The sequence below is a fragment of the Semicossyphus pulcher genome, unplaced genomic scaffold (assembly GCF_022749685.1).
Source record: "Semicossyphus pulcher isolate SPU_LCO1_2020_fin unplaced genomic scaffold, fSemPul1.0.p SCAF_26, whole genome shotgun sequence".
Lineage (NCBI taxonomy): Eukaryota > Metazoa > Chordata > Actinopteri > Labriformes > Labridae > Semicossyphus > Semicossyphus pulcher.
Genome location: NW_027211700.1, coordinates 9,533,502 through 9,677,680, shown reverse-complemented (window position 1 = coordinate 9,677,680; position 144,179 = coordinate 9,533,502).

The window sequence follows — 144,179 nt, the reverse complement described above, 5'->3', positions numbered from 1 at the left end:
AAAAGTCCAGGTGTGACTAATTGAGTTAACGAGGGCTCAGCTCTGTTGAGTGTCAGTGAGCACTAAAGCAGGATCCAGGACCTGACTGAAAGAATGCAGCTGTTAGTGATGTTATTAATTACACCTGTTGTTCTCCTCTGATGGTCAAATATGTCTGTTTCATCACTTTACTCCTCTTCTGCCATGATGATAGCTGGAAGTCAGTATTTAACCATGCAAACGTTGGCTATGTGACACAACAGGAACACTATTACACATCCCTGTAAATGTGTGTGAGAATCAGCCCTGAAATTCAGACCATGCCTTTATATATTTAAAAAAAAACTAGTTGAAGAATGATTCAGGAATGAGTCCTGGGTGTAAACTTGTAGTTACCGCCAATATTACACAGAAAGGAACTGTTCTTTCGGTGTGTTTGTGTGGGTGTTGTACCTCTGTGATGCACTGTGTGTAAAGTGAAACAGCAAGCATCATGGCTGACTATTGCATGTGAGCTGCAGGCATCTCATATCTCTGTATGATGAGTATTTGTAGCTCTGAATGTGAAAAGTTGTAGGTCTCAGCTGTGTCTGCAGCCAGCAGGGCAGATCTGCTGGTCTGCTGAACTGGGTCCTGTTAGCTGCATAATGACATCCTGTACTGTTGGGAGCTCTGTGAGGTTACAAGGTGCTTCCACAGCTCTGTATGACCCAGCATGTAGGAGGACTAAGCTGCTTCTGACACAAACACAAGCATTTCAAGCATGGCTTTATTGGCTTAGTCCTTCATCCTGTCAGATCAGCTCACTGCAGTCTGCATGCTAATGCTCAGCCATGACAAGCCAATTCAACCTGACTTGGCTTCCTTTGTACAGTGGCGGGAGTAACACCTCAAGCATTTCTGTCCTGCGTATGGGATTCTAATCATTCATGATGGTCGAGTTATTGACAAGCAGAAGGTCTTACAGGATGTGAGTGGACAGACAGGACGGATCAGGGAAGATGACTCCACAGTGCTCTGCTCCTCTGTGTGCTGCTCAGTTCTGTTTAACTACTGACACTGTGAATGAATGCTGATGGAGGGATTGTTGTTTGGACTTTTACAGGAAACTTACTGACGTCCTGAGTCATTATTATCAGTACAGTCAGATGAGGACACCTGCTGTGCCAGAGGCAGCCCGTCATTTGTTCTCTCCGCCAGTTGTGCAAACTGTGTCAGTATTTTTGGCACAATTTTATCCATCAGTGTTCCTGCAAACCAAAAAACTGAGATTGTAATTTCATGTTTACCAACAGGCAAAAGCAAAGTGTGATTTATCAACCTGACTGGCAGCCTGTGAAGAAGAACACAGGAGAAATGTTTTTGCTCCTCAGCTCTCTTAGTTACTAAGAGTCACTGACATTAATGAAAATGTGTAAAAGAGTTCAGTTAAGTGCAAGAACAATTAGCATGTAATTAGCATGGAGCAAATATTGCCAGTTGTTGCTGTGACAACACACAGCACTTTCTTTTCCTCCTCCTCTGCCTCCACTATGTGACAAGAACAGCTGTTATTTTGCTGCACTTAACACTGTAATACCTTTACAATGTTGCTTTGCTGTGCTGAACACATTACCATTATCCACCTTGACTACTGAATGTAAACTTTAGCACGTCTGTTGTTTGCTTTTAAATCAATTCTGTGCTTCTGTTTCAACCTTTTTGCAGTTTCTCGACCACTGATGCTTGTGACATTTATCAATGAGTCCTGCAGACTGATGTTAATATGATGGACAGAAAATGTCTGCTTCTGATTGGCTGGCAGGTGTGCATTTGATTAGTAAATCAGTTCGCCTCAAGCATACAGTAAATAAATCTGAACGAAAGGTAAATAAAACTGTAGGTAACCATAAAAAATTATAGCATCCTTGCAGCACGGTTTGAGTTAAGATGATGGCAATGTTTGACAAAATCGAATGAAGTGTAAAACCTACACAGAAAAACACAGTTAGAGACGGTCTGTGATCTTCTTCTACAGAGAGTATTTGTTCTGACAGGATCTGAGGAAGTGAGCGAGCTAACAAGTCTGCAGAGACTCAACCAGAGAATCCTCAGGAGATCAGCTGAGCCTCTTGTTCTCTGTTGACCCCTTTTAGGGAATATGACTGATCCATACATCCACCGACATCACAACCACAGGTTTAATCCAAGGATTGCAGGCATGCTGTATGCAAACTCACTACAGGAACACTGTTAAAAGTTGATTGAATATGTTACCTTTAGACCTATAAAGATATTGTTATTGCAATGTCAGGGACTCTGACTAAATCCACTGTGAAGACATCTGTTTTTCTACTGTATAAAAACAAAGAGCCTCTTAACAACTTGACTGGGATGAGCACTCTGTTTACTGGATCTTAACCAAGAAATTGACGCTCTGCCCCACAGACTTTTGGCTCTCTGTCAGAGGCAAACTGTTGTCAAAGAAAGTCTTAAGGGAAGCTTCCACACATTTGTAAAACAGCTCAGAGCAGCAGTGTTGCAGCAGAGAACTCACATTTAATAAGAACAAAACAGTCATAAATCAAAGCTCTCCACAGAGTCACAGGTAATCAGCTGGGGGTCTGTGTGATGAAACCACTGGGATGGAGTCACTAGAAATAGACAGAGGAGCTCTTTATTCAGGACAGACACAACAGCAGGGGAAACTAGAGCTCCAAGAGTCATTAGCACCAGAGAACAAGAAGCAAAGAGTATCTGCAACTTTACTGTAAATGATCCACTTCTGCAGGTCACAGCTCAGAGTGGAGAGAGTGATGTGTATTATGGTGTCATGTGTAGCAGTGAGATCAATACTGAACTTTCTGAGCTGTATCCTGATACTGGATGGATAGAAAGTGAAGTAGAAAACTTTCTTTTTCAGACTTATTCAATGTCACAGTAACTGGAAGGAGTCTGGATTGCTGTGAAGGAACCAACCCTTTGGTCAAAAAGGTCCAAGTTCATTAGAATGGCAATGTATTATAACACTGATAACTGCTAATGGGAACTTTACAACAGTAACGTCATCAAGTAAAACTGAATAAGAAGCAACAGTTTGTAAATTTACCACAGTGTACTTTGCTATTGATAGTTGTTCAGTGATGTAGTGAGAGTAGCAGTCTGCTCTGTAGAGCTCTGTCTCCACAGTGAACTCAACTCTGTGCTCTGCTGCTGCTCTGTCTCTGTCCATGGTGCTGACAGTGGTGTTTAAAGAGTAATTCATGTCATGACCATAAATGTTGATATTTCCTCCCCAAAGTGATCATATCTCCTTTCCTTGCAGTGTATGCAGCCTCATAATCACCAACATTAGCTTGAGTCTTTCACACTGAGTATTAACTATGAATCAGGGACTTAGAGGTTGGGAGCTTTGAACTCAGTGTTCACTCAGTTTCGACATGAGTGGACTGCACTCTGTCAAATTAAGTTTTCCCTGTAATGAGGGATGTATTGAGGAGGATGTGTTTTCACATTTTTGATTAATTTGATTGCAGAGCTGTAAAAGCTTGAGACAATTGTATCTGACATTATAGACATGGAAGAAAGGACTGCATCATTTGATGTCAGTGTCTTCTTCCAACATTGGCAATGTTTTTGCATATTTCACTTTGCTTACTAGCTAATGTGAAACCATTTATTGTCACCTGCCCACACAGAATTACTCATTAGAAAATGATTTTGATTTGCATATTAAAGCAGTTTGTTGTTTCTGCCAATTTTTCAGTCTGTATCTAAATTAATTGTGAGGCCTTCACACTGTGTATGTTATTCACATAGTTGGCTGTGAGATGGTCTGTGATTATAGTGTGTTAACTGATTTTGGATCTGATTTAAGATTGACAGAATTACACTGCTTCTACACTGTAAATAACCCTATAAATGTATCTATAAAGCCTGTCTTTACAAGGCTCTCAGACACATAGAGAAAATGTGGTCATAAATAATGTATGGTAGCATATAGCATGTATTCAGAAATCATTTACATTTCATACATCTGACTGGTGACTTATGCAGTTTGACTCCACCATGAGAAAATACCTATTTTGCATCTGAAAACAAACAGCCTCACTTTACGCCAGCAAACTATCAGATTGTTTTGATGGTGTTACATCCAACCTTTGGCATGTTATAATGAAAACATTTGCATCTTCTCTGCACCTAAAATGCAAATGAGAAGTGTGAAGGAAACAGGTGGAGAATGTAAATAAACCTCCAAACACAGTCAGCCTGTGACATCAGGTCTGATGGGTGGAAGCTTCACAGATGGAATCTAAAGGAAACAAAACTGAGAACAAAAGTGAACAAAAACTAGATATTATATAAAAAGTAGCTGTGAGCAGTAATGCTATTACATACATCACAGAAAGCAACTCATAGACATGCTTTACTATTGATACACTTAAATCAACAGTTAAAGTCTGTAAGTGACAAAATCGCCACCATTTACTTACCAGAACAATCAAACAATTAAACTCCTCCTGGAGAGTGTCATCACCTCTTCTGCTAACTGTAGTTTATTGATCAGTGCTATCGCTGTGTTGGAAAGTGAAAATACATCAATATGTTATATTGGTCTATTAAAAAATCCTCCTCTTCTGAATTTCGTGTTTAATGCATGGCATGATTACTTAAAGTCGCACTTTATTCTTGAGAATAGTTTCGCTCTAATCTCAAAGGGCTACTCTTGGCTGCACGGCACCTGGAGTCCAATTATAAAAACTAAAGAAAGCACTTGTGATGGTGAGAACTGTAATAAATCTGCTGTCAGGATTTCTGTGGGGTAAAACATCACACGTGTGTGCACAAAGAAAACTAACTCCCTCCACTAAGACCAACTAGACTTTTTTTTCTCTGGACACAGATATTTTCCAGTATGTGGGGCTAAGCAGCTTCTGTAAATATATGAGTATGTTGGCTACTTTATACTTGAAACACTTTTTTGGGGGGGATGCATTTTATTACTTTTTTTTTTTTCTAATTAAACAATATCCCATATGGGCGTTCATCCTTACCCTTTGCCTTTAGTTTCTGTCACTTGACTGACTCTTTTCATTTGCCTTCATGTGTAAAGATCCTGGTCATGGAGCTGAATAAAATGTGTTGGATTTCTTCTGATGTCAGAGTTGGACCGTGAGAGACTTCTGTAGTAGAAACATATTGACCACACACGTGCGTGCTCTCCCTCTGTGGACGAGACTTCCTGTAGGGATCGCTTCTGTTCGTATGAAGCAGCAGGTGGAGCAGTGACGGAGCTTCCAGCTCTTGTGTTCATCAGCACCGGTCAGACTGGGATTTCTTCCTCCGCTCGGCTTCACTTTCAGCGCTTTCTCTTGTGGAAATTACCCGCTGCAGACGGAGCTTCATCGGGAAGAGCGCGGAGCTTTTGCACAGTGTGATTAAAGGACACCATGCTTTCCTTCTGGATACACACCGTGTGGATCCCCGGCGTCGCTTTCCTCTTTGGATTTCAAGGCAAGGGATCGTTTCATTCTTTTCATTTCATGTCCTGACGTTTTCCACTAGGAAACACTGGAGATGAGAGAGAAATGACAGCTACCGTGGATGTTTCTTGTGCTTCTGTCCGTCTGCTGCTGCCTCTCGTTCTGAAGGTATGTGAAGTGACTTCCCTTCCCTGAAAACACTGACATGACAGAGAGATCTCCTCATGGAAAAGCCTGTGACTTTCTGCTGCTGGCTGTTACAGTAGAGCTCTGTTTGCTCTCAATAAAGTTAGTGATGAGCTGAGCTGACAGCAGTTATGTTCAGGAGCAGTGTGTGACACAGAGAGGAGAGCAGCCGCAGAGGCTGATGGATCTGCTGACGGCTTCAGTAGAGAGTCTCCTCTCAGCACACAAGTAGAGAAGTGACCAAACACGTGGAGGCTGTTCAGCTGTCAACTCTACTGGATAAACTTTAGCGTGCAGGAAAGATGACGGGGAGGAGGATCAGAAAGATTTAGTGTTCATGTATTCTCTCCTGTCTGCTTCTGTAATTAAATGTCAGCAGTAAGTAATGATGCTCTGCAGACTGTAAGTGCAGCAGCTTTAAAGGAATTGTAAATGGATGGTGATGTAGTGGTGACAGAAGCAGCTCCGTGACCAATCAGCTGCTCAGTTTGACTTTATGAGAGTGCTGGAAACACAAGAGACCTGACCACACACACACACACACACAGCTTCCCTTTAATGTCCCTTCTGTTCATTAAAGTGCTTCAGGTGGAAATCTTTGCTGTTTGATTGTTCAGAGACAAAAGGACAAGAGCAAACCTGAACTCCAGCTGCTGACTGAACTCTTTTGCCTTTAATTCAAAATGATGAAAAATCTGCTCATCTGCTGTTAAGAGAGGGAATATTGTGGAGTTAAAAAAGAGATCCATAGTTAAGATTCCCATCACTACCTCTCACTTTAAATCCTTCCTCTGTGAGATGTTAAAGTCTTTTCACTCCCCTCTAACTTTCCTCTCATCAGGTCACACACACAGTAAACCTCCCTCTCCATCTTCAGCTTCTCACTACACTCACATCACTTTCTTTACTTTCCTCATCCTCCTTCAGATCTTATTTTATGGCTGTCAGGATTTAAAGCCTTCTTCTTTTCTTTGTTTCTCTCGCATTTAGTCTGGAGTTTTAAAATTGACTGTCATCATTCCAGTAAAGTTCATCGCCTCTGACTCAGGCTGTACAAAACTCTCTGGAAGATTCTCTGTTGTTGTTGCTACAGTATGTTGTTTTACAGTGTGTCCTGAAGCACTGATGGGATCTGAGAGAACATTTAGCCTCTGATGGATGTGATTATGTGTCTGCTCTGAACGCCTCCAGCTCTGTGTGCAGCATCTTTGATGCTTTTTCAGTGAAACTGGATGTTTTCGTTGATTGCATGAAAGTACTGCACCTATTTGCCAAAGATAATCTGTGCATGTGAATTAGAAATGTTCCTTTCTCCAACAGTTTGATTCAGATACCCACACACAGTTGGACAGCAGGGAAATAATAAATACAAGAGCAGTGTGAGCTCGTTAAAATGCTATTTTCAGGTAATCCAACAGTGTATTTAAATGTACAGAACTCACACACATCTCCATAATGCTAGGATACAACAATAACAGCTGACAGACAGACTTTACAGGTGTCTTCTGTAGCCAACAGCAGAGTGCCAAAAGTGTCAGCGTTCTGTATTGAGCAAATAAATGACAGGATATTTCTGTATAGAAGAGTCAATATAAATCAGACATGAGAGAGTTTTACAGGATTACAGGCTTAAAGCTTTTTGCTTGGTTGAAGTGTTCAGCCATTAGATACATCCACACATCCTCTTTCTATGAATCCTTCATTCAGACAGGTAATCCTGCTGAAGACAACTCCTCGGAAACTGACTCATTCGCTTTATCCCCATTTCAGTGAAATTCTATGAAATAACTTTTTCTTCTGTCTGACAGCATTTTTAAAGACTGTTGTGCTTTAATATGTGGCACTATAATAACTGGAGGTCTGTTCACTTGATGATGTATTAAAAGTCTCATTGCTGTGAATTCGACAGACAGCCTCCATTTAAAGCTGTAATCAATAATATAATGAATAGTTTGCCTCATGGGCTGACAGAGATTTCTCACAGCTTAGTCCTGATCTCCATAACCAGAGTCAATTCAGAGATGGACCTCTTACAAAAACATTAGACCGTTCTCTGTAAGGAACAGAGTCAGACATCAACCAATATGTCAACAGAGGCAGCTCATACTGTACCTGGAGGATGGAGAGAGAAATGGCTGAGTCAGGCTGTCTTTATTTTACTTATCAACCTCTAAGTGGGACTACAAAGCGATGTATGCTAAGCCTCTTTAACCTGACATTTATATCAGTGACAGGACATACATTGTGCTTCAGTTATATGATGTAGAAATGATCTGATATTGATGTTCTGGGACACACATCCGAATCAGACTCAGAATCAGGGTTTGCTTACACATCCAAGGAATTTGTGGATTGTGGTAAATGCAAAAACAGAAAAACTAAAGAGAAGTTGAAACTTTGTTTATAGATTGTATTCTCTAAATCTTGCACACATGTCAGCAGTATAAAAATAATACATACAGACTGAGGAGAGGGATGGTTGTGTGTTTACTCTGTCTGTGTACAGTCGGATCTCAGTGAGCTCACTGACTGAAGGCAGAGGAGAAACAGAGCTGTGTTACAGTTTCTGTGTGGGAGTGAAAGTGTGTTTGTGGAAGGATTTACTTGATGTTGTTACTATCGTTTTACACTCCTTTGCTTGTCTCCTGAAATAATGCGATTTAGGAGGAATTGACAGAGGTACACTCAAAGTCTTGTATCTCGTTTCCTGTAAAAACCAGCAGGGAATGACCTCTTCTTCATCCACCTGTGGAGCTGTTAGTGTCACAGTTTTACAGTGACAGACATCTGTGGAAGTTAAAGCTGCTTAGTATTAGTATTTATGAATGAATCAGTGTTATTGATAATTACCACAGTTGTAGATGATCACATTTGTCCCTTTTTTCTTCCCGTCCCACCTCATGTCCATGACACTTCCATTCAAGTGGTAAATGAAGCTTCATGGCTGCCTCTCTAATTTTCTCTCTACCTGTAGGTTAGTATTTTAAGAGGAAGTTTGATGACCATATTTCCTGCTAGGTGGACGTCACAGCCACCATAGAAGGCTAACAACTTTGTGGAGTCACTGGTGGGGATGTTTGCGGAAACAAACTACAGCATTTGGCCTACATTTCTAAAGACAGTCGTTTTGTGTATGGATTTTTCCTCACTTCCTGGATTTAGTGAGTTAGTATGTTTATAACTTGAAAGCAACAACTTATGAGTTAAATCCCCATGATGTAAGGTGGATAATCAAAAACATTAAATGAAGTACTTTTGAAGCATATAAGACCTCAAAGTGGAATCTTCATTTAGATCCTCTCCTCTTGTCTCAAGGTAAGAGTGGCCAGTTCGACTCTGAGCTGTGTCCATGTGTTTTTTTTATATATAATACTTGCTCTGCTGAGAGGTAAAAGTTGGCACTGTCTCCGTTTAAGTTCCTGAATGTGCTGATGTGTGCAAAAAAAGAAAAACTCATCATTCCTGTTCTCCACTCTTCAGCCACTTTACATTTATATTTCTGACTCAGTGGTTTCCTTTCTCGAGGTGATCAAACATCATGAAACCCTGAGGTTTAGATCATCTCTGTCACTCAGTTTCCTTTTATATCACCTCTTGGTTTGTCTCTTCTGGAGGCAGAGCTGCTGTCTCTTTCGTCTGAGATGAGATTGTTGCTGTATCATGTCTCCTGATGTGCTGTATCGTGTATGTCTGCTCTTTGTGTCTCTGCCTTTTGCTTCTCCAAAGCACTGACACTTCAGACACGTAACACTGATATTGGCCGAGTCTGGCCTGTTTAAGTGCCTCTTTGGTTTGATTGTGTGGATCAGTGGTCACATGCCCAATTAACTATCTGTTATTCATTATGGCAGAGTCTGCAGAAATGTGGACTTATTGAAAGTGTGCATAAAGGACTCAAAGTGTCTGTGAGAGAGCCCTTGTGCACTTTGACAGTGGGTCAACCTACAGTTACCCACACAGACTTAGGGTGAGCAGGCTTTAATGTTTCTGGGTCCTTAAGTTTAGACAGTGGTATTTAGTCAACTAACAGTATGAAGCCAGTCTGTGCCTCACTTCTGTCTGATTCATCTGAAGCAGTAGTAACATCTCCATCTCATTTATATTTAATGAAATGTCAGAGTGTTTAATACAGTCACATATTCACACAGAGAGGTTGTGTTTCAGCCTCTGGACATTTACAGTTATAACTTAATAACAGGATGTTATTGCTTTATTGATTCTTCTGCTACTTTTAGAGATAAAATATCAAAGCTTCTCTTGTTCAACACTTTAACCTGAAAGTTTCATTTTAACTAAAGATCTCTACAGAAGAGAAGCTTGTTGAAGATGAAAATAGATGCTTCTTTGATCCCTTTTATTTTTGCAGCATCAAACAGAGACTGAGACTTAAATTTGATCAAAGCTCTCAAACATTTAATAAAACTATTTAACATTCATTATTAAGGCACAACAACCTGCATTGTTTTACAGTCACAACAGACACATTTCATCAACACAATCACAACATCAAGATTACAATATTAGTTGTCTCAGATGTTCATCAGCATCGCCTTCTGTGCGTGTTTGTGTGTGTGTGTGTGTGTGTGACATCTGCTCTACAGTTAAAAGTAGCAGCACCTGCAGGAGGATGTTAATAGCATCCTGCCAGCATGCCTCGTGTGTCTGCTGTGTGTGTGTGTGTGTGTGTGTGTGTGTGTAGTTTCAGGATAGATGAGCATACAGCTCCTATCAGCAGAAACATGCAGTCAATATGTCACTACTGTTGTTTTTGAATGAATCCTGCGGCTGTATATAGGCTCCCGTAGTTTTTTTCTCATCTTGAAACTGATTTATTGATAATTCTAGTTGGCATTTGCTGCTGTGCATCATGTTTATGTCATAACTCAGTGATGTGCTTTGTTCTGTTTTGTGTATCTGTAGATGGCAGCGTCTACAGATACGGCAGCATCTCTCATATGCTGCTTGGATTCATTTAGAGAGACACACAGAGAGCAGATCATCAGTCAAACACAACTGTGTAACCTGTAGTTGCTATAAATGGTCCAGTCTCCTCTCACACTTTACTTTTTTTTGTCATACAAGGAAAAATTAATCATCACAGATAATCAGAATCTTCTTAACAAATCGCTCTGTGTGGATGTCGGGCAGATACATTTATTAATTTAAGTTTAAGTTTATAACAAATTTTCCCTCACACTAACAAAGTCACACCGGATGTTGTGGGTTTTGTTGTCAGCAGTGACTCATTGATCACAGTGTATCTAATGTGTTCTGAAATCATCAGTGTGATATTAGAGCAAAGTCAATGGCGGTCAGAGCAGCTATTTGCTAACATGATGTAACTCCAGTGATGATGTTGTTTCACAGTGATGGATTTACTGTCACATAATGAACAGAGCGACTGTTCAATATCAGCTGAATGACTCCATGTTTCCTCTGTTCACTGTGACTGTGGAGCTTCAGCTGCAGTGGTTTATGGGTAACAGCCAATTAAACCCAACTCAGTTGATTGATGTTGTCTCTTCTTCGTCAGTTCTATTGGCAGTATACGAGCTGTTGGTCCTCAACCTGACTTTCATCTGTCCAAATCTGCAGCCTCTGTGCTGTCAATCATCTCACACACCTTCATCCATCAGGAGATTCAGCTGTCTATCAATGAGTGACAGTTGGGAAATATACTGTGATGAACAAGAACAGTTAGTCCACAGCCTCTCACCTGTTCACTTCTATACTTTAAAAAAACGATGCAATCTGAAAAGCATTACATTCGTTAGACTCCGAGTCCACTGAGCACATACACATACAGCTCATACACACTCGCATATCCCATCACACCCTCTCACTTGGGCTTCAGATGAGGGAATACAGCATCTATATTAGCATGATGTATTGATAACACACACTTCATCCACCACATCCTCATAAATTCAACGCTAAAACCAACTCTCATTTAAATGTATCATGCTGTCAGTACTATTAGCAATAATTGCTACTCTGGCAAACAGATTGAGAGTTGAAACTTGCAATTAGTGTGCTGCTGGTGTTCAGTTGTAGCAGATGGTTAAAACACAATAGATGGGAAAGGAAACCGTCTGTAGGCTCAGTTCAGCTCTTTCACTGACATAACACCAATTAAACTTTCGACCAGCAGCTGGTGAAAGTTTTTCCAAAGCAAAGACCTTCCACTGATGTATCCACCACAGTTGGCTGATTTCAAGTCTTTCTTTTTTACTCCTGCTGGTATTGAATTACGATTCACTGTACGAACTGCTTCTGCTGCGTGGATGGATACATGTTAGTTATGCAGATTAATGCTAGATTCACAGTGAAAGGAGGCGTTTGTTGGTCTGTAAGTTTTCTCAGAAATCAATATCAGAGCACATTTCAGGTCCCACTTGTTTATTTCAAGGCCAAAGCATCAAACATTGTTTGCCCTGTGTAGGTTGAGAGCTCTGCTAGCACAGGCTTTGTTACCCTTTGATTGTATGGAGAACAGCAGAGAGGCCATTATGTGTCAAGCTTTCTCTTCTTCCTGTACTTCATTGAAGAATCACGGACAGGAGACAATGAGTCGTTACACACTGATGGATGTCAACAAACTTTCTTGTATCAATGTTGTCGTTTGTCTCTGTGGATCACCCACTCTCAGTCCAGTTCTGTTGGGGAGCTTTCACTGAGGGTGTGTCTGTGTGTATAACACTGGTGACAAGAAAGATAAAGTATATATATGAATATTATCTTGAATAATACACAAAAACCTTGATAGAGTTAGTTATTTATTTCCATTCACAACACTATTTTTATTTCAGAACCCCTGTTACTGTTTATTTTCTAAATTAAAATGTTCAGTTTTGAGCAGTAACACACAGCATGGTGATGCTGAAAGAATGGTGACAGTTGGTTGCTGAGAAGCTCATTATCCAAACTCAGCTGATCAGTTTGTCTGAACACGACAACAAGAGAGGAATCTACAACATTGGTAATGTGAGATTCAGTGAAGGTGCCTTAATTGGATTTTACATCATTACATGCACCTCACTCTGAAGTCTGTCAGGTCCTGTCAGGTAAATAATTGGTCCTCTAGCATTATATTTAGCCTCCTGTGAGGATCCACCTTCTGACATTTACTGTGAATGTAAGTCTTGCCCTTTGATTGCGATTGCATCTGTTTTTAAAATTGTCCCTGGTAAGCGGCTGTATCTTCATGTAATATGCTAATAAAATATGAATGCATTACATGTCTCCCTTATCTTGTGTCTCCTCCCTGCAGCCCCCAAAATCCTCCATTATTAATATGGATGTTGAAGAATCTCCCACTTGGTGAGATCTTGTCTCTTCCATATGCCAGCTCTCTCTGCTCTCAGCCATGCAGGACTAAGCTGTTTCTCTGAGCTGAACCTCATTCAGCCTCTGACATTTCAGTGATGTTCAATAGAAAGATAAATCCCAGTGTTATCAGCATTTTAGAAAGATTTCACACTCATCTTTTTAACATTTCAAGGCTGCTGGTCCAATACTTAGTTAAACCTGTGTCACTCTCTGGAGTTCAACCAGAAATGTTAAATCTAAGTGTTTCATATCAATTCACAGTGAAATCATATCTGAGAGCTCTGGTGAGGCAGATAAGAAGAGACCTGGAGAGGAAGGACAAAACTGTTTAAGATCAATGATAGGTTTCTTTAAATTCATCAGACAGACGACACAGGAACACAGTTAGTTGACATTAAAACATGAAACTGTTCATTAGCTAGCCAGCTCTCTCATTCAGATGTATTTCTGTGCTCTGTCTATATATTGATGTCATTTACGCACTGCTTCAAATTTATATTTCATTCATTGATGGATTGTATTCATATGACACAAATTCACCTGTTTATCAGTGTCTAAGTAATACACTCAATCAGCCAGCTCCCTAATGGAGAGAGAGAGTAGGGGAGGTGAGGGGGATTGTGGGAGGCAGGAGTTCACATGAACAATGGAGGGATGAGAGGTGGGAGGATGAAACAGCTTAATGTGAAATACAAACACACACAGTGAGAAACAACATGCTATTGTTTCATTGGCAGCTTCCAGCAGACTGAGGGATTCACATATTGCTTTGCCAACGTGGAGTAAAAATATGTAACCCTTTAGGGCTTCACGTTTTATATGTGGTCTCTCTCTCTAAGAAGGATGCTGAAAACCCATAATCTATATTTGCTGTTATACACACGCTGCAGAGGCCTTTTGTTTCTGCTTTTCCTAAAATGTCACAAAACATTTCTTTCTTGGTGGATTAAGATCATTCGGGTCACATTTTCTGCTATATTTCTCACCATTATGTCTCCAAATGTTGCTCCTTAGTGTGATGAAAGAAAAGGTTCTTTATCAGCATCTGAACGTGTTGTGTTGTTAAATTGCGTCTCTTTGTAGCTTTTCACTGTCACTGTCGTAACACAGTCACAGGTCTAAGGACAGACAATTTATTCCACCAACCGGTGGGTATGTAACGTTAATATCATGTCTTATTTAATGTCTGACATTGAATTGTTTCATTCTAGCGTAGCTGGCATCCGTCCCCTAGTGATGACCGGTCCCGGTGGCTCCGATGGAAATGCTTCAGATGGGATTAGCCAAACTCAAAATGCAGTTAAAACACGTGGTTCTTATAAATAAGACTTTAGTTATTCAGTCACTGTTAGCTCACTGCCTCTGCCTCTCCTGTTGCAAACTACACGTGCTCGTAAGAGAAACACATACAGGCATGATGAAGTAGCAATGTCTCTTGTTAAATATGGACCTTGTTACGGTGCTGTTTTAAAAGATTTTAAGTGCAGCTGTGTAGTGTCTGTGTCATTCACAGCCACGTCTTAACGTCTTTAATGATGCACGGCTCACATGCTGCTGTCGCAGGTGATAATCTCTGTCAACAGAGCAGACATATATGGGGAGAGAAACAGAAAGAGGTGGGGCGGGTCAAGCTTGTCACTCTCTGTCTGCTGGATGTGTCAGGCTGTTGTTTTCCCAATAATTTAACATGTGATTGTACAGTGTGGTTTACTGTGAGTGTGTTTTATGTCATTTTGACTCTTCATTACCATTACCTGAAGTTGTTTCATGAGCAGCACAACTGTGTTTCCTACAGGGTGTTTGAATAAAGGATACATGAAGGACAGAGGTCTGGTCCTCCCTGGTCGAATTCAGTATAAATGCTTGTCTTAATACCTGTAATCCAGGTGTAGCAGCATTAGAGAGAGAGATAAAACAGAATATCAATAAAAAGCCACACAAGGTTTGAGGAGAGTGAAACAGATCCAGTGTTGCTGCTTTTCTCTTCACATATCTGCATGAATCATGTTGATAAAAGTCGCCCTTGTCTCTCCTTGAGAATAAATAATTCACAGAAACTTATAAAACTATTTCCTTCTTCACCTAATTTACATTTTAAGTTCTCAGTGTTTTAAACAAAGATGAGAATGATGTATGAATGGTGCCTTTGTTTGCCCTTCAGCCTCTTTTCATGTTTACCTTTTATCAGTCAAAAAGCTTTGTTTACTTATGAGGCTGCTTAGTTTTTTCCTCAGCAGTAAAATCAACTACTATTGAGGCACAGATTAGTAACAGCTTTACTGAATGTTGGATCTCCTCTGAAAGTGTTGCTAGGGTTCATAAGTGTGGTTTATTTAGTTCCTTAAACAGCATATTTAGTCTGCTCTGAATGTCTTTATTGAAGTTCCAAGAAGTGTACTCTGCCTCTAACTGCAAGTACCAGAGACAGGCTGCACCTGTAGCTCACCTGAAAAAAGCATGTTCAATGGAAGTGTGGGTCATTACAAGAGCGGCTCAGGTTGAAGTCATGTCCTTTGCTGCTTGTCACTTCCTTGAGTCAGAGCTGCATTTCACTGTACACTCTGCTTGCTGTTCTTCAAAATGTTTTTAAACTGATTTTTTACTTGTTACTTCTCACAAGTTATGGAGATGGCTCCTGCAGTGAACAATAAATATAGGCCAAGGGTTATCAGCATCGTAGTGATGTCGGTTCTCCTTCGTATACATACATCATTATTTTAAATGTACAGCTGATATTATCTAGCCTAATAATATAGGCAGACTAACTGGATGTTGAGTTTGGGCTTTGGAGAGAGATGCATGTTCTTTATAATATTGCTGGCAATATAATACACACAAGACATTCTCCCTTGGCGTGAATGTGCAGGTGTGTGTGTCAAAGTAGCTGTGTGGGATACAGTGTGAAGCGTCATGGCTGACGAACACAGATCAGCCGCTGGTCTTCTCTCTACCTCAGAGGATCCTGTTCTTCTGTTTCAAACACTCTGTTTTTATCTTCTCTCTCCTCTCCAGCGTCTGAGCTTTCTCCCTAGATGGGTGCGCTCATCTCTTTCTTCTTCTCATTAAGTGAAACAAGAAACCGCAGTTCTCACATTACCCTTAAATAAATGAATATAACAGATGATTTGCTATTGTTAATATCATGTTTTACATGATAAATTTGATAAATAAATCATTGTATGGAATAATGTCACATTCAACAAAATCTTCATTTTCATCTGGCACCACTTTCCTGTGAAGTGTTGCAGCCATATTTTGATAAGAGGTGCACACGTATGTGCAGTCTGTGCAGAACCCTTCATCTGCAGTGAGTGCTGGTGAATATCTGTCACCTTTTCCTGAATATGTTCCCAGTATGCTGCATAATGGCATCCTGCTGGGAGCTCTGGGGAGTCTGAAACCCTTTCAATATTCCAATTAAAACAGCAGAGGAACTTATTTGGAGATGAACATGAAGGTAAAGACAATTCAAAGTCAGGTGTGAACCTTCCAGGAGTCATAGAAAAAAAAAAATGCAGTGTGCAGTGTCAGGCATTCACTTCTCTGTTTCACTGTTCTGCCTTTACAATTTGGAGTTATCTCTTGCTCATTTTATATTTTAATCTCTGGAGCTCCAGATCAATACTGTCCAATCAGTGTTCTCCATGTGCTGTGTTCCATGTTGCCTTGTAATTAAACATTAAAGTGAATGGAGGCTGGGTGCTGTTAAAGCTCCCTCAGAGGATTCTTATCCTTCACAGCTGATAGAGCTCTGACTCTGGTCTGCTCTCCTCTCCTCTCCAATCACTTCACTTTTCTTTTGCTCGTACTTTATTTAATTGCATTTTTTGTTCGTTGATTTTGTGGGGAAGAAAATAAGGAATCTAAATGAGAAGGAACTATTACAAAATAAATTACAGGAGCAGAAAAATAACTGAGCAAAACAGAGATAGACAATGAAGATCAGACAGAATTCTTGTTCAGGTAGCAGAGTTCAGTGAACTCAGATCAGTGCTGCTGGATGACTTTAATGTTGGATGAAGAGCTTTGAAATAACAGACAGAGTGACAGTACTGGTTTTACTCTGACAATCAGTCATACACTGTTTATCCTCTCATCTCACTCTTTCATTGGTTCAGTCCTCTGCTGAGTGAAAACCTGTTCTGTTTGACTGATACTGACAGGAGATCAGATCAGAACTCTGAACAGAGGAAATTATACAAACATCATCTGCAGCCCTGCTCTGTCTCTGCTCACACTGATGTGTACAGCAAACAGAGTTAAAGAGGTTATTCAGGATGGAGTTCAGGGTTTTGAGGCCAAATGCCAGCAGTATAATATACTGTACTGTGTTTTGGCATGTATGCACTGATGTTTCCATGGGAAGCAGCAGTTAATGAATAACATTTTAATCAATTAAATTCAGCCAATTAGACAAAATGAATACAGTAACTGAAACATCGAAGGCATGAGGTATAAAGATCTTGAGAGTCAGTGGTGTTGGATGTGAGTGACTGGACACACCCTGGGCCCTCAGGTGTGGCCAGTTAACCTAACGAGCACTAACGAGCAGCTGCAGAGACGGAGCAGACTGTTCAATCACAGAGCACATAAAGATGACACCACAGGGAGCATCACATCCACATTCACTTAAAAGGTAATAACATTAGTTAACATTTTGCAATACAGCAAACACTATTTTATAGACTGCAGTATTTTTGAAACATTGGTAACTGTCACAATGAATGATCCATCACTGATGGTGTCAACTCTGATTTCATGAACTTCATTGATAGTGTCTGCTAAAAATACATCAAACTTTAAATATAAAGTGTGATTGTCAGTTATATAAAAGTCTCTCATCATGTGGTTACTGCTTTAGTTTCCAGCCTGTCTCATAAATATTAATATGCATGTTATCTTCAAATACACCTTTAGTTTGATCATTTCATCAGATACATGTAAAACAGGATGTATTTCCCCCCACAGGCAGAGAAGCAAAAGGCTTGGACATCTTAGAATAGCAGATTCTTTGGATTGAAGCCGGACTAAGATCCATGTATTGAAAATTCTCCAACCAGGTCACACTGCTGACATTTTATGTGACATAACTTGTCAAACCAATATTTGCTTTAAAAAGCATTCCAAGACATTTTTTTTTCAGGTCTTTAATTGATAACATTTTGTAGACATGAAGCCAGATTAGATTAAATGAATGAAGGATTAGTTACATGTCTAAGAGTGTCTGAAAGGCCAGTTAGATTTAGACAGAGAAAAAAGGAGAACATGCATTGTAGTAGTTGACGTTATGTCTACCATGATGCTTTATAACTACTGACCATGATTATGATCTTTAATGAGGGTGTTTCTATGGCTCAGTGGCCCATGGGAATCTATCTTGCTGTGCGCTTATAGAAAAGATGAAACATTTCTTGGCTGTTGAACATATTTGGCCATGAGAACTGAAATGGGAGTTATATTAGACATCAAAGCCAACAAGCAGAACAACTGTAGAGACAGAAAAAGCCTTCTAGCCTTTTAGAGCTTTCACACAATGAACTGAACAAAACAGAGAATTTCCCTGAACCACTTGCTGGCTGCTCTGATCGTCACACATCATAAATATCAGAGAGAGTTAGCTGTATCTTTTTTGTTTGCAGGCAGCTCTGCATCATCACAATGTGTGAATTATATGCAGTGAACTGTGTTTAACTTCTTTCTGTGTTGCTGCACTTTTGCTGACTCTTTTGCTGCTGTTTGCCGTACAGCTTGTACTTCCATATTTATATTTCTTCCCTCCACAATGGGAAGTTGCATTAAGAGAGGGATTGCTTTCATGTAGTGTGTAACATGAGTGCTTACACATAAAGGAGTATTCTGCAATAACAATAACTTAAAAGTTGGGTTTTCTTCAAAGGCCTGCAACATTCTTGCCCTGGAGGTTCACATACCTCAAACATTAATAATGTTCTTGTGGATGCTCTCAATAGAAATGTTTTACTTGGAGGGCTGCATCGATTGAAATGGTATTGTCAGGAGGAGAAGATAAATCTTTTAGTGCTTGATGGAAAATTATTTCTAGAACAAGTGAGGATGCAGTATGAGCTGCAGTTTGAGAGCGCCCTACATCTGCATTTTTAGCAAACAGGAATACCACAGTATTTGTTCTCTTAATTCAGCTTGATTGTACACATGATGTGGATTTACTGAACTGAGCAGCCTAAAAGGTCAGATAATCACGCTGAGGTCCAGAGGGTTTGTTTGAATTCCTCCATTAGATGAGATTATTATAAAGTTCTGTACTGATAGAAAAAAGTTTTTTCAACACGTCTGACATTTCAAGGCAATAAAAACTTTCTGCAGTCGTAAATACTCACACAGCTTTACTGCTGAATGAAAAACTTGCTTTGACATTTCCTGAGAGCTTCATTCATCGCTACTGAGTTCTGTCTGTTCATGTTTCTGGTCTGATCTTACACAAGCTTCACTTTTCTCCCTAAAATGATGAAACACATCACACAACACACTGATGTGATGTCAGAGATGTGGTCTGGTGAATGACCCAAAATGATGTGTTTTATTGTCTGTGTTGATGCATCTGTCTGACGACATCATTTCCATTCTGTCTGCCAAAGTCAATGTGTTTCCCTTCTCCACAATTAATCCTGTAGTCTGATATGAGTTCATCAGACAAGATTGCTGACTCATCATTAGTTATTGTCCTCTTTTGAGTCTAAAATTACTGAAGGGTTCTAGTTGTTCTTTCTGGTGTCAATCACTCGGCAGAGAAACAAGAGCACAGAGAGAGAAAAAAAAAGAGGAGAGGAAGAACGACTGTCAGTCAGGGTTTTGTCTTCTCTTGACTGTGATCTGAATTCAGTCAAGTGGTTGTCTGTCAAAACAGAATTAGTAATACTTTGTTCTATCTGTCCACTGATGTCTGTCTTATAGTTCTAAGATTAATTGTATCTTTGTGTGCTGGTTTGGTTTCTAACTAATGATCTTCTTTTTCTCTATTTTTTTCTGGATGCTGTTTCCTGATCGTCTCCATCCCGAACCTTCTTCTGTGGATCTTCAAATGCAGGTAAGACAGCACTAGTTCTTCTGTCTGTGTCATTAGAGACTGCTTGTGTGACTGAGGGTTTACCAACATGTGGTCTACTTGTAAGTGTGTGTATGTGTGTGAGCTGTGTGTAACTGACCAGGGCTGCTGTTGGCAGAGTTTGCCGCAGCTCTTCACGACTGTCTTTTCTTGGTTGATTTGTAGGTTGGATGATGTTTAAAAAAGAGTTTCCTGTTTCTGAATCAGAAAGAGTCCAGCTTCCTCCTCCATCAGACTGTGTTGAGTTTGACCAGTTGCTGTTTGTTTGTTTCATGACACTTGATTACGTGACGTTTGTGTGATGAATAGCATGAGTCAGGTTCTGCTGCTTTGGTGGCTGAACTGCTCACAGCTTAAACCCAAAGATCATAATAGAGGCTGCACACCAGTTAAAAACGTCTCTGTGTGTAGTTTTCTGTGTTTCTGCTGTAGGTGGTTTAAAGCCTAAAGAGATGCAGGCAGCAGCTCTGCAGCAGGTCGTCATTATTCATGAGAGGAGGTCACATTTGGCCTCACTTTTTAAATGTTGGTTAAGCAGCCAATTTAATTCTTCACAACAGTGCAGCTCATGCAGAACAGGCTGGTGTGTGAATGCAGAGCAGTCTGTAGTGGGAGAGTTATCTCATAGTGAAAGACTGATGTGTGTTTCTGACATGCTCATGTTGATTGTTTACCCAGCCTCAGTCTCCCTCACTCTGAAACACTGTGGTTTGATACATTTAAAACCTGTCAAAGTTTCTCCTCATTTTCTTTGCCTGGAAGCTTTTATCTGCATTATGTGTTGTGTTGACTTTTAGCTCTCAAGTTTGAAACTAACATTATAGATGAGATTCCCTTGAAATGATCAAACGGGATTCTTGCATTTCCTACAGCAACCTGAGAGTGAACAGACAGGTAGTGAGGAGTGTTAACTTTATCACATAGTTTCTATATGTGGCACAGTGCATGCAGAGCTCAGATATCTGTTTATGGGTAAAGGTTTATGCTGTTATCTATCAATGACATAGTTTCACTTAAGCTACATGTGTAGGCGTTGTAGATGTACTGTATGTTTCTGTAGTTGCAGTTTGGGTGAATGTTTTACTTTCACTGTAACAGTCAGTACTTCTCTCTCTGGTGGGACAGCACAGCACGGCATCTCTCCCTGCTGTTTGCCTCTAATCTGTTTTTATCTCTCAGCCTTGTTTCTTTGTCTTTCCCCACTTTAAGTCCCTGTTTCTATGTCATGTCCTCCATCCATCCTTATACTCCATTCTTTTTTTACTACACACTCTATAGTATATTTATTATGCAGGAGATGTCCAGTATTTTCCAATATAACATCAGGGTTTGTTGTTTTATCTTTCTGGAATGTCGTACATCTCAAACTCAGCCACATACATCCCTGTTCGAATGCTGCGCCGGCTCATTCTTAAGTGATTTACAGCACAGCCACTAAAGTCTGGGCTGAATCCAATTCACACTCAGTCAAAAGCAGACAAAGCCTCAAAGACAGAGCCTCTCCTCTTCTTCTCCCCTCACTTTTCCCTCTTTGTTCGCTTTTTCTGCATCCAGCTGTAGCTAGGTGGAAATGCTTTTGTTGATCATATAGAAAAATAGGTTTTATATGAGATTTGAAACATTTCAAATTTCAAATCACATTGAGAGAAATTCAATTGGAGTCTGTATTGCATGCAGGATCTGCTTTCCTCGCTTTAGCTTTCTATAACACTATCCTGAGAAAAGTAGTTTTACTTAAAGCTTGAGAATATTCCTAACATTATTCATGCAAAAGATTGGAGTGAGGAATAAAGAAGCAGGTGGTCGAAGAAATGAAGAAGGATTGAGAAAAGCAGTCGCCCTTGAGATAAATTTCCAGGCGAAGTTAAAAAATAAGAAGAAATGTCTTCATTAAAGCAACTAGATGAAACATAATAAACCATCTGTGCACACAGTTTAGAGAAGAAGTACTAATGATGCATTGTTCTGATGAGGATGTGGAAAAAAAACAATCTGGAAGCATTAAACACAGTGAATGCTCTAAATGCTGTGATGGATCATAAAACTCTCTTAAATAACATCAGTGAGTAAGAAATGTAATCACCTACAGCAGCAGCTGTACATCATCTGTAAGTTTGTGTTCCTATCCCGCATGTAAAATATGTTACTGTTCCTTTAAGAAGATGCTGTTGGCAGATTCACTCTAGAAATGTTTCCCAGGTTAAAATAGGAAAAAAAAAAAAAGGAAAATTACAGTTCCTGCAGGGATTTAGAGTTGAGAGGATGGCAGTGTTTGACAGTGCCAGATGAAGCACAGACATTACACACCAGAAACACAGTTAGACGTGTCTGAAATGGACAACATGGTCGGTGTTCTTTATCTGGAGGGAAGATCAGGTCTGGTCTGACAGGAGATGTGAAAGTGAACGAGCTAACAGGTCTGCAGAGACTCAGCAGGAGAATCCTCAGGAGAACAGCTGAGTTCACTTTGGTCTGTCTGGTCTGTGAGAGAGAAACACATGAGAAGACTCGTCATGTTTGTAGGTGGAGGGTAACAGCATGAAAGGTTGAACTATTACTCCATTTGAAAAGATGTTAAAGAAACAGCTGAGCAACAGAATGAGGGACTTTCAGTCTCTGTGTTTGCACACTAACTGCAGGTTCACAAATCTGCAGGTCGGCCTTTTCTCTTCAGGTTTTATTGCCTCCAACCTGACAGATCCACATTCACATTCATATGTTTCATAAATAACAAAACAAACATGTCAATTGTCAGATCATCTCAGAAGTTGGCACTTTGAATGTAATCCAGTGTCAGGTTGTTTTGAGCCTCAGGTAGCTGTGTGTGTTTTCTGCCTCAGAGAACCAGGATCCTTTCATGTTGGGCAGCTCAGTGGCATAAAAAACAAGAAAGCCATATCAAAGGTTTGCATCCATGCTGCAGGCAAACACACACATCTACGAGTATATACACCCCATCTCACAGGACTCTGGGTTGGATGGGAAACTCCCTCTCTCACCTTTTCTTCTGCTTGCGGTAATTCACTGAGTCTTCACTGACATTCAAACATGTAGTCTAAATGGTAAAGTATTTTTAAAGTTGTCTTAAATGATGTGATAATACAAACAGGATCCTTCTCAGGACACATAAGAAGAGAGAGGGAGAGACGTAGTCCTCTAACCACCATGTTAAACCCTGAATGTCTGTGAGCTGCATGAAGAATGGTGGTGTGACAGTTTAATGTAGTTAAAAGGTTTCTGCTGCAGAGCCTCTACACTACAGGCTGTCATGGTCACACATCTATCAGAGCTACACAAGGCAGAAATGAGGAGGAGGAGATACTACTCCACAAGTGATGAATATATGCTAATCTTTCAGAGATGTGGGTTGTGTTCTGATCATTCACTGTTGCATTTTCCACTTGATATTTCTGTAAATCAAAGTGATTATTTCAGAAATCATATTCACACAGTTTTTGCCCTGGCAAGTTATTAATTAGGTTAACAAGGTACAGCTGCTCGTTAAGGCACATTTCTAGTCAGCCAATCAGGTGACAGCGACTCAGTCCTAATTGTCACAGTGGGCACCAAAACTGAACCACAGAAAATGTCGCCTGGTCTGATTGATCTGTGAAAGAGGACAGAATAGATGGCAATAGTGATAATTTAAAAATAATTAAAGAAGCAGTTATTTGAGGGATGAACACAGAAAAAGTGAAAGAGAGAGCAAAGAGTCTAAGAGCTCTGCAAGTCTGGGCTGGATTGTAACATCTGCATACTAACATACTCACAATGGCAATACTAACAGACTGATGTTAAAGCATTTAACATGTTTGCCATCATATAAGGTTCAGTATTCTCTGTAATGTATGAATGTATATCAACAGCTCGCCCACAGTGCAGACATTTCAGGAGACTCAAACTTAGTTAAAGTTGTAAGAATGTCAAGTGTAAGAGTGGAACAGTCTCATGCAGCCATCATTTACTGTAAACTGTAAGAAGAGAGTTACATCTCAGAGTGAGTTGGAGGAAGAGAAGTGAGCTGATAGGCATTGAAACAGCAACAAACACAGAATCACAGCCAGCACTCTGACTGCACTTGGCTGTTTTCCTCAGTTTTCCAGCCAAACTTGAAATCTGGCTGAGAATCAAATCTGGTTCTGGCAAGGCAGCAAAACATGAACCACTGAACCATCAGTGCTGTGTCGTAATAAACGACCAGGTGGCTTCATTTTCCAGTGATATAATGTAAATTGAAGAATATGCACAATTAAGAAATAAACCTATAGGGTTCATATATTGCAGAATTTAGAAGCTGAATCAAACAGTCAGCCTGTGTTAATAAGTCCACAGGAGGCTGATGGCCTATAGTGCGCCTGCAGCTGCAGTCTTCTCTGCAGGAGTCTTTGTCATCAGGACCCCGGGGCTCTGAAACAAACAGCCTGAGGAAACCAGGAAACTAAGTCAGTGCTGTGTCTTAAATCATATCTCATAGCATACTGTTATTGAAAATAGAGCAGAATAGACTGATGACAGCTTCAGGGGGTGGTGGTGAAATCGAATGCCTGGAGCAGAGTACAGAGTTGTCTAGAACTTTTCTATCAAGCCAGTAATCAAAGTTAATGAGAGAACAGAGGGTCATGGAGGAGCCGATGTAGACTAGTACAGATGTTTTACACAGTTTTGGTGACGGGTTGTGAGTCATTGGCAGAACAGCAGGCCAACAGCTCATATAGTCCACTTACACTCTGCTCTCACTCCGTGTGTGGTCAGTTTAATTTATTTTAATGGAAGTATAGTGATGCAGCCACTCCATGAATTGTCTGCACTGATTTATAGTTACCATCAGAGCAAAGTTTGCTATTACATAGGGGTTTGTACAGACAGTCTCTTTATAAAGAAAATAATACAAATGAATAAATGCATCATTTCTATGGTTTTCCCCGAAACTGCCACCGCCAATTTCATACTTCAATAATTTGGTTGAGGAAGTTGGTTGGAAAGTTTGAATGCAGCAATTTATTTAAAGCTCTGCACTCCTGATGAGCTTTTTTGGCAGCATTTTAAACATTTTGCTTCATATGAATGATTCAAGGTTTTATATTTTCTGCAACCAGGAATCTGCCTCTAAAGTTTTCTTGGAATAACCCAGTTGGATTGAGACCTTTGACCCTGTGACTTTTCTGGCAGATGCATATTTCATAGTTCATAGATAACATAACAGGCATAACGTCCAGAGGGGATCAAACAGGAGTGGGGATTGCCCACATATACACACACACATTGCGGGATAGTGAGGCAGCATCAGTGTGTCAGCTTTCTGCAGTTTAGCCCCTCTCTAAGGAGATAAGTGATATTTGTACTCAAAGTTCAGAGTTTAGAGCAAACAAATGGAAGGAAAGCCTCCATGTTTTACTTCCTCTGGCTGCATGTTATGACTGTTTTATTAGCTGCCAGGGATTCAACCTTGCACTCTGCTCTAATTAAATACATTAATACAATGCACATGCAAGCACTTTAAGTATTCCAATCTAAAAATGACCAAATCATCATGCATGAGTCAACATTAAAATGAATGGTTCTGTATTATGTACGCACAGTTGTTCTTGTTGGCACAAAAGGCTGCCAATTAGAGAGTATGGAGGGTATCGATTACTCCGAGGCCCTATCTAACTTCTATTGCCCCTTTAAGTGGCAGCACATTAAAACATATTTGATGTATAAATAAACTCATGTAGGCTGTATAGGTCACAGAGTTCTGACCTGCATTTGGAGCCTCTCCAGTCTGGCAGATTGCCTGTGATATCAGTTTGATAATGACAGCCGCTGAGAGAGATAGTGTGGAGAATTATCTGGAGTGTGAAATTGGAGCACAGTACTTACAGAGATACTGTAACTAAGGGTCAGTTGGGTTCTTTGACTAGAACATTATGTGATATTAAAAGTTTTAACAGCTCCTGTTAACACATGAGTCCTGTGTTGCAGTGTATATTAAAACTAATATTAAAACTAGATTACTTTCAGCTGCAGGCTTTCACTCTTTCCATCATTAATTCGTTAAAACCTGCTGACAGCTGAAAGCTGTCTTTAAATGTCAGCTGGCTGCGTGTTGGCGGTGGTGGGTGAACATCAAAACATCAGGAGTGTTGCAGGTTACTCCATATTTAGCATATTTTTTGGGATATCAAAAATACATTTACTGCATTTAAAAGGAAAATAACATTTGCTGTAATAATAAATGAGTCCAGCATCAATAGATGATGTATTTAGTTGTGAATGTAAATGTGATTGGCTAACACAATAAAGTGGACATAGTCTTTACTCACTCTTTAAGATGACAGTATATTATTAAATTATGATTGAGCCACCAGCTCTTTCATCTCTAACATTAACTGAATGTCATCTTGGCCATTTTGACATCCCAGATGTTTCACTGCGGGATAATAATGTGATGATAATGACTTCAGATTAGTCCTGAGTCTGTCCTCTCTAATGTTTAATTTAATGATTTGACTTGTAAGCTGTCGCTCGTGTAGAGTGGGCGATTTCCATGATCGTCAGGTTACAACAGTGTATACACAGTAAAGGTTTAGTCAAATCAATTTGAGGTAATTATCTGTTATATGTAACCATCAGCTGCTGCGTTTTCATGGGATTACCATCTGTGTGTACCATCTGAATGTAACTGTGTGTCTGCTTCAAATACCTTCAGGTCTGTGTGGAGACAGGAGCCAAAGTCAGATGCTGCCTTTGCTCGGTGTGTTTGACTTTCTTTAGATACAGATTCCTGGGATAGTTCTCATTGTACATTATCATATCTATCAGTACATAGTTTTGTGGATACATGCAGCTGGATCTGCTTTGTACTTAGCTTAATCTACAATTCAAATCTTACACTGATACTGATGCCTGCAAGACACAGTCTGTTATTCAAATGTAAAGCAGGCATTTATTTTCCATTATTATCACTATGACTAAGCTTGATGTCTGTTACGGCTTCACCCGTAACTCTTAAGAGCCATTTTTCAGATCCAAGACTCCGACTGTCTGCTTCAGCTCAGAGAGAGAGAAAGTGATTGATTTGCTAATTTTAGAAGGCAGAAAAACTTTGCTTGTTACTTTGAATCAGACGATCACACACTTTAATCGACTCAGTCTGCTGTCTGCTATTTTTCTTCTGTCACACTAAAATCATTTCAACGTTTCCACAGGCTGTTTTTATGTGAGCTCATGTCTGGATGCTGAATAATTTATTCTGATGTTTGGAGATAAATGATGATGATTTTGTGGCTCTGACATCAGGACTGTCAGACTTCTGCATCTAAAATGAGAATCAGAGGAACTGTGAATTATTGTGACTCTTTCATTCTCTTTGATCAACAGCTTGTTCTCCCTGCGTGCTCTCACTGGCAGCAAAGCTTTGTGTTTCAGTTATTTGATGCTTTTAGTTGAATTATTTCCATCATTTTAAAGATTTTTCTGGTCGTAACTATGAGGTAACAGAAAGTTTGACTCTAATCTTTGCCACATCCAATTTTATTGTCAATCTATTTTTTAATCTCCAGTTTAGGTCTTTCATTATTCCTCTTCTATGTATTTAAGGCAGATTTAGAGTTTGCCTGTTTGTGAGAAAACAGAGCAGTTCTTAAGTATAAGGCTTAAAATTCAAATAGGATTGTTTATTGGTTTGAGTGTTATAATGAAATGCTTAGCCTCTCACACATAGCGACACGTGCATACCACAGTCAGATTCTCTTGGCACGTTACACCTCTGGGACACACATGTTCCACAGAGCTCTCAGAAGTGTGTCAGTCGTTGCTCGTCTCTGGAGGCTGTGGGCCCTGTAGAGCTCATATTCCATCAAAGCAGAGCTCAGATCTGAAGTCCCTTTCATTTAGAGCAGCCACAGTCACACAAACAGAGAGAGATACAAATGTCACTGTGGTAAGATAGCCTGTTCTGATGTAAAGTTGTACTTAATTATTTTTGGTCAAAAAAATAAAACTTTCTTCACTAAAGAAGTAAGAGACATCTTTGTAATCTGTTCTTTATTTACACAAAAACAAAATTATGTAAACAAGAAAAAGTCAGTCATACCTGTTTGCAACTTGCAGTGCAACACAAAGCAAAGCATGGCAGCGATGAACACTGCACAGTAAATTAAGCTGTACAAGACTTTGAATGTGTTTTCAAAATGAGTAAAATAAGAAATGATATAGTTAATGATTATAATAACTTTGACAGGTCTCAGCAAGTATCAAACAGATAAAGAGAGCGAAATAACAAAGACAGATAGATTACAGGTAAAGAGAGTAAATATGAAGTAGATTGAAATCAGCAGATGAAAGTAGGGAGCAAAGAGAGCGATGGAGGCTGATGTGTCCTCAGTGACCTTGACATAAGACTTATGACTCTGTGTCATCAGACTGCAGGTTGTATATCAGTCACTGTGGTTTCAGCAATGTGTAACTGTGTATGCAGGACACCACTTATCATATGTGTGTGCTTGATTTAAAGTGACCGCAAACATATGAAAATAATCTTCAGAACTAAAACACAACATTTATATTCATATATTCTTCATACTGTGCTTATCTTCAAAGTAGTTCTTATCTCTTATTGTTGTCAGTTTGGGATGGATGTCATCTTTGAAAATCTGTTGTTTGGCTGCAACATTCAGCTATCAAAGAAGTAGTTTGTTGTTGTGTTGAAAAAAAAAATCTCCACCGCAGTGACCATGATGCAATGCAGCAACAAGATCTGTTGAAGTGGAGCAGAGACCCCCTCCTCTTTCTCCCACTCTCTCCCTCTACTTGTTTTATGCTCTGATGCACAGCTCTCTGTTCTCCATACTTAATTTAGACTCAGGTAATGGGTTCATGACCTTAATGTCAGGGTAACAGATGCATTTATGGAGGTTATGCATGCTATTGAGCTTTTGGTTTTGTATTGATTACATGTTACACATTGATTCATGATGGTGACTTGGTTAGAAATTCATTTTTCTTTTTTAGTGGCTAAACACTCAACTCTTCATTAAGTGTGAGAATAAATAACATTATTAACAAAATAGTTTGAGTTTCAGTTGCACTCTGATGCTGATGACTTGAGGACCAAGAGCTGACAGACCACTGTGTCAAGGGTGTCAGGGAGCAGATGTCGTTGTATTTTCATTTTTAGTTTTTTACATGTCTCCATGCTGTCATGGTGTCCGATCATCCCAGATGGATGCTGACAGCAGCTTAATGATGCCTGTTTTCCCTCATGGTCTCTGGCTGTAGCAGCAGTTTACATGCAGAGCAACACACAGACAAGCTGTGGACACACAACCCGCTCACACCCTTATTTTTGTTTGAGTGCTGTGTAACTTTTTCAGACATGGCAGTCTTATATTGGTTGTTTATGCATTGACAAAAAATGGATTCAATATAGTGTTGACATATAAAGTACTTTTCCTTTCCCCATCACTTCATTCTACTGAACATATAATGTAGGTGAGACCTTTTAAAATGCCATTTCAGAGGTCCAGTGGACTATATTAGTCTTATAAATTAGGTCCATTAAGAACAGTGTGAGGATATACAATCTTCCTACAGCAAAACATGTGACACCTTGAATGACATTTGATGAGACAGACATTCTGAGCCTGTCCTCTTAACCTCTCCTCACCTTCTTTTCTCTTCTCCTTTATTCATGTATATTTCACTTTAAATGCAAAAACCCATTTGGAGATATATTGCCCTGCCAGACACTGTTTGAAATTGTCTGCACGGCATTGGACAGTTTAACCCTGAAGTCATTTTCGAAATCTAACTTTCTCTGAGTCTTGTGTGTGCCTGATGAGCAGTTCTACTCTGATCTTCATCACAGCCTGTGAATGAATCATTTCCATTCTTTGGTTCATTAGTTTGTATGGAAATGTGAAGCTACAGCAGGATAGAAAAAAGGAAACTGCCATAATTCTAGTTTGCAGTGAAGTAATGGTCTGGGGAAAGTGCTGAAGGTGTTGAAGGTGCTTGCAAGCTATGCCCCAGACAGACCAACATTTAGAGGTCTCTTAATTCTTACTGGTTCATTTAAAAGCGCAGTTGGTGGCACAAAGGCTCTGTTGCTGGTCTTCAACAAAATGGGTCATAAATAGTTCACTCTGCTTTTCTGGAGGTGGAATCTCTTAACAAAGTAACTAGTTAAACTTTACAAAATCAAACATGGCAGCAATTGTTCTAAATATCTTAAGGTGATGAAGAAAAAGATTTGTTGATTGATCTTTTTAACGCTCCGAGCCATTCATTATCCCTGACCACAAGTATGTTTCCATATAATTATGTCATGATTTACAGAAAAAAAATGTAGGGTTTTGAGGATAAGTTCTGTATTATTTGTCTTCAGTGACAAAGGACTGGAAAAGATTAGGTAAAAGGGATTTTTTTTCCAACCCAGCAGAGATTTTACTCCACTTTCTCAATTTTTTGAGTCCTTTTCTCTTTTCTTTCATTTCTTTGTGCTTTAGGCACTAGGTTCCTGAATTTGATCGAAATTATGATGACCAACCAGCAAACTTGAGTGACTATTAATGTACTCTATGTAAGAGAGTCTGGGCTACTGAGGTGAACAGAATGCCCCGTCAGCCATAGCCTAAAAGGTTTGACACCCTGCAGAGCCAAGCCAAGTTCAGGGTAATGAAACACGCAGCAAACTATTTTTAATGCATTAAAAATACACTCCTAAATGTTCTCATTGCACCCACTAATACCAAGGTCCCTGTTCCAGCTTAGCGCTTGAGAGTTGAAACTCAGCTGTGCATGGAAAGTGTGACTGTAATGTAAAGGGTGTGAAAGGGTCAAGTGTAAGAGCTTGAGCTGGCTGAATGGAGGAGGAACAGGATGCCTTACATTGTGTGAATCTGTGAACAGTTCAATAGACAATCTGGTTACATACTGTAGTAACAAGTGAGACTACCCTTTTCCCCATACATCTGTAAAGAGGTAAATCAAAGCAAATTCTAGCTCCAGAAAAACAGATAATTAGATGATGTGTTGATCCTTGGTGCAGTTTGTTACAATGATTGTGACTGACCAATGTGAAGGTTTATGTAATCAGTTCAGAATTAAGAGTTGTTCAATGTATGAAAACTTGTACAGTAAGCTAATGGATTGTGAGATTTAAAGATATACCTTATTCAGTGACCTGCTGAAGCACATGTATCGCATAAAAGACTGAAATGGACCCTGCAGCAGGCTTTAGGCACAGACCAGCTGAAACTCCAGGGAGAGTGTTCATCCTGGAATAGCTGAGAAGTTTGATACGCTCCACTGACTCCACTCTGGCTGAATGGAAGGAATTGTCTGATAGCGCTGCCACTGTTTGACCATCATAACTCTGAGAACAGGCAGGGAGCCTCTTACAGAGCTTGCAGTACAGTTTGTCAGACTTGTGGTCTGAAGGGTAGATTAATGTCCTGAGATTACCGATAGTGTATCATTGCGTTTCTGTTCATTGCAGGCAGGTAATTATAATAGCCATGATCTCCTTGTTATTGCTTGCATGCTAACACTTTCTAACTACTGCACATTTAATGACGCCGCCATTAATGTTCATTGAACTATCTTTTGCCTGTTTCGGGAACACTACAAGATTATGTAGAGTGTCCATGGGCACTTTGTAACACAGAATTAGACCAGAACCATTTTTACTATATAAAAATAAATACATAAAATTAGTTAACCCTTGTATTTGTTATTGTCAACAAGGCGTAACATTTTCAATTCTGTGTGGTTATAAAACAGCCTATTCCAACTGTGTTTTTGGCTACAGCCATTCAGGGGTTGTGATGACTAGTCTGCTCTGCCCCTCCAGGTGCTCGTTAGTGCTCGTTAGGTTAACTGGCCACACCTGTTAGCTCAGGGTGTGTCCAGGTAAAAGGTCCAGACTGCAGCTCACTCATGAACAACCACACCACTGACTCTCTAGATTGCCACACCTCGTGCATTAGATAGTTCAGTCAGTGTTTCAATATTTAATATTTGGTCTAATTTTTTTTTTTTAAGAAACTGCTTTTCATGGTGTGGCTCCCTTTTTGATGTGGCCACTTGAGCCAGCTCATAACCGGGGCCTGGAGCCACACTGATACAGTATAAAGGAAATATTCACACAATAGTCACAAAAAAAGGGTAAATGTGCCTCTCGTAAGTCAGTCCAGGAGAGGATGCACTAGCTTTGCTTCAAAGTTGCCAAAACATTATGTATAGCAAGTTCAAAGATAATACTAGTTTGTAACCTCAGTCATATTGCAGTTATGTAAAGGGGGAACCACAGATTAAACTAATGTTCATTCAATGGTAGCTACTTTAAAATGTAATTAGTGCTCATTAATGTCTCCTTCAGAATGAGCTTATGTGATTAAAGTGCTGGGGGCTCTGCAGGGCCTGGAGTCGTGACTTTTTATTCTGGTTGGTTTTCATTACCTGCATCCCTTAAGGGAGTCACAGGGTTTAGATTTGTGTACAATTGTGGCTTTGTTGAAGCTACTGCTCTACAAATAATACTGCAATATCCTGAAGACATAATTAATTACAGAGATTTGTAAAACCAAACAAAGCAAAAAGAAACAACTTGCATAATCACTGTCTCCATTGTCTAAATGACAATTGTCTCTAACAAAAACAACTACAGCACAGTGTTTCTTTCAGCCACACATTCTGCATAGTGTTGTGTTTCAGGCTCTGGAAAAATAAAGTTTTGTCCCTGAACAACAAGATGTTGTTGCTCCATTGATCTCCAGCTGTGTACTTCCACTGTCAGACATGTCTGTGTTCAGCTTTGGCTGCAGTAATCTCTGTATTTACAAACTCATTCTCATGTGGAGAGCTTTGCTCTGTTCACGGCCACTGACTGCTGACTCCAGCCTGCATTTACTCTACAGCATGGAGTGATGTAATGCAATGACAACACATGCAGCTTTGGTAAAGCCTCGCACATACAAAATGTCCCAAACCATGATTATTTATCCCAAAACAAACAGATCACTCTGTAAGTCAAGTTTTTAGATATTGAAATTGCCTGTATTCTGCAACTGCTTTCTTATTCTCATAATTTGTACGATGTCATTGCAAATACCAAACCAAAAACTAAAATACCCATGAGCCTCGGCTGGTTATACTATGGGGAAGAATGCTGTCCGAAGCTTGTGTGGTTCTCTGAACAGGATACTACAAAGAACCTGCCTAGACCTGATGTCTAAGCAGAGTGCCATGCCATAACCTTTGTTGTATTTATATTCGTAAAAGTGACATGACTTGACTGACAGCTTCATTCTTCATTCAAGGGGGGGCAGACATGATCTTCTCTAAGAACCAAAATATGATTCGTTATATCACCAAAGCTGTTGTTTGTAATGACAAAGTCAACGAGGGTTAATGTAATTCTAACATACAGGATTAAATTAGCTGGAGCAGAGGTCTGTAACTTGCTTCAACATTCATGATGGGGAACAGGCAGACAGCATCAATAATGCTGTCAGTAACAGTTTCCATAACTGCCAAAAAACAGTTACATTTTGGCACTGATATATATGTATTTTTTTCTTCTATCAATTGATTAAAACCATTGTCCGGGTACAAACATAATGACAGAACAACAGATTGAACGTATGAATGCTAAATGGTTTCTTCTCTCACAGGCTGAACAATGAGTGCAGACATCAGAGTCTGGATGAATCACTGAGTCCAGAATGTTCTTCACTCTGAAAAGGCTTTTTAGTGAAATGCATTCTGCTTTGCATCAGAGGGATTTAGGATTACTCTGCTGGCTTCTTCTCACTGGCTGTCAGCTGTAGAAGCTGTTGGCAGTTTATGATCCCAAATTCAGTATTTCTGTCTTCACAGTAAAGAAGCAGTCACTCAAAATCCTTCCTCCATGAAGAACGAGTCATTCTTTTGTAATGCTGGCATAAGTGACAGCTGTGAAATTCAGGGGTCATGTACTGTGACTACAAGGCGACGTACTTACACCAACATTACAGTATAACATCCTTCATGAGGGCTACTTTGAAACATTTGAAAATGACCTTTTTTATGTAATTTTACTACAATGGCGTAAGGATGGGTCCTCCTCATAATTTCTGTGTACTGTACAGTTTCAAAAGAGAATTTGAAGTGTGTTATGTTTGGTAATGTCTCCATCTCTCATCAGATTATAAGCACATTAGCCTCTGACAGACTCTGATTCTCTGCACCTCTGTTGTAATATCTCCAAGCTCTGACAGGTCATTTGATTCTCACTCAAAGCAGCTGCAGTGATAATCCTGTTAGACTAAAGGAGGGTGAAGCTGTGAAACTTCAGCAGGGTGTCATCCCACCTCGCTGCAGGGTTATCTCTGTCTCTTAAGACGACTGCTGAGTGTGAGCTGTACGGCCCTCTGCTGCTGTTGAATTCTGGGATGTGAGCTGAGCTGTCATCCCACTGTTCTGCCACCAAGACTGTAACATCACTATATAAAGTACTCTTTTGCTTTCTGCAGTACAAGTGAGGCCTAAAGATGGTGAGATCTGTGAGTTGAGTCATACGTAGAACACCTTGATCCAGGACATGATCTGAAAGATATTAGTTGACCGTACATCTCTCAACCACTGCTGTTAAAGCTTAGTTCTTACTCATACACAAGATATAAAGGTCTAATGAGCAGAGAGCTGTGATTTTATTTCATGTTTTTCTTGCTTGGTTGTGGCTTCCTTTTAAGTTAACAGAACCATCCAAGTTCACAAAGTACAGCAACATCCATTCTCTCATCATTCTCCATCTACTCCTCCTTCATTGTTCATATAGCTCAGGTTCTTTAAAGATCACATTGGTTATGTGTTAACACAATATGTTTCAGGGTTTGCTGGAGCTTGTAGCTGCTCAGTTCCAATGATCCACTCCACTGGGGTGCAGGAAGCTATTGTGCACTTCAGATTAAGAGCAGTGACACAGACATGCCCTTCAGCCTGCCTCTGATCTCATCAGCTCTACTGTCACTTACTGAGGAGAGAGAAGTAAAGATGTTTGGGACTGTAAGTGAGAACGCAACAATGTTAATACAGTCCAGAGAGAACTGGATAAGAATTTATGTCTGTGTCTGCATCACTTATATTAATCATATTCATGCTTTGTGACAAGAAAAAATGTCCCCACTCTCTCCAGTGATGTTTATCTGCTGAGTGGACTTATCATCATCCTCGTGGATTGACTGCACACGTCTTTCCAGCTGATTCAGAAGATTTAAAGCTCGTTGTGAGTCACGTATGAAAGAGCTGCCTGGACTGTTTACAACAATCTGCTCGCCTCAACTGTAATTCAGATATTCTTGAGTCTTTTCTGAACTGAGGCTGTTTGTTGTCGTGATTATGCATGTGATATAGTGTGTCACACAAAAGACTGGAGATTTAATTCTGCACATAAAGAGGATCGTACTTCAAAGAGAGAAGACAGCGAGCAGATTAAGAGACTCTTAATAAGTGATTTCTTGCATGGTAGCATGCTGGTGTGATCGACACTAATTCACTCCAACAAGACTTCTACAAAAGCACAGTGTGTTTCTTAGAATTATATATTTGCTTTCAAGTTAAGTAAGTTGCCATTTGTCACTGATGCTGATAGATATTTGCATGTGTGTCTCCATCGGGTGTAGTCAGTTGTTAATGGTGTCCAGTCCATAAATCAGTGATTGCAGGATGCAGCTGCATGCTCCATCAGTGGTGAATGTCAGGATCATTATCGTTTCTCAGCGGTCTCAGGAGGTCTCCTGTCAGTGCTGCTTCTGGAGAGATATTGAAGCAGCACAAACACATTCATTATGACATAAAGTACTTTCACACTTCAGTACTGTGAAATGAAAGTCCAGGATGTTTTGGTCTCTCTATGAGACCAAAGGCTATTAATAAGGGTTTGAACCCAAGACGTGTTAGTCTTCCTTTAGCCTGCCTTTCCCACTCTGTGGTCTCTGCTTTACAATCAAAGACTCCAAACACTATCTCCATGGTGATTTCAAGCATGGAAATACTTTCATCCCTTTGAAGTCCAGAATACAGAACTAATTTGCTCATGGCATCTTGAACTTCGGTGGACACACTGTGTCTGTGTCTGTGTCTGTGTCTGTGTCTGTGTATGTTTTTGTCAATGGACTCTTGAGTTGACTGACTTATCTGTGAACCTTCTTCCTCCTTTATCTTCTCTTCTATGCACTTTAAAGACAAATGGAGAGAGTTAAAGGGAACACAAAGACAGGGAGTTAAGTTGTGGACAGTAATGGTAGTAACCTCTTATTGCTTCTTTTGAAGACAAGATGTTTTTTCAAAGTCCTCCACTACAAGGGGAATGACCCTAACAAATGTTGCTCTTAATGAAAAAATATTTGTCATACTATATGGACACATTTCCATGCCACAGTGCATTTCATGTCCATGAAAGTGATTGCACATTTTGATGAAGGGTAGGCTACTATTTCAAAAACCAAGGACAAAGGAGATGTGAGTCTGAGGGTCTCCTACTTCTCTAAAATGTGTTCTTTGACTTAGTACAGTGGAATAGGTGACGTATAGACGTGCTGTAGATGGCTGCTGACTGCTATCACGATGAGACATGGCCTGTTATCATCTGAGCTCAGCAGAAAGTGAAATTACCTGGAAAAATAGCTGAATCATGGCATCGCTATGAAATTGCTTTTTTAGTGGTGAAACTACTCAGCACATCCCATTATCTCTCTGAAACACATAAACAACGCTGCTGTAAGAGCTGACCACCATTTTCCAACAGCAGATTCTGTCTGTGTGTTATTGTGGTTTCTAGAAGAACATGGCTGCCTGGGCTCCTTAAGGACCATCTTCACGTTGTGAAATACAGTGGATCAAAAACTACTACCATCTACTGTATAATATATCTGATATTGTGTGGCTCTCTTGTGTTAAAATGCTGCTTCATCGGGGATGAAGGAGAATTTTTCTCCATGCCGAATTCTGTTTGGCATGCCAAAGACCTTTTGACGTTTCATGAGCAATAAGAGGGGATATGACTTACTGACACAGAAGGAGCCAAAGTATCTCATTAGACAACTTAGCTGAATGAAGACAAGGTGTGAAGAAAGGGCTGTTTCTGAAGAGAGGGGAGAGGCTGCCAGAGTTGCACTTTTCACTTTGATTCACTGGAGCCAAAAACAGCTGCTTCAAATACAGTTTTATTTCAATAACCGTGAAGTCATTGTTGTTCACACAGAGGAAATGGAATTATATGTTCATGGTAGTCAGAATGTTCTTCTCATGAAGTGAGATTCTGCAGATGCAAGATTTGTCTGGATGAAAGGCTTCTAGCAAATTAAGTCAATGTAATCCTACTGTGTACTGTTTGAACAGTGTTCTAAGGAACTAAGGAACTAAGGAAGAGAGACGTAGGATGTAAATGTATATAGTGTTAACGCTGCATAAAAATTTGCTTCTGCTCGTCTTCGCTTCTATTCTGCTCTTCTGTGGCTCAGATAATTTGGATGGTTACACAGGAAAAGAGGACAGCAGGTTTTTTTGTGTAGCTGTCCACGGTGCTGAACGGTGCCTGAATGTGATGCTGCCTCTGTAGACTGGGCAGAGAGGTATAATAATCTGCATTTTCAGAGCCAGTATTGGCGCCGCCGCAGTCTGACAATGGAGCCACTTTGAAATATTTCCCTGAAACGGCAAAACAAACAAAATCTGCTGAATTTTCTGCCAAACGTCCAAAAATAACATCAACATAACAACATATATTAGGAAAGGTAAATCCTGTGGATACAGTCTCTTAACATGTAGGCTAAATAGTTACAGCTATGGACAGTAGTGGCAAGATGAACAGTTCATTGTATTTAACTTATTTAAACAATTTATTATTTTGTTACCCATATGAAGTTAGTTATTCTGTAGATGCTGAGGTTTTTATCCCCAGGAAGAGCAGGATTTTGCTCAATTATGTTTTTACATAACCTACAGGGAAATGTCTTTGTAGTATCTTTGTACAAAACAGGCTGGTTAAAAATACACAGACTGAGAAAAATAGACCTATTGAGTCATTAATACAGAAATATTCAAGCTTTAATACAATTATTTATTTTCCAGGATAAGAAAGATAAAATAAGATAAAGACAGTGATCAATACGACTAATACATTAGGGGGACACCCCAGGAGTGTTAGCTAGAGTTTTATATGTGGTCTGTTAAATTTCATTGTGCGTTTGAAATAAAAAATCCTCACTATAAAAGCTGCAGGAGAGGAGCCCAAAGGGTAGGCAAACATGTCTGTGTTACAAAACTGAGCGGCAGCACTTTTTTCAGTAACTTATTGAGTGTTTTATGAATCAAAACAAAGTCAATCTTTGTCCCCTCAGGTATCCCTTTGTCTCTCTCTCTGCCTCTCTGAGGTTAAAAGGGCAAAAAAAAACATTTTAGACTGTCTGTACAGAAGTCGAGTCCAGCAGATAATCAATACAGCATGTTGATTCAACCCACTTTACTAAATGACTCTCCTGTCTCTTATTGATGGACATTATAATTAGGGTAGTTAGCTTGGAATGATGTATAGTCCACTGGATGGATGTTCTGCAGAGCTGTGCTTGTTGTTTTTCCACTTCTACTTGTTTTTACTTATATATTGATTAAAATGTCTTGTAAAAAAATATCTTGTTGGTGGTGTTGTCAGTGTGTATATTGTACGCTATGATGTCATGGGGAGTTGTGTAACTTGTTTAACTATATGCAGTTCATCAATTTAAGTTTGATCTCTGTGTGTACATCTGGTTGAGAGCGCACTGTGCTGAGTGATTGACTGTGTTCAGTTTAAACATGAGATCAAACCACATCTGATCCCCTTCAGACCAGCGGGGCTGAACCTCAGACCTTTAAAGTTCTTTCTGTAATTAAATAAGGCCTTCTGATGGTGGTAAGGAGTTAAAGTAATTATCCTGCCAGCATCGCTCAGTTCGAATCACTGGAGAGTTTAATCTTGTGATATTTACTTTATCTGTGAGATAATCAACAAAAATTGTGAATTGTGAATGCGTGTCATGAAAGTTCTGTGTGTGGGTACATTTGCTTATTGGTGGGTGTGTGTATTTGTGTGTGTGTTGGGGGTGAAGTTTGAATTTGAAACAGCAGACTTGAAGGTCAGAGGAGAGATTTACTGCTTGGTTTGCCAAAAAACTTTATATTATTGTGCAGCGCGGAGCGGGCATCAGTTATCAGTCCTGTTTTGTATCTCGCCCCCCTTTTCTTACTGACAGTTGTGTTAAGGATATCGCCGACATCATTAAGCAATGGATTTTTGGACAAAAATATTTAGTTCAGGAAATATTTGTTTTTGGCAGTTGGTCAGACTCATTTCAGTTCATCACTTTAAGCTCTTTTGTTGACGCCTTTGCTGATTATTTGTTGAGCAGGCTGGTTGCAAAGTAATACCAGGTCAGTCTGGTAGAGTAAAGTCAAATAGCTACCTAACAGATTGCCTCCACGCACGGCTGAACAGAGATAAAACGAGTGCCAATGTGAACATTCTGCCACATTAACTCAGCATCATAATGCTGTTTACTTGTATATGTGTATTTCCACAAGCTGCACTATGGCTGTAGTCTGTGTTGGACAGGACAGTGGATAGAGTTGGAAATATGGGAAGAGAGAGTAGGGATGACAGGCAGCAACGGGCTGAGGGTCAGAGTTGAGCCCCGGGGCTGCTGCATCGAGGACTGGGCCTCTGCATGCGAATTAACCACTGTGCTACATCGACGTCCCAGGTTTGGAAATATTTTGAAGGAATTATGGGATGGTGAATGTCAGAAATTTAAAACAACACTGTAGCCTGGCAAAGACCAAAGGAGTTTCTTCCCTCATTTAGAACTGCATCAATGTTCCATTCACTTATATGGATCTAAAGTCAAAGGTACTCGTTCAAGTGTAGATAATTGCAGAGTGGCTGACTTAACACAAGCTACAGCTCTCGACTCTGCAGATGGCATTAGTCAGACTTGCTAAAAGCCCAAGTGAAGTCAACTAAAGCAGATGTTATTTATCTGCAGCAGATGTCCTTCTGTGCAGGTTGAAAGCACAAATCACATCCAGCCAAGTAGGTGACTTGACAACCACTAAATCCAAATGTGTTCTGACTGTCAGCCTAAATCTGCCTTTTATAGATTTTTTTTGAAATGTATTTATGTATTTTGTGAAGTCCGGACAGGAAGAAAAAACAAGAAACAAACATGAAATGGTTTTTTTTGCTCGGTCTACCTTTGATATATTCATAAATCTAACTGGTTAATTTTTGTGCCTTAACCTTGCAGCTTAGTTGGTACACAGAGGGTAACTGAGGGATCGACAGAAAGTCAACATCTGGTCCTTTCAAAGCTAATCTTTCTCAAGCCTTCATCATGGCCTTCTTCTTAACTTTTAAAAAGTGCTCACCTTCATGTGAATTAAAATAAATCTGTTTTATAAGCTTTTAAGAGTATTGAGCAATAAAGTGCTTTGTGATTAAAGTATTTTGACTTTTTGAACAGAACTTTGGTTTGGTGTGATCACTGTTATCCAGTCTGCTACACTGTTCCTATATTGAGCTGGCATTGTGCTCAGAAGTAGAACACACACAAAGCAATGGGCTATTAGAGGAATATTGACCTCCTCAGAAGCTATGCCAAAGCAGTCAGATAGATGATTCAAAAGCCACAGGATGTGGGTATAACATTCAATACTGTAACTGAGACAGGAGCTATTATATGATTGTTGTCTGGCAGTTAGTTTTATTGTGATTGGACGTTTGAAATATGAAACACTTCTGCTCCAGGAAAAATACAAAGCAGTCAATGCTAAAAAAGAAAAAAGTTTTAAAAGATAATAAAATGTATTTCATTTTCTGGGGAAAAATAGATCAACGATAACTGAAGCTGCTGCCAATGAGTAGATTATTATTTATGAATGGCCATTAAAAACAATCAGTTAGTGATGTTATGAGCTGGCTCAAGCAGTCACAACAAAAAGGAAGACACATCACGCAAAGCGGTTAAAGAAGAATATTTTATTAAATCAAATGAACCAAATTAGACTGAAAATGTTTGAAATGATGAAATGAAATATCTAAGACACAAGGTGTGGAGAGTCAGTGGTGTGGTTGTGCATGAGAAACAACTGGTGTGTGAGGTTGCTGTATGGTGCATGAGAGCACAGTAAAAAGCTAAACCCTGGGCCCTCAGGTGTGGCCAGTTAACGAGCACTAACTAGCACCTGCAGAGACAGAGCTGACTGGCCAATCACAGTGCTCGACAAGATGACATCACAGGGTTATCACAGAGGGAACATGTTTTCTTTCTACTTTAGACATTTTCTACTTTGCAGGCTGTCATGAGGTCATGCTATGATATCAGTTTAGCTGTATAGCTATGATGCATTGACTGTAACGTCTCGGAATCATTAGCTACCTCCATCCTGTAACTGTTCTGCATTAATATTCATGCATACAGTATCTGGTGAGAATATGCACTGACCACAACTAATTTTCGAGGAGAACATGTTTGTTAAATGTGGGCCAATTTCTCTATTTCTTTGGCTCTCTCAAAAAAAATGCTATTCAGATGATGCACTGAATAATTTCATGACCAGGGATGTGGGAGTAAAACTGGCCTCCCTCACACGACACTCCTGCCTCCCTCTCTCAGAACCCTCCATAAATATTCATGACGATATTTGAATAATATGAATTGAAATGACAAAACATCATTTTTAAACGAGTAGAAATAGCAGGAAGGTGAGCAAAGAGGTAAAAGTTTAGAGGAAATAATGTCCCACACCTGAAATGTGAGTCCTCGAGGGGTCAAGCCTTTTTTGATTAGAAAATAAATAATGACAGTGCTCATTATGTGTGTGGTGTGTCATACTGGGGACAAATGGGCAAAAAGCTGTTGGTAAAAGAGGGTAAAGAAGTGACAGGAACAAAGAGAACATGAGATTAGGTGCTGGTAGAAAGGTGAGTGTTGCTCACAGAGAGAGAAGACGAGCACAGAGGGAGTGAGGTGTGGACGACATCTCTCAGGAGGGAACATGTAAGAAAGAGAGAGGTGTGTGGGCTCCTGCTGTTTGTCACTGCTGTCGTCTTAGTTATGTGGGTGACAGAGCTGCCTTGAGGTCTCCCACAGGGAGAGAGAGACCTCATGTTCCAGGAACAAGAAATACATTCTAAACCTCTGTTGCCTCACCTCTGCCTGATAAAACAGAATGAAGTTATGAACCATTATAAAAGTAGTAAATTGTCACCTTATCTGGAATCATCACTTTTCATACTTTTGTTGGAAGAAACATGCACAACATGCATAATGAGTTATTTAGCTCCCATCAGATTGAGGACAGTGTTACTCATAGAAATGATGTCCTTGCTTCAGTCTTTTGAAATGAGCTGAATCTATTTTCTTCTTATTGCTCAGAGCAGAAAACAATGAGTTGAGAGGAAGAAAAGACCTGACTGACACTGAGTACACAGAGGAGAAAAACATGATGGTCGTGGAAATTGATTTTGGACAAGTGCTTGTATTTGACAAAAGCTTGGCATCTAAGGAGAAAACAGTCTCCCTGAATAAATACTGTGGTGGAAATGTGGTTTAGACTCGATAAAAGAAAGCCAGGGGGGAGGTAGGCGGAGACGATGGGATGAGAAAAGAAGATAAAGAGTGATTAAAGAAAATGAGAATGGAGGCAAAAAAGAAAAACAACCTGAAAAACAAGAGGGAATGATGAGATGAGAGAAGTTGTGGGTGGGACATGAAGAAAAATGGGTCTCTTCTGAGGGTTTAAATTGCCAACAAATGAGTCAGATAAATTCAAGTTCTCTCTCTTCTATTCTTAACATCTTTATTCATCACTGCAGAGGCCTGATACCCTGACTCCCATTTATTCAGATTAATGGAATTCAAACAGATTTGGCAAAGAGCATTTTGAACAGTTATAAGCTTAGAGACCAGACAGTCAGCACAATTCATTGCTCTGTGTCCTCAGATCATTTGTCTATTTAGACAGCAGGTGCTGATTTTATAGGCTGTTACAGTTTAAGCCAATAACGTGAGATTACATTACTAGAGGGGAAAGGCCTATAGCCTGTTTTCACTTTATAATCAGACATGAAGAAATCTACTGCTCCTTGGTTAAATACCTAAGCTAGTCCATCTTTCTTCCCCTGCCATCTTTATTTTGAGACAGGCTACTTTTTATATACTGAGCTGACAATGACAGACTGACTGGGCTAAGTATGACTCTTGGCTTGTTAGAGTAATTGGTGGAACTATTCATCAGCTCCCCAATATATTAATTATAAAAAAGAAATACAAAAGGAGAACGTTTTCACACATTTTCTCTTTTGTTTCTTCAAATTGAAGAAACTTTTATTCGTCACAAATCTGTTTGTATCGACTACCCTGCTGTGATTAACTGAATGCACACTAGACTCTGAATCAATGCCTCTCAAGCATTTTGATAAGCAGATCAAAGTATCTCTACCAGTCTAACAACTTTGTCTGAGTTTGATGAACCACTGCCTGAAAGAGAGAAGAGTATGAACTGTGAAATGAATACTGTGTCTGCCATTCTCTCTGTGCACTGAGCTATAAAATTATACAAAATTGCTCATTTATCAGGTTCAGTTCACATTATTGTGATTCACCAACTTTGTCACTGTGCCAGTGTCATTATGGACTTTTGTGGAGCAAAATTATATCTTTATCTTTTACTTATTACTGTACATCGCTTGCATGATATTACAATTTCTTCATCCCCTTCTTGAAAACTACTGTCACCTAAAAAGGTGTGGTTTTGTAATGGGTCCACTACAAACAAGGTAATTTCTCAGAATTGCAGCTGAACTCACCTCCACCTCTTTGTCAGAGCGAGATGAAGAGGACTTCTGAGGAGTGTTTGTCTGCTGGCTGCTGGTAGAAATGACAGTGAAGTACCTTTGCATCCCCATCAGTCCATAATAAGTCCTCTCAGATTAACTGAAGCTTTCAAATGGAACTTTTTCAGGGTCACAGATTCAAGAGGAAAAGAGCTTCATAACTCAGCCTGTTGACTTATTAACCCAGAGAGGTTTGCAGAATCTGGATAACGCAGTACTTGCTCAGATTGTTGCAGCTCTTTATCATCTGTTGTTGTCGTAATGTGGACTGTTAAAAGCTCCAGATTCAGTAAATAAATCTCTAACCTCTAACACTTTTTAATGGAGAGTCAGTGGCTGGTAAACAGAGATGTCATCCATCTTGACATCAGCAAGATGAATCCTTTCTCAACTTTGTCAATGTGTTCCGCCTGACGCCTGGCTCATCAGTAAGGGGATGGAAGTGGGGGGAAGAGCAGGACATTACATCCTTGAAAGTGCAGCCATGCTGCCTTCAAAAGACACTTATTACTAAGCCTGCTTCCTACACTTGTGAACTTGCATGAAAATTACAGCTTTTTAGTGTAATTTCCTGCTGTTCAACTGAAAGAGGTGAAGAAGAATCAAGAAAATAAACCCTGCTCTGGGTTGTACTTTGTGTAAGGTCTTTGCTGAGCTGAGGAGCAAAGTCTACACTACAGCCTAAATAACTACAAGTTAGTTTGTAACTAAACCAAGCACTAGAATTTGTTGCACCACAGATACTTGGGGCTAATCATCGTAATCGAGTTCCATCGCCATGGTTACTGTGTGCATTAGCTTTCTGGCTGACCAGAGTCAATTGGCATCGTAGCACATTGTAGTAATCAGCTCTCATCTGCAGATTGGCAGTTTGATTTCCAGCTCCTGCAGTTCACATGTCGAAGCGTCCTTGGGCAAGACACTGAACCCCAAATTGCTTCCTAAGGCCGACAGTCATCGATGTGTGAATGTGATTAGATCAGTACTGATGGGCAGCTTGGCTCTCTGTATAGCAGCGTCTGCCATCAGTGTGTGACTGTGTGTGTGAAAGGGTGAATGTTGACATGTAGTGTAAAGTGCTTTGAGTGTCTGGAAGACTATAAGAGTGCAATCTAAGTGCTGTCCATTTACCATTTAGCAGACATATTTAAATATCATTCTTCATATTTAACAGTATGTTTTTTAATACCATCTGTTGGATGACAGGTAATATCCCAGTTCTCCTCTGTGCTCCTCAGATCTTGATATGCAAATGAACAATCAGATATAATTATGAAATCTGACTTTCAAATGACATTTAATATGTTTTGATGAAATGGGAGCATTTCAAACTTCTGTCAGTCATCATTTCCTCACACAGCTTTTTAATTTCCACGTCTAATAATAGTTTGCATATCAGTCTTCAGTATTAATAACACTTTCAAAAGCTCCAAATCTCCAAATATAATATATTTTTCCTAAAGTTTTGTAAAATAGAGCAAATGACTGCCAGATTAATCGACAATGAAAGCTAATTGTTACTTTGACCCTGAATTTTAACAATGGGGAAAATAATCTATGATTCCTCTGTGCTATATTAATGTTTTCATGGTGATGAATCGATTGTCTTTTTATTTATCAGATTAACATAATAATGTGAAACAAGCTAATTGACCTTCAAATGAGTATTATTGTTTCACGATCCTCGGGAAGACATTACTGTATGAAAATGTGCAGATATACTGTATATATAGAGACAGCAAGGACTGTGACTGTGGTTACATTTCTTGGTGATGGTGACGAACACAACAGCAACACATTTTTGAAAGCTTATTTTATGCTTCTTCAAATAATATGTACCACAGGAACATTAGTGGACATTTGCCAAAAAAAGAAACAAGAGGTAAAGACACTATTTTCTCAGTGAATCACAGACATTACATTCTCTTTGTAGTGAACTTTGTCTTGCCAAAATAACTGCTTTCATCACTCTAGAAAACGTGCTGCAGTTTTATTTCTATGAAGCTTCTGTTGATGTAAAGTTAATTTCAAACAGTGACTTGAAGCTTTTTAAAGCATTCACTTGGGTCATTGTTGCAGGGAAGATGATGTTACATTTATCTAATGTATTCAGATGAAGTTTTTTTTCATCAGCATTTCTGTCTTCAAGTTATTTTGCTGCATCATTGCTCCATTTCTCTAACATAACAATGTTTGTCACAGTGGGGTTCACTGAATGGGCAAAAAGTATATTTCCAGTTGCAGTAGCATTCAAAAGAGGCTAGGGGTGATTATTGCAGTACACATATGCATCATCACATCAGACCCTATGTGCCTGACTTTTAAAGAGGAAGAACCCCAAACATAGTATTTTGCGTTATAAGTATTATTATAAGTACGTGTCATTGCATACAGTATCATGTAATTTTTAAAAGCTTGTGTAAGTATCCTCTCTTTAATGTATTTACCCATGACAGCTAAAATAAGATTTGCAGTACATTAGACTTCAAAGCTAGCTGAGCTCTGCTCAAACGTTGCAGAGGACGTAAACCATCTGAAAGAGAGAAAGAGATCTCTCCCTCTGCAAAGCTTTCATAACACAGAAACAGAAGAAATACACTTTAGAAACCTTAGAAAGTAAAGAACTACTGTAACACTTCACTCATAAATATAAATGACTTTAAGAAGCAGCCTAAAACTTTTGTGCAACTTTATGTGTGAATGGGAAAGTTAAATTATGCATGGTTTTATCGCAGCTCAAGTGCATTCATATCCATTCATTACAGTCTTGTTATTTTCACCAGTGAGACAAGTTATTTATTCCAAAATGTGTCTTCCCTCATGGAGCTGTTGACTTCCCTCCAGCTTCCTCTGTTGGAGCAGAGGTGTTATTATCCTGCATGTCTCACACCTGTCTGATCCTATTAGATCACAACACACCTGCTGAGCTGATCAGCACTGTAGCCCAGCAGATGGTGAGATAATGACCGTTCATAATGGAGAAAACAAACTTTGAATCAGCTGATAATAGAAATTAGATTGGCTTTTATTTCCATCTTGGGAGCCTTCAGAGTCTGTATTAGAAGTCTGCACATATGAGGTTTCCCTGAGTAAAGCAGAGCAGTCCTATTCAAATGGAAAGCAGCACCCTGCAGTCCTCAGTTTAAATGAAAGCTACATGATGTGAGCTAGACACTGTGAGTGGGGGGTTTGTGTGTCCTGTCAGTGTCCAGTCCTTGGTCCTTTCCTCTTATAGCTTACCATTTCCTCCTCTACCTGAACCTCTTCCTGTCTTCTGTCAGAGCCAGAGGGCTGCAGCTGCTCTCTTGTGTCCTGTCAGTGTTTGGACCTCCGCTCTCTCTGTCTCTTCTCCACCAGACTCTCCAAACAGAGCGACCGCACACAGACTGACCTCCATCTTCTGTCCTATAAACCAGGACAAAGCTTCACATCTTCAGAGGGAAAAAGTGAGGGGAGTAGAAAAGGAGAGGCTCTGTCTTTTAAGGCTTTGTCTGCTATTGACTGAGTGTGAAGTGGATATAGCCCAGACTTAAGTGTCTGTATCGTAAATAACTTAAGAATCAGCCAGCCGAGGCATTGGAACCACGATGTATGGAGCAGTGTTTGAGATATACAGAGTTCTAGCAAGACATAGCAACCATGATGCTGTCCTAGAAAGATAAAACAACAAACCATGATCTTTAAGTATAAGGATGGATGGAGGACATGTCAGAGAAACAGGGATTTAAAGTATGGAAAGACAAAGAAACGCAGCTGAGAGATAAAAACAGATTAGAGGCAAACAGCAGGGAGATATGCCGTGCTGTGCTGTCCCACCAGAGAGAGAAGTACTGACTGTTCATCACATTGTGTTGTTTCTCCTCTCATGAGGACAGTGTGTCTGTATGTATGTTTGTGTATGATTTCTGACCTCACTTCTGCAGGACACAAGAAGCATTTCTCACTGTGTTTGTTTGCATGCTGGGATTTGGACTCTGCTTTTTACAGTGTTTGGTCTGCATGAACAAAGAATGTGAAAAACAAATCTTTAACAATCAGTTAATTACACTGATTTACAGTCAGTTTTAAGTCCAGCTCAAAGACCCCCGACAGCGCTAAATAGTCGCTCATTTAGAACAAACAAAAGATACGGTACACAAACACACTCCTGCACTGGTATCACACACTCCACACAGACTACCACCTGCTATGCAAGAAGTAAAGAGGAGGAATTAAAGGCTTTCAGGAGAGAGAGCTGAGACGTTTTCTTTGCATGCTGAACTGCCAGTGTGTGTTTATAGTTGTACTCCATCTTCTCCTCTGTGCCATCTTTGCCTCTCAAGGTATTCATAAGTTCTAAAACAGTCCTTTTTACGTCTCTCTCCATAAATGCAAAAAAAGCAGTCTGTTAAGTTACAGCGCTCTCCTTTTTCTGTCTTTGTCACAAGTTTGTGCTCACCTTCACTTTGAAAGTGAGTGCAGTGCATTCTGGGTGTTTTTTCAGTTGTTTTTCACCCCCAGAGATGGAGGCATTCCAGTTACAGCCTGCCTTTCATTGCTCAATCTCCACTTACACACACAGGAACACAGAAGCAGCTGTTGACGATAGATGACTCATGGACAAAACTTGCAATGATTCTCCTTATCTTGCTGTCCGGCTCTCCTGTCTTTAACCTTTCTCAGATTCAAATTACATTTATACAATACAAGCTTCATTAATAAGCTTGATATTTCCCTGGTCACAGATGTTGACACTCTGTCTGACAATATGCCCGAGCTCTCTTCTCCTCATATCCAGTCTGACCCCACAGCTCTCCCATGCTGCCATGCCAGACTGAGCTGGCACACGCACTGTCTTATCCTGGCATGGAGCAGACGCTGTCAGCCTCCGTTCCTACAGGAGGAGTCAGCTCATTTGTCTGGAACTAAAGAGACAAAGAGCTTTCAGCAGCTGGAGTGGCTGGACTGAAGTAGAGCCAGTTTTGCTTTTTCCTCTGACATAATTTTAAACCTATTAAACCTTGTAACATATAATTCTTCCTAGTTTTATAAATGTTGCTACAGTGATTAAAATGTGTTCTTGCTTGGTGTTAAGATGACAGCATGATGAACCCATCTCTGGTTCCTGAAATGCAGGTGGAAGTTCCTAATATATTGTCAGTGTAAGTGTGTGAATTAGCAAACTTACAGTATGTAACACATTTTATTCTCACATGTATTAGCATGGCACAGATATAGATTTCTTCTGTGTAACCAAAACCTAACTTGGAGGTAGCTCGTTTACTTGTATCTATCTGCTGCATCACTGCCTTAAGGTGAGAGCTGAATGGGAAAACACTGAAATTAAGTAGCTGTAATAAGAGCCAGTGCACATGCTTGTTCTTTATGGTGCATTTGCTCTGGTGAGTTTGAAGTCTCAGCAAGTTGATTTTAGGAGCATTCTTAAAACCAGTGGCCCCCTGGGGAGTAGGAAAACACATTTAAACATGCAAGCGCTTACAATGGTTGTCAATAATGTAAGTTGTAAGCACTAAGGATTTAATGTCCTGATTTTAGGCTTGGCATAGTGGTGTGCAAAATACAAGAATGACGACTTTATTAATTTATTCATGCAACATTATTCGGCCAAATCTTTTCAATCAGAAATTCAGCTGTGAAATATATTTATACAGCAGAACAACATGTCTCATGCTCAAATGACTTTCTTTGCCACGTCTGCGCTGCCCATATGCATGCAGTTTGTTTAAATATGATACATACTAACATGAATTAATATCGCTGCCCGATTGTCTTTGGTTCCAGTGGGACATTTGAAATGAAAACACCTCCTCATCAAAGTGTGCGGTATCAAAAGTTACGTTGATCCATTACAATGAATAGACAGGATTAAGGATAGAACCTATTTACTGCTGCAAATACAAGTTACTGATGTGGAGATAAAGACACAGAGATTAGAGTTCATATGCAAAGTAATTTCTTCTTTTCAGTTTTAAACAATGATGAAACAATAATCATTTGTTTGTGAATTCATAGTTCCTTCATAAGGAAATAATTCTGTCCTCACTCTCTGTCAAATACACTACTCCGACGCTGCTAGGAGATATAATGACATGAATAATCATATTTTGAATCTTACTGGAAAAACATGAAAATGAAATAAATTAAAAAAGAAGTTGATGTCCCCACCAATGTTGGGGTTAGGGTAACTACGCCCTTGCTAACATGAGCTTCTTTTTAAAATGATGATCAGGATTAGACAAGATTGTTGACATATAGGAAGTTTAGACATATTTTGTAAGCTGAAGTGATCAGAGTGGAAAATAAAGTGAGGTCCACTATTTATTGTTCTTTTACCCTATAGTTGTGATGTGACTGTGGACTGTAATAGACTCTGTTCTCTGTGGAGGCGTGTCAACATCGTGCCTTATCAATTTGATCTTTTCTTTCCTTCTAATTTCACTTTGACTCTGTCAGCGTTGCTGTGTGAATAATTTATGCTGCAGTGACGTCAGTGAACTTTTAAGCTATTGCACATTATTCAAAACTGAGTTAATCTAATTGGACCGCATCCATCTGTCAGTGAAATGTGCTGCACTTGTTGCATGGTGAGAGTGTTTGTGTGATGAATAGTGTTCTGCTTTTAGCTGCATTGAGTTGGAGAGAGTCGTTCATCTAAGTCACCCAGTCCAAGCTGTAATGTCATGATTTATTCTCTCTCACTTGTGAACATGTTATCTCTGTCTGGTTTTCCACATAGAATAAGTAAGTTGAGTTGATTGCTGTTGTTATGTTGCTGTCTTTTTCTCTCAACCCTACTCTATCCTGCACCTTTTTATGAAATACAACTCATCCTTATAAAACAATGAATAGATTGGATGGACATGTGGATGTGTTATTCTAATGAGCTAATAACATTAATGATTTTTGTTCACTGCACCACTGTTTCATCAGGGTTTCTTTCATTGTTTAACCAACACGTTTTTTTTTCCACCTAAGTTTTCTGGCATCCACTCTCTTTTAAGGTTTCACATCACATGGCCCAGTTCTCACTGTAAACAATTTAAGTATGTAAAGGCAACATATTTGTGGGACTCTGGTCTTGTTTACATCTGCCATACTAGGCAGTCAGAAAGAGAATCCTTGACCTGCATTATGTACAATAAATCCAGCACCATTATTTGCACCATTATTAGTTCATAGCTGGTTTTTTTTTTCTATCACTGTCCTGCTGCTGCTGCTGTAATTGAACAGAGGAAGGTTGAGCTGCCAACAGCACTCACTATGATTCAGACTCTGTAAGAGAGGAGTAAACAATGTGTGGGTGAGTGTGAGCAGAAAGGGAATCAATAAGCCAACAAATATCGTGTTTGAGAATGTAAGCATGTCCTTTGTTAAGAGGATAAAGGCTTTATGTCCTTTTCAGCGTGAATGAAAGAAGTTTTATCGACTTAAGATGATTAGATACCACTTCATTGATGGCATTTTTCTTTATGGTTTCATTAGCTTGCTTTTTCAGATTACTAGCTGAATGCCTGTTGCTCTCTGGTGTTGTTTACTGCATCCCAAAGTGTTGCTGCTTTTCTCAGTCATGATGTGTTTACATCAGGAGCTTGAGTTTGGTTTTAGTGGGGATATGTGTGGTCACATTGCCAATATACTTTTTGTTTCTCACTATTCAACTCTTTTTAATCGTCCACATGTGTGCACACATGCACACTAGAATAGTTTAACATTTTCATTCAATATGTGTCTGTTTCATATAAAATTGTCTCAAGACATTAAATCTTGAAATACCTGTAGGTGTGACTCTTTCTGAAGTAAGTGTCTGATGTAAACCATCTTCAAACCTCAGCTGAGCTTCCCTCCTGTCTTTTTCAGTCTGTTTGTTTGGGCTACCATCACAGCTCATCCAACAGCCTGCAGCTCACCTGTCTGTCAGGATGCTTGACTTGCGTGACTAACCCAATCTTTCTAAGTGGAGCACAGTTCAACCTAAACTCTCCTCAGTCAGCCCCAATCCTGGCTGCCCTCTGCAAATCCATCCAAGTGCACTCCCTTTGCCTCTGTGTCTGTTGACCTCGACAAGTTGTTTCTGGGTCTCCCTCTTTATCTCTTCCCTTGTGGGTGTAATCTCAAAGATTGCAGCGTTACAGTGATTTTGGGTTTCTGTAGAATGCTTCCAACTGAACCCAGATTTCTTCTCCTTTCCCTCGCTTTGTTTCTTCTTTGATTTTGTCATCTTTGCATCTGTACAGTACAAACCAGCATGGGTCGGGTTTTTAGTGTTCCTTATTATTGTATTTCTTCCATGTGTGCCCTGGAGAAATGCTTGTTATGTTGACGACTATAGAGATATTGTAGAACAGAGTGCTAGTGAAACAACCTTTTGAAAGGATCACATCAATGTTGCAAACACAAACACACACACTTACACACATTTAAAGTGCCAGACAAAACATTACACCCGCTGTGGTTCAGTCTTTCTCTACACAGACTTTAGGAAATGTCATGTCTGACATTGCAGTGTTACTCAGTGAGTTCCTGCTGATAGTCTTCCCTTTTATTCCCCCTCCTTCTGTATTCCACCTACTATTCCATGAACACAAGCTAGCCTCAGTCTGTCAATTTCTTTGTCATTGCAATGTGTTGTTTGACTTCAAGCTGTTTTTATCCATGACAGCAAACACAGCCTCCTCTCCCAGCACGTCATCGAGGTGCTGATGCAACACAGTGGTTGAAATCCTCCTATTCCAACTGCCCTTTACAATGTGGCTTCTCTGAGCCGTGACAGACGCTCCTAAGGAAGCTCATTCACATTGCAAAATCACTCCCAGTGCATCAGAATGTGTGTGTTCACCAGTGGGTTGCCTGTTTACAGGCATGCATGAGTCTGTTAATCCCATTAAACATTTTAACATGTCTCCTCTTCCCTTAATGTTGAGGACAGTAGTAGTGTGTGTGTGTGTGTGTGTGTGTGTGGGTGTGTGTTGGATGTTCAGCTTGATGACCAAGCTCATTCTAGGAACATCAGTTGTGAATTTGTTGTTTATTCATGTTTTGTTGAAGCTTCTGCTAAAGTGTAAAGAGACAGACAAGCAGACAGATTAATGGAGAAAAAGTCAAGAGCTTTTGTAACTTGTTACTGTTGTCTAATGGAAAGTATAAACATGACTAAAAACTAAAATAACATACAATAACAATAATGATGTTATGAGGACTTCTGCATGTTTCACAATACAAAGGTATATAATGTGCAAAGAAAGGGTGCCAATCAGCCTTTCTAAAGGAAGAAAATATGACATGTAGTATCAGAAGTTAATAATAAAGTTAATTAGCTGCTTCAGTCTCTGGTGTCTGCTGTTGTTGAAATTTGAATCACTCACAATAGAACAGAGCCATTGTTACTGTAATTAGTAACACCTGTGCTGTTACTACTATAACAGTCACAGTGTCTGCTGCTTACTGTCAGCTTCTCATCACCATGTAGTGTGGTGCAAAGCACTGACATAATCGTTGCCTTTTTATTATGCGTGTATTCCTTTTACTTCTGTACAATAAAATAAGAGACACTCTGTCTTACCACCTCTCTTGTCCCAAATAAATTGATTGAGCTCTCTGGATAGATGAACAAACTTAAACTGACAACTGCCCACTGATCCAATTTACAGCTGGATTGGTACGATGACGTCTGTGACATATGTGAGCAGGTTTTCTTCAGGAAACTCAGAGTTTCTTTCTGTCTCCTCCCTCTAGAATACAAAAAACCCTCATTTGACTTACTCATTTATTCAGACCGTCTCACGCGTGTTTGAGCGGTTACAAATTTTTAAAAAAGAAATGTTGCGTCTCTGTGCTGCTCTGACCCCTTTGCAAAAGTCTTTTATAATTATGATAACAAAAATCAAAAGACAAATCTGTGTCAAAGTCATAACTTTTATATTTTTCCACCACTACTGCCGAGAGCACTCAAATAAGCTATAAGAAGTTATTGGATTTTTTTTTTCAACTAACACAATTCAGTTTAATCAACATAAATTATAATGTATGTGAAGTCAGCATCATGTTAGGGATAAAGCTAATGCACATTAAAACAGCCACTGATTGATATTTCATTAGTTTAATATTGAAAATATGATTGAAGTGAGGTTCAGCCATGAGCCTGTTCAGCCATGAGCCTGTTCTGCCTGAGCCGCACCTTTGAATGATGTTCTGGTATTTTATTTTTAACTGCTTCCATGTACGTTTTTTTCCACCCCCTGGATTGCTCCTAAATTAATATAAATTTTAGCTTCCGGTCGTGATTAAGTATTAAATAAATAGACCAGTTCAAACTTGAGCATTTACTCGAGCAGCAGTTTCTTCCCACGCCGCTTCTCTCTCTTTTGCAGCTGCAGCCATGTAACTTTATTTTTCTAAAAACATGCTCGTATTCGCTGAACGTCCGCATGAGGATTTCAAGCTCCACTGGTGTGACGTAGGAGGACCTCTTTTTGTGTACTGTTGCCATGGTGAATCGTGGTATCGGGGCTCCATTAATGCTGGCTTTTGATAGTCAGCGTGCACGTACTTAACTCTGGCTGAACCTACTCAGAGTTGATTGAACTAACTCTGATCAGCTGTTCTGGAACCGAAAACTCAGACTTTCCTATCTCAGAGTAGATCAACTCAGAGTTCAGGGTTAGACTCAGAGTTTGTTGAACCTTCTTTGTGAAACGGACCCCAGCTGAACCACCAAAGCTAAAAACACGAACAACGCTCTCTGCTCCACTGAGACAGCAGATGAATACAGTTGGAGGGAGAGGAGACTCTGTGATGTTTTCTGCTCTGTTTGTGTGTTTGTTTGATTCCTCTCTGGAGCTGAACCACACAGTGAGAGAAGATTTTATTAGTTTTTTCTCACAACCTTCCACACAGTTTTTACACTCTTTAATTTTTATTCCTTTGTGCAAACATTGACTCATTTTTGTCCGATGATTGGGGTTGATTACAGCTCATTTTGAAATAGCTGTCATTACAGGGCCAGAGAGTACTGCAGTTTGGTTCGTGCTTTTTGTGAGTTACTCATTTTGTTCGTACTGTAACGTGGTCCAAACAAATTGATTTGTCCTCAGACTGGTCCTGAGGCAGAACAGGGAAGGAAGTGATCTATTTTAAAGTAGGGAGCTTGACTGATTTCTTTGTAGTTTGGTGGACAGTGAGTGGTCCTATCAAATCATATTATAACTAATAATAGAGAATGAAAGGAAGATAGATGTTGTAGTTACTGTGAAGGCTTTGTTATAAATATTAGATGCTTTTAGGTCAGCCTAAGCCCTTTATTATGGCCGACCACAATGATGATGTTGATGTACTCCAGTGTTGGTTATTAGACAGTATCAATGGTCCATGAGAAAACTATAATGTGTTGAGATAATGGAAGGGAAATTGACTTCTCAATACAATATTCCTCAAGAGTCATTTCACCCTCCTTCCAAATATCACTTTGAGAACATATGTGCACCCAGTCTGAAACCTGCACAGAGTAGCAAAGTGTGAAACAGATAGTTATTGGTGAAAAGCTGTTTCTACTGTCAGCGTCTCTCATTTACTGAAAACATTAGCTCTCTTTTCTGACCAGCAAACTGCTGATTAAAGATCATGTAGGAGAAGAATCTGAATACTGAATAACATTGCATGTCGACTTACCGCCTGTGTATTTACAGCAACAGAGACTGTGTGAGTGGCTGTCTACCCAAAATAATACTACTGTGTGTCTTTTGGTGCAACAACTTTTATGTCATTAATGATATAATCTCAAAGGTCTCAGTTACATTCTCTTTCTCCCCTCTGGCAATAAACGGTAATTGCGGAAGCACACTTCCCAGATATCCAGACAGTGCCGTATGTGAGACGTCCATGGTTGGCTCTGGCTGTAGCTCTTGATTTTCCTGGCTGACACTTTCCTTTTTAGATTGTTTGCCTTCATCTGAGCGTCGAATTTGTTTCTTTTTCTTTGGATTTTCACTTATTTTTGAAGTTGTATCTGTAGTCTGTAGTGTTCAGCCATAGTAGATTACTGTTTACTCTCAACACTTGCAGAGGCCGGAAAAGCAGCCGCTTAGCTCCGCCTACCCTCTCTGGCAGACCAACCACTGCTGGCTGATGGAAAATGCGTCACTAACTGGGAGCTGCTTGTGATTTTCGCCACAGACACCCAGTCCATAATAATACTACAATTGCAAAGGCTTTCATCAGTGGGCCATAGGCTCAATCAACATTGTGTTACCTCATTCGGCGAAAGATAGTGATTTAACAGACATTTATTGAAATGAAAATCTTTGAGATTATTGCTGTAACGTTATTTGAATTAATTAGATAGCCTATCTTTTAACCCAAATTGAGCTCCTCATTATTGTTGTTAGTGTTCTCTTTTAGACTTTTTCTTTTTTGACTTCCTGAGATTTGACTGCTGAACTGCTCCACACTGAAAGAGAGAAAAGCTTCAGGAAGAATCGTTTCAAGGAAGATCTCAGTTTGCTTGAAAACAGTTTCCTGCTAAATTGAACTCCAATAACCTTTACAGTCTCGAAGCATTAATGAAATGATGTGACTGCTGCGTTGGAATAAAGTGGGACACGCTTTTCTTGTTTACATGTTGCAGAGCTCTCAGACAAATGAGACAATCAGAAAGTGCATTTGGCCTTTGATGAATGTGATTATATCTCTGCTCCAAATGTCTCCAGGTCTGTGTGGAGCAGCTCATTTGATACATTATGTTCATGTTTACTGTGAAACTGGATATATTTAGCAGACTGCTGAGCAGAAAACAAAAGGTGTGCTTTGTGTGCTGATAGATGAGTCCCTTATGTTTCTATGAACACTCATTATTAAAGCTGGCCAAACACACTTTCCTCGATAATTCATTATAGTTTATGTGTGTTAGTGGCAAAACACAGACAAAATACAATCAGAGCTTTGGAGCTGGTTTGTGGTTTGTGTTGGACCATCCAGCATTGTTCTATTATTTTTCAACACGTTCAGTGTGTTGTTGGCTTTGATCTGAAACTTAATTTTAAAAACAAAGATGAAGTACAAAGCCTGAGGTACATGTATTATGTGAGTTGATGATATCTCCACACTGAAGAACTGTCCATGAGTTTATCCCTGCAGCAGTGTTACAATCAGCCAGTATGATGAGAGAACCTCTGCTTGCTGTTTGATCTTTGTTTCTCATCTCCCACCTTGCCATCTCCTGACTTGTCTGCATATCAAAGTCTACCTGCTCTCCCACATCACATATACTCTGCCATTGATCCATATTTTAAAGTGGATTGTAGAACTGGTATCAGTTTTTCACAGTTGTGTTCATTAACATGCACCAATGTATACATCCCAATAAGAGAACATTACCCTTCCTTACTCCTAAAGTGAGTGAAAATACATTTAACTTATCTATCCATGAAAAAGGCTGATGTTGTCCTTGTCTCCGGGCTGCAGCTTGGCACAGCTGCAAAAACTGTTGTTCTCCAGGCCTTGAATTTTTAGCATCAGCCTTGATTGAATTGCAAACCAGTTTTAAAACTGCGCTACAAAAAATAACATCCCACATTTCTTTCTTTCGGGTGAGAAAGCATCTACACAGATTCAATGAGCGCTCCATGTCTGGTGTTTTATCCTTAATGTTACAGTGACACTGAACAGATGGGATTACAGCCACACTAACCAGAGTAGCCAGTATTGATCACAAGATACTTTCTGTCTCCTGAGAAGGACTTGAAGTGGCCACAGGGAACACAAGTGAGTGTGGCTGCACACACTGAAACACACACATTGTCAGGGCTGAATAAATGAGTCTCTGAGCTCAGTTTCAAGGCTTTTTACTTCTGCAGAAGAAATTCAGTTTCAAAGAACAGATTAAGAAGATCACTAGAACATCGACTTTTCTGACTATTATTCTTATCATGAATGTGAAACTGTCCAGGGTGAGTTAAACAACAGGTCAAAGCTGAGCTCTGCTATTAAACTTGAAGTTACTGAGAAGAACCCTGATTTTAAACACATTTCAGACACATAAAGTGTGTATCATGTAATCACCAGCTATATCCACTGCTCATGATGTCTCACACTTCTATTAAAAGTATTTCTGCCAGGTAACAGGACTGACTCTGAGTAGATCAGTCCCCAGGTCAGATCCAAGAGACAGTGGGTGTTCAAGATGTTTCAGCTTCACTCTTGTGGAGCTGTCATGTTATCCATGGCTGAGCTGAATTTAAACTGTATTTAATTGCTATTCATGAGTGGTACTTCTTCAATTCCACCTCCAGAAGTAGCTTCAGATGCAGCAGAGAAGTTTGAGAGGACTGTGTGACGCCTGTGAAGCCTCAGGGAGGATTTCCTGAAAACCAGAGAATTAGTGAGCCTAACTCTGCATTACTGCTGCATTAACATGAAATAAGTTTCATAAAAGGCAGATTGTAATTAGTGAGTTCACATGTCCACAGGCCTTATTATAATAAGAACAAGGGCTGTTTAAAACGTATTAATTCATTTAAAATACTAATAATACTAATTTACATTAAAGGGATGATATCATCATAAAGCTCAGCTTAAGTTCAAGAGTGCAAGTTAAACATAAAAAAGTGTTCTTTAATATGGAGACATGGTAGCTGAGATTTCACTCACTGTCTCTTTCTCTAGTTTCTCTCCGTCTCTGTTTATCTCATTATTACGTCTCAGTAAATGTTCTGGTTAGCTGTTCTTTCTCACCAGACACTGTCACATCTGCTTCTTAATGCAGTCCAAATGAAAGGGGCTTTAGAATGAGATTAGGGGGGCACTAACTGCGCTTTGATTGGACAGTGATGGCAGATAAATACAATGATACAGAGCCTCTCCTCCTTTTGCTGCTGTGTTAGAAAGGCACAACCACTCTGTGACAGAAGTGTTGAATCTTTATTCTGGAGTTAAACAGTCCATGTTATTTATATGTTGTTTTAAAATAAAGGTCTACTTTATTGATGAGACACTGGCCATGCATTAGAAGTCTTAAATTAGAAGTTTTATCTATAAAAGGCTGTAGAGGTGTCCATTCTGTGGTTGTCAGCTGTCTCACCTGTTGGTCAATTGAATGGTTTTCAGCCACTTCACTGGCTGTCTGTTTCTGACATCCTAATAACATCCAAAGCCTGAAAGCTCCATTTGACAAATATTAAGCTGCTGACAGGAAGGACGGGACAGGAAAAGCTGCTGCTGTCTGATCCATCTGTCTGTCCAATATGCTGTGCACATGCATCAGTCTAGTTTAATGCTCTTGTCAAATTTCACTCCATAAATAGATGTAGGGATGCCTGATTGATGTTGAGCCTCTCTTCTGTCTGTCCCTGCTCTCTGTCGAGCTGCTTGGAATAAAACAATATTGTTTACATGCAAAGTCGGAGGAAGTGGTTCACTTCAAGTGTTTTCATCTGAGGTCACAACACTGAGTTAATCAGGGACTGATTATATGGTTAAATCGACCACAGTGTTGAAAGCCAAGTTCTCATGTAGTGAAAGTTCAGCACTCATATTTGAGCATTCGACATGTGTCGCATGTTACACTGTGTAGGAATGACATCATTGTGCTTCACCTGCTTCACAGACACTCTTAACTTTCAACTAAAATCTCACACATGCCCTGTGAAAATGAATGCATGACCAACTTATGCAGAGTTGATTAAGCTCTCGTTGGTATGAGGTCATTAGTGTGACGGCCCTCTGTGAGCAGACCTCTCCCTGCAGGAGCCTGGTGGGCGGAGTCAGCTCGTTGGTAGATTAGGATCACCTGGTCTTTCTGCTGATATACGCTGGTAGCAGTCAGTCAGTCTTTCTCTCTCCCTCTGCTTCCATCCTGTTGTTTGTTTTCTTTACATTGATTCTGATTTTATTTCTGTAAAATAAACATACTTTTTGTTAAACTCATGTGTGGTCTCCAGTCTTTTGTCCAGAATTGATCCCAGTTGTGACAACGTGTACAGAGGCATGTCTAGCTCCTTTATCTGCATGACCCAGCATGTTAATGTGGTAAGTGTCTGTATCAGATGCACTGATATTAGTCATAGGTTGTGTGCTCTGTTTATTTATGTGATAAAAGTTGTTTTTTTGATTGTATCACTTTAATGTAATTTTTTAAATGTCTTATAAATCATATAATAAGAAGACTAATGCCTCTGCATGGCGACATTACACAAATTCACCTAACAAAAACTACTGATGGAAAAGCAGGCAAAATTAAAATCCTGATTGGATTTCATGAGATAAGTTCATGACAGCTACTTTTCAGTGTCAGATTTGAGATTCTTAAAACCCTTCATATCCATTCTAATGAGTTAACATCCAGAGACTGACACTTTATCAAACACAGACCTCCCTGAGCTTCTTTACATGATGCAGACCTCTGCAGTGACAGTAAAGCTTTGTGACGGAACAGCTGTATATTATTACTCTCACAAAGGGAGAATAGTTTCAGTACCCAGGATCATGTCTTCATTTACATTTGTAAGTCAGGGGCAAACATGAGCTGGAAAATGTAATTAGAGCTTATTATTGTCCTCATGAATTCATTGTCCTCACAAGAAAGGATTAAAGTGACTGAAGTGCTGGAGGCTTTGCTTTGGTGTCTAAATCCCATTACTTGATTTCTCTGTTGTTTGAAGCTCATGTGACTGTGTCTCTTTGTTCAAGCTCAGACTTCTCTGTCACAGTTTGCTTTTTTTAGACAAATCTAAGAGTCAACAAGAAATGTTGGGTAAACAGGCAAAGTGCAGGGAGGACACAAAACTGAAACTATTTGGCCAAGTGCTGAGAGAAAGCAGTGAGAGAGTGATTAACCAATGAGGTTGAGCTGTGGAGGCAGGTCCTGTAACAGGTCAGCAGGCTGATGAGATGATTGGGAACAGGTGTGCAGAGCAGCAGGATGCCTGATGGACAGGTGACACATGACTGATTCTGTCCAACAACACAAACATGAGACAGGAGGAGACAGCAGCAGGAGCACACAGAGACGGTTCATCACTAACATGGTGAGTGATTATAGTCATAAGGACCACATTTTTAACAGTCAGGAGATGTGTCAAATACAACGGAGAATAAATATGTCAAATAACAAAAATAATAAATTGTTTTAATAGCTCCCTTTTGAAAGCGCTAAATTGTCCTTGTGTGATGAAGTGTTGTTTCACCGCTCAACATTCAGGATATAATGATAGAAATGTGAATCCACTGACAGAAAGTAAAATAGATGATACTTCCTTACTTTTGATAGTATATTGGATCCATAATATTTATATTCTGGTCTATATTTGGTTTACATTATCTGTCTATGAAGGCATTGCATAATGATGTCTGTACTTGTAGTGAGGTCAGTGTTCTGCAGACTCTTCATTCAGGGATGATTTCATCTCCCTCTCTGATGCTGCCACCCCAGAGCTCTGCAGGATTGTGTTTACAGCTGCTCAATGAGCTTTTACCCTTTAGTTCCAGCAGGGAAGACAAAGTCTCTGGACATGTTATCAAATACTTGGCATTTAGGTACTTCATGTGTGAGTCGCTATCCTTTTTTCTTTTACACACCTGTGGTTCACATCTGACACTCAGGATATTGTCATTGAAATAGAATAGTCCAAAGCCTTAATCATATGATTCGTTACTTGATGTATAATTAAATGTATTATTAGGATGTATTTCCTTATATCATGTAAATCCTTCATTAAGTGTGTGTGTTTAAGTGGGATTTTGTGGTGTTGCTTATTTTTTTATGCTCAACTATATTCCTCCAAGGACGAGTCTGCCATTGATTCCCCTGTTCTGCAAGCTTGGCACATTTAGTCCACTAATATTCATAATTTATGTATTAAACTGAACAGTTTTGATGTTGGTCCTATCTTGGGAACATTAAGCACAGTGAAATTCCCAGAGACACAAAGTGTGATTCACAGTTAGCAGTTCTACAGAAAGCACGTTGAAGTGTTTAATTCTCACTTATTAATTTTCAGTTTTTAATAACGTTCAGTTTGAGTTCTGTAATATAAGACAGTCTCAGTGGAGCAGCTTAGTTTTATTAAAACAGTTTATTTCCTGAGCACGTTTACACTCCAATCTAACTCCCAGCTGTTTGTCTCTATAACATCTGTGACTCCAACTTCACCAGGCTCCTACGTGTGTGTGTGTGTGTGTGTGTGTGTGTGTGTGTGTGTGTGTGTGTGTGTGTGTGTGTGTGTGTGTGTGTGTGTGTGTGTGTGTGTGTGTGTGTGTGTGTGTGTGTGTGTGTGTGTGTGTGTGTGTGTGTGTGTGTGTGTGTGTGTTTACTGTTTTTATATGTTTGTTTTTTCAGGAACTGGATGCTGTTACATTAAACAAAACTGGTTTGAAGCCATTCCTTCTTCAGCAGCAGATTATTAAATGTACACACAGTATGCACGGCTGTCAAAGCCACAACATCCTGATCACATACTCTTTATGAGACGGCCACAGATCAGTGACGAGATAATTGCTCCCTGATGAAACCAGGGGATTGTGGGTAATCAGATAGCTCTTATCAAAAGGCTTAAAAGGCAAACACCCAATTGCATGCTGGGTTATCACTGTATTATTGTCAATTTGCTTGTGTTAGATTATGAACTGAATAACAAGTAGGTGGGGAGCAGTGATGAAGGATACAGATGCATTTGTTTCAGTCGTTCACCAACACACCAACAGAGTCAGGAGACTTAAGAACAAGTCATTTATTTAACAGTACAGCTGGGTTTATTTAAGCCAAGTAATACAGTGGTTTATGCTTGTGATGTTCTGCTGTTGTTCCCTCAAATAAGGCCCTTTATTGGATTACTTTAGTAAATATCCGGCTGAGAAGATTAATAACAGCACAAAGGGCCTCTGTGTGGGAAACACTCCCAGACTTTTAATCTGTGTGTGTGCTGTTGTAACATTCTGTCACACTCCATCTCTAGAAGAAGAAACAGCAGGTGGTCCAGAGGATGAACTTGGCTGAATTAGTGTAGAAACAAGAGGAGGTGACCTGACTCTCATGCTGTCTCTCTGACCTCGCTCTGACCTGAGTGCTTATGTCTTTTAAAGATGATATGTAAGAGAAAAAAAATACTCAGTCTTAAAAAGCTAATCCAGAGAAAGTTTGTAGAACATCTTACAAAGCAGGAAATGTCACTCCACTTCCTGTGCTCACTGTTTCTTTTGATTTGCACTTGTTTTTTTTGTTTTTTTTACTTCCATCACTGTAGTCTTCTATGTTTGTCCATACTAATTATTTACTCACAACTCAGAGGTCAGAGAACATTTTGCACTTCTGCCGACTCACTCACTGATGATATGAAAGAACACTGCAAAAGCAAGAGCTTTTATCACAGGGTCACAGGCACAATTTATTTAACTAAAAATCTTCAAGATGATGAATTTGAAATACAAATGCTTGAATGTTCAAAAGAAGACTCGAGCAGAAAAGACAACTGAGGGATAAAGGAAACAGCTGCTCTACTTTTTAATGAGGATTCCTTCTTTCAAAAGGTCAAATTCAGACTAGAATTTTAATTGGAGGAAGATTTTTCTCAAACACACAACAACATGCATTAACTGAAGTTTCCTTCCTGGAGAAGATTGTAAAACACATTTGGCTGCAGGTGCTTTTAAAACAATGTTTCATTAAATCGCCACTCTTCGTTTTTGTATATTCTTTAGATAGAGTGGACTGCGCTCGTAAGATATTTTCATAATTTAGAGTTTTGTACAACAGAAAAATAAATATGCTCTTGTTGTTCTTCATGTATCATTGAAGCATCAACTCACAATCTGTAAGATCCATCTGGAGCAAAAAATATTGACAAACAGTCTTAGCAGAAAAAGAAAATCTTGCCAAACACCTGCCCCACAGTGAGATGGAGACCAATGACGTGACAGAAGTGTTTAGAAGGCATCAGGGGCTGCCAATCAGATTGTAGTGATGGCACTGGCAAGCCTGTGCATCCCTTACCTTGTGCATCCAGTGACCAACAGATCCATGACTGAACCACTGGGCTCAGTGATCTTACCACTTTTATTACCATCATCAGAGACAGAACCTTTACCAATCATTACTCTCTAATGCACACAATTCTGTTTAATTCTCCAGTCCAGCTGTTACACATGCAGGTGGTAGCTGAACATTTCCATAATGTCAGGTTTCATTCAGACCTCCCACTGAATCATCTTGGCCCCGGCTGACAGCTGAATGAATAATAACTCAGTCTGTGAAACAGGAAGCTGTAAGCACAACTCTACCTCTGCTAGAGTTTAATACAGGGAGGAAAGAGGAAATGATAGACGGCTCCCAGTGACTGAACATCTCCTCCAGCAGCACCTGGAGAAGAAGCTCAGAGGCTGACGGAGAGATGAGGAAACAGACAAGCAATAAGCAGTGAGTTGCTGCAGTTTAATCACTGCTTCTCTGAACTCTGAGCATGAACAAACAGACATTATGTCACAGAGAGCATTTGCTTACACAGCAGCAGCCATTACAGAGACACCAATTACATTTTAACTGGTGTATACTGCCAAATTGAATGTCTTGTTTTTATGTCTACATTTCTAGACTTTCAATGGCTTCTTCCTTGCAGAGCTTTGTGTTATTATTTAGTCTGGCTGTGAGCCATTTCTGAGAAATCAGTAAGAGTAAGCCAGTAGGTCTGGGCTCTGTGGGAGGACTACAGTATGAAAGGAGTCTGGGGAGCATGTAATGAAGAAATGTACAGAAGTCAGAGATCAATGTTTTTATTCCCGTGTCAGTTCAGTATGCAGTGTGTTAGTATGCAGAAGCCATGTGGGTAGACCCAGATCTATGGTAGCAGGAGTAATGCGAGTGGCATTTCATAATTAGAGTATCAGAGGAGAGAACGGGTGTTTTTCCTTCACCACTGTAATGTTGCCACCTCAAAGCTTTACAGGTATTTAAAGCTGCTCAAGGAGCATTTGCACTTCAAGTCACCAGGACAGACGACTCCTCTAAATAGCCAACATTTAGACCCACTGACTGGGATTCTGTATAATGATTATTCTACTGTTTTTAACACCATCCACATGCACTTAATTCTGTCTCTCTAAGAAGTGAAAACTCAGTATGGCAGTAACTGGAGATACGTTTTGGTGGTTGACCTCCTTATGAAGTGAAACCTGGCAACGTTCTGCTGATCAGTCAACAGATTGTGTATTGTATGGGCCATAAGTAATGCTTTGATGTTTATGAGTTATGAGTATCAGTCCACATATATTGTTTTATATCTCAGTGCTCTGGCTCTCTATCACACATGGAGCATTCTCTATATATTTTTTCCTTTGAGTGAATGGAGGCAGAGGGGTGTTTGAAAGCTCCCATAAGGACTGTTTATATCTCACACTGCTGATGGAGCTGTGATTATTTTGGAGGCAGCATCCCTCCTCTGCTGCACAGCAGTAAGTGAGCAGGGTGTGCATGTGTGTGATAAGCACAGCTGAGCAGCCAAGCAGCTGTTCATTAGAGATGTTAAGGCTGCTGAATCCTGTTATCACTTTACCAAGTTTAGTAAGTTTAGTATGTTCTTTACCACATGCTTATTTAAGAAGCCAGTATCCCTCTGAGCACACTTATGATGGTATGCACTACACACTACACATTGTAGCAGAAAAACACGGTAACACGTGGTTTATGTCACCATGTGTTCAGCATTTAAACAACAGCAGGTGGTCTTTGTCTTGATTAATCAAACTGGTACCTCTGAATCACACAGGCAACCAAAGCTACTAGTTGTATTTGCTGAACCAGATGAATGATTGAACAAACAAATAATAAGAAACTGCTGTTTGAGTTATTAGTTTACTACTATATGCCTATGTGATGATTTATTTGTTCTGTATCTGAAAACACTATGTTCAGTCTCTCTGCTCGTTCTGAATTATTGTTAAAGCTTGGAAAAACAGATTGATCTCTTTCTGGATATTAATGCCCCAGAGCATCTCATTGAGATATTTCTATGGATCGATGACCTTTTGAAAGTTATAATGTTGTAAGGAAAATGGGCTTTTCAGAAAACTCCCCTGTGGATGTTCACTGAGCTGTAGCACTGGCATTGTATTCAGCAGGATAATACTATCAGGCAGCCAGAAGCCAGTGAAGGAGCAGCAAGTTTTATAGTTATTTAAATACACCATCTTGTTATGAGAATCGATTTTTCTTTGTGTAGTGTTCAGTGGGCAGACTGCCAACATATGAGCCTTATGTCCCACCTGAACAAACACTCATTCAGCCAGAAACTCTCTCTGTGCGAAACCATTTTTATAAAGTAAATAGAAAAAAATAGTGCTTCCTGCTTGAGACAATTTATGTTCTCCTGCTCTTTGAAAGGGAGATATGGTGATGCAACATCGAAGTAAAACCTGGCTGATACATTTATTAAATGGAAGTTTGTGTTACAAAAGATTTCATGGAGGGCAAAACTATTTAGCTGGAACTTCAAAAGTAAACTTTAAAAAAAAAAGCAGCTAGCAGTAACTGCAGGAAAACAAGAAAAGTTGAATCAATCACAAGTTTTAGCTGAAATTTTAACTGATTTGTGAGATAAATGTCATCTCTTCTGATATTCCAACAGTTTGAGGACAGATGTTTGCTGTTCATGCTGAACTGTCTGTGGGAGTTTACAGATGTGTTCTGTCTCCTCCTCTGCACTCTTTGCCTCAGTGTTGCAGTTTATGACCCACTCAACTTTCTGTCTTCATCCTCCTCCCAGTTCTCTCCCGTCTTTCTCTTCAGCACAAAGTCATTCAGTCTCTCAAGTTCATTCTCAACTTTTTTTGTTCTCTTAAATGAGTGCAGTGCAGTGTGTGTATCTTCTTTCCTCCTATAAAAAGACAATGTTTCACTTTCGAGCTTAACTTTCATTTGTTCAACTTCTTACACTCTTATGCTGCTCTTCATTCTACATATTAATTACTGGACATGCAATACTGACGCAATCCTGCACATCACACAGTCTCTTCAAGGTCTGTTTGACCTCTCTGAGCAGAGAGTGTGAGGCTGTAGATCTCCAGATTACAGGGATTTATTCTCAGGCTACATATTCATTCAATTGTTGCATTCTAGTTTCAGACTGATATTTAACAATTATTCAGTCTAAGTAATTGGTGTTATTATAACAGCTATTAGTTGCTTTAAGAGAGTTTTACATTCTGAGTTTCCACCTCATCTCCTCTAAAGTCAGCACACACCATTAGTGTTCAGTTAGCTCAGGTCTCTGCTGACTCATTCAGGTTGTGTGTTGCTGTCACAGAATGTTTCTTTTTCCTGACAAGCGAGGAGGGGAAGGCGTGCAGATGTCTTTAGTGCAGAAATGGACCACACAGAAGCTGTCAGTCAAGGAGGAATACAGACACAGGGAACATGGTGAGCCAAAAAGACGTCAGGGAAAGTTATTCTTTGCTTTGAACACTTACTGCCTACAAGAGCCTGACATGATGTGTGATGACAAAGACAAAAATACATTTAACTAGCTTCACTGTGACACATACTGCAGTTTAAGATATATGGATGCTTGTTTGAAGTATTGTCTCATGAAATGATGAACTAAAAATATTCAAGCATGAAGAATAACATTACTTTCAACATTTATTGTTGGAAAACTGTATTTTTGCCAAACCATCAGCAAACAAAGTTGAATCTGTTACCAGTTCTGTGTTGTAAGTGGCTGACTGTTGAATGATGTATTGATATGTAACAGCAGGAGCATCACAGGTGTAATTAATCACACTAACGAAGGCTTGTTCATTTAGATTCACCAGTTCCAGGGTTCTGTTAATGTGCATGTAGCTCACTGGTAATGTTTAACGAGACACCACAATGGAACATACACCTCGTTAGTGTCATTAATTACACCTGTGACTTTTCTGCTATGTGACAAGTAAAAACCTTTCCTCTGAGAAACATGTTGAGAGCTGATACAAAAGCCTCAAACAGCTTTACAACCAAATCTAATATTTAGAAAGTTTGTGTCTCTTCTGAGGATTCACTGTCTTGCTTCTCTGAGCATTCCAAAGTAAAATCATGCAGGTAGAGCATGCTGTTTGTGTGCAGGTCAGGCTGCCAGAGTGCTGCTGATTTGTGGCGGAGTGGTCACTGAGAGGTTCACAGCAACAGTGGGGGGTAGTTGTCAGGGCCCTGGGTCTGAAAAGTCTTTTAAGGAACAGGTGAACATTCACTTTGACAAGGAACATGTTGTGTTGCGAAGTTGTGGAAGATAAGCTGTTGTTCATTGTTTTGAGCAGTTTTTAGTAAGTCCACAAAAAGAGACCAATGTCCAATTTTCATCAAAAACTTTAAAACTTAGAGTGATTGCAGTCAAAGATTTGGGAATAAGTGAGGGCTGGATATCTGTTTTCGCCAAATGTCCTCATTGCTCAAAAGGTTTTGGCTTTCTTTCAAACTGACTCTTGAGCTGGACACTGTGCTGTTAGTGCTCTGTCTCTGTCCATGGTGCTGACTAAGAGCCTGGATCTACCATCTATTGAGTCTATAACTGTAGTTCAGTTCAAACTGTGTGGTTCCTACCTGTGTAGTCCAACTCTTTGAACTACAATTGAGGTCCCCTGCTATTCTCTAGACTCTACCAATCCGCCATGCTTTCACTCACCAGGGGCATGAACGAGGATGAGTGGGGCCTTGTTATTCTCCATCTGTCAGTCACAGCGTAGAGGACCCCTGCCTGGGCTGATTGATGCCTGTTAAGATTAGTGATTCTAACCCACCAACATCTAGTGCTGCGAATGAATACTGAAACACTGTTAGCGGGACATTACTCATGAACTATTTATCAAAACAACCAGAGGTCAGAATTTAAAGTGAAGGCTAAATTCATCCCAGTGCTTCTCCACTGAATCTGGACTGTTAAATAAAAAGTAGTAACTTTTTTTTTTTTCCACCCGAATCTGAAAGTCAGAGAATTACAACTGCAAATTTATGTAAAGCAGTATTAATTTGTTTTTGTTTTTTAAATCTCAGATATCTCCTATTAACACTTAGAGGTAAAGAGCTCTACCTCCTATTTCAGATATAAATAGTGAAATGTTTTGGCTCCTACATCCCAAGGTTGAAGTGAGTCAAACATATTGGAAATGTGAAGGACTCAGGAGACGGGAAATGCATGCTGATGCATATTCTATGATGATGAAATACATTTACATTAAATTCTAGTGTTTAATGTGATTAATGGTCAATGTGAACATACATCAGGAAATTGGCCTTTCATTATTCAACATGTGTCAACAAAGGGTGACAGGCTTTTACCATGTATCATTTGTACAGGTACAGGCTTTTGCTTTTCCCCCTCAGGTGTTATTCTCAAACATGTGTTTGTCTTGGCAGGGCTGACTAGATTTTATTTCAGAACAATTACAAAAATATTCTGTTGATGTTGTTCATACTTGGAATAAGGGATATCTCTGGGTGCATTGAAGGGTGGTGAAGCTTAAAGTCTAGTGTTTTCTCTAATGTCCTCTGCCATCTCTACTGTGAAGCTCCTCACTATAAGGATGACATAGTGGATAAGGCACAAACTGTGGCAAAAATTAATTCAGTCAAAACGTATTTATTTAACTGTAAAATAATTTTCTTGTGCAGCATTATGTACATTATGTATAAAACATCTTTAGAAAGAATACACTCACAGTGCAATTAACATAGCATTTGTGATAGGAGCCACAATAAACACCCCTCTAACTCTAACACACTTGGTGCATTCCCCCTGGAACACCTCCTCATAAGCCAATGGCAGCTTCTGTTCAGTTTGGCAGTTCCTGGTTCAAACAGAGGAGGGAGAGTACAGCAGAGAACAAACAGGTGACAAACAATTGTTGTTCTTGCCAAACATGTTTCACAATGAATAAAAAACACTTTTATTAGACGGTATGTCCTTGTATTCTTTTAAAATCCCCACATTCTTTTCTATGACCAGAGATACATAAATATATTACAGTAATGATGGCAATGTAAAAACATGCTAGGCTAACAATAAAAACAGCTCCTCCTCCTTCTGGCTTGATTTAATTATTTTAGAGTGTTGGTGTAGCATGTGTGTGCGAGTGTGCATCTTATTCTATAGAGCACAGGCTAACTCTGTGACACTCACCTGACTGGATTTCCCCTCTGAGGCAGCAGAATCAGCAGGTGTTTGGTTCTTGTGGTGAGAGATGGGCTGAAGGTGTCGCTCTGTCAGGGAGCAGGTAGAACAATTGACTCTGCTGGATCAGATAATGTCGGCCTTTACACTAAAAAAGGCTGATAAAGGTTTCCCATCAAAGTTGTGACTGGCCAACAGTGGGACTCATGGCTGCAGCTAAAATAAATGAATGATATTGATGTTGATGATGTCATGGATAAATTATTTAAGTCTGTCTTCTCTTTTTGTGTCTTTTCTAGGTAAGATGGCCGATTGTGTGTGTGTGTCTGTTTTATGTGTGTGTTTATGTCATGACGGCTGGATGAGAAAGACAACCTGCTGCATCACAGTGATCTTAAGAACTGACAGTAAGAACAACTCTGATATTTCACAAGTGTCGAACACGATTGCTTCTGGTCTGCTGATGATCAGCTGATGTGGTGTGCTTTCATTCTGTGTCTTGCCAGAGATGCTTTTGTCAGATTCTCTCCTTCACTCTAACCTCTGCTGCTGCAGAGATAAGGATGCACAGTTGTGACTCTTAGTTTCTACTGAAGGACTGAGGTTGCTGTTGGTTCCAGGAGCAGCTGCATGAGAAACATGTTGCTTTGCTAAAATGTTTGAGATTCTTGGAGCTGATTAGAACTGGCTTCATTGCTGTTCTTTGTTTCTGTGTGAACCCGTCAAGTGGTGCCTGGCTTTCAAGCATCGGTCAGCATTATTTCCCATCATTCACAGCTGATTAGTCAAGTTTTTTATTCTAAATTCAATCTTTTATTACACATCATTGTCTTCATAAACATAAGCCTGTGTGTTCAGCGGACTTTGAACTCTACTTATCTGTTCCTGATGAACCTGCAGGTTTAGTTTTAGATTAAGCACTTTGAGTTGTCTTGTGTCTGAAAGGTGCTTTATAACTAAACATGCATTGCCCAGTGTCAAACCATGTGCCATGTATGTCAGACCGTAGCAGGTCATTTCTGTTCTTCTGTGTCATGAGTAGCCATAGTTTAGTACTTTAATGCTTCCTGTCTCTTCTTTTTCACCTCTTTTCTCTTCCCACACTCTCGACTGAAAACAATGACTTGCATAAGACCTTGTAGTGAGATCCTCTATAGCTTATGTTAAGAACTTGACCATGAACCGCAGTGTCACTGGTTTGACTCTATTTTGGTCAGAGCATTGAGTATGTGTTTTATTATTATTATATATTGCGACCTTATTATACAGCAGAAGATGGTATATGTTGTTCACAACATGGTAATGAGTTAAATGTTGAATTTTGCTCACTGAGGATTTTCAATATGTATTGTTTTATAACATTTTCTTTACTCACAATCTGTGTCATCCAGTTTCATCAATTAAGCATCCATAATTAATTTGCTTAACCTTTTTAATACTGGCACTGAACCTTCACACTGTAATCTAACATTATTAGCTCATAATTAGCCGTTTACACAGAGTGGGGAAGATTTTTGGTGGTAGCGTCTCCATTGAAAAGAGTAATGCACATCTTCAGCACGGCTGAGTGTGACTGATGAAGCATTAATCCATGAAATGGTTCAACATTACAGACTCCTCCTGCTCTTTATGTCAGGCTCTTTAGTGAAGCAGAGCTTTATGATCATCATTCTGGAGCACTACATCATCAAAATCACAATCCAACACAGTCACTGCATACACAAAACTAACTACAGGTGGTATAGTCTAGTTTATTCCCCTTGTTTTGATAGAGGAACTGGTGCTGATAAATCTGGAGGCTAATTTAAAGACAAAATGCCATAATGTTGTTGTTGTAAGTTGTCGAGGAGGACATGGAATTCTCAAAATGTTTGTCAGTGATAATTTGCTCACTAAAACATTCCACTTGGATTAAGTGAGGAGAGGGATGAATCATAGCATTACCTGCAAATTATTGTTTTTATTATCAAGCTGATCGTTCACATGAATTGTGGATGTGATGACTCATGTGGTGTCATCTTGTTGTGCACTGTGATTGGCCAGTCTGCTCTGTCTCTGCAGCTGCTCGTTAGTGCTCGTTAGGTTAACTGGCCACACCTGAGGGCCCAGGGTGTGTCCAGATAAATGTCCAGGCATAGTCCACTACACTTTATATGCTGAATTACACTTGAGTAGACGGACTGAGGTACACATAAAAATAACACAGGCAGTAATATCACTGAATGCTAATAGCTGTTGATAAATATTCATTTGAGTTATATTACACACAAGTGTTTTTATTTCTATTCTTCTATTGAATAAATGTCTATGTAAGCCAAGACTACAGGGTCCAACATATTGTGTATTACAGACTCACTGTTGGATATTTGTATATAGTAGGAACTCATACATTGAATCTTTTTATACAAGGTTTGTTGGAACAGCAAGAACAATGTTCTGTATCTGGATGATTTATTGCCTTTATGCAGTGGGGCCATTTCAACATGATTCATATCTGTTGATATTTTAGCACTTTGACATATTTAGGATTATTGATTGAGATTCAGCCCTTGACACTAAGAGAGTATAAATCAGTAATGAGCTACATTACGATCATAAGTTAGGTTTCTGTGAACATGTGGTGTGTCGTCAGATATGAAAAATGCAGAGACACTCCTGCTTCAAGGTGTAAAGATAAGAACTAATGAAACACTGTGGCAGCTGATCTGTAGCTTAAAGCTGCAAAGGGGGTGAGAGTTCACACAGATCTCGCAGGGTTTAAAGGAGGGAGACGGTAGCAGCACCGTCACTTTGGGCTCCATTTTCCAGATTAAACAATGTAATTTTTTTGGGAGTTTTTAAGGAGATACATTTGGCTAAACAGTCAGTTAATGGTGGGTTGTACTTTAACACCAGTACTGGTAAATTACTTAATTCAGTTGGGTTTACAAAGTTTTAGGTTCAAGGGTTGTAGTTGTTTCTGTATCTTTTTCTTGATCTCATTTGGTTTGTTCTACAGGATTTGATATGTTCTGCAAGTGCTTCAGCAAGTATATTGTCATGGGTACCTTTTGCATTATTGAAGTAGTTGAGGTAAAGAAAGACAGAACCTCATAAAAGCCTTTCTCCCTACAGAGTCAGGCTTTTGTGTTGGAGAAATATAAAGTTCAGTTCAGTTCTCCATCACAGATCAGCACTGTCTCTGTCCATGGTGCTGATTCATAGACAAAAAAAGTTCTGTTTACTGTTTCTGGACCAGTGCAAAGTGTTTGTCACTGTTCATGACAGCTGTACTGATTCATTTTGCTCACATTTACATAAAAAAAGAACTTGACTTAGAGTTCGGTGTTTCTCAAGTCTTCTCAGCAGGAGCTGTCTGAACACTCACTGTTGGTTACACCTCCAGAATAGAGTGAGAGCAGATTTAATGGGTCATAGCTTCATGAGTTGCCTTGGGCAGAATGTAATCCTGGGATTATCCGTTTCTTCAGGGCAGACAAGCTGACAGTCTCTGAAGTTAGACAAACTGATGCAAAATCACTGAACTTAGATGTGGTATTTCCTTATTCCCACCCCACCACTGCCGACTTGTTATGCCTTGTTTAATTCTTGCTTCCTGTAAAACATCTTATTTCTTTTTCTTACCTCTTATTTCTACTTCTTAATCTATGGTGTGATTTACTAACACTATTATTAAAACGTAAAGGCCCTACCATCACAAGCCAATACAGTATTAGAAAATCCCTGAAGTTCTCAGTCTCTCCTCGAATAATCTTGAAGTTTAAAATCTGCATATCTGCACAGATCATAAATGAAGAACATTAAAGAGCTGAAGGTTTTCTCACTGACAGCTGATATCTAGTGAGATTAAAGAAACTCTGTGGGCTGTAAATTAACTATGAATGAGGACACCCAAGGTTCAGAAGCTTTGAACCTTGCGTTCAGTTAAAGAGTTGAGTAGACCGGAGTGTGTAAGATGAATATAAATGGTTTGCCTCATAAAGGAGGCGAATGAGGTGTTCTTTTTATCTATAGTCATTTGACTTCTTTCAACTTCCTTTTTCACCACATTCATTTGATGAATCCACTGAACCTTTCTGTTCTCTCTGCCTTTGTGTTGCTGCTGGAACTTTTTCATGAACTCACCACCCTCTGCTCTGAGTCGAACATACAAATGAGCAGAGTGAAACAGGGGGAATACAAATGAACTTTACCGATCTGTCCACCTGTACCACAAGGTTTCATTTGCTGAAGCTACACAGAGGGAAACTAAAGGCAGTCAAATCATCAAGAACACAGAATATAAAGTTGAATATATCAGCAACAAGTGTCTTGTGATATTCAAATTATTCACAGTTTCCGTCATCATTTGCAGCTTCCTCTCTCCCACTTGAAAGTAAACATGAACTTCAGCCTCTGGACACACACTGCTCTGGTGTCTTCTCACATAAACAGCTTCTCTGCTGATGAGCTGCTGCTTCAATTAGCAGCCACACTGCAGGAGAGCTAAGTGATGGCTGATTGGTTAATGTCAAGTCTAATGTTGCTGATACAAAATCAACATGACATGAACAAGAGAAGGCTGTTTATAGTGGGTGAAAATGACACAACCAGTATACATTGTTTTGTCATCACTCCACATCTCAAGACACAACACCAGAAATATAGTCAATTTCTACATCCTAGAATAAGCTGAATAGTAGGACTGATCCACACGCACACCTGCCTGTATCCCTCTCAGAGAGATTTCTTATCTCTACTTCAAACATGTTTCATCATCCTGCCTGAGTCAGACTGGATCCACAGTTTGACAGTTTGTGCTTTAATATTGACATTTCTGGTTAAACCAGCTCACACTCACATTTCCCATGTTTATACCTCTACTTGCCCCCTCTGACACATGAATTATTGATTATTGATAGCCGACACTTTCATATATCATCCCATAATGTACTCATGTTCGTCCTGGTCTACCGCTACAAAAAAATGACACTTTCTAAATTGACAACCTGATTTGTTTTTCACTTTGAGGAGCTGATATTTTTTTCTCACTTTGTTACTGTTACTTTATTTCAACAGTGATTAATTTCACTGTTATAACTGTTTCATCACCACTTTTAACCTCCTTATAGTTTAACATGTGTTTGCTGACTCCACTAAATGTCTGGTTTGTGCTTGTTTTCTGCTTCCCTCGGTCTGATTTCTGTGAGAAAGCAACAGAAGAAATGCTGAGCAGTGACTTCATGAGTAACAGGGAGGTCAGCTCAGGTCAGCTGGGAGCAGATGGGGGCAAGACATCTTTGTTTGTGTTTGGGGGTCTGAAATTATTATTTGTATATTTATATATGTGGGTTTTCTGCCTTCTACTGAGGCAGTAGAATCAGCAGCTATTGTGAGAAATAATGGTCTAAAGGTGAAGGTGTGTTCAGGATTATAAAACAAGATACATGTTAAAGGAAGTGGATTTGTTATCACAGAGTGCATGATGTAATTGTTAAGACCTCTGCAGCTGAAACCAAGAGGCTCCTTTATGTTGCACTGCTGCTCCTCAAGCTGTAGGAAGCTTGCGTTTAGATAGTTCACTGTTCATCAGGGTACCAGGATGCCCCTTTCTGTGGGATCCATCCAATTAATTTGGACAAATTCATCTTTGTAATTTAATGAGTGACTTGTTTGTTTATTTGGTTGACAGGGAGAAACAGTGAGACAGCAAGGCTTCCTTAATCTCATCACATCCCCCTTAATGAACACACAGTCCCAAAGCACTAATGAGATGTTTTGACTCCTCTGTTGGAGTGGTTGCATGTGGTAGACCCCCCAGCTTCTTAATTAAAAATGAGACCCCCTTCTACTGTCTTACTTTAATGAATGTAATTATGTATCTCAAAACCCTCGAAATATGCAGCACCATTATTTACAGTATAACAAATATCCTGTCAAATATCTGACATGGCAGCCTATGTAAATGTTGTTTGGTTTGGCCCACTGTGATAATTTGATAATTAATAAGTTAGCACTTATTAGCAGGTATCTGTGTCTGCGATTCCTGTACTGGGCTTGTTAGCTCATTCAGTGTTTGTCGTACATTTATTTATGTTTGGCGACCTGTGTATAGGAGTCAGGATTGTTGGTTGGTTTTCCCTGCAGAGATGAAAGCTGATAATAGTGATTACAAGAGCGGTTATTTTGCATAGCCCAGTTGTGCTGTTCACTCTCTGCTAGCTCTGTCTACAGAGATGTTGACGCGTGAGCGAGCAAGTCTGTACTGCTTGCCACACTGTAGAGAGGTGGAAAGTCTCTATTAAGTCATGTTGCTGGTGTTTTTCTACTCTGCATTTGACAGTTAATGTACACACTCACTTATTTCATTACAGAGGTTATTAATTGTCTGATGACGCCCAGAGATCGAGAGTAATCAGTCATGAATGAGTCATCTAATCAGCAGGATTAAAGGCTGTTATTCAAATTGCATGCTGTGATGTGACTCTGTTATCATGAATTAACTGATAGGATGTGTTCTGAAAAACAAAAAGGAGCATTCACCCAGGAGGGATCCAGCTGAGACACAGATGAATATCTGTCAGTGGAATAGCACACATACCTCCTTAGTGTTTCCTTTAAATGTACTCGACACACACACTGACTGTAAGAAGACTTCGAGGTTAAGTAGAGAGACTTCTTCTCCCTGCTTACCTGAGAGAACCGAAGGGTTCCCAGAGAGGAGCTGGAAGAGGTCCAGTTTCCCTGACGTGTTTGAGAATAACTCAGAGGTCTCAGTGTTTTTGTGCTTCACTATTCTTTACATGTTAACATGTTTCAATGAGTTGCCACCAGCCGTGTTCTGAACAACATTACGATAAATACAGTGTCACCCACAAGCAGCTCAGCAGTATCACTGTCAGTAGATAATTAATTGTAATAATGGGTTTGAAACAATTGTCCCTCTGTGTAGACGATTATGTTTAACACACAGAGAATACATCACAGTGCTCTGCTCCTCTTGTTGTTCACACTCCACAAACTAATTACCCAGAATGCCACACTCCTTTTCATATTAATACTTTGTCACAAAGACGCTGACTGCAGCAGAATGGTTGTGACACATGAGACATCATATTTCAGGAATGCTCACTTCCAGTTTGTGTCACTGCTTACTTCACTGTTGGTGAGAGGATAACAGCAGCAGATGTGCTTTTTCAGACACTTGTTGCATCAAGCTTCATCTGGAGGTTGTAACATCCCACAGCCCACTGTACGAAGACCCTGACAAACTGTATACCCTTGAACATGATTATGTAGAAGCCTTATTTTGTTATTTATGTATTTATTTTTCTTACCCTGGATACACTGACCTGTGATCAGCTGACCTGTGATCAGCTGGCACAGAAAAATGTAGAGTGAAAGGAGGTCAATGTAAAATACAGTGAACAGTGTGTCTGAGTGAAGGGTTGGGGTGTGTCGTGTGTTTTGAAAGAAGATTTAACCTTTGATCACTCATTAATATTAATAGAACAGCACAGAGAGCTGACCGGCCTCTGGAAGTGTCAGTTGACATTAACTGAAATTTAATGACATTCCCTCTGTGAGACAGAAATGTCCGCAGTTACACTTTCAAGAACAAAGTTCACCACAAAGGTCTAGTCCACATGTACTTGGGTATTTTTTTAAACAAGACCTTTCCTGTACATTTACCCTTCTGTCTTCATGAAAATTCAGGTCAGGCAAAAGAGCAGAGTGTACTGTAGATGAAGTATGCATCACTGAAATGAGCGTTAACAAGCTCCATCTGCCTTCAGTCATCATGGGCTGTATCTGCTCCTCAGTAAACAAATTGCAAGATCAACTGCTGCTGTATGTCTCAGTCATTGCAGGGTCGACATGGAGAGCTTCACTCTGTAGAGACGAGCATCTTTGTGAAGAACAGCTGGTAACATGTCAACACTAGCAAGACAATTTGTTCCCCACATGTTTTACAACAGAGGAGTTCACAACCTGCTCTTATCTGAGGGAGCTGTCAGCTATCTGTGAAGAAGTTGTTCAGTCTTTTGTCCATGCCAGCTGCTCAGGTGCGTTGCTTTATGTCGTGTATAAACTGTCTGAACTATGTTTTGACATCCTTTCAAAATACTGCAAATTGGCTCATCTTTACGCTGTGCCAAGATAGTTACAAGGCCGGCTGACAGGCTTCATGAAAGTCAAGCTAAAAATCAATAACTTTATGATAAACAATATAAAAGCTTCAAATTCTTCACATTTCATAGTTTATTCAAAAAAGGCAAACAAATAAATCATGCTTATCTGCGTCTTTACTTGTGATGTCTCAGTTTTCTTTGAAGCTTATTGGTAGAAATGTAGAACAGATGGAACATTCAGATCAGTCAGGCATATGTTGTGTTTTAATGACTTTATAAAGTTTAAATGGACTTCCATATCATCCGTGTGCTACCATTTATAACTTCCTTAATCTATGTTCATTGCATTACTGTCCGCCATGTAATTCAGCCGGACAGCCCTCTGTTTATTTAATCAGCTGGATTCAAACCTGTGGTATGTTTCTGGCTGTTACATATTTCATTGGAAAGACTCTGGACAGGAAGTCAGAGCACACAGTACAGCACTGACAGAAAGTAAAGTAGCATCAGTGTCTCAGATGTCAGCAGTGTGAGGTGGTATAAGTCATGTTTTACGTCCCAAGACGGAGGACAAAAGCATCCATGTCTTCTTCCCATGAGTGCCGCTCTAAACAGGAGAAGTGCTGTAAACTCTAAGCTCCTCTAAGTCAGACATGAAACAGATCAAGTTCATCTGAAAGCAGCAGATTAACTGAAGAGGTTGTTCATGTTACAGAAAGCCTCCACAGTCAGTTCATTCAACACAGGCTGTGCTCAAAAGGCCTTCCCTGCAGCCTCGTTTATACGGACCTGACATTGACAGAGAGAAAAGAAGTCCTGCCCATTGATTCTGCTGCTTTGTCACTGAGCCTCCTGGCAGGAAAGTAGAAGAGCCTGATAATGAAAGAGCAACAGGGGTCCTCAGAGCTGCTCTCTTCCTGGTAAATGTTTGCATTACGCTCTGATCACTGTGTGCTTTTAGAGAGGAGGACAAATGCAATTGTCTATATTCCCTCAATGTTCTTAAGACACTGAATATCTTCTCTGCTGCACTGGCAAACTGGTTTTGTACATCGACGGGTTAAACATGTCTGTGAGCAGTAATGGGGTCTTTTGGGAGTGTGCAAGAGAGAGAAACACTCACAGAAATACTAGAAGGGAGAAATGTTGTAACTTTTGTCTGCCTGAAGGTAAAAACAAAACCAAACTTCCTTTCTCTAATCCCTGTTTCCAAAGTAGTACAGGGCTTTTTGCAACAAATGCTCACCTCAGATACAGATAATTTACATTTAAATAGATACACAGTTATATAAAGATACATTCTCTACGGCTGGGGGTAATGTGATCATAACTTATCTAATAGGAAACAGAAGCAGTGGAAAGAATGTAAACATAGAAGCTGCTTTATGGAATCTTTAGGTGTTTCATACAACGGCCCCATTCAGTCTACAGTCTGTGGGCTCTTCATGTCTCCTTAACAAGCAGAGAGTTTGACTGTTTGGTTTAATCAGTAAAGAGTTGATCAGCCTCACAGTTGGACAGTTGGTTGTTGTTGAACAGTAAAATATCCTCTGGTCTGCTGTTTTATTATTCTGGATGCAGTTGGTAACTTTGATGTCAGTGTAACAGCAGGATGAGTTTCTGTGTGCAGATGGATGCAAATACTGGGGATTACCTCTGCCCTCTATTATGTACATGTCATTGTGTGCTAATCCACTTTGTACACACACACAAACACACACCCACACACAAGATCATGTTAGTTCATATTAAAGTCAGATCGAAACATCAATCTTTCCCAGTATCATACAAATGTGACCCCACCACAGGAAGTACACTGTAAAGAAGTGATAGAATAGAAATGTTAGCTCTGCTTACTGTTAAAAGGAATACACAGGTGGAAATTACCAACTGATTGCAACCAATGAATTTATTAAATAGAGTGATTTTCTTTCTTGATATCTGAAGAAAACAAACTGTTCTGTGAGCAGATCTCACAATGACAACAAAAAACTTGAAAACTGCCACTGAAGAGGTCAGCATGTTCTTTGTATAAATGAATAAAATTGTAAGTATAATAATAATCTGAGGTTATAACCCTGAGAACAGAATGATAAATTAATACTAACAACATCGTGTGCATGTTAGTGGGGCAAAAAGACAAAACTGAGATTTGAGCCTCACAGTCTGTTTAATGATAAACAATGAAATGTTATTTTCTCCCTGCAGAAGGACAGATTGAATATGGAGGCACCATTAGGCATAAAAGCTGTTTGTGAAAGGGCTGTGAGTGTTTATATTTATTTTGTGTTGATTTTTCAAAACAGTGGTTTAATAAGAATCCCTCTGCAGAGTGAAACACTCAGTTACCCTGGAGCGTTTTAACTCTTGAGCGGCAGCCTTTGTCTCATTTTTGGAGTGGAGTTAAAGCATGTTGAACAAACAGCTGAGCTCTTGTTTCTCCTGAACAGTCGAGCCTCCCTTCATTTCCTGTGAGTTCCTCAGGCTGCTGTGCTGCAGGACTCTGCAGACTAACTGGCACAGACAGCTCCACTACGGCTCTAATGTGTCTGCTAAACTAAACAACTGTCTGACTGATGATTCAAACAGCCTGTACAGTTCAGCAGACCTGAGGAGAGGAAGTGAATCAATGTCCTCATGTCCTCATGTCTGCTGTGATGATGAAGGTCATGCTGGCTGTGTTTTGAGTTTGATGCACAGGGAGGATAAGAGACACACAGCAGGCAGGAGGCCAGGAGAGAAAAGCAGAACATCATCACCTGCTAACAGGGACACTAACGCGGCACACACACACACACACAAACACACACACACACACACACACACACACACACATGCACAGGGTCACTGACCCATTAGTCAGAGGTAAAGGAGGCGCTGATACAAGTTTGCTTTGCACAGTTAAAAATCACTGATGTGCTGAATTTAGTTCATTACTGAAAGCAAGAAGGGGAAGCCTTTGTCAGTACACACAGGGAAGATGATCTTTCAAAGTATTATGAAAATAGTGTGTGTTTGCATTTGTGTGTTAGTGTGTGTGTATAAACCATCATGCAGAATGAAAAGGACAAGAGTCTCACTGTGAACCATCTGCTGCCTCTTGTTGGCTCCTTTCCCTGGACACCAGAAGGTCACAGTCATCCATGGAAAACAGAACAAGTGCAAAAAAGACTTCTGGTGTGGAGGAATCTGGTGTCACTGTTTGTGTGTGTGTTTGTGTGTGAATGCATAAGAGAGCTGTGTGAGGTGTCTTTAAATTACAAATAATGTATTATATGATCAGCAGTTTAGTATTTTGGCATAAAGCCAATTTGCAACTTTGGCTAAAGTAAAGGATCTGTTGAGTCACTGTCACGGTTACACACCTACACTGACACATTGCCACAGGTGACTCAGCTGGCTGCATAAAGATCAGCACCTCTGATCCGGCTGTCTGGCATTAACAGCCTCTAGTCCTGGCAAAGGACAAGGAGCAGCCTGTCACAGCAGCAGAGGGCAGGACGGGAACAGTGAGGAAGCAGAGAGACAGAATCTGTCCCAAAGGGGAGACACAAGACTGTCATATTAAACCCACATCCCTGCCTTTGCCAACCTGGCACTGTGGAACTCAGAGAGACGCAGACAGAGAGAGAGACGGGATGAAATAGAGAAAGGGAGGAAGTCAGAGAAGGAGCGGGAGAGAGGTGATGTGTTTCTGACAGAATTTTACAGTGATCTTGTGTAACACTTTGCAATAACATTAATTATGAAATATAGCTTTGATGTCTCTCTGGCTTCCTGCCCAGTATCAAAAGAAACAAGTCTTTGGTAACGTATTTGTTTTACTTTACATGCAGATATTTGAAGTCTTCACGTCGTACTGACCTTTACTCAGATATCATAAACCAAATATCTGCTTCTTGTTGGGCTGTGACTGACAATGACATCAGAAACCATCATGTGAAGCAGCTGTCTGGTTGCTGAGCTCTTTACACACGTACACTGTAGTGACTAAACTTCTAATAAGTAATGATAACCCCACTCAATAAGAAGAAATATCCTATCTAAAATAATCACTAATCGTGTCCGCCTTGTATCTCTTATTATTCACTGATCATTCCTCACTCTGCACTCAGACAGACAGGAACATACAGTATTTAGCAAACTGATGTCTGTCTGCAGGAACACTTTTATCTGTTAGTCAGTGCATCACAAGCGTTTAGGTGTCTGAGTAAGTACAGCCGTTCTCTCTTCAGCCTTTCAGGCAGTAACTCTGCTAAACAGACTGATTCAGTGGCTCCACTCTTAATCATTTCACGCTGCATTTCTGTTTGAAAACAAACATCAAGGGAAAAGGGGTGGATCGATACAGAACAGCTGAATTTATTGGATAATAGAAAAATATGGGAGTGAAGGCGAAGTGTGATCCTCTCAGATAATTGCTTCAAAGCTCATGTCACTGATTAACATGGCTTCAGAAATGTGCACAGAAGGATAAGTGAGGATTTGTCCGTTCTAAAATTGTTATAATTAATATTCAGTCGCCTTCAGTTCTGTGAAAGAATAATGAAATATACATAAAACCACAGTGTGAGATTTCTCACATTATTAGCAAGAAAAGTGTCAAAGAATACATTACAATATTTAACATAACTTGTAATGTCCACATGATGTCTGTATCCTGCAGCAAAATAACAGTAAATAACACTGGACAGATTTATAATCATTTAATTTATTGGATGCATTTTTGTTTGTCAAACTTTCTCTCAAATCAGAGGATCAGAGAGCTGAGGATGTTCTGTTTGCTGCACTAAAGCAAAAGACTAACAGCCTCAGTATTTTTCAGTCCAGAGCCAAACACAACAGCAACATTTCCCTTTTCAGATACTCATCAGGTTCCCACCGTGTGAGTCACAGAAACTCTGTTCTCTCTCCAACCTTCTGAATGCAGCTGTTGACCTTCCTTATCACCCAGAGCAGAAAAGACAAAAAAAGTATGAGGAACAAAAATGTCTTCCCCAAAGAACACTCTGAGCACTCTTGTCACATAAGAGCTGTTACAGTTTCTTCTTCTGCAATAAAACTGCTCCTCTGCTTTTTTACAGGATGTTTTATTTGTGATCTGTTGAGGTTTGAGAGAAGAGAAGAAGCTGAACAGAAATATCTTGTCTGACAACTTGTAGTTTTTCTGCAGATCGTCCTGAGGGCAGCAGGGCTCCCTGTTGCCTCTGAGAAAGAGTGACATTATTTAATTGTTGGTTTAACACTAAGACGCTCTGAGGCAGCCAGACTGACAGTAATAACAACACTTGGTTTGTTCAGTAAAACTGTTGTGATCCTTTTGGTCCTGCTCTGTGATGTTGCTGGACTTCTGCAGAGATCTCAGTTTCGATTTCCTACAATAAATGCCTCCCAGGCTCTGCTCCTTGTTCATAAAGCACTAAATGCTCTCGCTCCACATCACCTCTCAGACCTGCTCAGTGATTATCAGCCACACAGGTCTCTCAGGTCCTCTCACACAGGCTTGTTTCTAAGATTAAAGTGAAGTCTGGAGAAGCTTCTTTCACAGTCAAAGCTGCAGTCTATGTGACAGTTTGCCTGATGATGTCAGATGTGTCCCAGTGTGGACCTCATTTCATGGGAAGATTAAACTGCTGCTTTTCTCCTCTGATTGTGACCAGCTTCTTCTGTAATTGTTCTGCTTTTGTTGTTTGAGAAGGATTATAGGTTTGTGTGTTAGAGATAATTTTTGTGGCTGAGTCAAAGACTGTTGAATATTTAATGTATGTTAAGTTTAATCCTTTTTGTTGTCTGTTCGTGTTCATGTAAATCACACTGAGTTTGTCTGTATAAAAGGAGATATGAATTGCAACAATTTGGTTCCCGTTCGTCTCATCCTCCTCTTCCTCTTTGTTTGCTCAAGAGGCTCTTTTTTTCAGACACCAATCCTGTGAAGCACAATCATCACAGTAATGACTGCACCACAGAGGAGCATAGGCCAACACTGGACGTGTTCATGCATGGAGACATTATTTCCACCTCCCTGTTGTATGCTGCACAGTGCTGCTGGACACCTGGCATGCGTCACTGAATGACTGCCAAGTACCTGTTGTGGGATTAATAAGTCTTCTGAGCTTTCCAATTAGCCTTTTATATCCAATCAACACTTTTAACTAACTCACATCTATATATTCATTCATAAAGGCTGTAGAAAGAAAGGTTATAATTACAGTAAATTTAAGTTAAGTTTCAATTTAGTCCCATCTGAGCATGTGTGCGTGAACATATAATGATAATTCCTTTATGAACATTTACATTGACTAACTTGTTACTAATGACATATGCAGAGATAGAGGATAAAAGACATCACTTGAATCTAAATGTAAAAACATTCAGTCATGTTAGTACTTTCACCTGGTCTCTTTGCTTCCAAAAACAAATGTAAATAAATACATGGTTTAGTTTTCACATCAGATATTTCTCTGTCAGAGCAGGAAAAGTCCAGGTGTGACTAATCGAGTTAACGAGGGCTCAGCTCTGTTGAGTGTCAGTGAGCACTAAAGCAGGATCCAGGACCTGACTGAAAGAATGCAGTCGTTAGTGATGTTATTAATTCCACCTGTTGCTCTCCTCTGATGGTCAAATATGTCTGTTTCATCACTTTACTCCTCTTCTGCCATGATGGTAGCTGGAAGTCAGTGTTTAACCATGCAAATGTTGTCTGTGTGACATCAAGGAACATTACTACACATCCCTGTGTTAAACTTGTAGTTACCACCCGAAGTCTAAATCCTGCTCTGTAGTTCAGGCCTCTGTTGTGTGGATATTTGAGTGTGATGATGTCGTTGTTGTATCTTTGCTGTGTGTTTAAATGAGCCTTGTAGCATCCTCAGTTCCCTTTACAGCAGAACCCAGGAGACACCTTTTGGTAGGACATGTTTGATTATGTTATCGTTACCAACAGAGTGTTGGTGTTGTGTTGCAGCTGCAGTTAATGCTTTTTGTTATCAGACAGTAGATATTAAATGTTTATTTAATACAAAATCCCTGAGGCTAAAACACTTGAACAGGTTGGACTTGTGAGAGAGCTGCATGTGTTTGCTCAGAGCCAGCAGCAACATTACATAGAAAGGAACTGTTCTTTTGGTGTGGTTGTGTGGGTGTTGTACCTCTGTGACGCACTGTGTGTATAGCAAACATCATGGCAGACGAGCTGCAGGCCTCATCTCATACCTCAGTACAGTGAGTATCTGTAGCTCTGAATGTGAAAAGTTGTAGCTCTCAGCTGTGTCTGCAGCCAGCAGGGCAGATCTGCTGGTCTGCTGAACTGGGTCCTGTATGCTGCATAATGACATCCTGCACTGCTGGGAGCTCTGTGAGGTTACAAGGTATTTCCACAGAACTGTGTGACCCAGTATGTAGGAGGACTGAGCTGCAGGGACAGTTCAGAGTGTCGGAGCACAAAGACAACAATAACACATAGAGAGAACAGGAATCACTCAAACCCTGTGAGTTTATTTAAAGAGTTGCTTCTGACACAAACACGAGCATGCCAATTACTGTGTTTTATAGGTGGATTGTTACGAGAGTTCCCAGGTGATACTAGTCCGATGTGAGTGCAACCATCGTTAGTGTTATTAAACACACCTGGTAATGTCTTGCTTGGACCTGACCCATTTCCTCCAGATGCAGATTAGAAAAGCAGCTCTATTTAACTGTATTTAAAGGGCAACAAAATATACTTTTGAATCTTGGTGTCCCATAATGTAGACATTTGTTAACACAGCAGCTGAATCATTGTGTGCTCTCTTATTTGAATCTCAATATTTGATGACCTTTTAATATACTGCCAATGACTTTTAAGCTATTAGCCTGTATGATGACATTGGAAGGGCAACACAGATTGCTTCTAAGAGAACATTGTACCCATATTCACACAACCTTCACTTTCAAACATGGCTTTATTGGCTTAGTCATTCATCCTGTCAGATCAGCTCACTGCAGTCTGCATGCTAATGCTCAGCCATGACGAACCAATTCAGCCTAACTTGGCTTCCTCTGTACAGTTGCAGTAGTCTTTGTCACAACCTACATTAGTGGGATGCTAACTGGAGTTTCTGAGAGGAGATCTAATCATTCATGATGGTCGAGTTATTGACAAGCAGAAGGTCTTACAGGATGTTAGTGAGACAGACAGGACGGATCAGGGAAGATGACTCCACAGTGCTCTGCTCCTCTGTGTGCTGCTCAGTTCTGTTTAACTACTGACACTGTGAATGAATGCTGATGGAGGGATTGTTGTTTGGAATTTTACAGGAAACTCACTGACGTCCTGAGTCATTATTATCAGTACAGTCAGATGAGGACACCTGATGTACCAGAGGCAGCCCGTCATTTGGGCTCTCTGCCAGTTGTGTAAACTCTGTCAATATTTTTGGCACAATTTTCTCTGTCCGTGTACCTGCTAACCAAACAACTGAGATTGTAATGTCATGTTCACCAACAGGCAACAGCAGAGTGTGATTAAACAATCTGGCGAGTCGCCTGTGAGGAAGAACACAGGGGAAATGTTTTTGCTCCTCAGCTCTGTTGGTTACTAAGAGTCACTGACATTAATGAAAATGTGTAAAAGAGTTCAGTTAAGTGCAAGAACAATTAGCATGCAATAAGCATGGAGCAAATATTGCCAGTTGCTGCTGTGACAACACACAGCACTTTCTTTTCCTCCTCCTCTGCCTCCACAATGTGACAAGAATGGCTGTCTTTTTGCTGCACTTAACACTGTAATACCTTTACAATGTTGCTTTGCAGTTTCTCGACCACTGATGCTTGTGACATTTATCCTGCAGAGTCCTGCAGATTGATTTTAATATGGTGGACAGAAAATGCCTGCTTCTGATAGGCTGGCAGGTGTGCATTTGATTAGTATAGCAGTACACCTCAAACATACAGTCAATTAATCTGAACCAAAGGTAAATAAACTGTAGGTAACCATAACAAATTATTAAAAAGTATTTGTTCTGACAGGATCTGAGGAAGTGAACGAGCTAACAAGTCTGCAGAGACTCAACCAGAGAATCCTCGCGTGATCAGCTGAGCCACTTGTTCTCTGTTGACCCTTTTCAGGGAATAAGACTGATCCATACATCCACCGACATCACAACCACAGGATTCATCCAAGGATTGCAGGCATGCTGTGTGCAAACTCACTACAGGAACACTGTTACAAGTTGATTGAATACATTACCGTTAGACCTATAAAGATATTGTTATTGCAAGGTCAGGGACTCTGACTAAATCCACTGTGAAGACAGAAACAAAGAGCCTCTTAACACAGGAGCATTTTTCCAACATGCCTTTGCATTAATTGTCGTCAGATTTTTTGTGAACAAATATATTGGTTAGTCTTGAATGTTGTTATTGTTCTCACAGACGGTTGAACACTGACACCAGCTTTTTAAGTGGCTGTCAATCATCTCCCTCCTCAGACTAATCTATGAATAGACACTGCAGCTGGTGGCTCTCTGTTTACAGCAGAGGAACGACTTTAATGAAGAAGTAGTGAAGTGGAAAGAGCATTTCTCTTAATCACTGCTCTTCTGCTTACTCTTAAATTATTAAAATTTTATAGATAAAGTGTATTTTATTTTCCCTTTTTATGAGCGATGAGGTTCATTGACTGGGACGAGCACTCTCTTTACTAAAGCATAAATTGACGCTCTGCCCTACAGACTTTTGGCTCTCTGTCAGAGGCAAACTGTTATCACACAAAGTCTTAAGGGAAGCTTCCACACATTTGTAAAACAGCTCAGAGCAGCAGTGTTGCAGCAGTGAACTCACATTTAATAAGAACAAAACAGTCATAAATCAAAGCTCTCCACAGAGTCACAGGTAATCAGCTGGGGGTCTGTGTGATGGAAACCACTGGGATGGAGTCACTAGAAATAGACAGAGGAGCTCTTTATTCAGGACAGAGACAACAGCAGAGTAAACGAGAGCTCCAAGAGTCATTAGCACCAGAGAACAAGAAGCACAGAGTATCTGCAACATTACTGTAAATGATCCACTGCTGCAGGTCACAGCTCAGAGTGGAGAGAGTGCTGTATCTTGTGGTGTCATGTTTACAAGTTAGATAAAATCTTTTTCTGAGCTGTATCCTGATACTTGAAGGATGGAAAGTGAAGCAGACACTTCCACTTAAAGACTGTTTACATTTCACAGTAACTGGCTGGAGTCAGGCCTGTTGTAATGAACCTCACACTATAAGATACCTGGCAGTTTTATGTCTGGAACTTGGTAGATATTTGTGCTACTGAAAGGATAAATCTTAATATCACTTAGACTTAATAATATAAAAATGTACCCTTGTTAAAACATGAACTGTGACCTGTGTGAACTCATGATGCCTTGGTGCTGGCAGGTGAACAGAAGCCGCTGGCATAGGACACTTGTGTTGAAGTAGAGATGCATTCGTCATTTCGGCCCAAGGCCAACAGTTGGTTGGCTGTGACCTGGACAGCAGTGCAGGGGAACTGGACACTCTCCAAGTTTGGTCAAAATTTAAACAGAGAAAATAACAAACTAAACCACCTTTTTGAAAGCTAGCATACAGATTAGGTAGAATAATGACATGAGGTAAAATGGATCATTTCAAATGCACACTTTGCAACAGTGACTTTATCACTCTTAAGTTATAATGAATAAATTAAATCAACAATGTAAAGATGTTACTATGTGCTACTGGTAGTTGTTCAGTATTGCAGTGAGAGCAGCAGTCTGCTCTGTAGAGGTCTGTCTCCACAGTGAACTACATTCTGTGCGCTGCTGCTGCTCTGTCTCTGTCCATGGTGCTGACTGGGAGGAAGGAACAACTCACAGGAGTTGTTTTGATGGCGGTATCATGTCACTACCATAATGTCTCCATGTTTCTTCCGCAGAGTGATGACATCTTCTTTCCTCACAGTTTATGCAGCCTCATTATCACCTTAATTAACTTTAGGCTTTCACACTGACGTCCAAAGGTTGTCTGGAGGACAGAAACACTGTGGGTGGAAACTTAACTATGAATCAAGGTACTTAGAGGTCAGGAGCTTTGAACTCTGATAAAACATGAGTGGACTGTAATCTGCAAATGTAATGAGAAGTTTATCTCTAATAAGGGAATATAATGAGGAGGATGTGTTTTCACTCACAGTGCCTCTGATTGGGGAATTGTAAACGCTGTAGAAATTGTCTGACATTATAGATTGAAATAATTTGCATCATTTTCCTAATTTCTTGCATCATTTGATGTCAATGTCGCCTTCCAACATTGGCAACATTAACATTGGCAACACATTGCTTACTAGCTAATGTGAAATCATTTATTGCCACCTGCCCACATAGAATTACTCGTTAGACAAAGGTTTTGATTTGCACATTAATGCAGTGTGATGCATGTAACCATCAACACAACAGATTTTGACCAAACAGAAAATGAATTGCGATGCCTTCACACACTGTATGTTATTCACAGTTTGCTGAGAGATGGTCTGGGATTCCAGTGTGTTAACTGAGTTTGGCTCTGATTTAACATTGACACCATTATTCTGTTTCTACACTTTAAATAATGCTAAAAACGTAACTATAAAGCCTGTCCTTACAAAGCTCATACTCAGACACACAGAGAAATTATGTGGACATAAAGAATGCATTACAGCATACAGTGTGTATACAGAAATCATTTACATTTCATCCAGTGAGTGGTGACTTATGGAGTTTGACTTGCATGAGAAAATACTTAATTTGCATCTGAAACATACAGTCTCACTTTTCTTCCAACAAAAACATTTTTTTCATTATATTGTTTTGATGGGATTACATCCAACCTTTGCTTTGTTTCTCTTGCTGCTGGCATGTTATAATGAAAACAATATCCATCCTCTCTCTGCCTAAAATACAAATGAGCAGTCTGAGGGAAACAGGTGGAGACTGTAAAAAAAACCTCCAAACACAGTCAACCTGTGACATCAGGTCTGGTGGGTGGAAGCTTCACAGATGGAAACTAAAAGGAAACAAAACCAACAACATGAATTAACAAAAACACAAACATAGAGAATGTAGCTGTGAGCAGCAGTGATTATTACATTACATCACAGAAAGAAACTAATAGACAGACTTTAATTATTGGTACTTTATCATCACTTTATCTCCCTTATTGAAAACTGTGCAGCTGTGCAGCAATTAAACTCACCCTGGGACGTATCATTACATTATAAGTTCAACTGCATTCTTTATTATTTGAGCTCCTCTGTTCCTTATAGGCCTACTTTTTGTACACTGTAGCTGGAGTTGGACCAATTATAATAAGTAAAGCAAGCACTTCTGTGACTCTGAGAGCTGTGATAAATCTGCTGTCAGGTATATGCACACAGATAACCAACTAGCTCTATCAGAGGGACTAGTGAGGTTCTTTAAGCTTTGGACACTAACACATTGCTCGCACATCTAGCGATTAAAAAGCTTCTATAGATGACTTGTTTTACTTTGTACTGACTCAGAACAGGTTTTCATTTTGGATTGCATGTCTAAAGTAGAAGATGATTGGAATTGTATTACTCACAGAAAATGTATTTCATCTTTCATCTTTTTTCGTTCAAGTAACTGCTATTCTAATGTTAATATAAAGACACGTGACTGGGTCATGTTTTTTTAGAACATCAACATCAGGTTTATTCTGATTCTCACCACAAATCAACTGGAGCCAACAGCCTCATGGGAACATGTTTATACCCACAGAGGGAGTGGAGGACGATGTGTTTGCCTATGCCAGAGTCAGCAGGGCTTGTCTGACTGGAGGGTTTAACATCCCACATAACACTGAAGCAGATATGTGATAGGCAGGGATAGACAGCGTTAGACAGGAGAAAGACACTCTTGTCTTGTCTCGTATTCCCTGTAAAAACCAGCAGCTGAAATGTGACAGAGGAGCCTGGAGGCCTGAACCAGCCTGAGTATCCTCACAGCCTCAGGGAGGATTGTCTGAGAACCGGGGAATGACCTCTTCTTCATCCACCTGTGGAGCTGTTAGTGTCACAGTGTGACAGGATGTTTTATTAATTTAAAATCCCACATTTTCAAACCATTTACTTTGAGTTTGTATCAGCTCTGTAATTTATGCTGCCATGAATGATTACTGCTATTTCCCTGCAGGGTTTATGGTTTGTAATTTGGATGTATTCATCACGATTATTAGTGTGCACTTGCATGACATTGAAGTGAAAGCTGCTAATAACGGTATTTATAAATGAATCAGTGTTTATTGATAATTACCACAGTTGTAGATGATCACATTTGTCCCTTTTTTCTTCCCATCTCACCTCGTGTCCATGACATTTTAATCCAAGTGGTAAATTAAGCTTCATGCCTGCCTCTCTAATTTTCTCTCTACCTGTACTTTAGTACTTTAAGAGGAAGTTTGATGACCATATTTCCTGCCAGGTGGACGTCACAGCCACCACAGGAGGCTACAAACAACTTTGTGGAGTCGCTGGTCGTGATGTTTGTAGAGCTGTGCAAACTACAGCAACAGCTTATGAGTTAAATTACCATGATGTAAGGTGGGACGATGTGGGAAACATTACATGAAGTGCATTTTGAAGCACATAAAACCTCAAAGTGGAATCTTCATTTCGATCCTGCTCTCCTCTTGTTCTGTCTTTAGGTAAGAGTGGCCAGTTCGACCCTGAGCTGTGTCCGTGTGTTTTGGTGCGAGTGTGTTTGTGGGGATGGTAACACCATCTCCTGACCTGTACACTGCACCTCAAAAGAGAGACTCCACATGCAGCCACACAGAATGTGTCTCAGTATCACAGCCTGCTGTTGAGTCAGATCACTGAGAACTGACCTCCATCATTTCTATCTACAGTCCAGAGCTGAGAGAGAACAATGTGTCATATGTAGCTCTGTAATCTCTGCTGTTGTAGAGTGCTTTATATTTCTGTGTGCTGGAGTGATATAATACTTGCTGTGTTGAGAGGTTTTAGTTGGCACCTTGCCTCACTTTAGGTTCCTGAATGTGCTGATGTGTGCAGAAAATGATACAGTTCTTATTCCAGCTCTCCACTCTTCAGCTACTTTACATTTATATTATTGACACACTGGTTTCCTTTCCTGATGTGATCAAACATCATGGAGACACACAGATGGAGCTCTGAGATTTAGATCATCTCTCTCTCACTGCATTTTTCTTCTTGCTCATGTTTCTTAGTAAATGTAGGTATACCAGACAGCACACAAAATATACAGAGCTGAACACTCAGGTGCCAGTTCTTCTTTTTCAACGCTTCCTGGCATCTCTGGTAACCCTGAGTTAAACGTCACAATGCTTTGAACTGTGGTTGATTCCTTCGGGCAAAGTGTGCAGATATATCTGTGAGAGAGCTCTACTTCACTTGACTCTCTGACAGTGGGTCAGCCTTTAGTCCCTGCAGACTTAGAGGGATCACACCTCAAAGTCTGTGAGTCCTTCAGTGTGGACACTAGGATCGGGTTTATGTGTATTTGTCTATTGTTGTAGCAGAGTGTGTTGGCAGTGAGAGATATAACACCATCTGAAGTGCTTTAGGTGCTTTAAAAATATTTCAGCAGTTTAACTGAAGATTAATTGTTTTTACCACTGAACAAATAAACATGGTGTTGGATCATTGAACCATCTGCCTTCTTATCACTACACCTGTATGTTCTTACAATATGAGGCCACTGTGTGCATCACTTCTGTTGAGTTAATCTGAAGCAGTAGCAACATCTCAAGCACATTTCTATTTCATATTTAATACAGTCACACTTGATAACAGGATGTTGATGCTTTATTGATTTTTACACTCTGTACTTCTGGTACTTTCAGAGATAAGATATCAGAGCATTTCTTGTTCAACAACATTTTAACCATAAAGTTTCACTGTAACTAAAAACCTCTCCAGAAGAGAAGCTTGTTGAAGATGAAAATAGATGCTTCTTTGAGTCCTTTTATTTTGCAGCATCAAACAGAGACTGTGTTTGTGAAGAGGATCTCTCTCTCCCTGTCTTACAAGAAGTAGATCAGAGTTCTGCCCTGACTTTTTATTGCTTTTGTACATTAAATAAAGCAAATTAAGAATTAAAGAAAAAATTAAGTCTGCTGTGGTATAATATTACAACAGACACATTTCAACTACAACATTAGTTTACTCCGATGTTCGTCAGTATTTCCTGCTGTGTGTGTTTGTGGGTATGTGTGACATCTGCTCTACAGTTAAAGTCTAGTAGCACCTGCAGGAGGATGTTAATGGCATCCTGCCAGCATGCCTCGTGTGTCTGCTGTGTGTGTGTGTAGTTTCAGGATAGATGAGCACAAAGCTCCCATCAGCAGAAACATGCAGTCAATATGTCACCACTGTTGTTTTACTTATTGTAACATGTTATTATTGGCTCCAGTTGTTTACACTCATGTTAAAACTCTGGTTTATTAGTAATTATACTCCTGATGGCATCCACTGCTGTGTGCATCATGTTTATGTCATATCTCAGTGATGTGCTTTGTTCTGTTCTGTGTATCTGTAGATGAGAGTTATCGCCCCTGGCAGCGTCTCTTATATGCTGCTTGGATTCATTTAGAGAGACACACAGAGAGCAGATCATCATCAGTCAAACACAACTGTGTAACCTGTAGTTGCTATAAATGGTCCAGTCTCCTCTCACACTTTACTCTGATTCATTTATTTATGTCACACAAGGAAAAATTAATTATAACAGATAATCAGAAACCTTCATAAACAACAAATCGCTCTGTGTGGATGTCGGGCAGATGAATACAGACTACAGAGATGGTACTAATGACACATTGTCTGAAATCATCAGTGTGATATTAGAGCAAAGTCAGTGGCGGTCAGAGCAGCTATTTGCTAACATGATGTAACTCCAGTGATGATGTTGTTTCACAGTGATGGATTTACTGTCACATAATGAACAGAGCGACTGTTCAATATCAGCTGAATGACTCCATGTTTCCTCTGTTCACTGTGACTGTGCAGCATTAGCTGCAGTGGTTTATGGGTAGTGAGCTCAGTAGATTGATGGAGTCTCTTCTTAGACACGTTTTTGGTCCACAACCTGACTTTCATCCGTCCATCTCTGCAGCTTCCATGCTGTCAATCATGTGTCACACCTTCATCCATCAGGAGATTCAGCTGTCTATAAATGATTGACAGTTAGGAAATATACTGTGATGAAAATAGTAACAGGTAGTCCACTGCCTCTCACTGCTTCACTCTTGCTTGAGGAGAACAGTTTGTTGAATCCATTTGAAACTTTTTCAACTTAAAAAGCTGTAAACTGAAATCCCAGAGCAGTTGGCAGCAGTGATTCATTTGAGCAGGAAGCAACAATTGCTGCCTCTCTGCTCACATTCTCTTCTCAGGCAGCACTAACACTCTGCATTCAGCTTCAGTGGCATTCATCAGGATATCATTTACAACCTTGATGGTGGAAGTTTCTGCACTGACTTTATCTTTGAAAGCACATACCAGGCAGACAGACAGGATGATAGTCACATAGATGGACAGTTTGACCCAGAGAACCTCAGGGCAGCTAACTGTACAAAACTTTAACACCTGAAAAGATATCAGAAGGTCAGATACTGAGCTGTCTCTAGGATGGTGGGCTCTTTCAGCACACTGCTACTTTCAGGGAAGTTTAAAACATATAAAACAGAAACAAAAGGAGTGAACAGTAAAGAGGAAAACAAAGCCAGACTGCCTCTGAGCAAACAGAAGAAGCTGACAGAGCAGCACTTCTCTCCTCTCACTGATTGGAGTCGATAAGAACAAGATCAGTCTTCAGCAGCAGTCGATGATCTCAGATGGACCTCCATCCAGTAATAATCCACAATGAGTCATGTTCATACAGAGGATAATAGATTCAGGACACAGCAGGTCATTCTCTGAGCGCTTAATCGATTGTAGTTGTGATGTTTCTGCGAGTCTGATATGAATCATAAGCCTGAGTGAAATTGAAGGTGTGAAAGGTGAAGAAGATGAAACTCAAGAGATTCCTGAATCTGAACCACTTGGCTCAGTAAGTCATCTTATATAGAACCTCTCTAATTTTCTCTTTACCTGGACTTTAGTATTTTAAAAGGAAGTCTGATGACCATATTTCCTGCCAGGTGGAAGTCACAGCCACCATAGAAGGCTACAAACAACTTTGTGGAGTCGCTGGTAGTGATGTTTGTAGAACTGTGCAAACTACAGCATTAGGCCTACATTTCTATTGACAGTCATTTTCTGTATGGATTTTTCCTAACTTCACCATGATGTAAGGTGGATCAGAAACATTACATGGAGTGAATTTTGAAGCACATAAAACCTCAAAGTGGGATCTTCATTTAGATCCTGCTCTCCTCTTGTGCTGTCTTTAGGTAAGAGTGGCCAGTTCGACCCTGAGCTGTGTCTGTGTGTTTTGGTGTGAGTGTGTGTGTGTGTGTGTGAGTGTGGGGAACACCATCTCCTGACCTGTACTCTGGACCTCAAAAGAGACAGTAACAGTCCACATGCAGCCACACAGAATGTGTCTCCGTATCATAGCCTGCTGTTGAGTCAGATCACTGAGAGCTGACCTCCATCATTTCTATCTCCAGTCCAGAGCTGAGTGGGAGCTGTGTCTAATGTACCACTAAACTTTCTTAGCTGCTGTGCCTTGGATGTCTGTGTGCTAGAGTGATATAATACTTGCTCTGCTGAGAGGTAAAAGTTGGCACTTTGTCTCAGTTTAAGTTCCTGAATGTGCTGATGTGTGCAGAACAAGAAAAACTCATTATTCCTGGCCTGCTTTAGTGCCTCTTTGGTTTGACTGTGTGGATCAGTGGTCACATGCCCAATGAACTATCTGTTGTTCATTATGGCAGAGTCTGCAGAAATGTGGACTCACTGAAAGTGTGCATAAAGGGCTCACAGTGTGTGAGAGAGCTCTTGTGCACTTTGACAGTGGGTCAGCCTACAGTAGCCCACGCAGACTTAGGGTGAGCAGGCTTTAAGCCTCTGGGCCCTTGACTTTTGGCGGTGGGGTTTAGCCAACTATTGAAACCAGCCTGTGCCTCACTTCTGTGTGATTAATCTGAAGCAGTAGTAACATCTCCATCTCATTTATATTTTATGAAATGTCAGTGTTTAATACAGTCACATATTCACACAGAGAGGTTGTGTTTCAGCCTCTGGACATTTATCAGTTATAACTTAATAACAGGATGTTATTGCTTTATTGATTCTTCTGGTACTTTTAGAGATAAAATATCAAAGCTTCTCTTGTTCAACACTTTCACCTGAAAGTTTCATCTTAACTAAAGATCTATACAGAAGAGAAGCTTGTTGAAGATGAAAATAGATGCGTCTTTGATCCCTTTTATTTTTGCAGCATCAAACTTTTGCAGCACTCAAAACTTTTTCTTCAATATCCACAACTCAAAAACAACCTGCAACCACCACCATTAACATAAGAACTATTTGCAATATCAACCTCTAGAAAACAACTATCAAAATTATATGGACTGATTTCATCAACAACAGACCCCATCACATCAATCCCCACCACACACTGGGGAAAAGATTTATCAATCAATACTGACATAACTCTCTGGAAATACATTTGCAATAACATCTTCTCAATGACCAACAACCCAAGATTACAACTCATTCAATATAAGACTATACACAGAACACACATAAGTCAACACAGAATGCACCTAATGGGTTTCACAGACACTGATATATGCCACCAATGTAATTTAAACACCACAGACAATTACTTCCACTCAGTATGGCTTTGCACACCAACCCAAAACGTCTGGATTAATATAATAACTATCATCTCTCAAATCCTGGGTCACTGCATTCCATTGTCACCTTCCCTCTGCCTCTTAGGAGACCTTCCATCCATCAATCACCTAAACCTACACAAATACCATAATGCCATACTCATCACCTTGACCATTGCAAAAAAGACGATATTGCTCAACTGGAAATACAAGCACAAGTTAACGTCACAGTGGCTCGACTTGTTGGCTGAACATCTCTCAATGGAACACATCACTGCTTTTAATAACAACCAAACTACTACATTTCATGACACCTGGGAACCATTTCTTAAAGCTCTGAATTTGCCGGTGAACTAAATCCTCAATTCCTCACATATTTCCGATTTACTTTATAATTATTATTATGAATTGTTTTGTGAATTTTGGATTTCCTGAAACATTTTGATATGTATTTTTGTTTGTTTGTTTGTTTTTGTTCTTATTTTGCAGGAAAGTTAATGTTGCTGGAAGTTAAATTGCCTTAGTGGAACTATTATATTATCATCTTCTTTTTATTTGTTTATTATTTATTTTGAATGTGTCTGTGTGTGTATGCAGGGATGTGTGTGTGTGTGTGTGTGTGTGTATGCATGTACAGGCAGTGTGTGTATGGGTCAATGTATACGTATGTAAGTCAATTTGTATGTATGTATATACTGTATGTGTGTGTGTATGGGTATATGTATATAGATAGATAGATAGATAGATATAAATAGGAGTTTTCATCGGTTACCGTTTGTTTTTGGTGTTTATTCATGTACTCTCTCTTTGTGGTTTATTATTATTATTACTTTTTATTTTAATTTTATTTAATTAAATATATATATATATATATATATATTTTATTTTTATTTTTTTTATTTCACCATGTGAACATATCCAACTATACTCTAGCTATACATCAACATCTAGTGGAATTTGCAACAAAGCAATTGTGTTACGTCTGTCTGGCTGTCTCTTTCCATCTGTCCGTCCACCTGTCTGTTGTCTGTCATCTTATTATGGGGGGTCTGTTTTTGGTTTCTTTCTTTTTGTTTGCTGTATATACACTTTGTCTTGGTTCTGGAATGGTGAAATATTGTCTGTTAACGTAAAAGAGGTGAATAAAAATAAATAGATAAAGTGCACATTATTACAGTAAATACATGTTATTAGTGACTTTTCTCATTTTGTTTGTGTTACTATGGTAACAAGCAGCTCTTCAGCATTCTTTGGAACCTTCTCTGATGGAACTGCAATCCTTTGATGTGTCACTGTGATGTCACACACTAAGATCTTTGCTGAAGTTCAGACCTGACCAACCTCTGGATCAAGCCGACACACTGCACTGATCAGAGAGGATACACAAGACGCCGTCTGTTACTAGAAAAGTGAAGTCAAAGAACTCAGAGAAACCTGCTCCTCTCATCTAGACTGACGAGTATCGCTTCACGATGGAAGACTCTATCTGCAACTTCGCCTCCAGGTGCCTCGACCAACCCTGCCTTTTCCACCCCAACTACACGCTGCAGGACATGCTGGGTAGGGGAGGCTTTGGGGTGGTGTACAAATGCCAAAAAAAGGACACCAAAGAGACTATAGCCGTGAAGATCGTTAGAGGTGACTTCGACTTCATAAATGAACTCACCATGCTGAACATCTTCATGGAGAACAACCTGGACAGGTGCAACATCGTCCGCTTCATTGAGATGACCCCGCTGGAGAACAACATGAAGGCTCTGGCATTCGAGATGCTGGATGTGACTTTGAAGCACTACATCCTGTACGACAGTAACTTCACCACGCTGGACTTACGCAACGTCAGGAGCGTCGTCCAACAGATGGCCACAGCTTTAAACGCCCTGAAGACCTACCGGGTGATCCACACAGACATAAAACTGGACAACATCATGCTGGTGGATTGTACAGCTCAGCCGCTCCAGCTGAAGCTCATTGATTTTGGATTGGCGTTTCCAACCTGCTGCGCCACGCAGGGCGATGAGCACCAAACGCTATACTTCAGGGCTCCAGAGATCTTTCTGGGACTGCCATTTTCAGAGGCCATAGACATGTGGTCTCTGGGCATCGTGATGGCGACCATCCTGCTGACTGACAACCTCTTCCCAGGACACAGTGAATATGACGTAGTGCGATGCATGGTGGAGCTCCTGGGAGTCCCCCCCAAACATCTCCTGAAGGCCGGGATTTACTCTGACAAATATTTTGTAAAAGGACGACAATGGAGACTAAAGACGCCTAAGGAGCACTGGGGATGTTTCACTGCTCTCGGAGACTACAGGTCATACGACTTCCGCAACCTGGACGACATACAAACATTACCCCTGCCCAACCTGAAAAATGTGGAGGCTGATGAAAAGAAGGAGTGCGTCGACCTGCTGAAGGCGATGCTTCAGATGGATGCCAATGACAGAATCACCCCGAGCCAAGTCCTCGCCCATCCCTTCATCACAAGAGGAACTGTCTCTGACTCTGACACTGACTCTGATTATGAAACTGTGGAATCAAGCAGCACGTCTGAACCACGAACCGTGCACACAGCTGAACCAGCAGCACCTTCAACTCCACGTCAGATTCTCGTCCGTCCTGCACAAACTTCCCGCAGCTTGTCATGGGAAGAGGACAGGAGGAGCTGCTTAGGTTCAACCTTTGGATCAATATCAGCAGCACCAAAGATTCCAGACATCAGAGAGCAAGACTCGAGCAGCAGCAGCAGAAGTGGATTTTATGGATCGGATTTGGTAACATCACATCCTCGAATGGTCATGGTGAGGCCTGCACCTCCTGAACGCCGCCTGAGCTGGGACGAGGACAGCGAGGAGAACTTCAGCGAGGTTAACCCTTGTCTGCGGCCATATTTCCCCAAGGACGAGAGCACCACATCAGACGATTCAGAGCCCGAGGAGCAGCAGCAGCAGAAGAAGAACAAGAAGAAAAAGAAGAAGAACTGTTTCAGGCGTTTCTTCCGCTGGGTGGGGAAGAAGCTCGTTAGCTGCTTCTGTGCCCATGACGATGACGACCGCTGACTCTCTATGTGGGTTTTTCCAGCAGATCACCTGATGGATTTCACACAGGAGATCAGACCGCCCTGTGGGAAATGCTGTCGGGAGTTGTGTTGGAAAAACTTTCATAGATGCTTGGGTGTGGAGGCGAGTCTGTCTCACCAGATTTTGACATTTTGGAGCCTTTGAATTTAAGCACTGAAATGTTTTGCCTCTGAGTTCAACTTTCGGTGTTCAGGGGATGAATCCATCTAAGAGATGAATCCAGAGGCAAACGTTTTTTACACATAATTTAAATCCAAGAAAATTCAGTGCTTGAAATTCGAAGGCTGTAGGGGGTCCGGTGAGACATACTTGGGCGGCACGGTGGCTCAGTGGTTAGCATGGCGGCGGAACAGAGAGCTCCTGACTCTGTGTGGAGTTTGCATGTTCTCCCTGTGTCTGCGTGGGTTTTCTCCGGGGGCTCCGGTTTCCTCCCACATGCCAAAAACATGCAGCTTAGGTTAATTCAATTGGCACTAAATCTGGACACTGGACATTTTAACACGATGAAAGATGAGTCAATAAATGATCAAAATAAAGTTACACATCTCTGTAATTACTCAGAAGTTAATATAACAACGCGTAAAGTTTAAACAAACATTTAAAACTGACTAACTAAAGCAGCTAACTGAAAAAAAGAAAAAAAAGGTAACGACATTAGTTAAAATTTTGCAAACACTATTTTTATAGACTGTCGTCTTTTTGAATTATCGGTAGCTGTCACAATGAATTATCTATGCACTGATGGTGTCAACTTTGATTTAATGAACTTCATAGATATTTTCTGCAAAAAATAAATTACACTTAAAATATAAAGTGTTATTGTCAGTAACGTGGTCTGCGGTTGTGAGGCCGGTGGGTTGTACTGCCAATACTGCCAAATTTTCTGAAATGCCTTTGGAGACAGCTTATGGTAGAGAAATGAACATTCAATTCACAGGCAACAGCTCTGGTAGACATTCCTGCAGTCAGCATGCCAATTGCACGCTCCCTCAAAACTTGCGACATCTGTGGCATCTTGCTGTGTGATAAAACACATTTTAGAGTGGCCTTTTATTGTGGCCAGCCTAAGCCACACCTGTGCAATAATCATGCTGTCTAATCAGCATCTTGACGTGCCACACCTGTGAGGTGGATGGATTCTCTCGGCAAAGAAGAAGTGCTCACTAACACAGATTTAGACAAATTTGTGAACAATATTTGAGAGAAATAGGCCTTTTGTGTACATAGAAAAAGTCTTAGATCTTTGAGTTCAGCTCATGAAAAATGGGAGCAAAAACAAAAGTGTTGTATTTATATTTTTGAATATAACAGAGGATTCACTATTGGTAATATCATGTTTGGCATGATAAATGTGATAAATACACACTGTAAGGAGGAATGTCACATTTACAAAATCTACAAGAACTTTATTTTCATCTGGCACCATTTTCCTGTGATGTGTTGCTTTGCATATTTTCAGCCATATTTAGATAAGAAGTGATGATACCTTTCATCTGAGTGTTGGGCTCAGTATGCTGCATGATGACATCCTGCTGGGAGCTCTGGGAAGTCTGAAAGCAGTTTAGCAGAGCTGCATCAGCAGGCATACAGAAAGCATGCTGAATGTCTCGTCGTCCAGTCTGAGCTCTTAGTTACTTTGTGTCCTCTCTAATCTCTGCTCTCTAAGGTTGACCAACTCAGTAAAGGTTCCTTTTTACAGTACTTACAAGCCATTAAGCTTTTAAATATTTACATTAAAACTCCATTGCTCAGAACTGCAGAGGAACTAATCTGTGTCTGAACCTGAAGGAGAATGCAATTAAAAGTCTGGTGTCAACCTCAACACTGCTTAGTCATAAGTCATAAGAAATGTAGTTAGTTGCTTTAACCCCTTATTTCTCTGTTCTGCCTTCACATCTTTGTGTTACCTGTTGCTTATCTTATATTTTACTCTCTGGAGCTCCAGACCAAAAGTACTCAATCAGTGTTCTCCATGTGCTCTGTTGGTAGCCTTGGAATTAGTTAAACATTGAAGTGAATGGAGGCTGGGTGAAGAAGCTGATGAATCTCTGAGTCTGTTCTCGTTGTCTATCCCTTCACTTTTCTTTTACTCGTACCTCTTTTAATTTCAATAATATAGGAAGGAGAATATCATGTAAAGTGAATAGGAGGGTATTGAACTTCAAATGTGCTAGTGCTTTGCTAGTCATCCTTGATAAGCCTACTACCTTTAAAAAATTAATTAAATTAAAAATCAAAAAAGTTCTATTGAGTATAATGAGGTTAAAGTTAGAGTTGTTCTTATACATATAGAAGCAGAAGTTATTTCTGGCACAAATAAGAGACTTTATACTGGGGAGTGAGTCTTTGCCTCAAGCAAAGGAGTTCAAGTATCTCGGGGTCCTGTTAACGACTGAGTATAAAATGGATCGTGAGATTGACAGGCGGATCGGTGCAGCATCAGCAGTAATGCAGGCGTTGTACCGGACCGTGGTGGTGAAGCTTCCGATTTACCAGTCGATCTACGTTCCAACCCTCACCTTTGGTCACAAGCTTTGGGTAGTGACCGAAAGAATGAGAGCGCGGATACAAGCAGCCGAAATAAGTTTCCTTCGGAGGGTGTCTGGGCTCAGCCTTAGAGATAGGGACAGGAGCTCGGAGATCCGGGGGGAGCTCGGAGTAGAGCCGCTTCAGGCATCTGGTTAGGATGCCTCCTGGGCGCCTACCTTTGGAGGTTTCCCGAGCACGTCCAACTGGGAGGAGACCCCGGGGCAGACCCAGAGCTCGCTGGAGGGATTATATATCCCGTCTGGCCTGGGAACGCCTCGGAATCCCCCAGGAGGAACTGGAAAATGTTGCTGGGGAGAGGGACACTTGGGTCACCTTACTGAGTAGGCTGCCACCGCGACCCGGCCCCGGATAAGCGGAAGACAATGGATGGATGGTTAACTGCATTTCCAAAAATTCCCACTGCTCTTCTGCATTTTTTCCCTTTTTCCTCTCCATTTTTTCCTCATATAGTTCCAACATTTGACACAATAAATAATGTGTCAAATGTTGTTATAATGCTGTTCTACTTACACATTTATAATGCATTTTTACTGTGTAGATTTTGAATGTAAACATGCAATCAAAGGAGCTAAAGATCAAAGCCAAACACTTCTTCAAAGGTATGATGTCATAGGTAATTTGCAGGTTCTTATAAAAGCAGCTCTTCAGCCAGTCAGACGTATAGTACTCAGTCTTATATATAGCCATATACAGCCATATATAAGCCATATTGTATCAACCTTGAGTGAAAGATAAGTCTTTATCATAACAAATTTGATACAGACTGATACTCACTACATCCGCCAAACGAAATGGAGCAAGACAAACAATCAAAGGGAAAGGCAAAAAAAGTGTCTGCAAAACAGAAGGTGCAAAATAACACCAATGCAAAAACTCCCTCCTCACAGTTTGTTGACAATGACATGAGGGAATCAATCAAGCGCATGCCAAAGAAAGTTCTTGAACGGCAGTATGAAGAGCTGCATATGGCACATTTAGCCAGCACGGCTAAGTTTACTCAGGAGCTGCAGAGGGAGAGATCAAAGAACGCGTTTGTCCAAAAAGAGAAATCTAAAGGTAATAGCCTCGCGGTGAAGAGTGACATGGAATTCCTCGCTGTAAGACGGAAGATTGCCTTCCTTAAGCGAGTACAGTTGAGGTACGAGGAAGTCATTTCTAACCTGAAGGCTGAACAGGAAGACCTCAGTCGAAATATGGCAGAACAGAAAAACATCCAGCAACATCCTGCCATTGAAAACGACTCTGCTTTCTTGAAAGAGCTGGAACAGCTAAAGCTCCAGCTTGACTCTGAAAAACGGAGTAAAAAAGAATATGAGGAAATGATTGAGGCACAAAATATCATCCAGGAGAGGCTTACAGATCAGCTCCAGCAGATGCAAGACACTAACATGCATCTCCAAGAAGAACAGGAGAGCATCAAAGTGTCATGCAAGGAAGTCTGCCAAAAGAAGGACGCTGAGATCCTCGCTGTGAGACAGCAGATTGACTTCCTTCACATTGAACTTGAGAAGGAAGTCAAGTCGCATGCAGACACAGCGTTCGAGAACCAGCAACTTGTCCTGAATATGACTGCTGAAGCCGTCTGTCAGAAGATAGTGGAGATCAGTGCCATACAGCTAACCACTTTGGAGAAGGACAAGGTTCATATTAGAGAGCTGGAAGAGCTGAAAACTCAGCTAAGCCTCCAGACCTCACTCAACCTTCAGCTCTCTAATGAGCTGAAGGCTGAGAGGGAGAAACATCTGCCTCTCCAATCAGATCATGAGTCGTACCTCCCTGATCCCCCTGCAGTCGAAGTCCAAGAGCAGACTGACCACCCTGCAGAGGAGGCGGATGACCGGGATAAGTCACCCCTCAGTAATGGATCAGCCCTGGAATTGGATGCTGTGCCGGTCCCAGCCCCTAAAAAGAAGTCAGCCTGGAAGAGGTTCAGACACTTTTTGGGGTTGAGGAAACCGCAGAGGTGGAAGAGGAACTCATCCACCACTCCTGACCCTCACCCTGATTCCTCTGACCCCTCCATAAGCCCAATCTAGTCCCACTCCCATCACCCGCCCCACCCCCCTGTGGGTTTTCTCCGGGTTGCTCCGGTTTCCCCACGCATTTTTAAAAGTTTTTTTCTCATTAAAATTTGGATATTCTAAATTTCTAAATTGAATTGTCACCTACATTCCTATCAAATCTAATAAATAAAAAAAGATTATAAATACAAACATTGATTAGAGGTTGTTGGTATTAATACAGTCAAGTTATTAAATAAACCTGTTTAAAACACAGAAACAGAGAATTCAGAGCCAGACAGATGAAGAAAGACAAACAGACAGTAAATGCACATAGACAGTTTCAGGTCCAGGAAACACACATGAGTTGAGTTCAGGTAGCAGAGTTCAGTTATAGTCTGAGTTAACTGAACTCAGATCAGTGCTGCTGGATGACTTGAATGTCAGATGAAGAGTTTTGAATAAACAGACAGAATGACAGCACTGGTTTTACTCTGAGAATCAGTCATACAATGTTTATCCTCTCATCTCACTCTTTCACTGGTTCAGTCCTCTGCTGAGAGAACACCTGTTCTGTTTGATTGATACTGACAGGAGATCAGATCAGAACTGTGAACAGGGGAAGTTATACAAACATCATCTGCAGCCCTGCTCTGTCTCTGCTCACACTGATGTGTACAGCAAACAGAGTTAAAGAGGTTTTTCAGTTTAGGGTTTTGAGGCCAAATGCCAGCAGTATAATATACTGTACTGTGTTTTGGCATGTATGCACTGATGTTTCCATGGGAAGCAGCAGTTAATAAATAACATTTTAATTAATTAAATTAAGCCAATTAGACAAAAATGAATACAATAACTGAAACATCTAATGAGGTATAAAGAGCTTGAGAGTCAGTGGTGTTGGATGTGAGTGACTGGACACACCCTGGGCCCTCAGGTGTGGCCAGTTAACCTAACGAGCACTAACGAGCAGCTGCAGAGACAGAGCAGACTGTTCAATCACAGAGCACATAAAGATGACACCACAGGGAGCATCACATCCACATTCACTTAAAAGGTAATAACATTAGTTAACATTTTGCATACAGCAAACACTATTTTATAGACTGCAGTATTTTTGAAACATTGGTTACTGTCACAATAAATTATCCATCACTGATGGTGTCAACTCTGATTTAATGAACTTCATTGATATTTTCTGCTAAAAATGCATCAAACTTCAAATATAAAGTGTGATTGTCAGTAATATAAGAGTCTCTCATCATGTGGTTACTGCTTTAGTTTCCAGCCTGTCTCATAAATATTAATATGCATATATTATCTTCAAATACACCTTCAGTTTGATCATTTCATCAGATACATGTAAAACAGGATGTATTTTCCCCCACAGGCAGATGCAAAGGGCTTGGACATCTTAGAATAGCAGATTCTTTGGCTTGAAGCCGGACTAAGATGTATGTATTGAAAATTCTCCAACTAGGTCACACTCCTGACATTTTTTGTGACATAACTTTTCAAACCAATATTTGCTTTAAAAACATTCCAAGAATTTTTTTTTTCAGGTCTGTACTCGATCGCATTTTGTAGACATGAAGCCAGATTAGATCAAATTAATGAAGGATTAATTACATGTCTTAAGAGTGTCTGAAAGGCCAGTTAGATTTAGACAGAGAAAAAAGAGAAAATTCATTGTCGTAGTTGATGTCCACCATGATGCTTTATAGCTGCTGACCATGATTATGATCTTTAATGAGGGTGTTTCTATGGCCAATGGGAATCAATTTTGTTGTGCGCTTATAGTAAAGATGAAACATTTCTTGGCTGTTGAACATATTTGGCCATGAGAACTGAAATGGGAGTTGTATTAGACATCAAAGCCAACAAGCAGAACAACTGTAGAGACAGAAAAAAGCCTTCTAGCCTTTTAGAGCTTTCACATAATGAGCTGAACAAAACAGAGGATTTCCCTGAACCACTTGCTGGCTGCTCTGATCGTCACACATCATACATATCAGAGAGAGTTAGCTGTATCTTTTTTGTTTGCAGCCAGCTTTGCATCATCACAATGTGTGAATTATATGCAGTGAACTGTGTTTAACTTCTCTCTGTGTTGCTGCACTTTTGCTGACTCTTTTGCTGCTGTTTGCACTACAGGTTGTACTTCCATATTTATATTTTTTCCCACCACAATGGGAAGTTGCATTAAGAGAGGGATTGCTTTCATGTAGTGCGTAACATGAGTGCTTATACATAAATGAGTATTCTGCAATAATAATAACTTAAAAGTTGGGTTTTCTTCAAAGCCCTGCAGCATTCTTGCCCTGTAAGTTCACATACCTCAAACATTAATAATGTCCTTGTGGATGCTCTCAATAGAAATGTTTTACTTGGTGGGCTGCATCGATTTGAAATGGTCTTTTCAGGAGGAGAAGAGAAATCTTTTAGTGCTTGATGGAGCTTTTTGTTGTCATTTCTTTCTACAACAAAATAATTTCTAGAACAAGTGAGGATGCAGTATGAGCTGCAGTTTGAGAGCGCCCTACATCTGCATTTTTAGCAAACAGGAATACCACAGTATTTGTTCTCTTAATTCAGCTTGATTGTACACATGATGTGGATTAACTGAACTGAGCAGCCTAAAAGGTCAGATAATCACGCTGATGTCCAGAGGGTTTGTTTGAATTCCTCCATTAGATGAGATTATTATAAAGTTCTGCACTTAGAGAAAAAGTTTTTTCAACACGTCTGACATTTCAAGGCAATAAAAACGTCCCGCAGTCATAAATACTCACACAGCTTTAGTGCTGAATGAAAAACTTGTTTCATTATCAGCTTTGACATTTCCTGAAAGCTTCATTCATCACTACTGAGTTCTGTCTGTTCATGTTTCTGGTCTAATCTTGCACTAGCTTCACTTTTCTCCCTTAAATGATGAAACACATCACACAACACACTGATGTGATGTCAGAGATGAGGTCTGGTGAATGACCCAAAATGATGTGTTTTATTGTCTGTGTTGATGTATCTTTCCGACGACATCATTTCCATTCTGTCTGCCAAAGTCAACGTGTTTCCTTTCTCCACAATGAATCTCGTAGTCTGATATGAGTTCATCAGACTAGACTGCTGACTCATCATTAGTTATTGTCCTCTTTTGAGTCTAAAATTACTGAAGGGTTTTAGTTGTTCTTTCCGATATCAGTCACTCAGCCGAGAAACAAGAGCACAGAGAGAGAAAAAAAAGAGAAGAGGAAGAACGACTGTCAGTCAGGGTTTTGTCTTCTCTTGACTGTGATCTGAATTCAGTCAAGTGGTTGTCTGTCAAAACAGCATTTGAATAAATCTGAGTGGGAAGCTGCAAAACAGAATTAGTAATAATTTGTTCAATCTGTCAACTGATGTCTGTCTTATAGTTGTAGGAGTAATTGTATATTTGTGTGCTGCTTTAACATGATTCAGTTTTCATGTTGTGTTTGGTTCCTAACTAATGATCTTCTTTCTCTGTTTTTTTCTGGATGCTGTTTCCTGATTGTCTCCATCATGAACCTTCTTCTGTGGATCTACAACTGCAGGTAAGACAACACTAGTTCTTCTATTTATGTCATAAGACACTGCCTGTGTGACTGAGGGTTTACCAACATGTGGTCTACTTGTAAGTGTGAGCTGTGTGTGACGGGGCTGCTGTTGGCAGGGTTTCCCGCAGCTCTTCACATGTCTTTTCTTGGTTGATTTGAAGGTTGGATGATGTTTAAAAAAGAGCTGTTTCCTGTTTCTGAATCAGAAAGAGTCCAGCATCCTCCTCCATCAGACTGTGTTGAGTTTGACCAGTTGCTGTTTGTTTGTTTAATGTCACCTCATGCAGAGACAGCCATGTGGTTAGTTCGTGTGATGAATTGCTTGAGTCAGGTTCAGCTGCTTTGGTGGCAGAACTGCTCACAGCTTAAACCCAAAGATCACCGTAGAGGCTGCACACCTGACCTTATTTTCAGAATGTTAAAAATATCTCTGTGTGTAGTTTCCTGTGTTTCTGCTGTAGGTGGTTTAAAGCCTAAAGAGATGCAGGCAGCAGCTCTGCAGCAGGTCGTCATTATCCATGAGAGGAGGTCACATTTGGCCTCTGCCTCACTCTGAAACACTACTTTTTGATACATTTAAAATGTGAATTATTCTCTGCATTTTTCTTTGCCTGCAAGCTTTTGTCTGCATTGTGTGTATTGTTGATATTTAGCTCTCAAGTTTGAAACAAACATGATCAAGGACATTCCCTCGAAATGGTCAAAAGGGATTCTTGCATTTCCTACAGCAACCTGAGAGAGAGAACAGACAGGTAGTCAGTAGTGTTAACATTATCTCTCACATAGGTTCTGTATGTGGCACAGTGCATGCACATCTCATATATCTGTTTATGGGTAAAGTTGTATGCTGTTATCTATCAATGACATAGTTTCACTTATGCTACATGTGTAGACGTTGTAGATACATGTTTCTATGGTTACAGTTCGGGTGAATGTTTTACTTTTACTGTAAAAGTCAGTACTTCTCTCTCTGGTGGGACAGCACAGCACGGCATCTCTCCCTGCTGTTTGCCTCTAATCTGTTTTTATCTCTCAGCCTTGTTTCTTTGTCTTTCCCCACTTTAAGTCCCTGTTTCTCTGCCATGTCCTCCATCCATCCTTATACTCCATTATTTTCGCCTACACACTCTATATTATATTTATTGTACAGGAGATGTCCAGTATTTTCTAATATAACATCACGGTTTGTTGTTTTATCTTTCCAGAATGTTGTACATCTCAAGCACTGCGACATACATCCCTGTTCGAATGCTGCGCCGGCTCATTCTTAAGTGATTTACAGCACAGCCACTTAAGTCTGGGATGAATCCACTTCACACACAGTCAATAGCAGACAAAGCCCCAAAGACAGAACCTCTCCTCTTCTTCTGCCCTCACTTTCTCCTCTTTGTTTCCTTTCACTGCACCCAGCTGTACAGTCAGTCAGGAGGTCAACAGTTTGTTGAACTAGCTAGATGGAAATTCTTTTGCTACATCATATAGAAAAAGAGGTTTTATTTGTGATTTGAAACGTTTCGAATTTCATATCACATAGAGAGAAATGTCTGTTTTAGAATTGGAGTCTGTATTGCCTGCAGGATCTGCTGTCCTCGCTTTAGCTTTCTATAACAACATCCAGAGGAAAGTAGTTTCACTTAAAGCTTGAAAATATTCCTAACATTATTCATGCAAAAGATTGCAGTGAGGAATAACGGAGCAGGTGGTCGAAGAAATGAAGAAGGATTGAGAAAAGCAGTCGCCCTTGAGATAAATTTCCAGGTGAAGTTAAAAAATAAGAAGAAATGTCTTCATTCAAGCAACTAGATGAAACATAATAAACCATCTGTGCACACAGTTTAGAGAAAAAGTACTAATGATGCATTGTTGGAAAATCTGGAAGCATTAAACACAGTGAATGCTCTAAATGATCATACTTCTGAAAACTAGTTAAATCCCACCAAACTGCTGTGATGGATCATAAAACTCTCTTCAATAACATCAGTGAGTAAGAAATGTAATCACATACAACAGTGGCTGTACATCATCTGTAACTTTGTGTTCCTATCCTGTGTTTGAAATATGTTACTGTTCCTTTAAGAAGATGCTGTGGGCAGATTCACTCTAGAAATGTTTCCCAGGTTAAAATGTGAAAAGAAAAAAATGACAGTTCCTGCAGGGATTTAGAGTTGAGAGGATGGCAGTGTTTGACAGAGTCAGATGAAGCACAGACATTACACACCAGAAACACAGTTAGACGTGTCTGAAATGGACAACATGGTCGGTGGTCTCAATCTGGAGGGAAGATCAGGTCTGGTCTGACAGGAGATGTGAAAGTGAACGAGCTAACAGGTCTGCAGAGACTCAGCAGGAGAATCCTCAGGAGAACAGCAGAGTTCACTTTGGTCTGTCTGGTCTGTGAGAGAGAAACACAATAGTCATGTTTGTAGGTGGAGGTTAACAGCATGAAAGGTTGAACTATTACTCCATTTGAAAAGATGTCAAAGAAGCAGCTGAGCAACAGAATGAGGGACCTTCAGTTTCTGTGTTTGCTCACTAACTGCTGGTTCACAAATCTGCAGGTTGGCCTTTTCTCTTCAGGTTTTATTGACTCCAACCTGACAGATCCACATTCACAGCATTCAGGACACAGCAGCAGTGACCCTGTGGATCTCAGTGACAGCAAAGTTTAATAACAAACAAAACAAACATGTCAAATGTCAGATCATCTCAGAAGAAGTTGGTAGTTTGAATGTAATCCAGTGTCAGAGGTTGCTTTGAGACTCAGGTAGCTGTGTGCGTTTTCTGCCTCAGAGAACCAGGATCCTTTCATGTTGGGCAGCTCAGTGATGTTGCACTCAGTGGCATAAAAAACAAGCAAGCCATATCAATGGTTTGAATCCATGCTGCAGGCAAACACACACACCTAGAGTATATACACATATGCCTCTGTTCTTCTGTTTCCAGTAATTCACTAACATTCAAATGTGTCGTCCAAATGGTGAAGTATTTTTCAAGTTGTGTTAAATGATGTTATAATACAAACAGGATCCTTCTCAGGACACATAAGAAAGACACAGCGAGACAACATGAACCAAGAGAGGCAGAGATGTAGTCCTCTAACCACCATGTTAAACCCTGAATGTCTGTGAGCTGCATGAAGAATGGTGGTGTGACAGTTTAATACAGTTAAAAGGTTTCTGCTGCAGAGCCTCAGGTCTACACTACATGCTGTCATGGTCACACATCTATCAGAGCTACAAGACAGAAATGAGGAGGAAGAGATACTACTCCACATGTGATGAATATCTGCAAACCTTTCAGAGATGTGGGTTGTGTTTAAATCATTCACTGTTGCATTTTCCACTTTGATATTTTGTTAAATCAAAGTGATTATTTCACAATTTTCTGACATCATATTCACACAGTGTAGATGATTTTATTCAGGATACTCTAAGCACTGAAACTCCTGACTTGCCCAGGCAAGTTATTTGGTTAACGAGGTGCAGCTGCTTGTTAAGGCAAATATATAGTCAGCCAATCAGGTGACAGCAACACAGTCCTAATTGTCACAGTGGGCACCAAAACTGAACCACAGAAAATGTCGCCTGGACTGATAATTGCTCATGTGCTGTAGTGAGTCCATGGTGCTACATAACTTATAAAGCATTCCTGGAGTCGTGGAGCCCACGGTTAGCTGCCCTGTCAAAGATAATTGCGAGTCCGACAAATGCTGTCTCAGTGTAGCGGGCATGAAGGAAACCAGAGTGCTACTTCCCAAAGAGATCTGTGGTCAGTCTGTGTAGTTGTCAGGGGTTTGTGTTTCTAAGGTGGGCTTTATAAAGAAGCAGTTATTTGAGGGATGAACACAGAAAAAGTGAGAGAGAGTAAAAAGTCTGTTGGCTTTTTGAGGCTGTGCTACTAGTTAGAACATCTGTATGCTAACATGCTCACAATGACGATACTAAAAACTGATGTTAAAGTATTCACCATGTTTGCCTTCTAATGAGGTTCAGTATTCTTTGTAATGTGTGAATGTATATTCACAGCTTGTTTACAGTCCAGACATTTAAGGAGACTCAAACTCCGCTGACAATTGTTCTGAGAGAGTCGAGTGTAAGAGTGGAACAGTCTCATGCAGCCAGCGAATACTGTGTACTGTAAGCAGCCTCATTTAGTGTATTAGTTTACATCTCAGAGCGAGTTGGAGGAACAGAAGTGAGCTGATAGGCATTTGAAAAAGCAACAAACACAGAATCACAGCCAGCACTCTGACTGCATTTGGCTGTTTTCCTCAGTTTTCCAGCCAAACTTGAAATCTGGCTGAGAATCAAGTCTGGTTCTTTTGCAAGGCAGCAAAACATGAACCACTGAACCATCAGTGCTGTGTTGTAATTAAATGGGCAGGTGGCTTTATTGAATTGCTGGGCTGTCTTGGCAGTGAGCTACGGTAAGCCCAACGGGAACATGTAGTAACCACCTGACCTGCTTTAATGTAAACTGTGTCACACAGCACTTCTAGAGTTAGTTACGGGTTTTAAAGTTGTTATCCTTCCATTTCAATTATAGTTAATTTGGTAATAAAAGTCTTTGTCAGTGCTGGACCAAGTGAGAGGATGTGGCTATTTCCTGAAGGCAGAATGCAACGACAGAGACCAGAAACATATCACACCCAAAAACATCTTATCTTATATAAAAATCATTATTTTTATTTTTCCTGGCTGACATATGGTTGGGGAAATTCATTCTGGGTGCTGTCTAAGTCTTGGAAGGAGTGGGCAGCTACTGTTCAGTACACAGCCAGTGCCTTGGTCAAGGCCCCTGACAGGAGATTTAACCTTACATACATGTGTTTGGTGACAGGTGTATGCAGAGCAGCTTGGGCAAACCCACACAAACATGGGAAGAAAATGTTACACCGTTTAATGTAAACACAAAAATATTGCGTTCGCTTTCAAACCCAGGACCTTCTTGCTGTGGAGCGATGGTGCCACTGAGCCGCATTGCTGCCATTGGATACGCACAATATTCCCCTTAACTGTAGATAGTGACAGATACGTACTCAATGAACTTTATAGTTTAACTGGTGGACTGTCGCGGATGTTGAAAACACACATTGCCCTTTCCAGTACCAGAATAAAGTGAATAATACAAGCAACAGCTTCTCTGGCTCTCCTGACAGTGTAATAACTCTGCTGTCAGGATTTTTAGGGCAAAAACTGTCTTTCTCCAGTGAGACCAACCAACCTCCCTCTCTTTGGACTGTAACAGAAACAGTTAAACCACATAGCAGGCAAAGAAGCTCCTGTTAAGCATCTTATAGAACAGTACACCACATTCAAGCAGCCATTCATCATAGTTTAATAACATGTCATGTTGCATACAATGAGTAAAGAGATCATTGCACCATTGGCTGGATGTCAGTACGAATAAAATACACATTAGCTGTCTTTAGTTAAGAATACAATACAATACAATTCTGTGTTATTCACTGACACAGTGAGTTATTCACTGACACAGTGAGTTTCTTTTCTAGAGGCAGCGTTTGTGGATTATTTCTCTCTACACTGTAAGAAGCACATTTATCCTGTAAACATAAAATATTCTATTAGTGTTGTCTGCAGGCTGAACATTCCCTGGAGTGAAGATTCAGGCAGAGACGACAGGATAGGGAGCATTTCCTAACTATGAAAGTGACAGGAAAAGGAAACAAAGCAGTGTACTGCAACTGGAAGTTCCTATTTCAATATGAAGCTGAGTCTAAATACTTCATCTTCAGTGTGTTCTGGTTTTTCTATCCATAAAATAATACAGTATGTATTATATGCAAAATCATAATCTGCCAAGTGACTGGGCTAACTAAAAACTCGAAAATACAATGGAGCTACAGTGATCTTCTCTGCATGCATTGTGTTATTATTGTGAATGAATTACTTAAGTAGAAGTAGGTTGGGTATTTAAAATCTTAAGAGCTGGAAAATGTGTTCATGAGCAATGAGCCATTATGTTGGACCAAAGACACTGGAGCAATATGGACATGTTTTCCTCCAGCCTCCTCCTCCTGCTCTCTCTCACCAGTGACCTTGTTAACCCAGCTACACTCCACTACCCTCAGCACAGGCCAGGACAATTACAGTTAGCTGCTGCTCTGAGCTTTATGTCTACAGGGATGATGCTTTTAAATAACATGGAGGTCTGAGACCAGGCTTAGCTTAGCTTGGCTGAGTACATCGTGGGAATAGATTGTTGGTGGGACATTTTTTTGAGTTAAGATGTTTGTGTTTTGGAAATTAACTGACTGTTGGTGACTGCTGGCAAGTTACACACTGCAGACAGAGCCAATGAATTCCAGGTTTATAAGAATGCTGCTTCCAATGAAAGATTCATCTCTGATGATGAGAGCACCATGAGAGCTGAGGATTTTCTGCCTGTGAGTGTGAGCAGAACTGGGCTGCTGTCTCTTTCCTTAAACGTATCCAAGTGTTAACTATAGCGATGTTACGTACGAAAACATGTTTATTTTTCAACTGTGATAAGTGACAGTTTCGACAAATTACGCTGTCCTGCTTGGGCATCAACAAAATGACAACTGTCTTTTAACTTGGAGGACTTGTTGGTCGTCAATCAATCATGGTCACATGGTACAAAAACAGCCTCCAGCTGTTTAGCATCTTAATTCTAAGATAACTAACATGGCTGCCTGCAGTGTTTGGTGCACCACTAATGCTCTGCTCTCATTCCTGGTGTATCCAGTTTCATTGATCGTAATGGAAGCATCGTGTAGCAATAGCCACCTTAGTGAACGGTCTGCTCTGACTTACGGTTCCAATAACAGCAAAGTTTGTAAGTAAATAATTACCTTGAGTTTGAAGTAGGTGTTATAACTTTAGTCATTATGAATGTTTGAATGTTTTAGTTCTGAAGCTTCAAAGCCTCTAAAGTAGTGTTGTGGACCAGCCCTTAAAATATCTCTGAGATGTCCATGACACAAACTGGTTGCAGGAGTTTGAGAGTTACTCGTGGCTGACTTTGATCAGACAGATATGACTTAGTTTACAACACAAGGATTATTAAAGGAATTTGCAGTCTATCTCCAGTCGCACCTCATCCCTTATAGACAAAACTTTATTAGTGACAGAATTACACTTAGATGAAACTGCAATTAAGACTTCTGCATAAATGTAACTTAAAGTGCCAGTCTGCAATTAGATTGTAATGCCTGATATTAAAGTGGACAACATGCAGTTATTTATTTAGTCTCTGTGCAGCTCCACACAATGTGTCTTCCTCTAACAAGGCAGGTTACTAATCCATCATCACTGCTGTGTTTGAAGGAGCTTTTAACATCAAACTAATTAGAGGAAATAAATGAGAAAGCCCCCTTAATGAAAATGCATGTCAATTTGTCTCCATAAACAAGACAGGGGGTTTGTAAAGACAATCAGAAAGTAATATAAATGAATAAATTATGCATTATATCATTTTTTTCTCCCCTCAACTGCCACCACCAATATACATAAATAATTTGAGAGAGCAAGTCTCTTGGAATGCAGCCATTTATTTAAAGCTCTGCACTCCTGGTGAGCTTTGTTTGGCAGCATTCAGCAACTTTTTATATTTTCTGCAACCAGGAATCTGTTTGTAAAGTTTTCTTGGAATAACCCAGTTGGATTGAGACCTTTGACCCTGTGAGACTTTTCTGCCAGATGCATATTTCATACCAACTGAAAGATTGTCTGTAGAGCATTACACAGATATACAGGTATACACACACTTACACACACAGTCCCAAAACACAGTGAGGGACAGTAAGGCAGCTTCAGTGTGTCAGCTTTCTGCCATTCAGCCCCTCTCTAAGAATATAAGTGATATTAATAGTCACAGTTCATAGTTTAACCTCATGGAAACAGAAGCTAAACTTTACTTGTGTTACTTCTTCTGGCTGCATATAATGAACATTGTGTTTTATTCGCTGCCAATAATTCAGGCTGACAGTTCTGCTCTTGTATTACACATATTAATACAGCGCATGCAGAAGCACTTTTTAACCATTCCATTAAAATGAATGGTTCTGTATTATGTAGGCACAGCTGAATTAGAGTTGGAGCGATTTTTTTTTATTGCCCCTTAAATTTGAAGAACGCTCAAATCTACAGAGGCTCTGCACTCCTCATAGAGGTCTGACCTGCATATGGAGCCTCTCCAGTCTGGCAGGTTGCCTGTGATATCAGTTTGATAGCGACAGCAGCTGAGAGAGATAGTGTGGAGAATTGTCAGGAGTGTGTAGGTGGAGCACAGTAAAGCTCTGAATGTTGTGATATGAGGAAAGGTTACTTGTGGACATTGACTACAACATTAAATTATATAAATGATCTAATGTTTTTCTTTTGATAACTTTTTTTTCTCAGCTCCTGTCAACACATGAGTGCTGTGGAACAGTGTTTGTTAAAACTAACAGTTTTAATTACAGCATTCTTTCCATAATTCATTATTTAAAACCTGCTGAGAGTCGAGTGCAGTTTTTAAATGTCAGGCGGTTAGTTGGTGGTGAGTGTGGGTTGGGTGGGGAGCTCATATTTTACCATTGGAGTGTCCCAGATCCCTGTATAGATCTGTCACAGATTAGTCTCAAAGACAGCTATTAAATGAGACCATGATCTATAGATACTGTAATAATGTGACTGCACATGTCATTGGCCAACTCAGAAAAGTGGATGTATTGTTCAGACACTCTTTAAGGTGATAATAGAGCACTGAATTATGACTTAGCAGCACTTTCATCTCAAATATTAATGTTGTGTCATCTTGGCCAATTTAAGATACCAGAGGTTTCACAGCAGGATAATAACATGATGATAATGACTTAATGATTTTTCATAAGTCTGTCCTCTCTGATGTTTGATTTAATGATTTGACCCTGAATCTGCTGCTGTGGTGGAATGGCTGATTTCCATGATCATCAGGTTAGCACAGTGTGGACATAGTAAAGGTTTAATCAAATCAATGGGAGATCATTATCTGCTATGTAACCATCAGCAGCTGTGTTACATGGGATTCTATTACCATCTGAGTGTAACTAATCCTAATGACAACAAAGAGGTGTTAAAATGAACCTGATTGTAAAGGTTTTCTACTTAACAGTGAGGCTGTAGAGATAATACAACGTTTAGACTTCAGAAAATCCAACACAGGTATATTTTTGGTGAAAAAGATGGACCTTTATCACACACCTGAACCCTTCACTGCTCTGCTTAGACATAAATGACCGTGAACTCCCAGAAACATGATCCATATCTTTCCTTTGAAAAGCTTTTTAAAGGTTTTAATAAAACCAAAGTTGAAACAAATGAAAATGTCCCTTCTGTTTACTCTGATTGTGGTGTTTGCATATTCTCATTGGACTCTTATTCAGACTGTTGGTTGTTAAAAAGAATCCTTAAGGCCTCACAAAATAGAAAAAAGAAAGTTGATTTCAGTAAGCTTGTAATTTTCCTTGATCACACTATCATGTTATAGGTTTTATAATCACAGTCCCAAAGCACTGATAGTTTGACTGCTTTGTTTGAGTAAAGCTGCACACACCGTCTTTTATTCGATGAGTTCAGCCCACAGCTGAAGAATGAAACAATCACAATGTGCATCTGCCTTTTGATGACTGTAATTGTGTGTCTGCTCAGAATGCCTTCAGCTCTGTGTGGAGCTGCTGCTGTCATGCTTTTGTTTATCGCTGTTTACTTTGAAACTGAATGTTCTCAGCTGAATGGATGAATGTGAAACACAGAGCGGTAAAAGGCAGGTCCTGCATACTGATTCCAGTAGAACTAATGTAAGATGCCATATCTGAAGGCACACACCCACACAGAAATACACACATGATGAGTTATTTACAGCATTGTAACACACTAGAGAAAACTAGAGTCTTGTGTTTTAGTCTGGAAAATGTCATCATGTCATCCATATATCTGAGTCTGAACAGACATAGAAGTACAGAATGACAGACAGAGAGAGGCAGACGGGAGCCAAAGTCGCATCCTGCCTTTTTTAGATCCAGGATCCAGGAATAGATCTCATGGTACATTACCATATCTACGGTTACATCGTTACGTGCCTACATGCGGCTGGATCTGCTTTATGCTTTGCCTAATCTACATTTCAAATCTTATACTGACACTGATGTCTGCAAGACACAATCTGTGATTCAAATGTGGACAAAACAGCAGAACCAACACCAACACTCTACACACAGGATTTAAACCAGACGAGCATCCTCGGGATTGGTCCATTCAGAACGTCTATTTCCCATCCATTTCACTGCTCATGCAGTCAAGATTATGTTCTGTAAGTTCTGTTGCAAAGCAAAGTAAGGCAGTGGAGATAGGAGATTGGGTTCTGTCAGAGAGTTGCAATGAACCTTTTTCTTAACCCTAACCATGATTGTCGCCTACAAACTGTAATGGACTCAGTCTGCTGTCTGCTATTTTTCTTCTGTCAAACCAAAATCATTTGAACGTTTCCACAGGCTGTTTTTAGATGAGCTAATTTCTGGATGCTGAATAATTTATTCTGATGTTTGGAGATAAATGAAGATGATTTTGTGGCTCTGACATCAGGACTGTCAGACTTCTGCATCTAAAATGAGAATCAGATAAACTGTGTGAATTATTGTGACTCTTTCAGTCTCTTTGATCAACAGCTTGTACTCCCTGCGTGCTCTCATTGGCAGCAAAGCTTTGTGTTCACTTATTTGATGTCATTAGTTTAACATGATTTTTCCTCCTTTTAAAGGTTTTTCTGGTTGTTACATAAGTTAGTTATGTATTTATGCAGCTGAGATTTAGCCTCTTTGTGAGAAATCAGAGCAGCTCTTAACTTTGGGCTTCAAATTCAAATAGGATTATTTCTCGGTTTGAGTCTCTTAATTCATTTGCTCTGCCTCACACACACAGACACACACACACACACATAAACCCACTCCACAGCAGGAGGACCCTTGGGTTGTTACACCTCTGGGACACACATGTTCCACAGAGCTCTCAGAAGTGTGTCAGTCATTGCTTGCATATTCCATCAAAGCAGAGCTCAGATCTGAAGTCCCTTTTATTTAGAGCAGTCACATTCACACAAACATAGTGAGATTCATGTTTTACTGCAAAGAACTGTTCTGTGTTTTTAGTTAGTTAGTTAGTACCTAATTATCTTTAATTCACTATTTTTCATGTGAAGTGTTTTCATTTAACTTTGTCTAACACAGTTGCAACAGACATCTTTGTAACGGGTTGTTAATTTATGCAAAAAACAAAATATCTGCAAGCAAAATGAAGTCAACATTGTCTACTTGCAGCCTGCAAAGTATGAAAGCAATGACAATTTGAAATAAGATTTTAAGGCGTTTGTACAGCAGCAATTTTCGCAGGGGAACAAGAATCCTTTGAGTAACGAATAAACTTCACGTAGTTTGCTGGGCTGAACTTTGCAGATCAGTTAAACAGAGATGCAGAAACAACAGTGTGACATTATTATTACTATTTGGATGAGATATGGCTATGTCTTCTTGTTTAATTAATATAGCAACAATTGATTAACTTTAATTATTTTTTTAAAGAAAAGTTAAGTTTGTTTTTGACGTAACTACTACATTTAAAAGCAAGATAATGAAGGAGGAAATGTTGTGAAAATTAGTGAAAATTACCTTTTAAACACCAATGTCATGTTTTAATCCGTCCGCTACTTTGTTGAGTTTACATCGTTGCTGTGGAACCCAAACATTGAACAAAAATTACTTTTATTTATTTTCATTTATTTTTCTGACATTGGAACTTGTTGATCATAAAGGGCTCTTTACGACTTTTTTTGTGATTGATAATGGTATAACTATCAAAATATCCGCTCAGAAAGTTATGTAAGCCTGTATGTTTCAGTAATTACAACAATAAATTCTACATTAGAAAATTTAAATGAATGTAAATGTATTGTTTGTAATACTTTTATTATATGTGGTTGTTTAGAAGTAACAGCAAACATGAAAAAAAAAAATTCAAAACTGAGAGGTGACATTAACAGTCATGGATTAATTTTACTGACCTTTGTCTGAAGTAGTTTTGTTATCTTATATCATTGTAGATTTGAGATTGATGTCATCTTTTTGAAAAACATGATGCTTGGCTGCAACGTTCAAGTACTTTGTTGCATGAAAAAACTTGACCCTGATGCAATGCAGTACAAAGATCTGTTTAAGTGGTGAAGCGAGCCCCCCCCCCACCCTCTCTTTCTCTCAGAATTTATCTTTGTACTTGTTTTATGCTCTGATGCACAGCTTTCTGTTCTCCATTCACAATTACGAATGGATCTCAGGTAATGGGTTCATGACCTGATCGTCATGGTAACAGAGGCATAGATTACTATTAAACTGTGACTTTAGTGTTGAGCCTTTGGGTTTAGTATGGATTACATGTTACACATTGATTATGTCACTCTTATAGAGAAATTGCAGAGTGGTTATCCATGACTCTGCAGAAAGCATTGGATTTATGACTTTTACTATTTTTCACTTGGACATTCTTTTCCAATTCTCCATTTAGCCAAGTTGCAGTAGTAAGCAGTATCTGTTGTTATTTCTATTTTTTCTGATTCTGAGTTGTAAGAGTTGTCTCCTGAGTGAGAACACATTTGAATTTGCACCACTGTGTTGTGTGTGTGTCACATATTTCCATCCTGTCATGGTGTCCCATCATCCCAGATGGATGCTGTCAGGCAGCCTAATGATGCCTGTTCTCCCTCATGGTCTCCGGCTGTAGCAGCAGTTTACGTGCAGAGCAACACACAGACAAGCTGTCACACTCAGACACAAAAAACAGGCACACACTCGTTTTTAGTTTGAGTGCTGTGTATATATGAAAATATAGAGCTCTTGACAGCACAAGGATGAGTGATAACATAATTCATGTTGTCAAAATTTTTACAATTATCTTTGATAATGATCTGGCATTTAATTCAGTAAAACAGTGACCTGCTTCCACTCTTATAGACTAATGTCATTGTCATTATACATAGCTCTATAGTATATCCACTATATTGTAATTTGCTTCAGTTGTTATTTTACACAAATGCAACCATTATACTGTTAAAAACATATTGATATTTTAAAAGATATAACATCACTGATTACTGCAACCAGAACACTGAAAGCATTGAATCAACACCTTTATGAAACATTGTCAGCAACAACTGAACATTATACAGTAACTTCATGGTCACTGGATTTATTGCAGTGTCGTTTTATCGAACTGCATCTAATTAACTGGTGACTCAGTGAAACGACAGCCTATTATTGTTGCTTATGATTTATGAACATTCCTGTCGGACCGTCCTTACATACTGCATATGTCAGTGTGTTTTTGTTTTGCTCAGCAGAGCTTTGGATGACATGGTTTATGACGATGTGAGCTCAGTTTTTTCTCAGCTCTGCTCCCTGTCACAGGCTGTCTTCATCATTATTGGGATGTTTGTTTGTCTTTGTATATTTACAGTTTTCAGGATTTAGTCTTTCTGTTTCTTACTATAGTGCAGTTTTGTACTTTTTCAACAGAGCTGGCACAGGTGTAATCCATAACATTAATGGTGCCTCCTTTGAAATGTCCCAATGAGCCAGTGTGCACAACAGCAGGCCTCTGGAACTTGAACACCTGAATAGCATGAAGACATTACCAATGTAATTAGTTACACCTGTGTATCTCAAGTCAACTTCTGCTCTGAGCACCTGACAAGAGGAAGTCCACAGCACATGTCCATGTGCGTTTCCCCAAGATTTACTTAATTTAATGTGTGAACAAGGAGAGGAGTAACTCAGACTTTACTTCGACCTGTTTGGAAGGGAATGTGGGGAAAGAAGGACGACATGAGATCCTGACTGACGTTTTTTTTAATATTGTAAAAGCTAATTGTTGCAATCCCTGGATGGATGTTGATATCGGATGACCCTTATACCGTCTAAACTTCATAAACTTTAAATCACAGACATTGTTACTTTACAAATCAACCATGATAATGTATCTATAGTAAATATCAAAAAGATCCTAACAAACCCTGCCCCAAAACAAGGAACAACAGCAGGGCTGTCATGAGGAAAATAATCTCCCCTCCTCCAGGCTCCACGAGTCCTTTTCATCTCTTTAAGGACAGCTGGTGTCTGTTGGGTTTGATTAGGAAACAAAGAGAAACACACATCACAGTCAAAGGAACATTACTTTTGGGCAAAAACGTGCAACAACACAAACAACTCATTTAACATTTCATTAAGGGAGACATTTATCAGACTGTGATAGAAGGTTTTTATCTGTCTCTGTCAGACAATGCTTCATTGGAGTTCCTTAACTTATCTAATTAAATTACAACAACAGCATTAGTTTTCTATGTGACAGCCTTTTTAAAATCTCATTTAATTAGTTGATCAAACTCTGTGAATGGCGCTCAGGTATTCTGCTTATTTGTTTCAAAGCATTAATCCCTCAATCATCCCATTTTGTTCAGGACGTGTTTTTAAATGATCAGATACAGTTTATTTTTCGATTTGGGACATGATGAGAATCAACTAAGAAGTAAGATGAACAGCCTTTGAGCATTTTGCCTCATGTTGTCACTGGCAGCATTCTGATCAGCTCTGTGGATGGTGGATGCCATAAGTAGAAGGTAAGATAAATGTGATTCGATGTGTTAATGTTTAACACTGGTTTAAAAATCAATGCAACAATTATACCGGTTATGTTAGAATTGCTGACACATATAAACACAGGAGCGATGTTGAGACTTGTTAGCTTCTGCCAGATGTAATTAAATATTTAAACATGTTGTGATTCAAGTTTTGATTTTATATGAGACACTTTCTCTTAATTAATCAATTGTACCCAGATAATAATAATGAGTGCCTATTATATGCCTGCACACAGCTTTATACCACAGCTTGTCCGTTACAGAAAAATGCATGTGATTGCATACTAATTAGTTTCTGTCCATTTTCACATTATGTAGCCTTTTAGACTGACTTTCATTATCCCCCACTTATAGAGTAGAGTTAAAGTTTTTTCTTTCTTCACACTGGTGCACCTTAAAGTGAAAGGCATGTCTTTAGACGAGGAAATCATCCTTTCCCCAAACCCCAGACTCTTTTCTTATTTATTGAAAGAAATCCACTGATTAGCAATGTGTCTGTATTTCTGCACTTTTCTTTCTCTTCTCTCCTCCATGTGTTATGAGTGCTGTGTAACCTTGAGTGTGTTCTCAGTGTAGAAGCAGAAGCTACTTTCCTATTCAGAGTGTGTGCTGCAGTAATGTCTGACACAGTCCATTACTCTCTGGAATAGAAAATGCCATCTGACACACAGCTCAGGATTAACCACGCTGTGTCCATGTGTGTTTACTGTCTGTGTGTGTCCTCTTCCCAGCACAGACCCCCATTTCCAACCACTAACATTTTTTTGTCTCCCTGGTCCATTGACATTGTTCCAATTTTCTAGTATTCAACCTCTAAAGTGTAGAAATATCCAAATATTTTAGCCTCATTCCTCACTTCATTCTACTTAACACACTAGTGTAGATAAGACCTGTAAAATGTCACTTCAGAGGTCCAGTGGACTATATTAGTCTTATAAATCAGGTCCATTAGAAACATTATGTGAGGATAAATATGAAACATTCTTAAAGACATCTTGAATGTCATTGTAATAATCACGTCTGAGTCTGCCCTCTTTCACCTCTCTTCACCCCCTTTTCTCTTCTCCCTTATTCATGTATATTTCACTTTAAATGCAAAACCAATTCAGTGATAAATTGCCCTGCCACACACTGTTTGAAATTGTCTTCATATTGGCCAGTTTGAGCCTGAAGTCATTTTCTAAATCTAACTTTCTCTCAGTTTTGTGGAGCCTGATGAGCCATTCTTTTTAATCCTCATCAGAGGGAAAAGTTGTGTTTGTGTTCTTCATCACAAACAAAGGGCTCTTATGTGAGAGCCAATTTCCTGCCGTGAATGACAAGAGCCAGCTCCTGAAATCACTTTTTTGTTGTTGTTTATTTGTAGTGTATTTTAAGTGTACTTGAGATGCATGAAAGTAATCAAAATTTTTACAAGCGATCTAAACATCGACTTTTGAAAGCCAAAATTTTAAATATACAGTTGAGTAATACAGTCTACTTACTGCTTTTAGAGTACCCCATGTTCCCATGTGTCCTGTATCCTTTATTGGGAAATCATAACTACTTTAAACCTTTGGACCAAAACAAAATGCAAGGTGTTATTTCCCAGCCAGGTACTTTGTCTTATAGTAAAATTAAGGGTGTCACTCCAAAGGCTGCATTCATTACGGTATATGTTCCAGGCTTTGGCTCAGCCGTACTTAACTCAATCACTATACTTAGGAAACACTCCTCAGTAAGCCTGCAGTCTGGCATACTAATCAGGCAGCTCAGCAGTGGGACAATTTCTCCTCTTAATCCAATCTCTTAAAGAATCCCAGTTGATATTATTTAGAATAAAAGCCTTGGAATTAATCTTTGCAGTATTTAAAAAGAAAGAAAAGAAAAATGGCAACTGTGGCTGTCACAGGAAGATCATAAGTGTGTCCAATTATTTAATTTGAGCCTGGAAGAAATTTACCTCTGAGGTGTCATCCACAGATTGTGTGTGAACAGACTGATAGCACTGCCACTGTGGGCCCGGTTTACACCTTGTATTTCTTATTATCAACAAGGCATTACAAAAAAAATTAATAGTTATAAAATAACTTCTTCCTGTGTTTTTGGCTACAGCCACTGTGGGGTTGTGATGACACTGTGATTGGCCAGTCTGCTCTGTCTCTGCAGCTGCTCGTTAGTGCTTGTTAGGTTAACTGGCTGCACCTGAGGGCTTATGTTGGTTTACTGCTTACTTTGTTTTTTTGCACTCAATCCTCCAGATTGTCACACTTAATGCATTAGATGTTACAGATAATGTTTCAATTTGCTGTAGTTTATCAAAAAATGTTTATATAATATTCTTTAAAAATTGCTTCCCTTTTTGTTATTGTCACTTGAGCCAGGTCATGACAGGTGTTCATTCAGTGAGCAAATGTGAACTGTGCAGATGCTCCACAGCCGCACTGACATAAAGGAAAGATTCATGTAGCAGTCACATTATAAGGGTATATTTTGGTCTCATGAGGATGCTCTAGCCTTCCTTCTAAGTTGCTAAAGTATTTTTATATCTAGTTCAAAGGTAAATGCACTGACAGGAGGTATGTTGTTGACAAGGTCATAACCTCAATCCTAGTTCATTTATGTTTTCTCCCTCTCACTGCCTCACTCTCTCTTCTTCAGTCTGTTGAATACTGATGCATGCTGTGAACTCTCCAGGGACGTTGCCACACTCAATTCAAGCAGGATTATGTGGCTAAATGTGCCTTTTTAAGTAAGGGTGAAACAGCAGATTCAACTAATGTTCTTTCAATGGCGGCTGCTCAAAAATCCAATTAGTGCTCATTATTGTCTCCTTGAAATGAGTGTTCTTATGAGGATGAGCTTATGTGAATGAAGTGCGGGGGGCTCGACCGGGCTGAGGCTCTTTGCTTTTCTTTCCTTTTAAAAACAAAAGTAGTGTAATAATCCTGCATTATATCAAAGAGTGAAATTAAAAAGTGAAAAAAAAAGAAAACCAAACAGAACATCTGTGTAGTTATCACCATCCTCACAGTGGAAATGTTATCTTAGTTGTAACCTCCAACAAGAACAACTCCCTCACTTGGGCTTCAGCTGTGGGAATACAGCAGCTGAATTAGCACAATGAATTAATATCAAACACAGCTTTATCCGGCCTGTGCAGACTCACAGCTCCAAAGCTCCAACAACTCTTTATCTTTAATGTGTCTCCTGCTAACATCATTAGCACGGCTGACCAGTCTGAGCACAACATGTTTCATCTTGGCATTATTTTCAACCCTAATTAACTGGGTTAAGGTCTCAGTAACAAGATAGAGAAAGCACAGGAAGCTCTGCAAAGGAAATAATGATCTAAATTTATGAAAATTATAATTTCAATTTTCACCTAAATGTCTGTTAATTCAGTGTTTGTTGCAAAATGAGTGACACAGTTAAACACATAGAGATTAGTCCTCTGGAGGTTCAGCCCAGCTCCTCCTCCTACACAAAGCAAACGAAACAGAGGCGAACAGCTGGTGAAAGTTTGCCAAAGAAAAGACCCACAGTGTCTAATGTGGCGCTGACCTCAGTTGCCTGAAAGACACCTGGTATGTTTGAACAGCCTCCATGTTCTTAATTTATTCCAATAATATTCAATCTTCACAGAAACAACCTCTCTGAGACGCCATATAAGTTAAATCAAACATACAAAACTAATTAGTGAAATCACTTGCAGCTGTGTTTGTTCAGGACTAAAAGCTGCACATAGACTTTTAGACTTTTCTGATGACATCAGGTTGGGGAGCGCAAGTTTAAACTGGCGGCCATCTTTAAATTGTTGTTGAACTAACAAGGTGATCATTTGGTTGCTTCTTCCTCCTGTTTGTCTTTTTCCTACATAGAACAAAACAGGAATGTGAAGAATGTTCTTGAGAGCTTTCTGTGATATATATTTGTGTTCTCATGAGACAGTTTGTTAACAGATTTTCACTTTCTGCATGTCTTATGTTAAACCCACTGTGAGGCTCAATTCAATACTGATGCCTCTCTGGTTTGCTCCATCTTTAACAAGAAAACTTTTGCATGCATGCTGTTACACTCCAGGAACCAAGTAGTGTTTCAGCTGCTGTGGCTCCCAAAGACTTGTTCTCCCTCACAGAGATCAATGTCTTGCTCTCTTAAGGTTAAACTCTGAATTGATTTCCCTCAGTCTATTTTCACACAGTGAGAACTCTCTAAGCAGTAAATCATTTCCTAAATGCAACAAACAGAGCAAATACTTCCATGAGGAAGTCTGCTGGAGCTCTTTACTGGCTGCCTCCTGTGTGAACATAATGTCTATTAACACTGTCTCAAACCTCTTCAAGCTCAAGGAAATGTATCTTTCAATGCCAAGCTTGTTTTATCCCAGTCCATTAGTATAAGGGCTTTTAGGTAGCAACTGACACTGACTTTGAGTGCTATGTAAGCCTACAGCTGGTGTTTTAATTTAGCTGAATCTAAATTGGAGCAATCAAACGGAATTTGGCTTTCATAGAGCACCTTTTTGATCCAGGAAGCATCATTTTCTTGCATGTGTGTGTTTCAATCTGGTAAGCTCCAGATAACAGCTGTGTTATTTGGACTGTGTGAATCTATTTCAGCCTAAGCAAAGCTCTGTAAGTGGTTAGGAAAGGGGTCTTGTGGTTTCCCAAAAGAGAGAAGACGATGTTCAATGTGCCTGTTAAACAATGAATCACTACAAACAGTCGAGTGACTCAGCTGGATCAGTGAGTTCTTGCTGGTTTCTTGTTGACATAGTGTACAATGTGTGACATTTCTGGATGGGAAATGTTGGATGGAATCAATGATTCACTGAATTTGTTATACGTGTCTGCCACTACAAACTGTTTGATTAGGATTTCTAATTTAATCATCAGGATCTGAAGGAAATCAAAGCTGCTGTCATCATGTCGGGTTGATAAAGATTTGAGAAGGAATCTCGTTCAGAAGCAGCAGGAACGATGCAGAACATGCAGAACATGCAGATGGCGGATGAGCACCTGTGCAGATCATGTTTTCATAGAACAGACCTGCCTTACATGTTTAGTGACTTGAGTGAAATATTCATATTACACAAATTCATATCTGATAGTTTTATGATGCCACAATGTGCTTTTTTCTGTATTGATCGCACTGTACATGTGACAGCAGCAGGGTGATTGTTTGCAGTTTGAGGAAATAACTGTTAAGAATATTTGATGTATTCACGTATTAATTTATTAAGCATCAGGGTGTCTGTAGAGGAATACAGTATGTGCCCATGAGGGCATTAAGATGGACATTTGAAGACCTTGAAGTTTTCAATCAGCACTTTTAGTATCTCTGTGTTGGAAAACTCTCTTCATTTCCTGACCCAGCTCAGCTAAACTGGACAGTTTACCCTCTGGCAAAAACACTTTAGAGTTAAAAGCAGAGCATTTATAAAGTGAAAAAGAACTGCATATTTAGCAGAACTTAGTATAATTCATGTTATTAATGAAATGCATGGGCACAACTCTTTTAGAGAACTATAAGGTTTTCTGCTTCACATAAAATTACCTTCTAGATTTCAAAAAGAAATAGTTGCTTGGATTGGGGAACCACACAATACTTTAAAACACTTACTGTTAAAAGAGTCTGATATGCTGCCCCTTCGTTGGAATATGTCTCCAAGCTCTGACAGATGATCCTCATTCAGAGCAGCTGCAGTGATAATCCCGTTAGACTAAAGGAGGGTGAAGCTGTGAAACTTCAGCAGGGGGTCATCCCACCTCGCTGCAGGGTTATCTCTGTCTCTGAAGACGACTGCTGAGTGTGAGCTGTACGGCTCTCTGCTGCTGTTGAATTATGGGATGTGAGCAGCACTCTTTTCCCTCCATCCTCAAGACGGTTACATCACTACAGGAAGTACATGTGTGCTTTTTGCAGAGCTTGTCTTAACCAGTCTGGCAGTGATGCACATCATCTCTCACACAGCTCAGGTTCTTTAAAAACCAATTGTGTTAGCGTAAGATGCATCAGGGTTTTCTGGAGCTTGTAGCTGCTCAGTTCCAATGATCCACTCCACTGGGCTGCAGGAAGCTATTGTGCACTTCAGATTAAAAGCAGTGACACAGACATGCCCTTCAGCCTACCTCTGATCTCATCAGCTCTTCTGTCACTGACTGAGGAGAGAGAAGTAAAGATGTTTTGGACTGTAACTCAGAAAGCAACAGTGTTCTTACAGGAGAGAGAGAATGTACTGGATGAGAGCTTATGTCTTACCTGCATCAGCACTTATTTCAAAGCTTGTTGTGAGTCACGCAGAAAAGAGCTGCCTGGACTGTTCACAACAATCTGCTCATCTTAACTGTAGTTCAGATATTCTTGAATCTTCTCTGAACTCATGACTGAGATTATGTATATCTCACGTAAAACATTGGAGATTTAATTATGCACATAAAGTGGGTCATACTTAAAGAAAGCGAGCAGATTAAGAGACTCTTTTTAGACAGACAAATTTAGACAGTTATATTTCTGTGTGCATCAGTCGATGATTTCTTGCTTGGTCACATCCTGGCACTGTGCTGTTTGATACCAACTAATTTACTCCCACAAGGATCCCACAAAAGTGTGTCTGTCTGAGTTATAGTGTGTGTGGGCATCAGCTGTTGGCTTAGAGGGTAAGTAACTTCTTATCAGTCACTGATAAACATTTATATGTGTGTTTCCATTGGGTATGTAGTTGCTGATTAATGTGCAGAAAAGGCCTGAATGCTTCATCAGTGGTGAATGTCCCAGAGATGTTGTCTGCCTCCTGCTGCAGGTTAAAGCAGATAAGAAGCAATCAAACACTCTGGCTGTTGCTCTGCTGTAAACCTGTAAAGAGAGAAGAATGAGTTTTACCGGACTGCAGTCACATCACAGAGCAGAGGAGAGAGGCAGCAGCACGACCAGCACTGTAGGTCAACTGTTAATACACCTGATGATACACCTTTATCAATTATCATCCGTGTGTGAAGTCTACAACAGTGATTTTGTCTCTTCTGATCATTCAGTACTGTGAAATAAAAATCCAGGATTTTTGTTTGTCTCACAGCGATGCAAAATGACCCAATAAGGTGTTCATGTGTGTGTGTGTGTGTGTGTGTGTGTGTGTGTTAGCTATTAATAAGGGTTTGAACCCAAGACGTAGATTCAGTGGAAACACTGTGTGTGTGTTTGTGTTTGTGTGTATTTCAGGTTTGTTATCTGTAAACCCTCCTTCTCCTTTATCTTCTCTTCTGTGGACTTTCAAGATAAATAGAGACCCAGAGGCAGAGAGTTGAAATGTGGACAGTAATGTTGGAACCTCATCTTGGTACTTTGAAGACAGGATGTTTTCTCTCCAGCAGTATTAAAAAGAAAAAAAAAGATAAGGTGCAGCACCTCTCTCCGTCACAGTCCACCAGGGTTAACAACTTTCTCTTTGCTATCACCTCGGCAGGTTTCTGTCTGCTTGATTATGTTGTGTGATGGAGCAAGTAAAGTCCTCCACTACAAGGGGAATGACCCTGCCAAATGTTGCTCTTCATAAAAAATGTTGTTCATACTATATGGACACATTTCCATGCTACAGAGCATTTCATGTCCATGAAAGTGATTGCACATTTTGGTGAAGGGTAGGTGAGTATTTCAAAAACCAAGGACATAGGAGATTTGAGTCTGAGGGTCTCCTACTTCTCTAAAATGTTTTCTTTGACTGAGTACAGTGGAATAGGTGAAGTATAGACATGCTGTAGATGGCTGCTGACTACTATCAAGACGAGACGTGGCCTGTTATCATCTGAGCTCAGCAGAAAGTGAACTTACCTGGAAACTATAGCTGAATCACTGGATCGCTATAAAATGGCTCTTATTTTGTGTAAAACTACTCAGTACATCCCATTATCTCTCTGAAACACATAAACAAGGCTGCTGTAAGAGCTGAGCACCGTTTTCCAAAAGCAGATTCTGTCTGTCTGTGTTTCCATGCTGCTGTCATGTCTCTCTCCTCCTAAATGGAAGTGCTGCTGAATGGTAATGCAGAGGCTCTTTGTTTCAGTGTTACTGCCCTGAATGAACCTTTTCATACAGAGAACAGAAACACTAAAGCATATGCTTTGCTACAGATGTGGACAGGGTCTGCTGTAATTATGATAAGGGTCATGCTCGCTGTGTTGTGGTCTGGACACAGTGTCAGGAGAGGCTTCAGGAGTGGGTGTGACGCACAAAGAGGTGAAGAGAGTCACAGCAGGAAGGAGGCAAAACAACAGTAAATGCAAAGAAGGATACATACACATGCTGTTATATATGTGCTGTAGAATATTGAATAGTATTACTATATCTTTTGGATGATGAGTGATGGCTGTTTATTTTTATCTCTGGTGAGATTTCTGTTTATTCTAAATGTTGGTTGTCTTTGAAAGGACAGCAGAAAGTCAGACTGACCCATGGAGAAGAATGAAAGACTCGGAGCAGCATGAGAGGAATCAGAGAGACAGAACCCACTTTCACATGTGGAATCTGCACAATGCTGGGTTCAGTTATCCCTGCAAGATGTTTTTCTTCACACATTTTTTTACACACATTTACACAGGACACATTCAGTATTGGGTCTGTTCCCTTCTGAAATGACAGCTCTGGATATATTTGCTTTTTCTGCTCACCATGGGTGGCAGCTCTGCTGGAGATCAGCAGCCAGTTGAAAAATAAGGACTCCACAGGAGAAGCATTAGGGTGAAGATGAAGTAAGTGAACAACCTCAGGCAGGGAAAGTAAATGGATTTTGAAAGATTGTTTTACATGCGAGTGCTTTAGCAACCCCAATGGTTTTCACAGCAGCTCAGCATTGTCTTGTTCCTAATAACATTTGACAGGGAATCTGCTGCTTGTCCCTTTTTGCTCAGTCTACTACCCCTAGTTAAGAGGTACATTTTTGGCTGTCATTTCTCTAATGAAACAGTTCCTACAGCAGCTTTTATCACTGATGTTTGTGGATCTGAACAGGCTATGTTTAATTCTTTGAATCTATGAATCCAGATGAGTTATCTGTCTCAGAGAAGAGAACATTATCCACATCTAACAAGTCAATTCTAAAGTACAGTTTTAAGCTCTTTAACAGTGAAGTGCAGATTTGAACCCTCGAACTAAACAGCACAGTTTACAGAGGCACAGATAACCAGATCATCCTGCCTTTGTCTCACACTGTTGGATATATTCATGAAGAGAAGAACGTGGCTGTCTGGTGTCTTTAAGGACTCTCTACACTCTGTGAAAGGCAGCGGAGCGAAAACTACTGCCATCTGTTAAACTGTATAATGGATTGGATAAGGTGTGGCTCTGGTGTTAAAATGCTGCAGAGTTCATGTCTGAGATTCTGTGCATGTCCTGGTCTAAAGAGAGACCATGAGGAGGCTCAAGGTATATAGTCTCTGGGGAAGGAGCTTTCTTATCTTAAATGGATCTCACTGTAATGGGAGGGAAGAAGGAGCGTTTTTCTCCATGTCTGATTCTGCACGGCAGAGGATTGCTAAAGATCTTGTGATGTTTCTTGAGGAATAAAAAGGGATATGACTTACTAACACAGAAGGAGCCAAAGTATCTCATAAGCCAACTATGTTGAATGAAGGGATTAGAGAATAAAGTGTGAAGAAAGGGCTGCTTCTGAACAGAGGGGAGATGAAGACAGGGTTGCACTTTTCACTTTGATTTACTGGAGCCAAAAACTGCTGGTTTCAAATACAGTTTTATTTTGATAACCGTGAAGTCATTGATGTTCACGCAGCAGAAACAGTTGTGAGAGAGTTGTTCAGGGTGAGCTGAAGTTTATCTCTGGAGAGGTTATTCTTTTTAGCCAGAATCTTCTACTCAGAGATTCTGCAGATGCAACATTTGTCTGGATAGAGGCTTCTTGGAAATTAAGTCAATATAAGCTACTGAATACTGTTTGTACAGTGTTATTTATAAAAAAGGAATGGTAGCTGGATGTATTTGCAGAAAGTTTTTCAGATGCATACAAATCAATATTCTGCACTGACAGCATCTTACTGACTCTGTGCCTCAGATAATTTGGACTGTTACAGAGGTAAAGAGGATCCTATTCTTTGTGGGTTTACATTCAAATGTGGCCAGTGGGTACTTTGTGTAGCTGTCCATGGTGCTGAACAGTGATGTGATGCTGCCTGTGTGGACTGGGCAGAAAGGTATATTAATTGAGTTTGTCTGCATTTTCAGATCTCATTGCCATTTATGTTAACAACATAACATGACCTTTTCTGATATGTTATAGCCAAACAGAGTCAGTAAGAAAGATTTAGAAGGCCAAGCAAAGTCCACAAGGATGAAGCAGGCCTACCTGATATTATGGACAGTGATCAATAGGAATAACACAGATGAGGGAGACACCCCAGGAGTGTTAGCATCCGCTTCAGAGTGTTCTAGATAGTCTGTTAAATTACGCTTTGCAGTTGAAATAAAAATATATCCTTAACATGAAATCTACGAAAAAGTTTCTTCCTCTGTGCTGGAGAGAAGGGCCCACTCAGGATAAGCTGCAGGCTGGATGGACGTGTTTGTGTTACTGAGCTGAGTTTGGAGCACTTTTTTCAGTAACTTATTGAGTGTTTTATGAACCAAAACAAAGTCAATCTTTGTCCCCTCAGGTATCCCTTTGCCTCTCTCTCTGCCTCTCTGAGGTTAAAAGGGCAAAAAATATCCTTTTAGACTGTCTGTACAGAAGTCGAGTCCAGCAGCAGCACAGATAATCAATACAGCATGTTGATTCAACCCACTTTACTAAATGGGTCTCCGGTCTCCTATTGATGGACATTATAATTAGGGTCGTTAAAAGCCTGGAACAATGTATCGTCGACTGAATAGAAATTCTGCAGAACTGTCCTTGTTTATTTGGATATTTCTTGGATATTGCCGACATCATTAAGCAATGGATTTTTGACTGACATAAAACATTGAGCTCAGGAAATATTTATTTTTGCCAGCTAGTGAAACTCACTTCAGTATATCACTTGAGGCACTTTTGCTGATGCCTATTCTTTAGCAGGTCGATGTACTGAATGCAAAGTAATACCAGGTCAGTCTGGTGCACTAAAGTCACTAACAGATTGCCTCCATGCACAGCTGCACAGGGTTAAAAAGAGCGACAGTGTGAAAATCAAGCCACAATAACTCAGCATTCAGTTGCCATTTACTGCCATGGTGGATTTTCCCAGTTTGCACAACTGGCATTTAAAGTTATGCTCTCTATTCACTTAAGGACAGGTTTCACAGACTGTTTAATGACATTTTTTTGTCAGACATCTGGCTGCAGCTCACTATTCCATGCAGACAACTTTAGTACGACTACCAGGAGAGCAATATCAAAAGCCCAGCTGAAATCAACTTCAGCAGATGTTATGTGTCTGCAGCAGCTGTCCTTCTGCACAGGCCCAAACACAGATCACACCCAGCCAAAACACTTACTTGACTATAACTCAGTTCAACATTGGGGAAGGTTCAAATTTACTAAAGCCTTGGTGGGCTTTTTTCAAAAGCCTGGATGTGTCTTTGACTCAATCCAAGGAGAGCTGCTTGAAATATAACACAGGGCGATCAAGAGAGAAAGAAAGAGAGGAGAGAGTGAGGGCTTTCTGCATGATTGCAAGAGCTGGAACAGTTCATCAATGGGGTGGAGAGGAGATCAGTCATGATCCTGCAGGCTCTGGTTCTGCACATTGGTGAATACGTTTGGCAGAGAGGGGAGTGTAGCTCAGACAAATGCACTCCTGTCCTTATCTGTTGCCAAACCACACAGTGATTTTCCTGTCATGATGCTTTATAGCTTCTATAAGTAGAAGCCTTGAAGGATCCTCAGAGAGACCCTGCATGTCCTCAGTTGAGGTGGCATGAGGTAGAAAAGGGAAGTCTTATTGTTTGTTTGTTTTTGTTGCCAGGGTGTTTGTGCTGTTTATGACTGATCTTCAGTGTTTTGGCCTCCAATTAAATGATACACACGCACACGCACACAAACACATGCACAAACACATGTACACCCACCCACAATGTTGAGTTTTTTTAAAGTTGTATTATTTTTTATGGCTTTGAGTATAACTGACTGCCCATTCATCTCCATCATATTGGGATGATGTCAGAAACAGAAGAGGCAAACACCGGAGCAAATATAGCCCAAACTATCAGCACTCAATACCACAATTGTGTAGACCTTTTCTTGTATTCAGGCGGCTTCAATACTTGTAAGGCTCGAATGTAATCAGTGAAAACGTGTACAATCAAAACAAGCTGCAGTTGCTGCATTACATTTAATCAATCCCAAAGTAATTTTGTCAGCTTTAAAAGATTTAGCTGATCAAATGTCAGAAAAGCCTTATATCAGAGTTGTTAAAAGATGAAAATGTTTTTATATGAATGACACACCCTGGGCCCTCAGGTGTGGCCAGTTAACCTAACGAGCACTAACGAGCACCTGCAGAGACAGAGCAGACTGGCCAATCACAGTGGACAACAACGTGATACAACAGGGGTCATCACGGAAGGAACATTTTTACTCCTATTAAGACATTTTGTATCTTGCAGGTCGTCTTGAGATCATGATGTATCAGTTACACCCTATAGCTACGTAGCATTGAATACAAACTCTTAGAATCATCTGCTGAAGTACCTCCATCCTGTAAGATGTAGAGTACCTCCATCCATGCGGATTGTGTAGAGCGTTTTAAGAGACCCCAAACTAATTTTGGAGGAGAACACGGTTGTTAAATGTGGACAATTAAAAGACTCAGTGCTCTCTCTCTGTCTCCAAATGCTATTCAGATGATGCATTGAATAATTCCCATGACCAGGGATGTGGGAGTAGAAACTGGCCTCCCTCTCAGCACCCTCCTGCCTCCTGTCTCAGAAACCACCATTAATATTCATGATAATATTTAAATAATGTGAATTGAAATGACAAAACATCATTTTGAGAAGAGCATAAGGTGAGCAAAGGGGGAAAGGCACAGGTGCAAGAATCTTCCAGACCTGAAGTGTAAGTCATGTAGGGGTCAAGACCCCTGTTCAGTATTTTTACAGATGTGATTATGACCATACATATTCGACATACAACATACTGTGAAAAGCAAGAGTCACATAATGAGTAAACATTCGGTAAAGCATTTTGTCACCAGAACAGGAATCATCACATAGAAATGATGTCCTTGTACCAATTGTTTGAAAGGAGCTGAATCTATTTTCTTCTTATCGCTCTGAGCAGAAAACAATGAGTTGAGAGGAAGAAAAGACCTGACTGAATGGAGGACAGTGAGAAAATAACATGATAGATAGTCGTGGAATTGATTTTGGGCTTGTATTTGACAAAAGCTTGGATTCTGAAGAGAAAATGTTCTCCCTGAATAAATACTGTGGTGGAAATGTGGTTTAGACCTGATTAAAAAAAAGCCAGGGGGGAGGTCGACGGAGACGATGGGTTGAGAAAGAAAGATAAAAAGTGATTAAATAAAATGAGAAAAGAAAAGGGAAACAAACAAACAATGTGAAAAACGAGTGAGTAAAGGATTTATTAGAGAGAAAATGTGGGTGGGTCAAGAAGAAGAATGGTCTCTGTCCTGTGGGTTTAAATTGCCAACTAAGAACAGATAAATTTAGGATTAGAACGGAACGATGCACCAGGTTATTATCTCTCTCTGCAGGATGACCTCTAAGCCTTCTTACTCGTTCCTCTTCTGCTGTAGCTGTCATCTTACATTTGGCTTTAACCTTGGAAGACTGACATCTTTTTTCAGTCTGACAACATTTTCTACATTGGTTCAGTAAAGAGGCCACACATGAAAATCACTTGTCTGTGTCGTTTGTGGCTTTCTTTCTACTCCCGTCTCTGGTGGGTTCAAGGTGGTAATGAAGTCAGATGTTACTCATCTCATTGTAGTTTATCAAAACTGCAGTAAATCAAGAAAGGATGTTTTGTTTCTCTGTCGTTGACATGATTTGTTGTGACACTAGAGAGGATGTACATTATGCATGCCTGTACTTCAGTTGATGTTTACGTTCATATGTGTTATTGTATCTGAACTACAATTAGTAGGCTGTCCATTTATGCCCGGGTCCTTGATTACCCTTGTAAAAGTTTCCCTTGTTCAGGATCCTAATTTGTTAGCATGCTAACATTTACAAATCAAAAGTAAATACAACATACAACTGAGGCTGACAGAAATAGGAATGGGATTATGGGTCAAGCAACAAAATCAGGGGTTTATTGAAGTTACCATATTTCACAGCAACAACACATTGATTTTATCTCTGTCAATATGGATTATCAACAGATTGACATTACCATCCCTAAAGCCTTTTTCTAACATGCCCACACAGGCACATGTCAGCTTGCTACAAAGATTTAGCAATTAAAAGTTAATCAAAAGGTTATCATTATCTTCTTTAACCTTGTCTTGTAGTTTCATGCTTCAGCGAAAACTAAATTAAAGTCCACACTCTGGTTTCTTTGTGAGGCTTTAGTAACTACTTCATGTGATTGTTTAATAACAGTTACAATCGTTCTGAATTCAAATGAAACATATTTCTCTGCAAAAGTCCTGCTGCTTTACCGAGCACTCACTGAAGCGTGCTGATCTTCCATGACCTTTAACCTTTATCTTGACTCCCTCCCACTTTGGCTGGCCACCTCCTTTCATTCTGACACGTCTAAAGCCCTCTAACTCCTCAATTATGTGTAATTATCTTGGAGAGCGTGTGAGGTGAAAACTGATTTCTCTGTGTCACGGCTGATGACAGGCTTGACGTGAGTTTAGTTGTCCACAGCAGACTGTCTATCCTCCATGTGAAACCCTCTGTGTCAACATTCCATAGGTGACTCCAACGGGAAAACCTAGTTACAGAGTTCAGGAGGTAAAATGACTTTGTGGCCTTTCCTCTCCTTCTATCCGTCAGTGAAAATCCACCCACAGTGCTCTCTAAATGCAAAGTGGAAGGCAGGTTTTTATGTGCTGCAGTGACCGAGCATTGGCTGTCCTCTGTGAGGCTGGCTGGGTGGGTGGGGACTGTTGAAAGTGCAGGTTCTGTGTGAATGTCATCAACTCTTGTAGGTCCTCAATCATCCTCAGCACTGAACAGCTCTTACAGCAGAATGGATGTCATTGTTTAATCTACAAGACGCACACTAAATGAGGGGAATTGTTGGTTATTTTAATGTTGTATACAGACAGACTATTGGCTTGTTGGAGTCATTGGTGCAACTATTGATCATTTCACCATTTCATATGTATTGACTGCACTGCTGTGATTAACTGAATACACACTAGACTCTGAATCAATGCCTCTGAAGCAATTTGATGAGCAGAATTACCTGCGTCAGATGAACCACTGCCTGAATGTGACTATGAGGAAATTTGGAGTATGAACTGTGAAATGAATACTGTGTCTGCCATTCTCTCTGTGCACTGGGCTATAAAATTATACAAAATTGCTCATTTATCAGGTTCAGTTCACATTATTGGGATTCACCATTTTCCAGACTGTGTCAGTGTCATTGTGGACTTTTGTGGTGCAAAATGATATCCTTATCTTCTCCTTATTACTGTACATTGCTCTTAGAAATAGATCAGTAGCCATGATGATATTTCATTTTATCCATCACCCGAAGGTTTTTCAGTCTCTTGAAAACCATTGTCACATCCTTACAGTGTCTAAAGGAGGATAGATGACTATGTGATAAGATATTCCAGGGAACTGGTTCCTAAAAGACTTCAGCTGAAGTCATCAGTCACTTTAATCACTGATTGAAGAGAACTATTGTAAGGGATGGCTCGGTCGCTCTTTGGTTGTTTGAATTGGATTTTGTGTGAACGTCTTTGTGCTGCAAGAAACAAAAAACAGTTTGGGGCTGAGGCCGAGTTGTCACATCCACACTGTGGTGGTTCATGTCTGTCCATGCTTTTTCTGGCACTCGGCTATACAAGGGTCCACAGTTTGAGTGTTGCACTAGTACATGCAGGTCAAAGTGAGCGTGCAGTCAGAAGCATTATTTCTGCACATCGGTGCGGATGACTTATTTGGGGATTCACATTTACATAAAAATCTATCCCATTTGAGTTAGCTGACTGAATTCACATTTGCAATGCTGTGAGCTTCTTTGCGTTCATTATAAATATCTATGATTTCATATTTGCATCGGGTCCACTTCTATCAAACAAGGTCATAATTGCAGCTGAACTCGACTCCATCTCTGTGTCAGAGCGAGGTGAAGAGGACTTCTGAGGAGTGTTTGTCTGCTGGCTGCTGGTAGAAATGACAGTGAAGTGCCTTTACGTTCTCATCACTCCATAATAAGTCCTCTCAGATTCACTGAAGCTTTCAAATGGAACTTTTTCAAGGTCACAGATTCAAGAGGAAAAGATCTTCATAACTCAGCCTGTTGACTTTTTTAGAATCTGAATCACTCAGTACTTGCTCAGATTGTTGACACTCTGTTGTTGTCATAATGTAGACTGTTAAAAGCTCCAGCTTCAGTAAGTAGATCTCTAACCTTCAACACTTTTTATGAAGAGTCAGTGGGAGGTTAACAGTGAGAAGTCAATCAGGGAGATGGATGCTTTCTCAACTATGTAACAATAAATGTCTTATGGCTGACAACTATAGATAGGATAGAGGGTGAAAATCGGGTATGGAATCATGTAAAGTGCAACCATGCTGCCTTCAAAAGGCACTCATCGCTTAGCCTGCTAGATACAGTTTTGACCTTGTATGAAAATGTCCCACAATTGGTGCTTTTAGTGTCACATTCTTGCATTGGAAAAGTGTGAAAGAGCTCAAGAATAATGGAGAAAATCACCCTTGCACTGGGCTGTACCAGCTATGTGTAAGTGCGTGAAGTATCTCGGAGTTTGTAATCATCATGGTTTCCATGTGCATTATCTCTCTGGCTGGTATGAGCCACCAGGCATCGTAGCATAATTGTAATAAGCAGCTGTGGCTCAAGGATAATTGTCACTTTTACCCCCGGCTCCTGCAGTCCACATGTGGAAGTGTCCTTGGGCAAGACACTTAACCCCCAAATTGCTCCCGAAGGCCTATGGCCATCGGCATGTGAATGTGTGTGGATGGAATCTGATCAGTACTGATGAGCAGCTTGGCTCTCTGTATAGCAGCCTCTGCCATCAGTGTGTGGATGTGTGAAAGTTGTCATGTAGTGTAAAGTGCTTCGAGTGGCTGGAAGACTATAAAAGCACAGAATAAATGCAGTCCTTTTACAATACGTATTTAATATAAAACCTATAAGTGGGCCTCTAATGGATTACTCTTAATGACAAAATGATGTTGTGTAGAACTGCTGTTTTACCATTAGTGAATATAACATTGTGGCATTTATGATTCACAGCCACCCTAAGGTGCATGTTTAACTATGCAGTTGTTTTCAAGAGTTATGTTGTAACTTATCTCCACGATGCATTAGCTTTTATTTTAGCATAAATCATAACTTAGTATTAATGAGCCTTCTAACTACGCCGGGGTTAAACCTAGACACACACGCTGCTGAACTACAAGGGCCTTTTGTATTTAATGAAGCTTTTGCACAGACATCATGTTCATTCACAGACTTCATATCATCTGCATTATTAGAAAGTCTATTTTTACATCACATTCACGCAATTCCTGAAGCATGGTTATATTTAATACCGTCTGTTGGATGACAGGTAATATTCCAGAGCTCCTCTGTGCTCCTCAGATCTTGATATGCAAATGAACAATCAGATATAATTATGAAATCTGACTTTGAAATGACATTTAATATGTTTGGATGAAATGGGAGCATTTCAAACTTCTGACAGCAGTAAATGAAGACTGAGTGAAGAAAGCACAAACTTCCTGTTTCCAAACTTCCTGTGTCATGTGTCAAAAGTTTATTAATACTGATGCTGAGTTTCTGCTTTAATTTAATGAAGGTTATTTTTCTGACAAATGATGATGAGCATCAGCCATCAGCAGTGATTCTTATGACCTATCAGACAGCACAGTTGATGATAATTGACATCAGCTTGTCAGTTAATATTCAGTGAATGATATCAAAGAGATCAGTGAAATGTGACAAATCAGCACATCGTTACAACCTGAAGTTAAATGGAATATTTTTTATTAAGAAGTCAGTCATCATTTCCTCACACAGAGTTTGCATATCAGTCTTTCCAAATGCACCACAAGTATTAATAACACTTTCAGGAGCTCAGAATATCCACCCTGTTCTTAATACCCATGATATAAAAGTACTTTGCCTATGTCTTTCCTGCTGTAGTGACTGGCATGTATATGTTTATATGCCCTGGGAGTTATCACAGTGGGTCAGTCACCTTTTTGTACATTCTACCATTCATACACTAAGCTGACACTGAGAGGCAGCCCCGAAACATGAGCTGTGGCTATGAACATTGTGTTGCCTTCATGTGCCTGTTCAGAACAACAGCTGTTGAATGCATGAACCTCATGAAACAATTAGTATATGTTGAGCAGTCGAGCATTTATCAAACTGTTAAAATTGAGTGCAACTTAATAGTTATTTGCGATTAGGAAAGTTATATTGAGGATAATTCTATGGCAGCACAAGTGCATTCTTATCCATTCATTACAGCCTTGTCATTTTCGCCAATGAGAAGAGTTCGTTATTCTAATATGTGTCTTCCATCATGGAGCTGTTGTCTTCCCTCCAGCTTCCTCTGTTGGAGCAGAGGTGTTATTATCCTGCATGTCTCACACCTGTCTGATCCTATTAGATCACAACACACCTGCTGAGCTGATCAGCACTGTAGCCCAGCAGATGGTGAGATGATGACCGTTCATAATGGAGAAAATGAACATTGAATCAGCTGATAATAGAAATTAGATTGGCTTTTATTTCTATCTTGGGAGCCTTCAGAGTCTGTATTAGAAGTCTGGACATATGAGGTTTCCCTGAGTAAAGCAGAGCAGTCCTATTCAAATGGAAACCAGCACCCTGCAGTCCTCAGTTTAAATGAAGGCTACATGATGTGAGCTCGACACTGTGAGTGGGGGGTTTGTGTGTCCTGTCAGTGTCCAGTCCTTGGTCCTTTCCTCTTATAGCTTACCATTTCCTCCTCTACCTGAACCTCTTCCTGTCTTCTGTCAGAGCCAGAGGGTTGCAGCTGCTCTCTTGTGTCCTGTCAGTGTTTGGACCTCAGCTCTCTCCGTCTCTTCTCCACCAGACTCTCCAAACAGAGCGACCGCACACAGACTGACCTCCATCTTCTGTCCTAGCTCAACAAGCTGTTGACCTCCTGACTGACTGTACAGCTGCGTGCAGAGAAAGGGAACAAAGAGGGAAAAGTGGAGGGGAGTAGAAGAGGAGAGGCTGTGACTTTTAAGGCTTTGTCTGCTATTGACTGAGTGTGAATTGGATTCAGCCCTGACTTAAGTGTCTGTGTCGTAAATCACTTAAGAATCAGCCAGCGAGGCATTGGAACCAGGATGTATGGCGCAGCGTTTGAGATGTACGGAGTTCTAGCAAAAAAGAACAACCATGATGTGAGAATAAATGAAATATAGAGTGTGTAGTAGAAAAGAATGGAGGGTCAGGATGGATGGAGGACATAACAGATTCAAGGCAAACAGCAGGGAGAGATGCCGTGCTGTGCTGTCCCACCAGAGAGAGAAGTACTGACTGTTCATCACATTGTGTTGTTTCTCCTCTCATGAGGACAGTGTGTCTGTATGTATGTTTGTGTATGATTTCTGACCTCACTTCTGCAGGACACAAAAAGCATTTCTCACTGTGTTTGTTTGCATGCTGGGATTTGGAGTGGCCTCGCTAAAGCCTCATCTGCCTCTGCTTTTTACAGTCTTTGGTCTGCATGAACAAAGATTATGAAAACAAATCTTTAATCATCAGTTAATAACACCGATTTACAGTCTGAGCCTCAAGGAGATGTTTAAAGTGCAGCTCAAAGACCCCCTTCATCCCTAAATAGTCCCACATTTAGAACAAACAAAAGATAAAGTACACGAACACACTCCTGCGCTGGTATCACACACTCCACACAAACTACCACCTGCTATGCAAGAAGTAAAGAGGAGGAATTAAATGCTTTCAAGAGAGAGAGCTGCTCTGCTCTTGGCAGGTTTCAAAGGCCTGATGCTTTCTTTGCATGCTGAACTGCCAGTGTGTGTTTATAGTTGTACTCCATCTTCTCCTCTGTGCCATCTTTGCCTCTCAAGATATTAAGGACAAGTTTCAAAACAGTTATTTTTATGTCAAACTGCATGAATGCAAAGTCACAAGTAGGTAAAGTAAAAGTGCTCTCTTTTCTGTTTTTGTCTTTCTCCTTCCGCTTTCTCTCTTTTACACAAAGTCATTCAGTCTCTCAAGTTTGTGTTCACCTTCACTTTGAAAGAAGTGCCCTCTGTTCTGTGTATTTTCCTCACTTGTTTTTCACACCAAGAGATGGAGGCATTCCAGGTTACAGCCTGACATTTACTCAATCTCCACTCACACTCACAGGAACACAGACGCAGCTGTTGCCATAAACAACTAATTGAAAATAAGCTGTTTCTATCCATCTCACTGCCCTATTACCTGCCTTCAACCATTTAACAGATTCAATTGGCTAAATTAATAAGCTCCATATTTCCCTTCTCATCAATATAAAGATATTGTTTCTATCTGAGCTCTCTTCACCTCATCTCCAGCCTGACCCCATTACCTCTCCCATGCTGCCCTGCCAAACTGAGCTGGCACACACACACACTGTCTCATCCTGGCATGGAGCAGACGCTGTCAGCCTCCGTTCCTACAGGAGGAATCAGCTGATTAGTCTGAAGCTGAAGAGACAAAGAGCTTTCAGCAGCTGGATCGGCTGGACTGAATTAGGGCCAGCTTTGCTTCCTCATCATTTATATGAGCTGTTCCTAATATAGCAGTCTTACCAAGTTTTCTTCCTTTTTCTGGAGTGATTTTCAGATGTTCTAGCATGATGTTTTCCAATCTGCCTGTTCATCCAGTGTGTGATTTTCTTTTGCTCGCACTCTAAAATCAGCAGAATAGTTCATGTCAACTCCTTAGTACATCACTTGTTATGCATGCGACAGCTTAATGCTGAAACTCTTTTGGAACTTCAGTAGCTGTTATAAGAACCAGAGCAGACGGTTGTTCTCTGTAAAGCATTAGCTGTGTTGAGGAGGCGTATAAACATCATCTTCATCTTTTCTTTCCTTCCAGTTTGACTTTGACTCCGTCAGCAAAGCAGTCTGAATAATATTTGCTGCAGTGATGTCAGTAAACTTTTACGTTATTGGACATTTTTCATAACTGAGTT